The 144,179-nt window shown below is 41.5% G+C and overlaps 1 protein-coding gene across 1 annotated transcript; it reads right to left on the bottom strand.

The window, feature by feature from the left end:
* Nucleotides 1–35,336: 35,336 nt before the first annotated feature.
* LOC124796244 lies at nt 35,337–120,538 on the bottom strand. Its single transcript, XM_047260338.1, has 5 exons — nt 120,417–120,538; nt 80,680–80,806; nt 52,956–53,208; nt 42,069–42,185; nt 35,337–35,590 (listed from the first exon to the last, which is right to left on the bottom strand). The coding sequence occupies exons 1-5, from the start codon at nt 120,508–120,510 to the stop codon at nt 35,480–35,482; spliced, it is 702 nt and encodes a 233-aa protein (XP_047116294.1). The 5' UTR covers nt 120,511–120,538; the 3' UTR covers nt 35,337–35,479.
* Between the last annotated feature and the right edge of the window lie 23,641 nt (nt 120,539–144,179).

Genomic DNA, 144,179 nt, shown 5'->3' with positions numbered 1-144,179 from the left:
AGAAAACGCTGTTTATACCAATGTGTTTGGTCTTATGTTGCTTGGTACTATGGAAATCTTGTCTTTCCTACAGTTCGCTCTATGATACAGGGCCTTACCTCATGAAACAAATACCGGTTTTTGCTTTTTCAATTCGTCATCACATAATAATAAAACGATATTTCACTTGCCACCTTCGTCGTTACAAGAGCTATATCGATATTCTTTTAAACGGATATAATTTTAAAAAATTAAGAAAGAAGACAGATTCGACGGCGACCTTGCTGGCTGCTCGTTTCGGTGAGCTGCCTTTATCCGTTTCTTTTTTTTTTAAAGGTGTGTTACATTTAATAGTACACACAACATTAATAACAAATACTGCAATTACATAACGATTTAAATGGGATGCTAAATTTCGTTTTAGTACATGTAAATAATATTTACGATAATTTTTACCTTTTTTGATTGGTTCATTTCATCCGTTCCTGTTATTGCCCTGATGTTACAGATGTGTTACAGGGTCCTTCTTAATGTTGGTTACTTCGGGTAACAATGGCCATTCATTCTGATTGTTCTTGATTCTCTATTTGGATGTCGTAAAATCATAATGTCATAAATCAGATCCCCTCCTGAGCCGCTAACGGCCAATTTTCTCTAAACTCGAGTAGGACGATTAGTTAGCTATGTAGTATGCTGCTGATATGTACCAACTGCATTTTACTTTAGGGAAATTTCCTTTACGGATTTTTTTCGTGTTATTTTTATGTATCCAACTTTTTTCTACATCCCTTTTTTCGATATTGTGGTAATTACACTTTCTTAGAAAATTCTAACGTTTTGGTGCTGTAACAATTAATTCGGTGTCCCAATCATCGGCCTTTGCACAATCTGCCTCTCCTTCCCTTAGTTTCATATAAGCACCGCACAGATTAATGTAGGAAGTAGTACATCCTTGAAATTAACAATGCTGCTCAATAAGGTGCTTCGAGGAAAATACCTGGTTTGTACCAACCACTCCGTGTGTATCATTGTCATTAAAGGTAAGCCTGTTACCCATTGATACTGGTTAGTATCCCTGGATGTTAGGGAATTGAATGCTAATGTTCCGGTAGGCGAGACGACTGGGCTTACAAAAATCTGTTGAAGCATAAGAAACTTTAGAAGAAGGAGACGACTGAGCCTGTATAGTAGGTCACAGATTTTTAATTATTTCTCCTTTAACAATACATTTTACATTCAGAGCAATGGATTGGCATTGAGATCAAGTACCTCAGCCACAACTGCGGATACTTCTATTCACAATTTAGAAGAGAAGCTTTTTAAGCTACGATTGATTCTTAATTAATACAGTTGTGTGTAATGCAAAACAGTGGGTATTATTGTATGTAGATGAATTTGTAGATGGTACTGATAAACTCAACAGAATATCTGATGTACTTAATGAGAAAACGGACTTCACTGTATAACGCGAAGTCAATATCGGAATTCAAATTTTAGACCAAGATATAATAAGGAACAATAATTTTGAAGCCTTTAAAGTCTTCAGTCTAAAGTCACTACAATGGATGCTATGATTCCAAACATTTCATACCACCAAGGTAACCTAGAAAGAAGCTGCATTCAAGAGGTTTGTGCATAGGGCATTGGATGTGACGATGGGTGTAGCAGACAGATAGCTGTGAATGGCAGTTGTATGATACAAGTGCGGTTTTAGCACAAGGAAAGAAGGCAAGAAAAATCCGACTAGTTAAGGTTAGCAGAAGGAAAGTGGAAATAACTTCAAGAAATTTTTTTCTGGTGTTGATTCACTTTTTAAAAGAGTAAACAGCCATTTGTCTGTGTATTACTATATATATCTTCTGTGATACCTAGATTTAGGTTTTTATGTCATTATCAAGTACAGTGCTAAAAGTTGTTAGGCCGTTATTAAATTATATCGTGTATTCCAAAGCAAGAAAACAAGACTTATACATAACTTTAAAATGTAATGTCAAAGAACTACTTTCTTTGACAGTTACATGTTGAAGTCATGTGTTAGTTTTGTTTACTTGCTTTGGACTGCCTTAACAGATGTGACTTAATAATGGTGTAACAACTTTTAACACTATACTTGATAATGCCACAAAAACCGAAGTTTGGATAGTACTGATATAAATATATTAATACACAGTCAAATGGTGGTTTACTCTTTTAAAAAATATATGTACAACAAGTTAGGAAATGTTCTGGAACCACACATTATGAAGTTAAGATTCCAAGAGAAATAATACTCTGCTTAAAAAAATTCACATACAAATGTCCGGTAAGTGAAATCTGTTTTCGACACACATGGTGCCTGTGGTCTTGTTGCATGACTTCAGAACTTCGCTTTCAAAGTATGCAAACAACAAAAGTCATTCGCCATCTATCGACTGTGTTATCCACTACAGTATCACGTGACCCCTCAAAAATAAGTGAGTGCCAGCGTCCCAGTGTTCTCTGCTGAGGTGCAGAGACGTCAGTTGTCAGTTGCGAACGTTGTATTCAACAAAGCATATGCAGTGTGACATATTAATGCGCTATAAGTTTCAAGAGCTGTCTGTTTGATCCAAGAAGGCTGGACTTCATGTCGCGTTGTTGCAAATGCCAGTGTCTCTCCATCTATCATCCACAGGTGTGGACACGCTACAGGCAGATAGATCAGCACACAAGGCGAGCTGGCAAAGGTCGCTGACACATTGTGACCCCACGACATGACTGATATCTGGCCATCTATGTGATGCGGCGCTGTACGGCTACCGCAAAACGGTCTCGGAAGGATCACTGGAGCCGCTGTGTCCTATCAGACTCTAAGAAGCAGATTACCAGAAAGGACCGTCCCCATGTAGATCGCCTGCTTGGTCACTGGCGATACATGTTATTCACAGACGATTCCTGATTTCCCCTGACGCATTGCGGTGGCCGTATTCCTGTGCGGTGACGCCGCCATGAGTAGTACCTGCCAAATGTTGCCAAGGAAATCGACAGTTTGGCCAATGTTCTGCGATAGTTTGGGGAGGCATGAATGATGACAGCTATACTGATCTTATCGTTGTTCATACACACTAACGTCAAGGCTCCGACAGTTCGTATCACGAGGGATGTCTTTCAACGCCTGGACATTGAAATAATGGAATGGTCAGCGGTGAGTCCCGATCCAAACCCCATCGGGCATCATGTGTGGCATATGGTTAACACATGTTCTTTCTCGTCATGTTTCACTACTGACTCTCCAAAACTCACAGACGCTCTCATTGGGGAACGGGTACTATAGGGCGACCTCTGTAGACTTATACTGAGAGTGTCACCTAAGCGTCAGGCGTTAATAAACACGTGCAGAGGGAATGCACATTGCTGAAGCTCTCTAGGTCCAAAGGAAAGTACTAGGGTGACGGGGTGAATGATGGTTTGCGCTTTGTTATCCCCATCTGTCGGACATTTCGGTTCTTGTTATGTAAATGAAGGAGGATGCGGTTGTGTACTTAATTTGTGAACGATAGAGGTATAGCTTCGTAACATACATAGTTCTCAACTACTGCTCCATGAAGTACGACAGAAGCCAAAAGACATGTTCCCCTAATTCTTTTGGAGAGTGTAGTTTAAAGCATGAGACCGAAAGTACGAGGAGTAAGTTGAACCAAGTGGGAGTTTATAGAAATATCATCTGACGTGAGGTATACCGACAGACAGGGGTAAGACAAGCACCAGAAGCAAAGAACAAAAGCTCCTTGGACGAAATATGAGTGCCTCCCATTTACTAGAGCACGCTGGTCACTTTGCAGCGCAGTAAACAGTGCAGAACTGGTACCAGCGGTCATCTGAGCCTCCACCGCTGGCGCTGAGTGATGACAGTGATTGGTTGTGTATTGCAGTGTGTTGAGTGGAATCAGCGCAGTGATATGGGTCGACGTGTACAGCTGACAGAATGGCAGAAACGAGTTGTTGTGTTTGGTCCTACCCACCACCATATTTGTTTTCCACATCGCAACTTGGGCCGACTTACCGTGACCACGAACCAGAAAGTTTATCTCAAGATTCTTCTACATTATCATGATAACAATACTGTGGTCATTCCTGTCTTCCAAGATCACGCTATCGCCTCTAGATGATCTGATCTTAATTCCATAAATAATGCGGATGAAGCATAGTAATGAACGTATAAGCGATTTGATAGTGTTGTTGGATCTAATCATTATTGAGCTGTTCTGGGAGCATGTGGCATCCTGTGGAATCTTTGAAATCCGTTATTCACCGAACCGAGATCGTTACGATGTCTGGAGGTCGTGTTGTTACAAGAAAAAACGTGACGTCTTTGCAGATGACTATATTTTGGTTCGGGGTGGCCACTTGCGGTACCACGCATCGACGCCACCCCACAGGCGTCGAAAAGTCGGCAATGGAACCGCAAGTTTCCACCAGACACCGATAGAGGGCTCTTAGGATCTGGTAGACCCAGTGCTCCGCGTCCTATCAGCTGCGTCTCCAGTGGCTCCCTATCATGAGCGCCCACGTCCGCACCCATACAGGACGGCCGGCAGCAGCCAGACAGCTCACTCGCACTTGGAGCCCCTTCCCCACATGGCCCTACGATGAAGCCGCCAAGTTGCAGCTCCGACGCCAAATGGTTCAAATGGCTCTGAGCACTATGCGACTCAACTGCTGCGGTCATCAGTCGCCTAGAACTTAGAACTAATTAAACCTAACTAACCTAAGGACAGCACACAACACCCAGCCATCACGAGGCAGAGAAAATCCCTGACCCCGCCGGGAATCGAACCCGGGAACCCGGGCGTGGGAAGCGAGAACGCTACCGCACGACCACGAGATGCGGGCTCTCCGACGCCACCGGTCGTGCTTTAGTACAGAGAGCTCCATCATTGTAGCTGTTGTTTGAGCTGGATTCTGTTTCTTGCTGCATTGTTTGTAATGAGTCTTTGTAGGCTTGGAGAAATACTGTTGTTGTTGTTGTTGTGGTCTTCAGTCCTGAGACTGGTTTGATGCAGCTCTCCATGCTACTCTATCCTGTGCACGCTTCTTCATTTCCCCGTACCTACTGCAACCTACATGCTTCTGAATCTGCTTAGTGTATTCATCTCTTGGTCTCCCTCTACGATTTTTACCCTGCACGCTCCCCTCCAATACTAAATTGGTGATCCTTGATGCCTCACAACATGTCCTACAAATCGGTACCTTCTTCTTGTCAAGTTGTGCCACAAACTCCTCTTCTCCCCAATTCTATTCAATACCTCCTCATTAGTTATCTGATCTACCCATACAATCTTCAGCATTCTTCTGTAGCACCACATTTCAAAAGCTTCTATTCTCTTCTTATCCAAACTATTTATCGTCCATGTTTCACTTCCATACATGGCTAGACTCCACACAAATACTTTCAGAAACGACTTCCTGACACTTAAATCTATACTCGATGTTAACAAATTTGTCTTCTTCAGAAACACTTTCCTAACCATTGCCAGTCTAAATTTTATATCCTGTCTACTTCGACCATCATCAGTTATTTTGCTCCCCAAATAGCAAAACTCCTTTACTACTTTAAGTGTCTCATTTCGTAATCTAATTCCCTCAGCATGACCCGACTTAATTCGACTACATTTCATTATCCTCGTTTTGCTTTTGTTGATGTTCATCTTATATCCTCCTTTCAAGACACTGTCCATTCCGTTCAACTCCTCTTCCCGGTCCTTTGCTGTCTCTGACAGAATTACAATGTCATCGGCGAACCTCAAAGTTTTTATTTCTTCTCCGTGGATTTTAATACCTACTCCGAATTTTTGTTTTGTTTCCTTTACTGCTTGCTCAATATACCGATTGAATAACATCGGGGAGAGGCTACAACCCTGTCTCACTCCCTTCCCATCCACTGCTTCCCTTCCTCATGTCCCTCGACTCTGCCATCTGGTTTGTGTACAAATTGTAAATAGCCTTTCGCTCCCTGTATTTTACCCCTACCACCTTCAAATTTTAAAGAGAGTATTCTAGTCAACATTGTCAAAAGCTTTCTCTAAGTCTACAATTGCTAGAAACGTAGGTATACCTTACACGTTAAGTAAATATTCGGTTTACTGTGTTACCTTTTTCGCTTATCATTTCTGTTCCCGTCGAACTTCCCCACGACAAAATTTGCCATACCTCTATTTACCGTTGTGTACAGAGCCACACACAGCACCGCCCACTAAGAGGAACTGAAATGGATTTACAGACGTCGCACGTAGACAAGAAGGAAGATAAGTATTCGGAACAGCAATTCGCCAGAAGGAGAGGTTTTATAACGTGGCCAACCTTGAAAGAGATGACTTATCAATTCCATAGACCTATTCTGACTCTAGTATGAACATTAATCGCAAAAAAAGACATTCGCAGGTAACTAACGTAAATGTATTCTTCAGCATTAAGACATGTTGTTATCTTTAGAAGAGGAGGGAACCACCGGTACCTCGGTGTGTTCATGCAGTACTTTTAGTGTTCAATGGAACGAGTGACTGTACGAAATTTCTAGTGCTATGTGAATAAGCAGACACAGACGGAGGAACGTCTGAATATGAAGAAGCAGTCTGTTGAGCATGTAGTATTATAATGGGTCGGAAAAGAAGTTCGCCATCAGTCTAGGTTGAAACTGGACAAAGGATTTTTATCTGAGGGACTTTATTTTGTGATTTATAGATTGCACTTGCAAGTACGTGCGATTGGTGATTTAAACGTGTGCGCCCAGATGATGAGAGGTGGAATGTAGAAGTGTGTAGTGTGTCAACGTTCCTCTACCGTGTGTTGCATCACTGAACACATATGATGATTAGGAAATGTTGTCAGTTTTTAGACTACTGGTTTGTCTGGCTGTGAATGTGCAACAAGCGGTTTCACGCAGATAGCTGGTAACTGTGCTCCAAGCAGAGAGGGAACCCCCTTAAGCAAAATACAGCGACTGTATCCCGCCGAAATCTCTGCAGAGGGGTCGGATTATTGATCCGCTTTTGCTACGTTGCACGCTAAGAGAAGGGACGAACTTGGGTCTTAAATACCGCCTTGGCGTTAAGGCTAGCCATTCGGAGTCTGTGGCGTGGAATGGAGCGTCTGTTAATGAGCTTCGCGAGGGGCAAGGGTGGCGGCAGCGGCAGCGGCGGTGGTAAGCTACCGGAAACCCCGTCTCACGTTGCAGCGGGAGTCCGCCCTGCTGGAGGCTGGACGGCGCGTTCCAAGCCCAGTTGCTCAGCACGGTGCGGTACGAGGCCTGCAGCTGCCTGCCCTTTTTATTTTGCTACCACCTTCGGTTAAGTACATCACCGTTAAGCGCAGAATCGACACCGCGGTGTAGAAGACTTTACATTACACTGAAGTGACGAAAGTCATGGTATAGCATTACGCACATATACAAATGGCCATAGTATCGCTAACACAAGATGCACTGTACATTGGCGGAGCTGTCATTTGTGTTCCGGCGAGTCATATGAAAAGACCTTAAACGCCTATTGGTAGTTGGAATTAGACGCACGGGGAATCCATTTCGGAAATCGTTAGGGAATTCACAGTGTCAAGAGTGTGCTGAGAATACCAAATTTCAGGCACTACCTCTCACTACGAGCACCGCAGTGGTCGACGGACTTCACTTAACGACGGAGATCGGCGGCATTTTCGTACGGTTGTCAGTGCTAACAGACAAACAACACACTGTGAAATAACCGCGGACATCAATATAGGATGTACGCCGAACGTATCCGTTTGGAAAATGTGGCGAAATTTGGCGTTAAGGGGCTATGGCAGCAGAAGACCGAAGCGAGTGCCTTTGCTATCAGCATATCAACTGCAGCGTCTCTCCTGGACTCGTGACTGTATCGGTTCGACCCCAGACGACTGGAAAACCGTGGTCTGGTTAGATGATTACCCATTCAATATCCTCACATACTTTCACTATCTCTTCACCTTCTGTTTGCGACGTTGGCGTGTATCCTATAGTGGCACCACTTCGTTTGCTGGCGAATCTAATGAGAACCAGCCTAATACTGAACAGTGTACAGTATCTCACTCTATACACCACTTCCTTATTGATAACGAATTCTCCTCCCGTTATACCATTTTCAACTGAAATTGATATTATCCTTTGTTCATCTGATCAGAAACGCTTATCTCATTTCCATTTCATATCATATCACTGACAGTTAATATATGATCTAGATTGAGCCTTTGCATTGATCTTTTCAAAACTCCTAGGTTTTCTACTATGCCCACATTCCAGACATTCCACGCACCAACTCTTAGAATGTTATTCCATCTACGTTTATACGATTTTTCTTCATGCTCATCTCCCCCATTGTAACCCCACTGGAAGATCCGAATGGTGACCAAACAACATGGTCATCAGTCCCTTTTTCCACAATTAAACAGGTCGCGCAGTAAAATCAATCCCCAAAAAGTCTGGGAAATAAAAAAGCGGGGAAATTAACTGAGCCAGACACAGACAGTGAAAACGAAAGAGGCAAGACAAAAAGAGACGACGTGCACGAAAGGAAAAGCGGTAGAAGGGATTAAAAGAATATAGCGTATTGCTGGGGCTGGCTGAACGTAAGAAGAAAAAACACAATAAAACCTCCAGCCTAAAAGATAAGGCTAGAGGTACACAGACAGGGATAAGACGAGCACCAAGGCAAACAAACAGCAGGGTAAGATTGAGGAAGAGTTAAAATGGGTGGAGAATCGAGTTTTGGGGGCGAAGGCCAGACGCCCACCCCCTTAGATTGTGTGATAAAAGTCTCACTACCCCCCCCCCCCCTCGCCCCTCCGCACATAAAACGTAAGACTATATCAGCTGTTGAGGCATTCTCTCCCAACATCAATGGCAGCGTGGCTGGAACCTTAAAAGTCCGCTGTAGAGCGGCTAAAACTGGGAAATCCAACACGTTGCGGATGAAAGTCATGGAGGAACCACAGCGACACCTAGGATGGTTCTCGCGATGGAAGAGGTGACCATCAGTCAACCAAGTATGCCCAATACGGTATTAAAGAAGGACAACGGAGTCCATATGAGAGGATCTCATAGACGACCACCCCACATTCGTTGTCTCCTGGATAAAACGCAGTTAATTTTTTGTACTAAGGGTACTCTATTCAGTATCCCAGATCCCGAAAACTTGACGGTGTAAGACTGATGAGAGATCAGTCTCCAGTCGTCCAATCTCCAGAGCTGGTTTACTGGTAGCTTATTTGGCCAGCCTGTCAGCAAGTTCATTTCCTGGGATTCTGACATTTTCTGAGGTCAACAATGTATACAGAACGGCTACAGTTTCCAAGGGTATAAAGAGATTCCTGGGTTACTAAAGGATGATGAGGAAAGCACCGATCGAGAGCTACTTAAGGAGTCACTACAGATGACGAAGGACTCATCTGCGCAGGAGCAGATATGCACAAGAGCGCGAGAGATGGCTACAAAATCTACAGTGAAAACACTGCAGCCATCTGCGAAGGAGCGCTGCTCACTACGTCCAAAATAAGCGTAAGCAAAGTGAACATAAGCGAAGTAATTGGTGTAGACTATTTCTGAGCTGTGGAATTCACTGAGAATAGAGAAAAATTGCTGGTGGAAGGTCTCAGGTGGAAATGAGCCTTTTGGGCCTTGTGATAGGTCCATACAAAGCTTTGGCTTAGGTTCGGACCATGGATGTGTACATGAGTGCACCTACAGGAAAGGTGGTAGAGGGAAAGTGTGAAGTGCAATGCGACCGAACACGGACTGCAAATTCGAATCCCCGATCTGGGCTCCATTGTGGAAAATGGATCGCCATGTTAGACAAAAGGAGACGCTAATTGCGATGATGAGTCAAACTATGAAGTGGGCAATATAATGCGCAAGTAGTTTTCGCCTGATCCGCAATGGAGGATGAGCTGTGCTGCGGCTCGCGTTGGTGCCGTGTGTAGATTTCTGCCAGACAGTATCTTCTAGTTGACATGGTTGCGTTGTTTGTTTTCTTCTTGCGCTCACTGGCGCCACTCGGTTTCGTAAGTGTTGTCTGTCCACTAGTGGCAGCAGCGGCACTAATCGATATGTAGTTCTGTTGCTCTACCTTTGGAGCGACCTCGTGCCATTTCTGTGTGGTGTGAGGAGAGAGTTTGGTTGGGGGACGCAGGAGCAGCGAGGTCCGCGCAGAGGGACAACACATTGGGACCGCCGGCGGCGCGTATGGGCTGCTACATCGAAGGGCAGTGGTCATGAGGGTGCACAACCTCGTCTAAACCGGATCCTGCATGTTTAAGTTGAGTTTATTGCAATTTGCGTAGAGAAATCTCCACCATTGTGAAATCTCGCGATTCTCCAGTGACTTGGGATCGTGTTGTTGCTCGTAGTGTCGCCGAGGCGAAAAGCAGCGAATGGAGTACCTGGGGAAGGCTGATCTGATTAGCCTTCTTGAGCTTCTAATTACTGTTTACTATTTTCAGCTTCTTACATTGTTAAGTTCAACCGGCGGTATTTTTCTATCTTGTGCCTGGGGGTTAGTGTATGTAACGGCATTGTACTTTTCCTCGCCTTGCCGCCGCTGTCCGGTGAGGCGTGTAAGTTTCACAGCTTCTTGATTGTACGTTGGGTGGCGTTCTTCTACTTTAGAGGTAGTGATTCCTTCTCGTTCCGGGCGCTCTAAGCACAGTATTCTGCGGGCAGAGCCCAGACCGCCGGTTCCGGCGTTGGTGTAATTTTACATCTTGCATTTGTTTTGTTGGATGTCAGGTAGCCTCACCAAAATTATCATTAGTCGCTCGTTAGACTGTCACTAGTCCGAGTCACCATATTGTGATCTGAATGAAACTCTTGGTTGCCTTTCTTTTTGCTCACACAAGTGTTTTTGGTGTCACCTACTCAGAGGTCGATTCCTGGATCACCGTCTGTCACTGAACCTTGTGTTTTATTTTATTGTTGTATTATTAAGTTACCATAGTTTATCTCACCGGTTTGGTAATCTGTTGTTTGTTTTTTTTAATTAACTTTTGCTATGCCATTCGCCGTTTGACAGTATACTTGTAAAAAATTTTATAATTGGCATTTTGGGCGTTAAAGGCCTTCAGCAGTGATAGTGGTTACTTGGCTTAAAATTCTGATTGTGACGACATTGAATTATTTTCAAAAATTATTTGCTGTCAGTATTTTGTGTATGTTTGCTAATTTTTTTTAATAATTGCCATTTTGGGCGTTAAAGGCCTTCAGCAGTGATTGCGGTTACGTGCCTTAAAAATCTGATTGCGACATCATTGACTTGTTTTCAAAAATTAATTGACTAAAATAAATGAGTGAAATTGCAAAGCAAACCAATAGTAATTGATTTGGGCCCCGCGCAAAATCGTAACCCAATCCTGCCATCCTTAATTCACAGATTTCACTGGTAGCAGAGCGTGGTTACGATTGTAATATCGCCATTTCATTACTATTGGTTTGATTGGTTAAGCCATGTTACTGTTGTACGGTTTCTGTCTTTGTTGTTTGGTTCTTTTTTAGGAGATCAACTCTGCAATATCCGTCAGGCAGTGCCCCAGGATCGGCCTATTGAGGAAGGACCACCTCATATAAGACGCCAGCCTATTGAGGGCAGTGTTCTGGACTTAGCAGCCCACTTGCATGCTACCGCTCTTCAGCCGGTTGACGTCACGCAGCCCTTGAGTTTTTGTTTAAAGCTGTTGGGAGTCTTGTTGACAACATCGGCTTTTTAGAGGGCACTCAACCTAGTGGCAGTCAGTTACACAGGATGTGGGCATATAAGGGCATTAAAGTTAGAGGATCGTGATGAGGAATCAACCGCTGAATTGGTGTCCTTGGTTAATGGACTGCAGTTTGAAGTCACATGTTTAGAACTTGATGGGAAGAAAACCAGGTAGCGGGATTTGTTACCTTCCGGGCGGTGAATAAGCTAGCCCGGGAATAACGCCCTTATAAACTTCAAGGGAAGTAACCCACTTCAGATTTGCATGAGAATTACATAAAATGAGACATAAGTAAAATTCTTATCTTTCATTTTATGTAATTCTCATGAAAATCTGAAGTGGTTTACTTCAGTTCACATAGATGGCGCCATGTAACCAACAGGTGTGTTCTCCATACAGCCCTCCTTCGGCAAACAGTAGTATTCAATGAACTGTGGATGAAGCCCGACCGATAGGCATTACATGCATTGAATAAAAACAATATACAAACCATATGCGTTAAGCCACTAACTGTAACTTTTTATGACATCATCTAACGATGTACTTCTTGTATTCTTAGCACTGAGAATGGCTAGCTTCTAGCTGAAATCTAGATCTGCCAATAAAGATTTAAGAAGGACGACTTATCTCTGAAATCGATAATTTACAAGTCAGTATAAGAGCCGCTGAGTACAACAGCTTTCTGAATGGAGGGTAACCAGATAACTGAAACTGTTGCTATTGAGGGCCTGCCTATTTCCCATTTGGTAATTTTGTTAAAATGAAGCTGTTATTAAAGAATGCCTGCCTGTTTCCTGTTGGCTGTTTTTTACTGGCTGTTATTAAAGAAGGCCTACTTATTTTCTATCTAATTTCACATATCCATCCATCCACATCCATACTCCGCAAACCACCTGACGGTGTGTGGCGGAGGGTACCTTGAGTACCTCTATCGGTTTTCCCTTCTAGGCCAGTGAAACTGTTACTATTGAAGGGCTGCCTGTTTCCTATTTGTTAATTTTGTTTAACTGAAGCTGTTACCTGTTTTTATTGCCCTATTGTTGATATATACCTTCAATCTGTGTTGTAATTAACTGAAATTGTGATTGCCTAAGGCCTGCCTGTTTCACAGGTATTTATGTCAATGAGGAAGTAACAGGAAATGACACATGGTGGTCCATGGTCTCTAATTCTTCGCCTTAAATCCCTTTACTCATAATTGTAGGTTTCACTGTTCATATTTTCGTTTAGCCTCTTGGTAAGTCAATCGGTCCAGGATATTGTACTCCGTAATTTTCCTATCCTTTTGGAGTACTGTGCAGTCCAGAGAGCTAGGGGAGTGGTGCTCTCTACAGAACACATAGTTGGGAGGAGGTGCACATGGAGTATTTGGAAGCAATTGACGTCCGAAAGCTCTGCATGTGGCGCTGGAATTGCAGTGGGAAGATATGTGCCCAAACTTCTAGCATGTGAATCACCACATAGAGACAGGGACGTATGGTTTAACGTCACATCGGTATACCTTTACCACGACCTTTTTAGGTAAAGTTTCGCCTCAGAGGCCAAGATGAAGGCTCCGGTAGCCACCCTATTTTCTTTTGGTCCCCTGTAGACGCGCCGGACGAAGTGAACGCCCCATCGGTCTTAATTGTTCCGTGGCTCATAGTCGGACTGCAACAGGAGGTCGCGATGAAAAATAATTCCCTGGACCCTGTTGACTCTTTTACGGGGAGTGATCGAAACTGGAATATCATTCAGCTTGTCACAGGCGAGTGTCACTCGGAATTGGACTAGAGATTCTGTCTGAAGCAGGATTGATCCACTGTGCATTTCGGACAGCGCTGTCACTTTCCCAAACTTATCCTCCAGGCGTTCACTAAAAATAGAGTCTTTGTACCTAGAACGAAGAACCCATCTGGTCTGCTGCAGAGTAAATATCTGGTGAATAAGGTCTCTCTTTTCCGTAGCCCTACGTTCCTCCCATGGTGTAACTAGGAATGGGAAAGAATTAGGGTCATACTTCTCTGCGTCATAGTATACCTACCCTTCTTAGAGACCGCTGGCGCCATGCGATCACCAGCAAGAGATGATTTGGTTTTCTTCATTGTGGATCATCCGCTCTGATGCCACCCACTCCGATCAGGGGCTCTCCTAATGGGCGCCAGCCAGCCACAGGAAAGCCCACCTGGCGCAATGGGCGTTGCTGGAAGTCATGATGTCCCAAGAATATGGGCATCTGCTCCTTGGTATACGTAGGGATTTTGCAGCTCAGGCATCAGCAGTGCAACCCCTGTGTTGTCATGGGGCTACCACCAGATGGGTACATGACGGTCCCATCACGACAGTCTGGCTACCATGCTGGATATTGTCCGGGATGCGAGAGAACAGTGGGCAACGGCAGAAGGTGACTTATCTTGGAAGCTGTCAACGCTCAAATAGCTAAATTGTCTGTCGTGTTGCATAGCCATGACAATAAGAGGTGCAGAAGATCTAATCGGACAATGGATATCTGGTGCACCACGTAAGGTGTCGTTCCCCAAATGGCCTGCACTTCTGTAGAATTCTAAAATTTTGAATTCAAACCCTAAAAGGGGACCAAAACTCAGTCAACCAAAAGTTTGGATACTCCCTTTAGTGGCCTCTTACGACAGACTGGAATATCTCAGGCCTATTCTAACCCCCCGAATCCGCAGTTGGGTGGAGAATCATCACGACAGTTCTTCGACTACAGTCCACGTGTTCTGTGAAAACACATTAAGTATCTTTAATGCAGTGGTTTCCGTTGCCTTCTGCTTCCTCATTCCGGTAGTCATTGCTGATTCTTCCGCCGTTTTGGAGCAGTTTCGATCCCAAGGGCACGGGAGTGCCCTAAAATTCTGTCCACTTCTCCACCCTCTTGAAGGGGCCGTTAGCAGAGCGAAGGTGACCTCTTATGCCGGAAGTCTTCAGCCCCCATTGCTGATGATTTTTACTCAGAATCTAAACAGTGGTAGTTTCGAATCCAGGACCCAGGATGTTTCGATTACTGGTGAAAGACGATACACCTAGTCGACGGGAATGCTCTAAGCGGGCAAAATACCTGTTCCTAATGGTACAGTGCCATTATCCACTAGAGGCTGGTTGACTGTTGATGTATATGAAATAATGTAAGCGGTTCTTGTATATTATTATTAACTGGGTTATTGTCTTTTCCACTATAGAAATGAATGAATAAATGAATGTTTTTGTGGGAACCGATAATGTGGGGACTGATCTTACGAACGCCTTATATTCGTAGTGGGTAGCCTGTAGCTCTCAGCTTAGCTGTTAGATTAATGTGCAGGGGAAATGTAAACGTTTCAGGCAACAGGGTACCTGTAGACTTCTTCCCATTTCATTAGCTTTGTGAGGCATCTGTCTGTAAAGGAGGTCCAACGGAAAGTGCGGCTGAAGATATTAAAATGACTGCTAACATCTGCTAACTCGACCAAACTATTGCCATTATTATCTGCTCAGAACACTTGCCTTTCTTTAAATTCTCCAAAGTCGATGTAGCTTGACTTTCTTCCCGTTTTCCACTTTCTTCACGACTCTCAAAGTTTTAACATTCTACGAATCATATCGTAAAACATTATTCAAATGCAACTGCCTTCTCGTGATCATTCCTCGAGCATTCGCCCAGAGATACGAATGGCAGAATGATTCACTTCAGTTGCTTTCTACAAAATAAATAGCCATTATGACTATATTTTTGATGCTTTGGAGCGTCGTTAATGTAATTGCTTCCTGTACTCCGAACTACAAAAACAGGATGATTCTTCTAACCTTAGGAATGATACAGTACTCACAATACAAGAGGGGAATCCAAAACTAGTCTGTTTGTGTGATTACGCAGTTGTTGGAAAAGTCAGGAAGTATTGTCTACAAAGTCTCAACACCCATATAACCATGGAAGACTGTCATAAAATATTACAAATTTTCTATCAATACAACATATGATATTCATGGCATCAATGCATTTCACCTTATTGCTTAAATTTGACATAATATACCAACATAAGTGAAAATTTCCCATTATATTAGATGAAAATTTAAAGACCGGTATTACGCAGCTTCTGGTGTTACATTATTGAACGTTCGCTGGCAGCAAGCATAGTTTCGTGACCTTTAGTACGTGACACAGAGTTCCAAGCGCGATGGGACACAGAGAAGATATCATTCTTATGAACAGTGCCCCCAGGGTGACGAAGCCCAACAAGAGCTTTCGAAAAACGTTGTTCTCTTCGTTATTGATAAGAGGACGACTAGAAAGTTTCCTGCCGCTCTACGCCCAAAGTTCAGCCTTTGTTGCTGACTCACGAACTGCCCAGAAGCTGCCAGACGTCGACAAGCCAGGACGACTTCGCAGACTCTTATCTGACCTTGTGCGGCGGTTCTCGGCTGCCTTCATACTCGTATCTGCAGAGCGTCCAGCGGCGTAGCTTATCTTACAGACATTTCGTGATTTCTGCCCTGCTCTTGATGGGCTCGCAAGAAAGTTCTAGTTGGTGAGTCGAGTCGACGTCAAGAGGAGCATCTATAGCTTTTGAGTTAATGTTACCTATACCTATGACTAACGTAAGATCTCCATCAATCAATCCGTTTCAAATCGTTAAAGTTCTCGATTCAAAAGCTAGAAGATCGCAGCTGTGTGTGGAAACGTACACTCTCTCCAAAAATTATGCTGAAAGTTGCATGTTAAATTTCACTTTCATTGTTGCCCACTGTTTTTTTTTTTTCTTTTACTTTGTAAAATCACGAAATAATCTTTTCAGTATTCAGCATTTGATTAGTCGTGTATACTCTTTGAGTTACCTCTTTCTAGTACTGCTGAAGTGCGTTTGCATCTCTGGTACGCAACTCGGTCATTCAGCCGACGAGAAATGATGCCGGTTGTCTGAGCCGCGAGACCGTGTAGATGCAAATGGGTTGGCTCAAATGGCTCTGAGCACTATGGGACTTAACTGCTGAGGTCATCAGTCCCCTGGAACTTAGGACTACTTAAACCTAACTAACCTAAGGACATCACACACATCCATGCCGGAGGCAGGATTCGAACCTGCGACCGTAACGGTCTCGCGGTTCCAGACTGTAGCGCCTAGAACCTCTCGGCCACTCCGGCCGGCGATGCAAATGGGGATTGCATTACTAGGGGTTCTGAAGTTGACGTGAGGTGTTTCAGAGGTCTGCAATGCTGGATGAGATCTTACCTGTTTGACGTGGTAATTACTAGCAACGTAATGTTCATTTCAGTCCTGTCATTCAAATATTCGCACGTTTACTTTATAGTGATTCCACGTGCAGAACTCGGCAGTGAGTTGTAATGTAAGATGGTATTCATGCACGTAGCATCAGAAAGGCTTACTGGTCATTTGTTTTTGTAAGATGGGACCTGATTTACGGGCTCCAGTGACATCTATTCCATACTTTGTGTTATGCATTCAACCTTATCATCCTCTCCTGAACAGTTGATTATATTTCGGAAAGATGTACGTGCAGAATGTATAATTTAATTGCTTTTGCCAGAATTTCTATTCATGTTATATGCACTGAGAAGCCACGTGGTTTTTGTTACCAGTCCGCACAATTTGAGTGAAATATCAGGGCTATACTCAGCATTCCTTTCAATTATTTTGCTCTTCCTGAGACATTCTTTTAGTCTGAAACACAAGGTAGCAACATGGTGGCGCTCCACCATCTAGCCGACGCTTATTAGTAAAATCTTTGTCTCATCAGTGCTAAGTCAGTCTACGAATAATCAAATATTTCAATGGAATACAGCTATTTCGGTTCATTAATAGTGAATATCGCGTTCTGTGTAAGTAATTTACAGGTGCAGAAGGTACGTTTTTTGACGCTATTCCAAAATGGAGACTGCTGTGGGATACTATGCAGTGTGTTTCTTCGCATAATAGCGAAGTAGGTTGTGGAAAAGATGGTACTGAGGCATCTCCCATTTAGGATGTGTAGATTTTGCTTTTGAACTGCGATATGATCCTAAGGGACTGCCGAATGAGTTCAGTGATAAATCTTTAAGGGTTAAAATTCAGTAATTTCTATGTTGAGGAGACCTGTGTCCTAAGGAATGTCGCTGAAAAATAGGCAAAACGTCTCTTAATTAGGTACAAATTTTACGTATTAACTATAGCTCAAAGAAAGAAGTTTCCAAAACGCATAAACTTACAGAGTTTATGAAACAACTGTACAAGCTAAAACTTGAGAAAACTTAGCTGCGCATTCCCGAATTTCGACTTCATTTAATCACAGAAGAATGAACTTGCATTTACCACATAAATTATTAAAACTTGTAGAAAGATTTTGTAGCAAAGTTCAGTGCAGTAAGCAGATTTTAGAAGGAGTAAAAGTAATTACGTAACTTTAGTTAGTGAACCCTTTAAAATTTAAGATTATATACACAAATACTAGAAAAGGTAAATCTTAGTCATACAGCCTTTCCAAACAGCATCTGTCTACGGGAGCTGACACATCTCATTAGAAATAGTGGTAGTTCTAAGAAAAACATTGACTAAGTTACAACACGACAAATTAAAATCCAGATTACTTAAGCGTAGCTCCAAATGATAACACACAGGTACAAGCCCAACTGTGAAATAGCTTCTTCCTCGTGTTTTGACAAAACATCTGTCAAGGTGGCCTTTGAAATGCATTAACAAAGGAGAACATTTGAGCAGAAATACCTGATTTGTTACCACAAGCTACCAACGTAACTAAAACATAAGGGAATTCACTTACAAACTTGTTACGTGCAATAGCTGTTGATTTGGATGTTAACAAACCACGACCAACTTGAGGTCACAGCACTGTTCACATGTTGTCGTGACAATAAACGTAACTCAGCTTTCAGATATAACCAAGATGCGGGAACAGTATAAGCAGTACAAAAAGTATCACCGTGTTCTGGAGGACCCGTCAGAAGAAAACCACCGACATCTTGCTTAGCTCTCTAGACCAGTTAGAGTTAACGCGGTGGCGACAGGATACTAGAATAAGAATACCGGGCATGACTCCCAAAGTAGTCTGCCACAATGTCACCGATTCACTGCAGACTCCACAGGAGCTCGCCCTACAGAAACCTGATCTGCTCTTCAAGATGCTAATAGAGCCCTTTGAGAACACTGTAGCAATGGAAAGCCGGACCACGCTACTATACAAGTAACAGTCCACCTTAGACGCACTACAGTCGACTGCCCCGGCACCTGTCGTCACAGTCCGCGTCACTCACGGACCCTCGCTAAGGGCTACCACACACCCCATGGCGCTACTCCCGAAGCCAGAATTGATGCAACGTGCACGAGCCCAAATAGTCTCCCATTCGCTGCATAAGAAACCCTCTGAGAGAAAAATTTCGAGAGAACAATCGATTTATCCAAGACGTTACATGGCACAGCAATACCATTGCAAAGGAATTTGGGAAAAGCGAGCCGGACGGCTCAGTTTTACAAGATAAGGCATTAATACACCCAGAAGGGTGTTATATAATAACAAACAAACAAACTCTGCGTCAGACCGACTTATTAGCACTTTTCAAAAAGTTAGTATTTTTTGAGGATACTATGACCCAACATTTTTAAACCCATTACCCAACTACAAACATGGCCTTTGTTGTCATTACGAAGTCCATTGATACGCAACATGTTGGGCGAATATAGCTTCTTCTGTGCCATCTGGATACGTTTTGTAAATGATCCATGGAGAAACGTATGAAACTAAAACTAAAGGCCTCCCGAACAGGCCATGAAGGTCCAATGGCACCGACCAGCCGCCGTGTCATCCTTAGCCCACAGTGGACACTGGATGGGGTTATGGAAGGCATGTGGTCAGCACACTGCCCTGCCAGCCGTATGTCAGTTTACAAGACCGGGGCCGCTACTTCTCAGTCAAGTAGCTCCTCAGTTTGGCTCACAAGGGCTGAGTGCACCACGCTTGCCAACAGCGCTCGGCAGACCGGATTGTTACCCTGACAGCACTTAACTTCAGTGATCTGACTGGAACCGGTGTTACCACTGCGGCAAGGCCGTTGGCATAGAGAAATGTATGGATTTTGAAATCAAGAATGACGTAAACCATATGTCCCTCCATTGGTTAATGAAATGTGAGCGTTTGAAAATACTTGCGGGTGCGAGTATATTGCGATTCTTCACTCCTGAAACTCATTTAATGCATCTGCACAGATTTGTTTCATGGCCAGAAAACCGTGTTTTTTAACACGCCAATTGATGCTAAAATACTAGTGCCGTAAAGCATGGCTAGTGTCGTGGACTTGACTCCAGAGCATGTTTTGAAGTTCTGAAAGAGGATATACTTCCAATTAAAAATGCAGTAATAGTGTCATGCAACTAGATGGTCACCACATCTGCGGTGGGGCTGAAATTAAAATGTACCTGCAGGGCACTGCAAGCCATAAGAGTCAGATTGTCAATATTTTATGGTCTTACAAAGGAAAAGAGGTACTGAAAGCGGTAACTATACTGCTTTTTAAGGAATCAAAAAAACTGAGAAAGATAAATCTTTAACGGTAATCAGGAGCAATATTTAGAATTCTGAACTGCCATCTGGGACTGATCATGTTCTTAAAATATTGTGTGTTTCCTAGTACTCCTATAAAATAATCTGATCGGTTTAGCAATACTACTTAGCCATAACTTAAGGGAACATTTCAGACATTGACAAAAGATCTACGAGTCTCGAAGGAGAGTTTCTGGAGATCTCTCGTGGTTGTAGTTTTTAATTACTTTCAACAGTAGCCGCTAAATAGGCCAAACATGCTTCAGATTAAATTATGTAACCATATATTGGACATGTTCGAAAAACTGTCCCCATCTCTTCTTTACTTTTACCTGAAGACAAGTTGATTGCATGAGGAATCTTCTTTTACTAACATACCTTCAATAGTTCGATATCTCTCTTTGTACAAAGAACACTTGTGAAAACGGAAAAAGAAAAGAAAATAGTACGAAAATTACGATCTCACATAGATGAGGTTGCATCCACACATTGTATACTACCATGAAACGGAACTGTGCACCTAAGGACGGACTGTCTTGGACACCAATGTGTATATTTTTATAGCTTATTGTAATAATAATAAAGTCATAGAACTGTTCGTAGGTATGGACTTAGCTGCATCACATACGATTTAGGCATAGTATTTTGACTTACTGTCGCGATCGAACAAGGAACGTTGTCAGTGAAAAAACGGCACTATGCCCGCTCCTTAAGTATGCCACCCATGGCCAATACAGATCCGGCGTAGTGCTTATGCTGCCCAGGGAACTTGACCAATGCCTTGGGGATCACGTTAGATTAGGCATGGGATTCCCAAACTTTCCCTCTGACGAAACGCTTCGAAAATCTTATTACTTTGATACAACACTTTGTTTATTTTAAAGTTTAATGAAATTAATAAAATTATTAAAAATTCGAAAATTTCGTTTTCCGATTACCTCAGCTTTAAATCAAATCTAATAACACACATCATAACAAAATGTTTCAAAAATTAGAATAAATTATTTAATTCAATATTATTTAGTAGTTATTTATTTTTTTCTGTTAATACATAACAGAACAGTGGAATAATGTTGTTGAATGCTTCGCTGATTTTGGGTCCTTAAATCTCAAATCTTGTTTATATAGTACAAAGTTGAATTCTAATTCTGGTGCAGCATCAGGCCTGTACCTGAACGGCGGTTTCGTTGTAGGATAATAATGAAACCCGGCTTCACGTGCATAGGTAGAAGTAAAGCAATCGTTTAGAAAAACAATAATGGCTTGTTCTTCCGAAAAATTCGTTCAGATAGTATATAACGGCTGATCTGTATGGTCTTGTTTTAAATCATAGTCACTTATAACGTCAATTAGTATCTCATAGTCCCTTGCATTTGTCTGCTGGCTCAACTGTTACGGAATATAGGTTTCCAATCCAGGAATTACACGTACTAATCTTATTACTATAAATATTGCAAAAGAGTTCTCTCCAAGTCATGTAAGTGCTCTATAAATAGTTTAGAAACTCCTTCATCTATTTAAAAATTGTTTTCAGTCAAATATTCTTGTAAAGTGGCACTGCAATTAAAACTGTTTACTTGAAATGAAGGAACCCAAAATTTCAATGATCTCTCAGTGATGCAATTTTATGTCTTGAATTAAAAATTGTAACAGTCTTTCCTTGCAATGAAAATTAAATTTATTTGCACTTTGTAAAAATTTGTGCCGGATATGCGAATCTTACCAGCGATAAAGAATTCCTCAAAAATTAAAAAAGTACTGAATTACTTTTCGCGTAAAGAAGACCAATAAACCATTACGAAATTAATAAAGCCTCAATAGCGCCTTGGCTGTGGATAGCTGTATCACATCTGCATGTAGTGGAAGTACTTTAAATAGTTGGATACCAGTGGTCGAGATTTTACGTGATTTCTCAGTCTGACCGCTTCATGCATTAGATATTATTTTAAACCAATAGGCATTTTTTTTGTTTCTAGAGCTTTCCTATGCAAAATACAATGACTGCAGCTGACTCTTGTAGTTACCTGCAACTTATGTGACACAGTTACCTTGGTTTTGGCTATCATGGCTGTAGCACCATTTGTGCAAATGGGCCTATACATGTAATTCTCGCAACGGATCTCATTTTTTATATATATATATATATATATATACAAGGCAATGTCCTGACAGACTGAATCATCTACCAGCCACAACCACAGAGGAAAAAAACTTGGAAAGGGCGTTGATCTAATACCGTAGTCTTCATTTTTCGAAATTCCGTTCCTAAGGGGATGAAATAGGAAACGAAAAGTTATTTTTGAAAATATGTCGCTATAAAGGCAAATTTGAAGCTAGACCTACGGATGTTTGTGTTTGGGTTTTGGTCAGTAATAAAGAAATACATGTTTCAGTTCAAATGGTTCATATGGTTCTGAGATGGGACTTCGCTTCTGAGATCATCAGTCCCCTAGAACTTAGAAATACTTAAACCTTACTAACCTCAGGACATCACACACATCCATGCCCGCCACAGGATTCGAACCTGCGACTGTACCGGTCTCGCGGTTCCAGACTGTAGTGCCTAGAACCGCTCGGCCACTCTGGCCGGCGTGTTTCAGTATTTTTTCAAAATTTAACCCTTATCGGTGAGAAATAGTGGGAGAAAAATTTTTTAAATTTCTTTTTTTAAAATAATTATTAAAGATCTACCAAAGTACTTTTAAAGCCTCATTTATAAAAATTGGTATTTATGTTTTATGAAAATATTTCATTATGAAAGTATCTTTAAACCTAAATCGAAGAAAACATCAAATTCGCTTCTCTACTAAGAATAAAAAATACGTATTTCATTGTTTTTTGAAATTCAGGACCTAAACGGGTCAAATAGAAGGTAAAGCGTTTTATCACAATTTTTCATTGTGAAGGCAAATCTATATCTTTGAAAATCGGTATGGTACTTCTTGGTCAGAAATGAAAAAAAAATTGTTTCACTGTTTGTGGATATTCAACACCTATGGGAGTGAAATAGGACCAGACTGATTCATTGACCCATCACACGTAGTCCAAAGCGCTAAGGATAGAAACTTGAAATTTTCAGATGGAATGGATCTTATACTGTATACATCAATCAAGAAGAGATGATTCTAAATTCCACCTCTAAGGGGCTAAAATATGGCATAAAAGGATTTTTGAAAGAATTTCACTATTAAGGCAAGCTAAAACTACGAAAATTGTATTTGGTTTCTCTATCAGAAATAAATAACACGTGTTCCAGTATTTTCTGAAGTTCAGCAACTAAAGGGGGTAAAAAGTGGGCGAAGGTGTTTTTGAAAGTAGATAATTTTTAAATAACTATAAAGCATTTTTAAAGCTAAGTATACGAAAATTAGTATTTGAATGTTCCGTCAGAAATAAAAAAATACGTGTTTCGCTGTTTTTCGTAGTTGAAATCCTAAGGGACTGAAGTAACGGATGCAAATTTATAAGAAAATGTTTCTTTATATAAGAAAATTTAAAGCTATATCTATGAAAACTGGTATTTCACGTCTCGTTTAGACACAAAGAAATCTGTGCATTACGTTGAAAGTTTCTATGGAAATAGAGCCACAAGGAAGCAAAAAGTATGACTGGCAAAAACATTGGACTCTAGCTACCAAAACCACTTTTTGGTCAGAAGTGCACGCTTCTCTACTCTCAATTAACGTTCAAACTTTGGAAAGTGTTGCAGTTTGAGAACAACATAAAAATTCGATAACAAAACAAGAAAAAGAAATCTGTGCACCCCATACAATCTACGAGAGTGAATCAAGTATATATATAAATTATACGTATGAATTTTGTAAAAAGAAAAGCAATGTTGTTAAGATCCATTCTTTGCTCTTTAAATAATGCATTTCCAAAAGTCTACAGCCAGTACTCAGTTGTAATTCGTTCTCAATGAAGCGCCGGAAGCGTAGGAAGAAAATGACTTTCGCTTCATGTACGGATGTGAGAGGGAAACTTCGATATGTTTTTCCCTGATGAATGCAGGTAACAGGAATACATTACCTGTTAAATACGCCACTCTGTATGTTAACGGTTTCTCATTGTGCACAATGTCAGCCATATTATGTACTTTGAATATGTATTCATATTCTGTAATACAAAACTGGTTTACAGAACCAGATAGATGTTTTTTCGACGATGACATGTCATGACAGGTCAGACATATTTAAACATTTCAACATGCATTGAGAATGGCTACAAAGCCGAAATCATGACTGTGTAAAATAAATGAAGAATTAACAGTCAACTGGCAGAAATTTTTTTCAAGAAATTCTGTATGAATATCTATATGAAAGATCAAAGTGTATATTAGAGGCTGTAGAAGAGATACGTTTTCTACCCTTCTAAAGTATATCACAATTTGTACATTTAATAATAGGTGTTAAATTTATGTAAAAGCGGTAGATGTACCCATTCATGCTTGCTAAAAATAGGTCGTTCATTATATAAGATACAGGCTAAAAAGAACAAACAACCGCGTTTAATTTAAATGAGTGCATGAGTAAGACTAAAAGAAATAATATATTCATTAATATCAAAACTAATGGCGTGTACAAATTGTGTAAGCTGACACCATACAAGACCAGTTCTCAATAGAAGGTTTCCCCTGATGTCCCAAAGTGACATTCTTCTTCTTATATCGTACCGAATTTATGATGTGGATGCTTGCCAGTACCAGTGGCTGCTCATGTTGTGCAGCTGTCCGACTATGACCGCATGCAGCTATCAGTCGACCATAATGTTATTGCAGCTGGGAGACAGGGCGCTTCTGCCGGCTTCTCACGAGTTTTTATCATGATATTTCATGAGTGAAGCTGAATCACTTCACAAATCATTCACAGTGTGATCCGTGTTCCTTACCACCTTACTTGTTTACTGGATCGTCTCTTTGTGTTTCCGCATGGAGGGCCAAGTGCAGTAATATCACGGTCGAGTTGGGCCGCCTGGAAACAGGGCGAAGAGAATGCGCGAATTCCTTGAGCTGCCATCATCTACGAGGATACCTACCTGTCTTCTCATGTCCAGCGTGGTGGACGTTACTTCGAAAGGACCGTATAGTTACCTGCAGACTCAAATGAAGAAAGAAAGGTTGAAAATTTTGTGTTTAACGTTCCGTCTGCGATGGTGTCACGAAAGACAAAACACAAGCTGGGATGGGAAAATAATACTGAACTTATTTGAAAAAAGACAAAAAAATAAAAAATTAAAAATTAATAGGAAAATAAAAATAAATTGAATGTAACTCCATCTTCTGTCTGGAGTATCGGACTACGGCTGGTGAGTATACAATAGAGCAAAACCAATTGCCGTTATTTAGGTTTTATTTTTAGGCCTAAAAACCCAAATAACGGCGATTGGTATCGTTTTATGGGAAAAATAAATAGCGCTCTCATGACCCTAATCAATATCTCCAGCACAAACCTTAAGAAAAATAGCCACAATATGAACTACACTTTTGATCATAAGGTGAATTGAAACAAACGCGAAATTGGTATGATGTGTACTACTAACCTGGAAATGCAAATGATTGACATTTTAAACAGAATCGCACAAAGCGTGTTACTGTGGAATCTGCTACAATCTATATACAGAGTGCAACAGCCATAAGTGCAGAAATTTCCACTGGTGACTGTGTACTGAACAATATTACGTCAGTAGTATGTCATTTTCTGACTAGTAATTATAGCTGTTAAAAGTCGTATGTTTTGGGTTGGGTAACATCTCCAAATTCAAGTGGCAAAAGCAAACCGTTAATGCTTACTTTCCCCTGGACAACAGGTCAGGCGTCGAAGTGTTGACTTGTGGGCGCATAAGGTTCTTCTATATTGACAGGCGTAATCCACTTGGTGGTGCAGTTACAACCATGCTGAAAACATTGGGTGGTAAATTATGTGACGTATTTGCAGAAAGACTGTTCGACACAGAGAAGAACAACCAACACATCGATATATATACAGATTAAGGTACCACATATAAAAATATCTGCACTTATACCCATGACAGCTGTTTAATTAAAGACTAAACAGCAGCCATCTCACTCAGAAATCGTACTTGAATATTTGATTTCTTGTGAGATCATTGTATTATTCGTGTAAGAACGAAAAACATTTATCACCGTGAGACAACATTCGTAGGTGGCTGGATGACGGCATATCGAGACCACAGTTTATTGGTTTGGGTTCCTCGAATGTCGTGCATGTATGGAATCGATGGGTTCAGTAGAATCATACTGGCCTTGTGCGACTAGCGCCCGAGAGGGCCGAGATATTTGTTCGGACATACAATACCTTACGTTCATTTCACATGCCTCGACTCACGAAGTAATTTTGTTTACATATTCACATGATCAGTGCCCACAGTACGGAGCGCTGAGGAGTGTCAGCAAAGCTACTATTGTTGTCGCTTCCATTGACGCAACAATAGGGGTGCGCCAATAGTAGTGCTAATATTGACAGCACTTGAGGGGCGCCTTGTCGCGATTCAGCGCAGGATATCACGGCTTTCCTATGTGTGAAGTCTCAAAGACGAATTTACGTTGCCAGATTGCATTCGGCATCGTCATATGGCAATAGCATCTGGCGTGGTTGTATGGAGTGGCGCTTAGAACAAAACACAGTCAGAGATGTTTCACATAGCTGCAAATTTAGACAGCAGCTACTACATTTCATAGGTGTAAACGTCGGCGCTGTCCCCTACCTTTGACGTCTTCGTTAAGCTAACTTTCAACAAGATAACGCAGGAATGCATAATTCCAATGGTGTCCTGACGTAACTCGATAAGAGTGTCTTAGACTGTTGTCCTGACCAGCACATTCTCCACCGCTTCACCCACTGGAAGCTTCTGGAGACAATTTGCAGGGATACAGGCACGACACCACTCATCAGCTACGACGACTGACGAATTATGGCACAGAGTTAAAACAGTGTGATGTAGCGTATACGCGTCTGCCATCTGAGTACGACTTGATAACCGGCCGTTGTTGTTGCCCATACTGCCCTCACATACCTCGATACAAAAGGTATTTTTGCCTTTTAGCACGGCCGTCACTTTCAGAAGATCTCTCTCCCGTTGAAAACTTGTTGTGGAGAGACTGCTACACCACCACTCCCCAACCGCACTTGAGGAGACATACAAAGACAATCGAAAATAATACAATCGAAAATAATATGTTGCAATACAAACGCCTTCACTTTTGTGCCAAAAGGCGGTTCATTCTGCAAATAAAATCTACAATGAAAATATTTCTTTAAAAAGTACACTTAGATGTGAACATGTGCTAATTTGCACGAACCGCTTGGACATACTCAGTTTTGAATGATTTTCAAAAGCAGATATCTTTTTTTTTCAAAATAACTTACATCTTATTGTATAATGCTCGCAATACTGTATCATATTACATATTTGTAACAACTTAGCATTTGTTATCCTAGAAAAAAGTGTAAATTGGCAGCTGTAAGCCTGTTATTTCTTTTCACCGTTTTACCGAAAGTTCCGATTGTTTTTTATTGCTTCACAATCATTTAAAATATTCAGAATCATGACAGACCACACCGATGTAACAGCGCAGTTACCTACTCCTTGAGGTAACTGTTACACTTGAAGATATAACTAGAATCTTCTTCTAAACAATCACAAGCAATTTACTCTACCCCTGTGTTGAACAATATAGGTACATCGTCAATGATGGATGTATACGATGTCCTCAAGATGTCACCAGTTTTCTCCGAAAATAGTTTACAGTAAACCATCAACATCCTTCTGCTTATCGTCTGAGATTGGTTGCCTGGGAAGTACTTCAGATCATGGTTAAGGAATGAGTTTCTTAATGGTCCATCTGCGTTTTAGAAAAGACTTCTGCTCTTGTATATCTTTCTGGGGCCTGTAGAATAGAGTGTTTCCCATAGTTTCGTAGTTCTATATGAGAATTCCTTTCATTTCACTTACATCAGCTGCGGGGGCACCGTCACTGAATGCCAACTGAAGGGGTTTGAGTTCCATTCCCAGCCGGATCGGAGACTTTGTCTGCTCGGGCACTGGCTGTTATGTTGTCCTTCTCATAATTTCATAATCATCGACGAGTAAGTCGACTAAATAGCGTCCCATAAATTTCTTGCACCTGGTGGCCAGCTGCAACGCGCGCGCGAGAGAGAGAGAGAGAGAGAGAGAGAGAGAGAGAGACTTATGTGGCATTTAAGTAGAGCTTTCACGTCTATTATTCTCCAGTCTTCACCAAGTTTTCTTACTTCATGCACTGACAGGCGTAACTCATGACATTCCTGTTTTGTTACAACAGCTGGCCTGCTTCGTAGAAGTTTATCTACTCTACCCAAAATGTGGTCAGCAGGTTAGTAACTATACCCTCGCAATAATAATTACTAACTTTAGTACTATGCTATAGTATTACGAGCTACCACAGAAGGATCATGAACTACTTTTCGGTTTTTCCGCCCACAGTTGTCAAAGACGAACGACCATCTAGCTCTGAATGTCAGAAAAGCAGGTGACACCCCTGTACCCGGTACTCACTCGTAGACTCCTTGAAAGAAAATATAAAAAGGGAATTTTTCAAAACAAAATCTTACATGATCTAGAGTAATATTACTTTGTCTATAATCTTTACATAAAAGAAAACGCAGAAAAAAGAGAAACTGACTTAATAGTTGCATGATTCGTTGCATTTTATTTTAGTGTCACGGACACTCTCAGTGAACTGTAAACGAGATTCTAAACATAAGTGTTACAGGCATTCTGAAAATCCAGCATTCGAGAAGCGTCAGCCATTACCACGTGCACTGTTTTATGGGATTCAGATTCAAGTGAATCTGGTCATAGTGCATGCTTCAATTATGACGACAGGAATGCACTGTCAATCTTTGTATCAAACAGTTGAATGGTACTGTTTTTCGTTTTTCATGTCGATATATTCTTAAAACCACCAGTCAACATATAGTATTTCGAATTCCTCCTGTTTTTTTCTCGTACGCTTACAGTTTGTTCCCAAAAGTCATGTCAATTGATATGCCGCCACTTCAGTCGCATACGTTCATTAGGCTGCTTATTATAAAGCTAATGCAATATGCGGCTTTAAGTTTTCATCTAATGACCGTTAACGTCTTATAAGCTCTCATAAATTAAGAATTTCTGTGCAACAACGGAGAGTGACAGGTGCTAGAAATGCGAGGACAGACAAGAAACTGTTCTGAGAGCACAAACTCCACCGTGGTCACAATACCCGCCGACTGTTATCATGTAAGCGACATTATTCGTATTTTTTGTTTCGCCGATTTTGAAAGTTCCTCGCATTTCGCTCGGTCAGTTTCTGTAAGTGTGAGGTGATTCTAGATAAATTGTTATAGTTCATGATAGTTTGTGAGATGATTCTAGATAAATTGTTATAGTTCATGATAGTTCTTTTTTTGCACATTATTGTAATTTTGTTCGAATACAGTCCTGGTTTCCGTAGTACTTCGTTATTAACGCTTTTCTGAGCCTATACACACCGTATAAATAAGATAGAAGAAATTTCATTGTTATCGCACTCACGAAACACGTTGATTTGTTCGCATTTTCCCTGTTAACTACACACATATGTAAGTTACCTAGAAATGGGAAAGGCATTCTGCGTCCAAACAATAAGATGAAGAATGAACTTTAAATACAGGCACCCATTGTTTCATATGGAAGTTTATTTTTATTCATGCTTTCTTCAGAGTGCGGCAGGTGCTTCCAATTTTTGGATTGACCTGCCGTCGCCAATGTCACCGAATCAGTCGTATCGGACGATAAGCTATCAGTAATATTTTTTTCATACCGACTGCCCTCTCTCAAAAGCACTCCAGATGGCTGATATCATACGGTGCGATTGCGAATCCCTTTTCCACATTTTCGTGTTTATTTTGAGGTGGTGGACTGCCATAGTCACCCTAGAAATCAGGATTTTCTCTTTTAACCAAACACTTGTTAAGGCTTCATCAACGGCCATAGCTAGGAACTTCTCGACTTGTCTGTTAATGTGTGTAATATTGCAGTGTGGCAAGAGATTAGCGACATAAACTGCCCAAGTGTTTAAAGTGTTCAGCAGCCTTGTCAGAACCAAATTCCGACGATGTTTGCATGAGAACCTCAACCAAGTATTAAAGGTATTCCGACATTCAATGAAACATGAATACAAAGAACGTGCTACACACCATTGACAGTAAGAGGCTCTCAGCAACCTTGCATGATGAATTATCTCATTAGTCCACGTGTTACGGGAAACGGCTGAGAAAACTTTTAAAATATTGCCAGGAATTCTCTGTACCACAGAAGATGCGTTTGTATCCCTGTTCAGCAGTTACTTACTTTGTTGACTTCATCTGAAAAGGGGAAATCGAATTTCAGAGGGGCTAAGTTTGATGAGAGAAAGAGTTGACAGAACTGTTAAATTTGCAGCAAGTAAACAAAGTGTAAAATGATTGTGAAACATGTGGTATTATTTACTCTGATGTTCATAGTTTGTGTTCAGTATAATATACTGATATGATTCCTCGTAATAAGAAAAGACCGAAATGATAGGCTGATGGAAGGTTATAAAGTATACGAGAGAAGCATCAATGCTTGTCGCTGAAGAGTTCAGTGCAAATAAAAGCAGAGAGGACATCTTTACGTGGGAGGTTTAATCCTACAAAAGTTACAGAAGGAATCTTCTAACTGAAAGTGATCATTCGAAATCACTTAAACAATCGCCTTAGTTGTTGAAAACTTTTCATAAAAATTATAACAGAACACATTTCTGTTGCAGTATTCCTTGTCAGTAGAAAACAAAGAAACTTAATTCTGACTTAACACGAATTACTGTTCTCCAGTCAAGTTAACTGTAATCTACACTGAGGCGATGAAACTAATGGTATTGCGATATGCGTATATACAGATTCCAGTAGTACCGCGTCCACAGTGTATAAAAGGGCAATGCATTGGCGGAGCTGTCATTTGTACTGAGGAGATCCCTGTGAAAACATTTCCGAAGTGATTAAGGCCGCACGACGGTACCTTTCGGACTTTGAACGCGGAGTGGTATTTGGAGTTAGACGCATGGGACATCCCATTTTGGAAATCATTAGGTAAATCCACAGTGTCAAGAGCGTGCTGATAACACCAAATTTCAGGCATTACTTCTCACCACGGACAACACAGCGGCCGATGGCCTTCACTTAAAGACCGTGAGAAGAGTTGTTTGAGTAGTAGTCACCGCTAACAGACAACCAAGACTGTGTGGAATAACCGCAGACATCAATGTGGGAATTGCAACGAACTTATCTGCTGTGACAGTGCGGTCAAATTTGTCGTTAATAGGTTACGGCAGAAGATGACCGACGCGAATGTCTTTGCTAACAGCACGACATCGCCTGCAGCACTTCTCCTGGGCTCGTGACCACATCGGTTGGACCCCAGACGACAAGAAAACCTTGGCGTGGTCAGATGAGTCCCGATTTCTGGTGGTAATAATTGATGGCAGGATTCGAATGTGATGCAGACACCACGAAACCATGGACCCAAGTTGCCAACAAGCCATAGTGCAAGCTCGTGGTACCTCCATTTTGGTGAGGGCTGAGTTTACATTTAAAGGACTGAGTCCTCCGGTCCTACTGAACCATTCATTGACTGGAAATGGTTAGGTTCCACTACCAGGAGACCATCTGGAGCATTTGATTGCCTTCATGTTCTCAAACGACGATGGAATTTTTTATGGACGATAATGCGCCATGTCACCGGGCTTCAGTTATTCCTGACTAGTTTGAAAAAAATTCTGGACAGTTCGAGCGAATGATTGGGCTGCACAGATTGCACGACATTAACTCCATCGAATGACACATAATCGAGATGTCACTTCATCCACAGAATTCTGCACCGGCAACAGTTCGCTGTTACGGACCGCTGTATGGGCAGTATGGCTTAATATCTCTGATGGCGACTGGTGACCTCCAACTACTTGTTGAATCCATGTCAAGTCGAGTTTCTGCACTATGCGACACAAAAGGAAGTCCGACACGGCATTTGGGGGTATTCTATGACTTTTGTCACCCCAGTGTGTGCCTAAAGTTAACGTGAGTCTCACTAATAGCCGAGCAGCAAAGCATTCCACAACGCGAGCCAGTCGAATCGAATGCTACTTAAGTGTATTGTGCTCATCAACGGCCGAGCCTGTTTCACTTTAACATTGTTTCCGTCGGAGGAAACTGTTAAATCGTAAGACAAACGCGTGGAACGCTCTGTAATAACGCACATACATGCGAAATAATGAAGGACTGGAGGCACATGCTACAGTAGCGGTAATAGTAGCTATAAATGAATGAACAACATTCTTATTTTTATTAAATAATATACTCTACAGCATCCTACATGCATAGGACGCACATAATATGAGCGCATGCATCACTACTCTGCAATTCACGTGTAACTATAGAACCACTTTCAGGCTAGACTTTTACTTGATCGTCCATTCTTCGAATACCACGTGAGAAAAATCAGCACTAAATACTTACGTGAAATCTCTGATATCCCTTATTTTAACTCCCCCCGTCGGAATTCGAGTCCTCCACCGGACATGTGTGTGTGTGTGTGTGTGTGTGTGTGTGTGTGTGTGTGTGTGTGTGTTGTCCTTAGCTTAAGTTAGTTTAAGATAGATTAAGCAGTGTTTAAGCCTGGGGTTCGGTTTCATAGGAACTTACCACCACTCTTATTTTAACACGAGTGTCATTTATCTCTATGCATATTTGATAGATTTGACTGAACAAAATATTAGAGCATTCGGAGGTGAAAGTTGTTCAATTAAAGTCCGTGAAAAGATCTCGCCAGGATGAAAAATGTTTAATGACTGCTACCCTCAGACACTCTCTCCCCTTTTTTGTTGTTACTACAAAACCAGATGACTTTCTTCGAATTTTTTCGACATGCTCCATCAATATTATTCTGTAAGAATCTCATATTACACAGCAATATTCCAGAAGAGGAAGAACAAGCTTAGTACATGCAGTTTAGTAGAGTTGTTGTACCTTCTAAGTTTTCTGTCCACATGTTGTCAACGTTATATTCGTTACAATACATAATTTTCGCTACGAAGCCTTTACACATTCTCTATTCAATTCCAATCTCTCCCCATGTAATTTCCGTCTTTTTGGAGCCCTGAACAAAGCCGTTCGTAGCCGTCGATTTGCTACGAACGAAGATTAGCGCATCTGGGTACATTCGTGGTTCAGCAGGCAATCGCAAACATTTTTCCATGAAGGCATTGAGCGTCTTGTCTCACAGTGGGGTAAATGTATTAACACTTTTTGCGATTGCTTTTGAAATAATAACCAGTTTACTTATTTTTTACCACGTGTCTCGTTCTCGTTTGACTGCACCTTATAGTTATAACTTTCTTTTACCTCCATACATGTCTGGCACAACGCCTTTTTCTAATCTTGTGCAGTTCATGGTACTCCGCAAGTCAATAGAAAGCTGTGCGTCGTAGAGAGACAGCGTTAAGAATATTAAACGGAATTTCATTGCACAGGTACATGTCGGCTGGGCTCTGATATTCGGCTGGGAATTGACTATCTGTAATTCTATGAACGAAAGAGTTTATGCTCCAAATTTACATCGTAAATGAGAAAAGAGGCGGAGGAATGTAACTACAGTGTAATATGTAATGCCGTGAGACACATTACTAATCGATCCACGATCACTTTTCAGTAAGGGCATGTGTACTGATGACCATCGCACCTTCCGGGACAGTGAGCTATCTGGCTACCGCAGTGACAAGATTAGGGTACACGGCGACAAAAGGTTACAAAATACAGGGTGATTCAAAAAGAATACCACAACTTTAGGAATTTAAAACTCTGCAACGACAAAAGGCAGAGCTAAGCACTATCTGTCGGCGAATTAAGGGAGCTATAAAGTTTCATTTAGTTGTACATTTGTTCGCTTGAGGCGCTGTTAACTAGGCGTCAGCGTCAGTTGATGCTAAGATGGCGACCGCTCAACAGAAAGCTTTTTGTGTTATTGAGTACGGCAGAGGTGAATCGACGACAGTTGTTCAGCGTGCATTTCGAACGAAGTATGGTGTTAAACCTCCTGATAGGTGCTGTATTAAATCTTGGTATAAACAGTTTACAGAGAATGGGTGTTTGTGCAAAGGGAAAAGTTCTGGACGGCTGAGAACGAGTGATGAAAATGTAGCACGCATCCAGCAAGCATTTGTTCGCAGCCCAGGAAAATCGACTCGCAGAGCTAGCAGAGAGCTGCAAATTCACAATTTCAGCAGGATGGAGCGCCACCACATTGGCACTTATCTGTCCGTAACTACCTGAACGTCAACTACCCGCGGCGATGGATCGGCTGCCAGGCAGCCCGTGACAGAGCACTTCATCACTGGCCTCCAAGAAGCCCTGATCTTACCCCCTGCGATTTTTTCTTATGCGGGTATGTTAAGGATATGGTGTTTCGGCCACCTCTCCCAGCCACCATTGATGATTTGAAACGAGAAATAACAGCAGCTATCCAAACTGTTACGCCTGATATGCTACAGAGAGTGTGGAACGAGTTGGAGTATCGGGTTGATATTGCTCGTGTGTCTGGAGGGGGCCATATTGAACGTCTCTGAACTTGTTTTTGAGTGAAAAAGAACCTTTTTAAATACTCTTTGTAATGATATATAACAGAAGGTTATATTATGTTTCTTTCATTAAATACACATTTTTAAAGTTGTGGTATTCTTTTTGAATCACCCTGTATTTCTCGACAGACTGCTGTTATGCCGTACGGAATTCTTTTACTTTTCACAATAAGTAAATTGAAAAGATATGAGAAAAGCAAACGACGAAACACTATGTGACGTAGTTACTTAGCTGTCATCTGTCAGAATGATGGAGTATACAGCCAGGGACGTTTGGGCAGCTAAGACAGACAGAATCATGACGAGTTATCTCATTTCGTATTTTCCAGCACTAAGACTATAGTGGTACGTACCATCGAGTCGGTGCTGTTGCTAATATCTTGAATTATCAGGACAGAAGTGAAAGAAATCCCCTGAAAATGTTTTTGTACAGCTCACATTTATTTAATCATATTAAGAGATAGTTTCTCAGTACTCGAAGTGATCTCGTATATCTATTGTTCAAAGTACTAACACACCTACTGTTAATTTACGTGTATTTGGAAAATAAACTTTTGGAGGTATTTTTATGTGTTTTTATTAACAATTTAAAGTCATGTTCTAGAATGGATATGTTATGTGGTGCAATATTTCTCCCAGGAGGACGTTGAATACACCATCATTCCAGTTTTCAATGTCATTCCACAGGTACGTTGAGCTCGTCAGCCTCGACTGAAACAAATAATAAATAACTATAAAAATAAGAGAAGTATAAATGCGAGAATTTTTAACGAAATATAGCGCCAAATATCCCAAACAAAAGTAAAATAGTGTGAAGAATGTTTGCCTCCTCTGAAGCTAATTGTACAGACCGTAAAAGCGCTTCATTATATGTCTCGGTTAGCCTCAATCATTTCTATTCAGATTTTGGCACTTTGAATCATACACGTACAAAAGAAACTGCCGAAATATTCATAGACGTGGTTGTTATATGAAAGCGTGAACGCGAAAAGAAAGTCTAGATAGCGTTTGATAAGGTTAAGACACAATTCGTGAAGGCTCTTGAAATCTTCGCAGTTGTCTAGATGATTTTTTCCAAACCTCAGATGGTATATCGCCAAACTCATACATCTACACAGCAACGTGATTAGTCATTTCTTTGGTACTTGCCCCAATTATTTTAGAAATTCTGATACAATGTTATCTATCCCTCCTACCTTATTTGATCTTAAGTCTTTCAAAGGTCTTTGTAATCCTGATTCTAATACTAGAACCACTATCTCTTCTACATCGACACCTGTTTCTTCTTCTGTCACATCAAACATGCCTTCCCCATCATAGGAGACTTCAATGTACTCTTTACACCTACCCGCTCTCTCCTTTGCATTTGACAGTGGAATTTCCATTGCACCCCCTGCTTTTAATTTCATTGGAAGTTGTTTTGTCGTTTCTATAGACTCAGTTAGTCCCTCGGACAATCTTTTCTTTTTCGGTTTCTTCACATTCCATACAGCTATTTTGCCATATCTTTCTTGCACTTCCTATTTATTTCATCCCTCAGTGACTTGTATTTCTGTATTCCTGAATTTCTCTTAACGTTTTTCTACTTTCTTCTTTCATCGATCAACTGAAGTATTTCTTCTGTTATACATGGCTTCTTAACAATTACCTTCTTTGTACCTATGTTTTTCTTTCCAAATTCTTTGATTGCCGTATTTAGAGATGTCCATTACTCCTCTACTGAACTGAGTGCTAAGCTATTCATTATTGCAGTATCTATAGCTTCAGAAAACTACAAGCGTATCTCTTCATTCTTTAGTACTTCCTTATCCCACTTCCTTGGGTACTGATTGTTTCCGTCTAGTTTCTTAAATTTCAGCCCCCTCTTTGTCACTACTAAATTGTGTTGTGAGTCTATATCTGCTCCTTGGTACACCTTACAGTCCAGTATCTAATTTCGGAATCTCTGCCTGACCAAGATGTACTCTAACTAAAATCTTCCCTTATCTCCCGGCTTTTTTCATGTATACTTCCTCCTCTTGTGATTCGTGAACAGACCATACGCTATTACTTGCTGAATGTATTAAAGAGCTCAATTAGTCCTTCTCGTCCCTCATTTCTACTGCCCGTTTTTCTCCTCCTTCCCCTACAACCGCATTCCGATCCCCCACGATTATTAGATTTTCATTTCTCTTTATGTAGTCAAGTGCCTATTCAGTATTCTCACATAGGCCTTACTTTCTCTGTCTCTTCATCATCAGCTTGAAACGTCGGCATGTATACCTGAACTATCGTTATCGGTGTTGTTTTGCTGTCGATTCTTATGAGAACAATCGTATCGCTGTACTGTTCACTGTAACTCACTCTCTGCTCTACATCATTATTCGTAACGAATCCTACGTTGTACGATTTTCTGCTGCTGTTGATATTACCCTACACTCGTCTGGCCAGAAATCCTTTTCTTCGTTCCATTGCACCTCAGTGACCATTAGCATTTCCCTTTTCAGATTTTCTAGCATTCTTACCACGTTCAAACTTCTGACATTCCACTCCCGACTGGAGAAAGTTACCCTTTCGTTGGTTATTGGATCTTTTTCTCACGGTCACTCTCTCCTCCCGGAGATCCGAATGGGGGACTATTGCAGAATATATTGCCAATCTCCGGAATATGAGTATGAAGCACTATTTACAAGTTTACTGTAGTATCAACAGTTTATTTTCCCAATTTGTGCAGTGAAGGCAACTTATAGACGCTATTCATAGAGATTACGTTTCAATCACAGGCTTTGCACGTTCTATGCTTCATATTGAATTAACATATACTATTATATAAATCTAATTTTTGTGCAATATCGTGGTCACTTAAACACAAGCAGATAATTGAGTCGGTGGGTTACCCTCAAGACCAGGTCCATCAGACATTGGCGTCTGCAGTCGATTTATATGATCAATGCAGACTACTTGAAACAATTTCATAATGCCTTCTGTGTCAGATTGTGATGCAACTAGTCAGTCGTTGGCGACTGAGATAATGGCGGGAATTTCTGGTGCAGACAGGCCACAGACTTGAACAATTTAATTCTTTTTCTTATAACTTACATTTCCAGCAATTCTCTCATACGTGACCGTTGTGGGTGATCGATGTGAGTAAGGATCTTTCTCCAGAACTAGGTTACCCTCTGATTATCTGTGATTTTTCAGTATCCTGTTTCATCGTGGAGACATTGTGCACAAAAAAGAATGTGCATACTTCATTTATACTTCTCCTTAATATTTCCTTTAGAATATGTTGCTTTTATTGATTAAAGCTTTAACCGTTAAAAACCTGAATTATTTCTGTTGGTGGTGGAGGGGGGGGGGGGGAAGGAAAATGTTTCTTTGTGCTGATTTCAAGTCATCTAAAATGATTTTAGATGCAAGAGTTATACAAAACTGTTTACCAGTTTTCAAAATGTACTGTATGCACTTGGCTTCTTTTATGGACTAAAATAACTAATCTTGAAGTACTGTTGTAATAAATAAACTGATCATTCAATAATTACCAAGCAGTATAACAATAATGATAATGTTTTTTTATTCAGTGGAATACAATAAATCATTTCCGTGTATATTGATCATTTCGACTTGCAGCTCCTTGTCTTTACCGTGTTTGCAGTTAAAATTGTAGGATGTTAGGTCCGCCAGTTATGCAAAACACGGTTTCTTCCAAGTATCCACACATGTTTCAGCACCACTGTGGCATCATCAGTAGGATTCCGTTTTATTTGATCTGTAATGTTAACATTTTTACTAAATGACTACAAAATTACGTGGATATTCAGTTCAAACAATAATTCGTTTCTTTTTTTAATACCTTTTTTGACTGGTTTTAGATGACAAGCTACCTGCAATAAATAATACACAAGTGGTCCTGAAAAGTCATGCGCACCAAGTGTAAAGATATTAACAAGAATAAACGAATTATTGTTTAACTAAATATCCACATAATTTTGTAATCATTTAGTAAAACTGTTCACATTACCGATTAAATAAAACGTAAACCCACTGACGATGGCAAATTGATGCTGAAACATGTTTGGGTGCTTGGAGGAAACGTTGTTTTGCATAACTGGAGGACTTTACATCCTACAAGTTCCGTGTATTCTGCGGTCACAAGCTGCTGTGCACTGCTATGTTGACTTGTCGGTATTTTTGCACTGAACCCAAAAGTTGGGAGAACTTGTACTTTATAAAAAGGTTGAGCATATAAAAATGTGTACATGAAGTTTCCACTGGGGAAAAATATTTCTGTTCCAGCTAAGAGACAGTAAAGTGTAATGTGCATAATTGTAGCCAGTGGATCTGAAAGCATTAGGAACAATGCAGAAATGATAAGTAGACAGACTATGGGCTGAGAGTAAGCTTAAGAGTGATGAATGTAACGAGAAATATGAAAAATAAGTTAAGCTAGACACTAGACCTCAAATTAGTAGTAGACAAAGAATTGGAAATCTGATGCCTTGGAAGCAAAATAATTCATAATGGACGAAGAAAGGAGAATATAAGAATCAGACTAGCACAGACAAATATGGAAATACTTGCTAAAAGAAGTTTACTAATATCATACATGGACCAAAGATTGAGGAAGAAATTTCTGACAATGTACGTCTGGAGCACAGCTTCGTATGAAAGTGAATTGCAGACTGTGGGAAGACCAGAGAAGAAGAGAATCTAAGCTATTGATATATAGTGCTAAGAAGCACGTTAAAAACTAGTTACACTGATAAGACAAGAACTGAAGAGGTTCTCTGCAAAGGAATATTTGGAAACTGCTGATTAGAAGCAGCACAAAAAGAAGGATATTTAGCATCAGGGAACAGCCTCCTTGGAACGAGATGGAGCCTTGGAGGGCATGTAGGGGAAGACAGATATTGGGATATTTCTAACAAATGACCGGGAACGTTGAGTATAAAGGCTGCTCTCATATGGAGAGATTGGTACGGAATAGAAGTTCATAGAAAGAAACATCAAACCGTTGTGATTACAAAAAAATTCAAGCACACAACTCATTCGCTGAGTAACTGAAACTGATTTTAAATGAATATTCTAATACGCAGTTTGATGTAATTTTAGAAGCAGCACAAAAAGAAGGATATTTAGCATCAGGGAACAGCCTCCTTGGAACGAGATGGAGCCTTGGAGGGCATGTAGGGGAAGACAGATATTGGGATATTTCTAACAAATGACCGGGAACGTTGAGTATAAAGGCTGCTCTCATATGGAGAGATTGGTACGGAATAGAAGTTCATAGAAAGAAACATCAAACCGTTGTGATTACAAAAAAATTCAAGCACACAACTCATTCGCTGAGTAACTGAAACTGATTTTAAATGAATATTCTAATACGCAGTTTGATGTAATTTAATACTACGTGACAGACTGAAACAATCCCTGTGTCAAACTTGGTCTCAAACTCGGCAACTTTTTTTTGAGAATAATACTCTACAGTGGCACAAAATTCGAAAACTGGTTAAGAAGGATTCGAAAAATTGAAGCTGCGGAGGCGAGTATTCTCCCTGGAGAGTTCGTAAGGTAAGAGAATTACCTACGGAAGTCAGACATTTGATTCGAATCCCGGTATAGTAAAGAGCTTTAATTTGTCAGTGAGTTTCGAGAGAGATTTAGTAGTCTCATCGGCCACAGTGACAGTGATAACCGATAGAAACTGGAACATTAACATTTTGTGACTGTGTCAATCATAATAGCCTTTTAGGGAAGTTAAGTGTGTATGGAAATAATAGTTCAGCACATCCGTGGTTTCATACTAATTTATAAAACAAAGGGAATCGAGCTACTCTAGGCTTTTCGAGAAATAGAAAGAAGTAAGCAACATCATCTGCACGGGGAGAAACTGCAACTGAAATCCCACAGAGGTGAACATATTCCTACTACTATTATTGCCTTGTGTTGATATACCATTTTATCCTTTGAAGCAAATTTTATGAACATCCATCTAAGTTTTGCTGTAGCAGAAATATTTACAACTAGAACATTAGAAGAAAAAAATGTTATGCATTATGCTTAAACGAATCTGGCCCAGAAATGGGTGAAATATTCACCTCCAAAAATCTTTGGCTGTCAATGGGAATAAAATGTCCTACAGATACTACAAGAGTTTTCAAATGTCCTTTATCATTAAAACCTCCTTCTGTGATGTAGAGGAATTCATGAACACAAATAATTAGAATGATAGAGAAAAGGACGTAAATATACGGCATAGAGCCACCAAATATTTTTCACCCTTTAATAGGTGATCTGTGTTTGTTCAGCTGGCACGTTCCGCATCATAACCTTAATAGTGAATGTGATGTATGGAACACACATCTAACTGAGAATCTTGTGATGTAGTCCCGACACCGCGTAAAAAGGAAGTAAGGCAGGAAATGAGAAACTAGATAGGTGCTTACACAGTTTTACGATCAGTATAATTATGAGGGTTGCCCAGAAAGTAATGCATTGCACATTTTTCTTCAACAATTCTTTATTGATCATGAGAATTACACACTCGAAAGAATGGTGTTTTATGAACACATCCTATTTTTCCACGTAGTCTCCATCCCGTTCTATAGCCTTCCTCCAGCGCGATACAATGGCGTGTATGCCCTGTCGATATCAGTCGTTGTCCTTGTGGCGGAGCAAGTACTTCACTGTGTGAATCACCTCCTCGTCATCCTCAAAATGTCTTCCACGAGTGACATTTTTTAATGGCCAAAACAAGTGGAAGCTCGCTGCAACACGTCAGGTGTGACATCTGTGGACGGTCTCCCTGAGCGCTGCAAATCGTAGACCTCCGCCGAACCGCCTTCTGATGACTTCATCCTCCGTGCCCAGCGACTAGCTGTACTTCTGTCAGCAGCAAATGATCCACAGACTTTGCACAAGTGTTTGTGAGTGTTCTCCTTTGTTCCTTTCCCTGCAGTGAGGAATTCCACGACAGCACGTTGCTTGTAACGTACATCACCTACAGACGCCATTTTGAAACTGTCCTGCAGCTACGCTCTCAGTCGAAAGTGACGGAAACTTGGCGTGCTCAGACAGGAGATTTCAAATAACATAAACGTAATATTTTGCATTCGTAGAATTATTTTCGGCTGAGAAAAAAAAAAAACGGTGCAATACTTTCTGGACAATCCTCGTAGTTTCGGATATTTGATATGAATTCATTACTCACCACTCTGGCCATTGCCCTGGTGACAGGTGTGTCTGGTAAGTACTCCGTGTACCTCGCAGACTGGACATGCTTCACGTTGAGAGCGTAGTGTGGTCGCTCCGACGGTGGTTTCCACACCTGCGACAAGGACACAGTACCAAGACAGGGGGCCAGAACGCTCGACACCGAAGACTGCACATACAAAATGTACACAGGAATGGCAGATATCAGGTAAATACGGATCATGTTCATGACCTGCTGCTAATACATTTAACTATCATCATCAGACTGATTCAGAATTTCCTGTAAGTGGACCTACTGGTTTCTTTTAGTGGGTTGTTGCAGTTTACGTGCAGGAAAAGGCTGTGGATACTAATACTACTGGCATTATATTCTAAACTCCTCCTAGGACAGGTACGGATGAAGTAATGCGTTTGAGATTCCACCGGAGGCATGGCACTTGCAAAGAAACTGTCCAATCTAAAATTTCAAAAAACTGACCTGTAATTTTTTGCGCAGGAATAATACACAGAGAAAAACACAATGTCAAAATTTTAGCTGCTAAGACACAATTCAAGTACTTTAAAAAGACCTTAAAATCTGTCAAATTAGTAGCTCGCCAAATGGCGGCAAAATATACACCCATGCCGTAACTGTTGCAGACAGCGCATTTGCAACGCCTCGGGCACATCTCCTTGGTTCACAGCACATTGATAAACAGATAACATGGCACAGTCCGATAGTAATTTGTAAAGCGAATTTCAGTTTCCAATGACAGTTTCTCTGAGACAGTTGTTTGTAGTTAGTATTTGCTCGAATCTATATGTCATTTAATATTCGTAATAATTAGCAGTTACCTTTGCCGTACCGGTACATGTTAACAATGGAGATAAAACAGAATTAATATCTTGGTATAAGCTTAGTAATAGCATATGTCAGGTTCCAGAGTTAGCCTCTAATTGTAATTCAGTTAATGTTTTCAGATATGCAAAGACGAAATATGAAGAATGTTATATGCACTCTAAATCACTTACGTCTCCTGAAGACCTACATATGTTTTATTTATCAATCAATTTTTTGGACATAAATTCCAATGTTGTCGACATTTCGTCAGAAATTGCATATACATTAGAATAAACAGGAAATAACTCGGATGATTCCGTGAACAGTTGTTCCAAGTGTGATTGGTGTGATAATTAAAGTCCACAACAAAAACAGAGATCCTTCCAAGCCCAAAGTAATCATGTACAGTTGTAGCTTTCAGTGACATAGGAAAGGCTGTAAATTTTTGGCTTAACGAAGGAGAGAGAAAAGGCCTGAACTTGAGCAGTATGCAAGGCCGGTTTTGTTTAGTAAATTTTAAAGAAGAATTGTACACATGGAAGAAAGGTTTTCACGAAGTACGAAATATGCACTAGATGAGACTCGCAAAAATGTGGAAAGAAAACTATTCGAAAGATTGAGAGCTGCTCGCGAGAGTCAGTGCATCATTACCGAGGGAGACCCACAAGACTGGGCGCTGTGAAATAAAAGGGAGATGAATATCATTGATTTCCAGGCTTCTATGCCCTGGTTACACTGATTCTGAAAATTATACGGAAAATGTAGTCGCAAAATTACGAAGTTTACCTCAAGTAAACATGTAGAGAAAATGTGATTATTAGGTAATAATATAGAGAAATTCGCTGCTGACGCGAAGGCAAAGCTATTTGTCATTCCACAAAAAGTGTGTAGAAAACGAATTAGTCAGGTTTCATGCAAACAATACTTTATCATTTCGAGTGAAAAAGAGAGTCGCTTGTGCAGTCAATGAATGCACATTCGTGTACAACAATGCCGGAGATATTTGTCAGCGGATTACTGTTTCCGCAGCTTTACCTCTGCCTTCAGGAACATAAAAGTTAATAGAACTCTCTGCAGGCCAGTCCATTACAGGGACGTGATTGTAGTCTAACCACTCCGCCACAGGCCGTGCAATATGAACAAGTGGTCGATCGTGCTGAAAGATGCAATCGCCATCCCCGAATTGCTCTTCAGCAGTGGGAAGCAAGAAGATTCTTAAAACATCAATGTAGGCCTGTGCTGCGATAGTGAGACGGAAAACAACAACGGGTGCAAGCCCCCTTCATGAAAAACACGACCACACCATAACACCACCGCCTCCGAATTTTACTGTTGGCACTACACATGCTGGCAGATCACGTTCACTGGGAATTCGCCATACCCACACTCTACCGTCGGTTCGCCACATTGTGTACCGTGATTCATCACTTCACAACGTTCTCCGACTGTTCAAGTGTCCAATGTTTACGCTTCTTACGCCAAGCGAGGCGTCGTTTGGCTTTTAACGGCGCGATGTGTGGCATATGAGCAGCCTCTCGATCATGAAATCCTACTTTTCTCACCTCCCACCTAGCTGTCATAGTACTTGCAGTAGATCCTGAGGCAGTTTGGAATTTCTGTGTGATGGTCTGGATAGACGTCTGCATATTACACGTTACGAATCTCTTCAACTGTCGGCGATCTCTGTCAGTCAACAGACGAGGTCGGCCTGTACGTTTTTGTGGTATACGTGTCTCTTCATGTTTCCACTTCACTATCACGTCGGAAACATCGGATCTAGGGATGTTCAGGAGTGTGGAAATCTCGCGTACAGATGTATGACATAAGTGACACCGAAACACATGACCACGTTTGAAGTCGGTGAGTTCCGCGGAGCTCTCCATTCTGCTGCCTCACGATGTCTAATGACTACTGAGGTCGCTGATATGGAGTACGTGGCAATAGGTGGCAGCACACTGCACATAATATTTAAAACGTATGTTTTTGAGGTGTCCGGATACTTTTGATCACATAGTGTATATCTCAGAGATTCTGAGTATAAGCCTCCGAAATTCGGTCACGAAAAAGTATGGTGCTGATTATCTGTGCGACCCTACAAATACAGGCATGTCTCTGCGTCAAACACTGTTCATTTGTAGTACTCCAAACTGAGCAGCAAAATTGGTGGTATTTTGAACTTCGTCGCTGTATTTGGGATAACTATATAATCGTCTTCGATTGCTGTTGTTGATGTGGGTAACGGCTACTATCGTCGTTACAGATCCGTTATTTTACATAATAGGACAAGTACAGTTTTTCCCTTGTTGCCTCGGCAGTGAGGGGTAACATCGAAAGAAATTTATTCAGCACAGTATTTATGCAAATTTCAAGCTCGCAGTTATTTGTTATCCTCATGAGTCCTCATGTAGCATATGTGCAACTCCCAACTTTTACTTTTTTGTAGATCAAGCAAATGACTAAACTTTCTGTGCCTGACTATAGATTGTACTTAAAATCACGTACTTTCTGTGCACCACTTGTTTTCGATCTATAAGCTCCCGGCAGATTTCAGCACTTGTATGATATAAGCTGTTTATCGCAGTGTCAACATGGATTCAAGAAATAAAGGTGTGTTCTCATAGTGTTTTGTAAATTTGAACTAGTTTATGTTTACAGTATGGTCTATACTAATATAGCCTATGCTACCGAATAAGACCTTTACTTCTTCTGAACAGTATGGCGATACATTTTTTCGATGTAGCACTAGATCAGGTTTCGGCAATCAGCTATATTTTCACATCCACAAAAAAGAATGCAAGCGGAAGACGTGAGTGAAGAAATGTGAATATGATGACAGTACCTAGGCATTTCCAATAAGGGAACGCCGCAGAATACACAGCCTGTGCCATCGACAAGTGCAAGGATATTCCAGTGCATGCACATACCTGAGATGACGAAAAAAGCCGAGAAAAGTCATTGCAGATGTGATTTGCGTTGACGTAGGGATCTCACAAAAAGGTACTGTTTTCTGCAAACACAAAAATTGGCAGAATGGACCATACACGTAGGGAATTTAAAAAGGACTATTTACTTGCCATGGTTTTGTAAACGACGTGGCACAGTGTGTAAAAGTGGGTGGGAATAATTTTCAATCTTACATCCTAAACCCTTCTTACCATTCGCAGAAAATAATTCATTGCTTCTGGATCACTCTTGGCCCAGAAATAACGACTGTTAATATAATTCGGAGTGAACCCGAAACTAGTAGTGCGATTCAGCCTCTCTTTAAAAAAATTTCAAAACTGTAAAGCATTTTTCAGAAAATTTTTGGTCAGTAAAATTTCCTACAGCTCTTTGACATTTGAGATTTATCAGCAGGACAATATTGTTAAACTCCAGTCATTTCTGCACTGTCAGTTCGCATGACCACATTTTATGAATTTGACCAAGTATGCTTGGTGTGCAGCACAATATGCAGATCAGTCCCCACGACCGTTTCTTACTCCTTTCCAGTTCTGTATAAATAAAACTAGTAACTTCTGTGAATCACCTGAATGCATTAATTTTTTTTTTAAATCGGCTGTGCCTAGCGTAAGGAGTATGCTTGTTTTCTTCTTCCAATAGACATTTCGCGTTTTCGTGACGAATACAGGGAAAAAGGAACTATTTAACTGTCAGCAAATTATACGTTATTCAGAAATTATCATAAAAATTGTTCTACAGTAAATGTTATAAAATATTTAACGTCAAGAAATTAAAATCCACACTGTTGAAAGTCGTCTTTAATGTAACATTATGCACTGCCTTTATTTTGTTTCCTCTGCTAGTCATTTGCATGAGAATTGCATCTGCAACAGTTTAGCTGTCGATATGGACTGCAAGTTATTCAAAAAAAATAATGATCTGAGATATTTTCGGTATGGTTTAAGTATTTAAAATTCACTCGTATGCACTTTGGACTTGGCGATAATCGGCACTGCCGGTACGACCTCTTGTCTCGGCTGCGTCTTCTTATTCACTGATTCGCGCGCTAGTGCTGTACAAACCGCTGTTATAAGCTGTTCGTTGTGTGGCAAAAGAGAGTAGCTCTAAGATTAAAAGAAAAATACTTACAGTGACCCTTAGCACCTAAAATTTTTACAGTGCATTTCTTTCGGTGTATTCTTCTCGCGTGAAAAACTTCAATTTGAGTTTCGACTTGTTGGACTGGACAATTCCCTTGTCAGTCATACAGTCACGCGACACCTGTTGTCCCAGCAAGCACCTGCCGTTGCCAAACCTTCAAAGCCACCGCTATAATACTACCCTCTTGCGCTGGGGCTCAATTTAACGTAGCTTGGTATTAGTATATTTATTTGAAAGCTGTGATACTGTATGTTTTCGTTCCTTACCTTTGCAGAAGCTATTCTGTTTCTTGTTACTGTTGTTTGTTGTATGTTGTGTGACATTCAATATTGTCACAATTAAATTCGTGAAATGTTGTGAGGGGAAACACCCGACAGCGCTCTCTAGGCTAGGGGATGGCTATCCGAGAGTGGTCGTTAGGAATGGTTTGCACATTACGTGCCTACTTCGAGAAAGTTAAAAACGTGACGGAGGCCTCCTTCTCTTGGCTAGGAAGGTGAGCAAAGGAACAACAGTACCTCTGAGTGTAGACGAAAACCTGTTGTGAACGTTAACAAGGGAATAAGAAGCTGGACTTTCTGGTGGAACGAAGTATGGATAACCGGATTACGAACTCATGTTTATGGCTATTATCATAGAAATAAATACCTTACACTCAGCAAATGAATGCTCACTGTCAAAACAGAGCAGTTCCTTTTTCAGAGCTGTCACACATAGTTGTTTACAATTTTGTACGACCTGAATTACCACTATGGACATTTTTTTGGGCTTGAGAGCAAAAAATGTAGATGTGTTGCTGATCAGAGAATAACAGGTTAATTACAAACATTCCGATCTGTCCTTGTAATCAAAGCAAACGGACAACCGCTTATTTTTTGACAGAAGAGGTGGAAAATTAAGCATCATATTTAACGAAATTGTATCGTCTTGGAAATGACAGAGTCCCTGTGTGATGCAAGTGAAACTATGATTTATGTGTTCACTGATCTTCAATAATAAAATCGTTTCCCGCTTATCAAAAATTCGGTAAAGCTGTCAGGAATTATATTTTCGTAAACATTTCGTATACTGTCTTCATAATTTGTTGACGCAAATAATACTTAAATCATGAAGCAGAGCAGCTCTTCGAGGACACAGATTTGTGAACACTGCCTTTGTGCAATGAATAGTTGGCGAGTTTGAGCGAGCTGAATGAAACGTATGATTACGAGTGCGTTCCGCGCTTCCATGTGTTCCTGCCGAGGTGTCAGTCCTAAAGTAATTATGAAGAGAGTAGAGAACTGTTTTATTCCAATTACAAATTTATTTCCGTTTAATATTTCAAATGTTTTAATTACTACCAGCTATTAAAAAAGAAAAGGGTCTCTACGTGACAATTTTCATTTTCGTGAGATTTTATTCAAAGTAACCTCATCAATTTACAATGAAGTTAGTAAATTTCTTCCGGTATAAAAAGAATGAGCAGCTGAATGCGTTCATATCAGCCACAGTTTGCATATTCTTCATGTGTTATACTAAACTTGTCAGGTCTAATTCAGATGCACTTCTGCATAGTCTATTAAGTTCTACAACTTCGAGTTCCGCACTAATGTTTACAATGCCTCAGTCACATATTCCACTGCATCCATCCTTTCTTCTTACTCCTGGAACTATAAACGAAAGGATGTGTGTGTGTGCAGCTACAAGCTATGTGTGCATAACTGAGAGAGTTTTTTTTGGCCGACTTTAATAGATAGTTGGTGAGTAAATAAGACTTTCTGTTTCCCTTGGTCGGACCATTTGTGTGGTCACTTCCGTTGTAGGGATAAACCCCGGTATCTTTAGGGCTACTCTTCACAGTTTGCTGGGAGTTTGGTAAGTTTAGTTGTTTGTAAGAGCTGATCCTCTATAGGTTAGTAAATATTTGAATTTGTGTAAGTTTCAAGTGTAGCTGAAACCGTAACTCTTTCCTCTTACAGCTTTATAGTCTATTCGTTTATGACGAGTTTTATTTTTACATCGCGAGTGACGAATACTTAAAAGTTGAAGTGATTTCATAATCTGTTCTTTGATTCATCTAATGGAAGTGTGATGAATGGGTAACGACTGTGTTTAGTCAATTTCTAATTTTGTTAACTGCCGAGTGCTTGTGCATTATACGATACCGCTGTGATTTTTCCACTGATTTTTCAATCCGTTTTATTACATTCTTTTTATTTTTCGGCACTTGTTAGTTCAATACCACTATGTTAGCGCCCATGCTTAGGAGCCTTCAGCTTTCACATCTTGTTGACCTTTTTCGATAAATTCAATGCAGATTTAATCCGTTCGTCCTGAAATTCCTATCTGTTAGGTACTTACTTTCGTTTCGTTACCACCACGTGCTTGTGCTCTTGATTAAGAGCCTTTTATCCTGCAGCTTCCATAATCTACTTCTTACAGTGTTCATTTAAATTAAATGTGATTAGTAGCTCATGGTTTGATCTTCGTTCGTGTATTTCAACGGTAAATTTACATATTCATTCCGTGTGTTAAAATCGATGGACTGGCGTCTCTTTACTATCCACGTTTGGCCATAGTTGAAGGCCTTTGTGCAAACCTCATCAACTGCATGTGGGTATTTTGTGCCTGTATGGTTAGCCATGATTTGATGTTTCAGCTCCATAAACTACGAATTTAGTAGCGGAGTGAGATACGTCCACATCTGACGCAGGGCGCAACTTACAGCACTTCCATGCACAATAATTGAATACAGGTCATTGTTTCTCATGAATTCTGAAATATTTACATTAGCTCAAGACTCGACAGGTTGGATCTTACGCTATTAAAGGCGTGGCATTAACTCCCAAACCAGCACCAAGACTACTCAAGCTGCTGCCACAGCCTTATTTAATACTGCAACTTTTTACACATATCATAGCGAATTTTTTATATGGTGACCCTGCAGGATTATGCTCTTCCCAGAGAATTTTCTGAAAAGGAGTTAGGTTTTCATAGGCTGCATGAGTGTATTAATTACTTAATATTTGTCCTCAGTACTTGGATAACTTCTACGTGGCTTTAAGCAATGACCGGTGTGGAAACACGGTTGTTGTGGTTTCTGCATTGTTTCTCTCGTTTTTTATTTTGTATGTGAGTGTATTTTTGTGTTATTTAGGATCCAGTAGTACAATCTTATGACTTTGTGGCAATTTGCATGTAGATAATTTCATGTATGTGTATCATAATTAATTTTCATTACAATTTGTGTGTTGAGAAATTAATGTATACGTGCTTGATCGCTTAAGTTTGTTGTAATCTGTGTGTAAGGTACTGCAATATTTGTGTTAGTTTGATGTCGGACCTTGCTTATGTCAAGCAGTGTTCTTGTGGTGCATGCAAAATTATTCCTTTGTAGACAAATTCTTTAGTAAAAAATGGATACGCACAGCCTTTACAAAGGTAATTATAGATGCAACAAAACCGAGAATAGTGCGCCATCAGAGAAAGTTGTGAATAGAGAATCGGAAAATATGTGGATTGTAAGATGTTTCTGTTTCTTAGACAGATATCGAATCGAACGAATTGTTCAATGTTCTGGATTTTTAGTGGTGCTACGTTTGGACGTTTCCACTGCTATGTTTTGAGGAACGAGGATACGCAGAGTGGCTGCAAAATTCTTGCAGAAACTGATAACAGCATTGTAACGAACCAGGAACAGTGTTTACCGGATCGGGCACAGTTTATGTTAAGATTTGAGGAACTAATGGTTAAGAACAAATCACGAGTTGAGAGTTTAGCGGCACAGATGAATGAGAACAACGAGCATTTGGGGGCGCAGATGAGGGCACCTAACGAGCACATGTCCGTGGCCAACGCATGGATTATTGAGGTACAGGGCGAGTTGCGAAATCTGTCAGTAAGCCTTATCGTCGCTGAACTTGGGCCAAGGTTTGAGCGTATAGAGCAGCGGCTTTACATAACAGAGGCCACTCAGGTACACGTGAACAAGGAGCGACCATCTTGAACAGGATTTCCAGCCACTTAGATACACGTGTGAGCATGTGCCCAAGGGGATGTTAACCTTGGTGGAGAGCTCGAGGGCAGATGGCAATACGTTCGCGAGTGCAAAGATCAGAGGCAATAGTGCGGCAATTCACTCACTTGAAGAGCGTCTTTAACAGCCAAAACTAGATTGTGAGGAGGAAAATTTGAAAGTTAAGCTGGATGTCGCTAAGCTTGCGGAGAACGTGAATAATCTTAATGCATGTGCGAGTAGTGAACGAACCTCGCCGGCAGCAGAAAGTGAAAGGAAGTGCGGTCCTTTTTGAAATCTCAACAAGGGCAGTATGAGATTAATAATCAGCAAAAGAGATTACGGTAGATTTACAAGAGCTCTTGTATCAGTTTGAGCATCGGTTCAGTAGTAATGAAGCAATGATTATTTATTATAAAAATACTAAGCGAAGTAATGATGACAGTGACTCGGGGCTTGAGGACGAATTTGACTTTAGGCGCGAGATTGGTAATGCGTGCGAGTGAGGAAAATGTGGGAATTCTTGTGGGCGTTCTCCGAGAGGGTAGGCGCGCAACTTTATAAGCATTTCCTCTCAGTGAGACGATTCAGAGCTAATATGTACGGGATTCAACCCCGGTCGTTGGTGGTCTAATTTCACTTTTCTTTGCCTCCCATATGGACCATTTCACAAAAAATTGAATTTGTCTCTGGATATCTAAAGGGACAACTTCTGCTACAAATGGAATCAATTGCTCGCTTATTGGTGTGAATACCGGGCATTGCAATGTTGTCAAACCAAAATCAGTCCAGTTTTTGGAGTCCAGCGTGCGTGTTTGAACGCATGGTTCTGTGCAATCAGTGTACACCAGCATAATTTATCCGCATATGTATTGCGAAGCTGCAGCTGCAAATTCGGCACTTACTTCTAGCCAGTAGGTGCAAGAACGACGTACAAACATTTGTAACCCTACTGCATGCTCTGGAGTATATCGCAGATGAATGCACATCGAACGGTGGGCAGGTCACACAAACTCATTACAGCGCACATCCGCGTGCTAACAGTCGCGGACGGTGGACAAATAGAATGAAAGACTGCTATAATCAGCATAGACGATCGACGTCAGCCGTACCGAAACAACTGGCGCCATCATGGTGGCGATGATCGGAATAGGAAAGCAGGAAAGTACAGGCGTGATGACGGGAATGCACCGAATGAAGCTCGGAATACTTACGGCAATGATGACCGTTTCCATAATGAGAGTGGTGACAATCATAACAAGAATATTATTCCGGGACCTGCCATTGAGATTCGATCAGTTAACTCTGCCATAATTAGCCAAACGCCAGATTGCGTACACCACAACGATGGCTTTCTGATTCGTAGGGCTTTGTGGCAAAACGAGATATGATAAGAATCTGCAATTTACTGTTTCTTGCAAGGTTAAATTGAAAAACGACTTTCCTAAAATCCATTTCCTAATACAACGCATTTTTCAGTCGTGTTGAGAACGCTACATCAGCTGTGTAGTGTTTGCCTTTTCTTAGTAGATTTTGTCTTTCAGCACTTCCCACAGGTAGAAGTAAGCAATAAAAATTGCACGCATATAATAAGGAATGTTCTATTCGAATTAGTCTATAATATAAACTCCTAAAATATTTGATAGTCTTTCTGAAACACACTGTATAGAGAAAATTAAGAACGTTGATGTAAATAGATCATATAATTACTTTCAGTACTCACTTCACGCTAACTCTGGCCAAATAAGCTTTAAACCCTCTTTTCTGGAGAAATAACAATTTTTGCCGCTAATAATAGTATAATACAAAGCGTGAGTACACACAGCTACCATCTTCCATCTCACATTTATATTAGCGCCTGAAAACCATAAGACAGTCAGTGTTGTTTCTTGGCACGCGAATGAAATGTGTGTGTTTTAATAATGCCATCAGAAAGAAGCGTAATCACTATGTCTTTACTGACTTACCCTGACCTCGATGCCACAAGTTTCGAATACGTGTTTGGCTGTACCGATGATGGGTCCTTGGTCTTTCATGCGAGCCGACAGATCGTAGAAGATGGTTAAATTTTGGAGCTTGAATGACCCCCTGATGTAGGTGATGCCATGCATTTCGTTGAGTTGATATTCTCTTGGCTCAAATGCAATCCTATCAAGACTCATTATGAAGCCATAGCGGAACATCATTTTGCCTTCGAGCTTAATACCGTAGACAGTTCGACTGAAAAGATAAAATATGAGTCAGGAAATATCGAAATGTTTTTCGAAACCTTAGAGTTTAGCAAAAACTATGTGCAAACGAAATATTTACTACTCTTAAAATACAACGTAGCCAAATAAAATGTATTTCCTGTAGATTAAAGGCTTCATTACAGCTTACACTGCTCTTTTTGTGAACATCAAAATTCTATTCTAACGGTATGGGTTGTTAGTCGATCGTATAATATCTAAGTACCTGCCTTAAAATTTTTTTGTATTACGCTTCTTCTTACTGTTCTGCTGCAAATTTTTCCCTTAAGATCAAGGATGTTGCACGTTTATTTCGCGTGTGGATACTCTGGTAAATTGATCAATATAAAGTACATGACATTGGTTGTGACTTTAGAAAAAATAAACTAAAAAGTTAGAGCTCATAGACTGCCGTTCTTTCAGCGTAAGACTCATGAATTTGTGGTGGCGAGCTGAAAAGTGATGTCTCAGAATTTTCTATACGTTGCTCAAAATTGATGAGAGGGATTACATGTCACGCATACTTCTGCTATATAAATGTAAGATGGTGCGCTTATTTCTACATCTGAAGGAGAATGTCTATGCAAATTTCGCGCCAGTCGCATTAGAGTGTTGCTAACAGCTTCACTGTGCTTAATATTCGTTGTAATGGTCGTGAACGTTAATTAGCTTTATCGAACATGGTGAGCTGATGTCAGTCAAGAATGCCTAGAATGCCTTTAAGGCGATAGGGATGTCACTATTAACACTTCATTGAGTTTGGACAAGGTCGTGCAACTGAGCTACGAGAAGCTGAATGATGCAACTGCCATATTGCAAAAAAAGCTTGGCAGGAACATAGCCATCGTACATTACTGCATGCAGTGGTTGTCACGAGAATGTTCGGTCGGAAGAAGACAGGGCTCCGGCACTACCGAGAGAGAAGACCATCGTGTTTGGCATATGTCTCTGGTACGTCGTACTGCACCTGCAGCAGCGATTGGAGCGGCAGGCGGCAGCAGCAGTCAGCACCACAGTGACACAACGAACAGTTACAAATCGGTTACTTCAAGGGCAGCTCCGAGCCAGTAGCCCCGTAGCGTGCAGTCCACTGACCCAAAACCACCGACGTTTGGGACTTCTTCAGTGCTGTCATCGGAGGACAGGGTGGAGGTCTCTTGTGTATTGTGATCAAACCTGGTTCTGTCTGGGTGCCAGTGATGGCCATGTGTTGGTTAGAAGGAGGTCATTTGAAAGCCTGCAGTCACCCTGTCTGCGTGCCGGACATGCTAGCCCTTTATCAGCTGCGGGCCGGGGTGGCCGAGCGGTTCTAGGCGCTACAGTCTGGAACCGTGCGGCCGCTACGGTCGCAGGATCCAATCCTGACTCGGGCATGGATGTGTGTGATGTCCTTAGGTTAGTTACGTTTAAGTAGTTCTAAGTTCTATCGGACTGATGACCTCAGAAGTTAAGTCCCATAGTGCTCAGAACCATTTGAACCTTTACCAGCTGTTACGGTCTGGGGTGCGATTTGGTATGACAGCAGGAGCACAAGAATGGCTATCCCCTACAGCCTGACTGTAAATCTGTACATGTCTTGTGATTCTATCTCTTGACCTGCTATTTATGAAGAGCATTCCAGGGGGTGTTTTCCAACAGAATAACGCTCGTCGACATACCACTGTTGTAACCCGACATGCCCTGCAGAGTGTCGACATGTTGGCTTGACCTGCTCGATCACCAGTTCTGTCAACAATCGAGAACATATTTGCATATCAGGCGACAACTCCAACATCGCCCACTAACTGCATTAACTGTCCCTACATTGGTCGACCATGTTCAGTAACCATGGAACTCCAATCCAAAAACTGACATCCGGCACCTGTACAACACGAAGCATGAAAGTTTTTGCATGCTTGCATTCGACATTTTGGTGATTACACTAGCTATTAATGTACCAGCATTTCACATTTGCAATAGCTTATCTCGCGCTTACATTAACCTATGGTCTTGCAATGTTTATCAATTTTCAACGTGTATTCCGGAAATCTTATTACTCGACATTAATTATTTTTTGTTGCTGCGATTTTATTTCCGTCATTGTATGTCAGTGCGTTAGAAACAGCGTGCTATAATCTACTTTCTATCCGCATGAAACCTGTCTTAAACTGAAATCGATAGAAGAATGAAAGTTTTGTACAGTCAGCGCTCCGCTGCACTGAGACATGTGTAACAATACGACACTGTCATCGATCAGCCTCCATACAGTCCCGATTTGGTCCCACCCAAATCTTAAAGAACACCTTCGAGGACTTCACTTTGATAATGATGAAGTGGCGCAAGCAGAGATCGGGATATGAATCCATCCACAAAGTCATTCCACTGTGTCCATATCAGCGAACCGGTTTCTCGATGGAAAGAAATGTGTTCGTCCGCAGGGTAAATAGTTCAAATGGCTCTAAGCACTATGGAACTTAACACCTGAGGCCATCAGTCCCCTAGACTTAGAACTACTTAAACCTAACTAACCTAAGGACATCACACACATCCATGCCCGAGGCAGGATTCGAACCTGCGACTGTAGCAGCAGCGCGGTTCCGGACAGAAGCGCCTAGAACCGCGCGGCCACAACGGCCGGCTTCCACAGGGTGACTATCTTCGGAAATATACAGGTAGACACAAAGAATAAAGTTAATGTAGTTGGTTTGGTTTAAAAAGCTTTAAGGTTTTCCAGATAAGTAATTCGAAGGCATTACTTTTCAGCAGATGAGAAAAGGTTACTATGTTAATGGCTCATGAAAAACGCTCCACCGTTACATGGATTTTGGAGGAAGAATGCTTACATAGATAATATTATTGTGCTTTTGTTATAGAGACTGGAATTGTTATCTTGTAACTCTGAGAAAGACTTCTCTTTACGGATGTAAAGATTAAAGTACTATTCCCCTAATCAAAGCATAAGTCTTCGCGTATTATAATCCTACATTATTGGTACAATATCTTAACTCTTTCTTTAAATTTCTGTCCCGTTTAAACAACGACGTTATCCTCAGCGCCTCGCATTGAAAAGCATCAAATTTAGAAAAAAATAATGATCTTACACACAGAAGTGACAAGAGTTAGGGAATACCTCCTGATATCGTGTAGAAAGTTCTTTTGCGGCGGCGTAATACAGCACACGACGTGGCATGGTCTCAAAATGTCGTTGGAAGTCCACTGCAGAAATATTGAGCCATTCTGCTACACAACCGTCTATAATTGCGAAAGCGTTGGCGCAGTAGTATTTTGTGCACCAGATGACTTCTCGATTGCGTCGCATAAATCTTCGATGAGATCCGTGTCGGGCGGTCTGGGTGGCCTAATCATTTACTCTAACTGTCAACATGTTTTTCAAACCAGTCGTGAACAACTGTGACACGGTGGCATGTAAAACTCCATGGTTATTTCGGAACATGAAGTCAATGAATGACTGAAAATAATCTCCAAGTAGCCGAATAGAACAATTTCCAGTCAACGAACGGTTCAGATGGATCAAAGCACCCGGTGCATTTCACGTACACACTTAGCTCACACCGTTATGAAGCCACAACCAACTTACACAATGATCTGTTGACGACGTCGGCACATGGCTTCATGGGATCTACCAACACTCATGCACTATGATCAGTTCTTACCAACTGAAATCGAGCTTCATCTGACAAGGCCACGATTTTCTAGTCGTCTAGGGTCCAAACGATGTGGTTACGAGCTGAGGAAAGGTTTTTCAGGTGAGTCATGCTATTAGCAATGGTACTCGTGTCCTTCTGCTGTCACAATCCATTAACGCCATATTTCTGGGCGGTGTCCTAATGAATACGTTCGTCGTACGTCCCACATTGATTTCTGCGGTTATGTCACGCGGTCTTATGTCTGTTAGCACTGACAGCTCTATGCATACGTCACTGCTCCAGGTCGTTAATAGAAGGTCGTCGGCCATTGCATTGGCTGTGGTGAGAGGTAATGCCTGAAATTAGATATTCTCGTCACATTCTTGACACTGTGGTTCTCGGAATACTGATGAGCCGTAGTGTGAAGCAGTCATCCTCCGTTTCTGGCGGTGGCGCCGCTGTGGCAATCGCAGCTTTGGTGTCTCCGTCTGGTGGAAAAGGGAAAAGGTAGCCTGCTCACGTGCAATTAAGGGGCCCTATGAGCTCGCTAGGCGGTGAGTCTGGTGAATTGGTGAGCCGGGTCAGTGTGGGCCAATCAGTTTCTGTTTGTCGTCTGGAGTGCTAGTATGTGTTAGGCCGCCAGTCTGCTCGAGTTTGTTCAGGCAATGGTCATTGGCGGTTAGATCGATCGTTTGGTCGGTCGCGCACTAAGACACAAGATGACTTGTCCGTCTTGAGCGTCGGCGCATTTGAGGTCGCCACGTGAGTCCAGTGGGCCGCGCCGTATAGCGAGGGGTAGTGGTTTCGCGGCGCCGTGAGACGGGAGATGGGCGCGCCTTCCTGCGTCCGTTGAAGGGCTGGCAGCGGACGGTTCGGGAGAGCGTTTTGGGGGTGCTGCGCCAGGTCTTCGCCAGACATCACAGTTTATTAGAAGTTAAGTGATTCATGATGTTGTTTCATTTACCTGTTAATTTCTACTTCTTTTCTTGGTCAGTCTCTCGTCCCCAGCTTGTTCGTCTGTCTCTCGTTCGCATTTGTTAGGCAGTGAGTGTCTGTGTGTCTGTCTGTCGGTGTGCCATTCGTTAATAGCTGCCTCTGTCATGTTTGTCGGATTCGGTGTTAAAGAATTTATTGCTTGAAGTGTAACGGCCGAATTCCTGAAATATGTTTTTATCTTGCCTATCATATTGAGAGGGCGGTATATGTGCAATGTTGAACATGTTTGTATATTTTATGTAAGACTGCATTTGATGGGTTGTTATTTAAATCGTCATTTTAGTATATAAAGTTGCCACCCTTCCACCGTAACAGTTTTTTTTAATTCAAATTGCATCTTCAGTGGCAAGTTAATTTTTTAATGTTAGTGTTTTGTACCATTTCCATCCCTCCTACGGGGTGCACAGTTTATGTGCTTGTATGAGTTATTAAAATTTTTAGTTTAAAGTAATCTGGTTTGTTGCAGAGTAGTCTTTTAGAGGTTGTGAGCGGTCGCGACTACGGCCGTGTCAAAAGGGAGCGGCAAGGTTCTCAACCCTAAAGCTCATAGTGTCAAAATTTGTTCTTTCTGCCTCTGAATAAATTGTAACTTGATGTTTAGAGGGTGTTTTCTGATCATAATTTTAAATCTGTTTAAAAAATAAGGGCTTTTAGGAATAAAATTTCCATTTTTTTAAATAAATTTAATTTGTTTTCATCAGTTACCCACTGTCAGCTACTTCCACGCTCACATAGTGTGATTAAATGTGTTAATGTTCTTGATGAATCGCTAGTAAATAGAGTACATTTTTATGAAAAGGTTTTGAAAGTAAATTCACGGTTCAACTGAATTCCCTTATGGTTTCCAAAGTGCAACATCCCATGCATCTAGGTCCAACTACCATTTCGCGTTCAAAGCTTTTTAACTTCCGTCGTGCTTATATAATTGCGTTGGAAAATTTTTCGCATAAATCACCTGAGTCCAAATGATTGCTCCACCAATTTTCTGCCCTTTCCAACTTGTGTATGTGATACTACTACCATCTGTACACGGGCATATCGCTATCCCATGACTTTTGTCGCCTCAGCTTACCTGAACTCATATTTAAAAATATTTATGAAGGTGCGAAAATACCGTATACATTATGTACACATGAAGTAAGTTTACAACTTAACAAGTGCAGTCATCGCCAGCAGTCTAGTTAATACATACACTATGTGGTCAAAAGTATCCGGACGCCTGGCTGAAAATGACTTACAAGTTCGTGGCGCCCTCCGTCAGTAATGCTGGAATTCAATATGGTGTTGGCCCAACCTTAGCCTTGATAACAGCTTCCACTCTCGCAGGCACACGTTCAATCAGGTGTTGGAAGGTTTCTTGGCAAATGGCAGCCCATTGTTTACTTAGTGCTGCACTGTGGAAAGGTATCGATGTTGGTCGGTGAGGCCTGTCACGAAATCGGCGTTCCAAAACATTCCAAAGGTGTTCTTTAGGATTCAGGTCAGACTCTGTGCAGACTAGTACATTACAGTTACTGTCGTGTAACTACTCCGCCACAGGCCGTGCCACGCAAAACAACAAGGGGCGCAAGCCCCCTCTGTGAAAAACACAGCCACACCGTAACACCACCGACCAAGTTTTCTGTTGCCACTACACTCGCTGGCAGAGGACGTTCACCGGGTATTCGCGATACTCACACCTTTCCTTTGTATCGCCACATAGCGTACCGTGATTCATCACTCCACACAACGTTTTTCCACTGCTCAATCGTCCGATGTTTACGCTCATTTCACTAAGCGAGGCGTCGTTTGGCATTTACCGGTGTGATGTGTGGCATATGAGCAGGCGCTCGGCCATGAAATCCAAGTTTTCTCACCTCCAGCCTAACTGTCATAGTACTTGAAGTGGATCCTAATGCATTTTGGAATTCCTGTGCCATGGTCTGGATAGACGTCTGCCCTATTACACATCACGACCCTCTTCAAATGTCGGCGGTCTCTGTCAGTCAACAGACGAGGTCGGCCTGTACGCTTTTCTGCTGAACGTGTCGCTTCACGTTTCTACTTCAATATCACATCGGAAACAGCGTACATAGGGATTTTTAGGAGTGTGGAAATGTCGCGTACGGTCGTATGACACAAGTGACTCCCAATCACCTGACCAGGCTTAAAGTCCGTGAGTTCCGCAGAGCGCTCCCATTCTGCTTTCTCACGATGTCTGAGTATTGAGGTCGCTTATATGGTGCACCTGTCAGTAGGTGGCAGTACAATGCACGTAATATGGAAAACTTACGTTTTTGCGGGCGTCCGGGTACTTTTGATCACATAGTGTACATAGAGCCGTGTTGTAGGTAACGTCCTCGACCAGTAATGCCTATGCCGAAGGTTCCGCGTCCCATCCCAGTACTTGCTTTAGTTTTGAATAAATTTCATCAACTTGGTTGTCGAATGCTGCCGATAGAAGAAGCCACTTACAATCTACGAAAATCCATTTTTTAAATGGTAGAAGAGCCTACAATAGAGGGCACCATTTTTCCCTTGATGTGAGAAACGGCCCAAAAAGGCGGATGAACCAGCGATGATAGTAGTCAGGAGGAATCAGAAGACAGTGGAAACCCATAGATTAGCAACAAACAATGAGAATCCACAGGGCATGTTGTCTGTAATTGAGAATGAGTCATGATGATCTTCCACAGGCAAGAGATTCCATATTAGTCTTCCATTCCGTCTCCAAGAGGAAACTGCCAAAGTGGAGATAATTGCAAGAAAAATATTAAATAACAACGAAGTAATTAACATTCAATGAGTCTCAACGTGGAAAATCAGAAGTCTGAATGTGGTAGTGAAGTTAGAAAATCTGAATCGGTCTAGATATAGCGCGTATCAGTTAATTTAAACGAAAAGAAAACAAAATTCTCTGGTTGGACTAATAAAGGGTAATATCAACAATAGGAAATAGTGTTGTACTAGTATTGAAACAGGAAATCAGCGCAGAAGGCGAGTTACTGTGAGCATAACAGCGATAGTAATACTCTATTCAGAATTATCAGCTATAGAGGCCGATGTCACAAGAGGAGAAAATGATAGAGGAACTACATTAGCATAACGAATGTGTTTGCAGCAGGATGGAAGACCTAAACCAGAGGCTCATAACGATTCTGCGACTGTATCGCATGCAGATTTCTCGACCTCCACTTTTGGATACAGGAGTGTAGAGCTCTCCTTAATAGGTCAGGTGTGCACTACACGCAGGAAGTGACTACTAGGGTAGCGGAGTACGTGTGGCGTGGACATGGTGCTTTTTTAGGTTGCAGAAACCCTCCCAATTAAAGACGACTTGCCTTATAAATTAGCCACAACGTCCTCAGAGAACACTTGTCGTTGCAGATCAGAGATAGAAAGGGTTAACTGTTTTTAGGAAAGTGGAGGAGCATTAGTATCGCTTACTGAAGGTTCTAACGGAAGGATAGTATTAGGAACAGAAGTTGGTTGAAACTAGACGTTAATGACAACGAAATTCTAAGTTCAGATTGGAATATTTATCGTAAGGATAGATTACTCGGCAATAGTAGCGGCGTGTTTACTGCAGTAAAGAACGCGATAAAATCTTGCTAGTTTATTACGAATTTCGAGTGTGAATTGGTGTGGATGAAGTTAAGTATCAAATATCAGTCAAAAACGATAATCGGATGCTTTTATAGACCGCCTGGTAAGAAGCTCTAATGGTAGAGTGCTTCAGACATAACTTGCAGAATATCGTTAGTAATATTCCTCATGATCTACGTCTACATCTACATTTATACTCCGCAAGCCACCCAACGGTGTGTGACGGAGGACACTTTACGTGCCACTGTCATTACCTCCCTTTCCTGTTCCAGTCGCGTATGGTTCGCGGGAAGAGCGACTGTCTGAAAGCCTTCGTGCGCGCTCTAATCTCTCTAATTTTACATTCGTGATCTCCTCGGGAGGTATAAGTAGGGGGAAGCAATATATTCGATACCTCATCCAGAAACGCACCCTCTCGAAACCTGGCGAGCAAGCTACACCGCGATTCAGAGCGCTTCTCTTGCAGAGTCTGCCACTTGAGTTTGTTAAACATCTCCGTAACGCTATCACGGTTACCAAATAACCCTGTGACGAAACGCGCCGCTCTTCTTTGGATCTTCTCTATCTCCTCCGTGAACCCGATATAGTACGAATCCCACACTGATGAGCAATATTCAGGTATAGGTCGAACGAGTGTTTTGTAAGCCACCTCCTTTGTTGATGGACTACATTTTCTAAGGACTCTCCCAATGAATCTCAACCTGGTACCCGCCTTACCAACAATTAATTTTATATGATCATTCCACTTCAAATCGTTCCGCATGCATACTCCCAGATATTTTACAGAAGTAACTGCTACCAGTGTTTGTTCCGCTATCATATAATCATACAATAAAGAATCCTTCCTTCTATGTATTCGCAATACATTACATTTGTCTATGTTAAGGGTCAGTTGCCACTCCCTGCACCAAGTGCCTATCCTCTGCAGATCTTCCTGCATTTCGCTACAATTTTCTAATGCTGCAACTTCTCTGTATACTACAGCATCATCCGCGAAAAGCCGCATGGAACTACCGACACTATCTACTAGGTCATTTATATATATTGTGAAAAGCAACGGTCCCGTAACACTCCCCTGTGGCACGCCAGAGGTTACTTTAACGTCTGTAGACGTCTCTCCATTGATAACAACATACTGTGTTCTGTTTGCTAAAACTCTTCAATCCAGCCACACAGCTGGTCTGATATTCCGTAGGCTCGCTCTTTGTTTATCAGGCGACAGTGCGGAACTGTATCGAACGCCTTCCGGAAGTCAAGAAAAATAGCATCTACCTGGGAGCCTGTATCTAAAATTTTCTGGGTCTCATGAACAAATAAAGCGAGCTGGGTCTCACACGATCGCTGTTTCCGGAATCCATGTTGATTCCTACATAGTAGATTCTGGGTTTCCAAAAACGTCATGATACTCGAGCAAAAAACATGGTCTAAAATTCTACAACAGATCGACGTCAGAGATATAGGTCTATAGTTTTGCGCATCTGCTCGACGATCCTTCTTGAAGACTGGGACTACCTGTGCTCTTTTCCAATCATTTGGAACCTTCCGTTCCTCTAGAGACTTGCGGTACACGGCTGTTAGAAGGGGGGGCAAGTTCTTTCGCGTACTCTGTGTAGAATCGAATTGGTATCCCGTCAGGTCCAGTGGACTTTCCTCTGTTGAGTGATTCCAGTTGCTTTTCTATTCCTTGGACACTTATTTCGATGTCAGCCATTTTTTCGTTTTTGCGAGGATTTAGAGAAGGAACTGCAGTGCGGTCTTCCTCTGTGAAACAGCTTTGGAAAAAGATGTTTAGTATTTCAGCTTTAAGCGTGTCTGTTTCAATGCCATCATCATCCCGGAGTGTCTGGATATGCTGTTTCGAGCCACTTACTGATTTAACGTAAGACCAGAACTTCCTAGGATTTTCTGTCAAGTCGGTACATAGAATTTTACTTTCGAATTCACTGAACGCTTCACGCATAGCTTTCACATCGTTTAGCTTCTGTTTGTCTGAGAGGTTTTGGCTGCGTTTAAACTTGGAGTAAAGCTGTCTTTGCTTTCGCAGTAGTTTCCTAACTTTGTTGTTGTACCACGGTGGGTTTTTCCCGTCCCTCACAGTTTTACTCGGCACGTACCTGTCTAAAACGCATTTTACGATTGCCTTGAACTTTTTCCATAAACACTCAACATTGTCAGTGTCGGAACAGAAATTTTCGTTTTGAGCTGTTAGGTAGTCTGAAATCTGCCTTCTATTACTCTTGCTAAACAGATAAACCTTCCTCCCTTTTTTTATATTCCTATTAACTTCCATATTCGGGGATGCTGCAACGGCCTTATGATCACTGATTCCCTGTTCTGCACATACAGAGTCGAAAAGTTCGGGTCTGTTTGTTATCAGTAGGTCCAAGATGTTATCTCCACGAGTCGGTTCTCTGTTTAATTGCTCGAGGTAATTTTCGGATAGTGCACTCAGTATAATGTCACTCGATGCTCTGTCCTTACCACCCGTTCTAAACATCTGAGTGTCCCAGTCTATATCTGGTAAATTGAAATCTCCACCTAAGACTATAACATGCTGAGAAAATTTATGTGAAATGTATTCCAAATTTTCTCTCAGTTGTTCTGCCACTAATGCTGCTGAGTCCGGAGGTCGGTAAAAGGAGCCAATTATTAACCTACCTCGGTTGTTGAGTGTAACTTCCACCCATAATAATTCACAGGAACTATCCACTTCTACTTCACTACAGGATAAACTACCACTAACAGCGACGAACACTCCACCACCGGTTGCATGCAATCTATCCTTCCTAAACACCGTCTGTACCTTTGTAAAAATTTCGGCAGAATTTATCTCTGGCTTCAGCCAGCTTTCTGTACCTATAACGATTTCAGCTTCGGTGCTTTCTATCAGCGCTTGAAGTTCCGGTACTTTACCAACGCAGCTTCGACAGTTTACAATTACAATACCGATTGCTGCTTGGTCCCCGCATGTGCTGACTTTGCCCCGCACCAGTTGAGGCTGTTGCCCTTTCTGTACTTGCCCAAGGCCATCTAACCTAAAAAAACCGCCCAGCCCACGCCACACAACCCCTGCTACCCGTGTAGCCGCTTGTTGCGTGTAGTGGACTCCTGACCTATCCAGCGGAACCCGAAACCCCACCACCCTATGGCGTTGTAATAGTGAGTGACTTCAACTTGCCAGGTATAGATTTGGAGTGTCACGCTATCAATACTGGTGCCAGCGACAAGAATTCGTGTGACATGGTTCTGGATGTCTTGTCCGGAAATTGAGCAGATAGTTAGAGAACCAACTCTTTTAACGTTCACAACATCTGGTGACACTGTATCCTTCTTTCTACCGCGTAGGCGCATATGATGATAAGGCTTGAAGCCACGAAACTGGTCGTGTTTTAGCTCACAAAAATTTTACCAGCTGCAGGCGGAGTTCTTTCTAACATCACAACTCGTGAGGGTGACGTCTTACACCTCCTGGCAATAAACAGATCAGAACTTATTGAATCAGTTAATGTAGAGGAACGTATAAGTGATCATCAGGCAGTGATAGCTTGTATGACAACGGGTCTGACAAAGGATGTTTAGAAAAGTAGGAAGATATTTTTCCCTAGCAGTAGTGACAGCACACAAATTTCAGAGTATCTGAGCAGTCACTATCAAATGTTCGGTGATGACGAAGATGTTGAAAACAAATGGAAAAAATTTAAAGGAGACATCAGTACGACCCAGACAAATAAGTTCGGAGTAACATGTTAAGGGATGGAAAAGACCCACCATGGTTTAATAAGACTACTTCGTAAACAAAGAGAACTCAATCTCAGATTCAAGAGAAGTAAAAACGTAGCTGACAAACAAAATCTGAACGAAAAGAAATTGGGCATAAGGAGAGCAATGAGAGAAGCGTTCAATGACTTTGGCCGATCTGAGTAAAAAACCTAAGAAGTTTTGATCGTATGTAAAATCAGTAAATCAGTAAGTGGGTCAAAATCATCTCTTCATTCACTCAGTGACCATACTGACACCGAAACGGAAGATGAGAGGGAGAAGGCCAAAACTTAAATTCGGTCTTCCGAAATTGTTTCACCACCGATGATTGTAACACTGTCCCTTCTTTCAGTAGTCGTACGAACGTCGGAATGGCAGATATTGAGATAAGCGATCGCGAAATAGAAAAAAGAAATTGCACTTCCTTAGTAGTGGAAAGGCGTCAGGAGCAGATGATATACCTATAAGATTCTACAAAGATTATCAGAAAGATCTTTCCCACTTTCTAGCAGTAATTTATCGTAGATCGCTTGAGCAACGAAGAGTACCTAGCGACTGGAAGAAAGCGTAGGTCATTCCCGTTTTTAAGGATGGCTGTAGGACAGATGCACACGATCATAGACGTACATCATTGACGTCAATCTGTTGTAGAATTGTGTAACATGTTTTATGCTCAGGAATTGTGACGTTCTTGGAGAAGGAAAATCTCATCTATAAAAATCAACATGCATTCCGCAAACAGATTCCTGCGAAACTCAGTTCGCTCTCTTCCCCCATCAGATACACAGCGCCGTAGACAATGGCGCTCAGGTTGATGCCCTGTCTATTGACCTCAGAAAGGCATTTGATACCGTCCGGCACAGTCGTTTAGTGAAAGAAATTCGAGCTTAAAGTATCGGAGCAGCTTTGTGACTGTATTCAAGACTTCTCTGCAGACAGAACTCAACACGTCGCTCTTAACGAAACAAAATCGGCAGGTAATTTCCGGTGCACCCTAAGGAAGTGTGATAGGACAGTTACTGTTTAAAATATATATAAATGATGTAGCAGAAAGCGTTGGGTGCTCTCTAAGGCAATTCGCAGATGATGCGGTTGTTTATAACAAAGTAACAACGCCAAGCGATAGTAAATTTGCAGAATGACGTTCAGAGGATTGTTGAATGATGCGGGCTCTGGCAGTATAAATGCAACATATTGCGCATACATAGGTAAAGAAATCCAGTGCTCTATAGCTACACTGTTGATGACAAACCCCTGGAAACAGTATCTGCAGTAAAATATCTAAGAGTAACTATCCACAGCGACCTTAAGTGGAATGACCACATAAAACCAAGATTGGGCAAAGCAGATGCCAGACTCAATTCATAGGAAAAATCCTAAGGAAATGTGTCTCATCCACGAAGAAAAAGACTTTTGAGGCCCTTGTTTGACCAATTCTTGAGTATTGTTCATTTATCTGGGATTGCGACCAGACAGGACCGATAGAAGAGATACAGAAGATCCAACGAAGAGGGAGGAGGAGGAGGATGTTAGTGTTTAACGTCCCGTCGACAACGAGGTCATTAGAGACGGAGCGCAAGCTCGGATGAGGGAGGGATGGGGAAGGAAATCGGCCGTGCCTTTCGAAGGAACCATCCCGGCATTTGCGTGAAGCGATTTAGGGAAATCACGGAAAACCTAAATCAGGATGGCCGGAGACGGGATTGAACCGTCGTCCTCCCGAATGCGAGTCCAGTGTGCTAACCAACGAAGAGGGGGCCGCTGGATCGTTTAGCTGGGATGAGAGCATTGCGGAGATGCTCAACAAGCTTCATTGGCTGACGTCACAAGACAGGCTTTGTGCATCACAGAGGTTTTCTATTGAAGTTTTGAGAGAGTTCAAATGGCTCTGAGGACTATGGGACTTAACTTCTGAGGTCATCAGTCTCCTAGAACTTAGAACAACTTAAACCTAACCAACCTAAGGACAACACACACATCCATGCCCGAGGCTGGATTCGAACCTGCGACCGTAGCGGTCGCGCGGCTCCAGACTGTAGTGCCTAGAGCCGCTCGGCCACTACGGCTGGCTTTTGAAAGAATACTTTCCGGAAAAGGGTCGATCAACATATTGTTTCCCCCCACATAAGTCTCGCTTAAAGACCATAAGGAGAAAATTCGAGAGATGAGAGCCAACACAGAGGCTTGCCGACAATCATTCTTCCCACGCGCTATTCGTCGGTGGAACAGGATTGGAGAGCTAAGTTAGTGGTACAAAAAGTACCCTCCACCACACACCATTAGTTGGCTTGCGCAGTATGATGTGGATGTAGATGTAGATTCAGCGCGCAAAGGGATCTGGAAATCTAATTATGGAAGTTTGGAATTTGTCGTAGAAGGTGTATAAAACAGAGTTACGAGAGAATACGGTCTCGTTACTAGGAATGAGAGACGAGAAAGACTAGTATAGCTCTGCAACAAATTTCAGCTGGTGATAGCGAACACAGTAATAAAAAATCTCAAGAAAATTGTGGAGACTAGAGACCATCCCAACTACATTATGTCATCGTCAGACAGAGATCTCGAAACCAGGGACTGGATTGTAAAACTTACCTAGCAGCAAATATTGACTCAGATCACTGTTTATTAATAATAATTACGCTAAAGTTTAAGAGAATGATCCGGCACAGTTAATGTGGAAAGAAGTAGGACACTGAAGTACTGAGAATGATGATGAACGTTTGAATTTCTCTAAGGTTGTAGATATATAACAATATGAAAATCAGTGGTTCAATTGAAAAGGAATGGACATCTCTAAAAAGGGAAATCACTGAGCTTTCGATGCAAGGAAGTAACTGGTACAAGGAGCTAACTGGCAAGAATGCATGGGTTCCAGAAGAATTCAATTTATCGATAAAACATTTTGAGGGAAAGACAGAAATTCAGCAATATAATGGATTGGTGAATAAGTTCGTAGCATTTATCCACAAGTTCACAAAAAACAGCGAACACATAACAGAGAATTTGGCCATTAATAACATGTCTGCCAACTTTGTGGTAAATTTTCGATACCGCGACTGTAGGAGCTACGTGCTGTTCAGGTGAAGAACTCGTCTATCTTTGTTCGCAGGGCATTTTCATCCGAAATCCCCTTGAAGGCTGTTCGATAGAGAGTGGAAAAGGTGAAAATCTGAGTGCGCTAGATCAGATGAATAAGATGTGAGCGAAATGATCTCCCAACTCCTGTAGTGGTTTTTATCAGTCTAGCAGAGTGCGGGCGGGCGTTATCAGGGAGTAGCATCACTTTACGTACTCTTCCTGGTCGTTTTTCTTGAACTGCGTCTGCAGGACGACTCAGTTGTTGACAGTAAATGTCAGCATTGATGGTTACCTCTCAGGGAAGCAGTTTGTAGTACACCCCACCGTCGCAGTTCCATCAGATGCGTAACATTATATTTTTGAGATGCGCGCAAGTCTATGTACCGGGAATTGCTGCTTTGTTTGGTCCCAAACATTACTTTCACTCCTTATGTTAGCATAATGACACCATTTCTCGTAATCACTAATGAGAAACGTTAAGAATGGTCGGTGTTGTACATGAACCAACTAAAGGTAAGCAAGCAGAGGTCTACATCTGTCCACTCGCTGGTTTTTTGATTTTGGATTATAACATGCGGTATCAATAAACGTGATTTTTTGACACTCCCCGTTGCATGCAAATGTCGCACGATGGTGTAATGATCACAGTTCATCACATGTGCCAGTTCTCGAACACAGTGACGTCGATCATTGTGGTTTAATGCGTTTAAACGATCTTCATGAAACTCCCAAGGTCTTCCTGAACGTGGAGATTCACTATTGTCAAAACCATCTTCCTTAAAAGGAGAAAACCATTTCTTGCGGTGCTCTGCCCAGTAGCATTATCCCCATACACGATGAAAATGTTTCTGGCTACCTTTGCTGCTTTCACGCCTCTATAAAACTCATACAGAAGAATATGTCGCCGGCCGAGCGGTTCTAGGCGCTTCCGTCCGGAGCCGAGCGACTGCTGCGGCCACAGGTTCTAAACCTGCCTTGGGCATGGATGTGAGTGATGTCCTTAAGTTAGTTAAGTTTAAGTAGTTCTAAGTTCTAGGGGACTGATGACCTCTGATGTTAAGTTCCATAAAGTCATTTGAAACATTTTTTGGAGAATATGTCGGAAATGTTTCGATTTCTGCACTTGGCACTCCGTTTCCTAGCCCCCCTCCACTATCCCCAAATGAAAAAAAGACAATATATTAACTCAAGTAGTAACAGTGAACTACAAATAAAAATCGAAGAAAAACCAAACTAAACTATATACCAACATGCAAAATGAAAACGCCACGAACCTATGCACGAATACAGTACACTGAAAAGCCAAAACATCACGCCCACCTGCTTACGGTGCTGAAAATCGGAACGGAGTTTAATGGCGACTCTATGTGGCATGGGCAAAACATCTGTCCATTATAGGATAGGTTGTAAGAATGGCTCAGAGTACAGTAAATCGATCAACCATGTGAGTTTAGATTCGTGCAGGGACGCCAAACGACGTTGGTCACAGTTTCAAAACTTTACTGGTGCTGTGGATATAGGAAAAAGCGTCTGTAATCGTGCGCCTGGCGGACATGAAACTCGAGTCAGTGAAAAAGACGTTAAAAAGACCAAGAATGTCCAAGCAATATTGTCATGCAATCTCAGATTTTTAGCTGTGGAGATAAAGTATGAAATGTCGGGTGAGGAGGGAAGTAGATCCAAATGACACGGACAGCTTTCTAGAGCAGAAGAAATATTGGTTGAGTTGGAGGATTAGGACTCAACCTCCCGTAGATGACGGGCCACTGGGCAGGTGACCCGAGCTCTGTCTGAAAAGAACTGGGCACGGAACATGGGTCGCACTTGGGGAAAAAAAAAATTACAAAAACAAAGAAAATCACTGCAATATTTGCTTCACACGATTTGGGGAAACTCTGGAAAACTTAAATTTTGATAACCAATTAATGATTCAAATTAGGCCCCTCCTGAATGAGAGTCGGAAAATTTTTGGATTTCTTCATACTATAGAGCGTTTCAAAACTTTGTCTGGTGCATATACTTAATTTTGTGAGGCAATATGAAAATATGGACGTATGGATATGAACATTGATGAGCAACAAGAACGTGTTTCCACATACCACTGAACTCGATGTTCATGACGAAAAGAAAACGTAACACAAAAATTGTGACATACCAATACAACAAATGAATTGCAGAATTTTTGTGGGGTGTATTGATATGCAGTACTTTAGATACAGCATTTATAAAACCTCAGTGACTGATAACCAGAAACATAACTTTAAACAGAAAGTTGCTATTTTGTTTATTACACTTGACTGGTTTCGGTTAAATTACGTAAGACATTGCATGTCGATGATGAGGTGGTAGCATCAGCAATATTCATGAAATATCACATTATATTCAACAAATCAGGTGTGAAAATGTAAACAATTACACTACCAGAAAAATAATTAGTACACCTGGAAAGGGACGTCGTTTTTGATCCGATGGCGGCATGTGCTATCTGGGGGATAGTACATGAACTGATAATGTTTTCAAGGTCGCCCGCCACTAGAGACGTAGTGGCATAGCTACCACAGAGTCAGTTGCGCCTACCCTTTAATAAGGAATGATCACATCTAGCAGACTCATTGTTGTGCAAACGTGTGAAGCAAGCAGGCAATAATGCCACGGAGACGCAATCGTGCTTTCTACAGGCAACTGAGAGAATTTGAAAGGGGTCACTTGTGGCCTTGGTTGGTTGGTTGGTTGGTTGTTTTGGGGAAGGAGACCAGACAGCGAGGTCATCGGTCTCATAGGATTGGGGAAGGACGGGGAGGGAAGTCGGCCGTGCCCTTTGAAAGGAAACATCCCGTCGTTTACCTGGAGCGATTTAGGGAAATCAGGAAAACCTAAATGAGGATGGCCGGACGCGGGATTGAACAGTCGTCCTCCAGAATGCGAGTCCAGTGTCTAAGCACTGCTCCACCTCGTTCGGTCACTTGTGGCCTTCCGAGTGGCAGAATGGTTTTTTCGGAGAAGTTCCACATAAGTCGGCCATCGCGCGTCAGCTGCGCAGCGATGCTGGTATCAGTGGTCACGTGAACATTCTCACACCCGTAGACGAGATTCAGTATATTCAGGCAACACTTCCGCCAGGATCGTTGTTTTCTAAAGGCAGCAATGGCAGATCGTACAGCTACCACAGTACAGATAAGACATGTCAACAAAGCAATTGTCAACCGGGTATCAGCAGTGGGACTATGGATACGAACACCTCTAGCTCGTCTTACACTCACGGCAGGGCATCAAAGTGCACATCTCGACTGGTGCCGCCAGAGGATCACTATGAATGTGAAATGTAGCACCGTGGTCTTTAGCGATAAAGTAGATTATGCCTGCATGCAGGTGATGATCGTTTGCGCGTACGACGTAGATATGATGAGTCCTGTCGTTAGAGTGAATTCGTCCAAGACACACAGGCCCCATATCAGGCAATATGCTCTGGGGTGCAATAAGATATAAATCTCGCTTTCTTATTTCTGGAGGGGACGCTAACCAGAGCTCCGTGCGTGCGGAATGTTGATAGACTGGTTCTTTTGCCGTTCTTGCCTCGGTAAGTTCCTATGGGACCAAACTGCTGAGGTCATCGGTCCCTAGGCTTACACACTATTGAATCTAAATAACATACGCTGAGGACAACAAGCACACTCCTATGCACGAGGGAGGACTCTAACCTCAGACGGCGTGAGCCGCGCGACCTTTGGCATGGCGTCTCAGACCGTGTGGCTACCGCGTGTGGCTTTGCAACAGGAAGGTGATGTTTGTTCCATGAGGATAATGCACGCCCACACACTGCCCGTGAAACTCAATGTGGTCTGCAAGACGTGCAGCAACTTTCCTGGCCAGTGCCATCTCTGGACATATCTCCGATGATTTGACGGACCGAGAAGTGACTTGTGCGACTCATCAACCAACAATTCCTAACAGAACTACGTGAACAGGTCGAGCAGGCGTGGCGTAGTGTGTCATAGTTCAGCATTCGCCATCTATATGAATGACTGGGTATTAGGGTTAGCAGCTGCATTGCAGCCCGTGGATGTTACAACACATCCTAATACAGGAAAATCGGTATGGATCAATCCCTGTTACCCCAGAACAGCATGTGTTGTTAATCTGTAAATGTAATCATTTTATGTACTCTATACGCACGGTTGCAGCAATAAACCTTGAGTGAACTGGGAACTTGTGAAAGGGCGTAACGATTCTTTCGTTCAAATGGCTCTGAGCACTATGGGACTTCTGAGGTCATCAGTCCCCTAGAACTTAGAACTACTTAAACCTAACTAACCTAAGGACATCGCACACATCCATGCCCGAGTCAGGATTCGAACCTGCTACCGTGGTGGTTCCAGACTGTAGCGCCTAGAACCGATCGGCCACTCCGGCCGGCGTACCGATTCTTTTTGCGGTAGTGTATGTCGTTGACTAATAATGGAAAGGGTGATCGGCATTGTTCTGTTCGCAAGGAGTGGCGAAGAGCACGAGTAGTATATCCGTAAATTATGTCCGTCATTTTAGATTTTGGAACTATATCATATATTTACAACACGTGAAAAGGTAACACACACTTTCTGTTCCTTTCTCCCACGTTATGCAGATTCGACGAAAAATAGGCACGACGTATAAGAAATCTTAGTTTGTAACCTGTTAGTAGAGCCAAAGCTCGATATCCTACTACAATGATACTTTTTTGACAGTGTGGAAGGGCACCACCCTCCAGAGCAAGTATTCGGGTTTAGAATACGTTATTTATAGAAACAGGCAGTCTTCTCCATAAACAGACATCGGTTTCAGACGCAGGAACAACGAACGACGGACTCTGCAAGGAGTGTCACAAAATATTAGTGTGTACAGCGGCCAGAGATCAACAGTGCACAAAATCTTGCATAAGAGGTTACGTCTTTATGTCTACAAGGTGCAACTGCTTCAGGTACTTAAATCGAACGGCAAAAGTCAGCGCGAACAGTATGCAGTGCTAACCATGGTTTACGCTAACAATTACCTCTCGGAAAATATTTCTTTCGCTGATGAGTCAATTTTTCAAGTACCCCGGAAACTCTGCTGTAATAATGTTCCTATATGGCTATTACACTGCGAAATGTAAAGACGGCATCTTAAGGTCAACGTGTGATCAGAGTTACGTCAGAAATTGCATCGTTGGTCCACTCTTTTCCAGCGATCCAACCGTCAACAGTGATATTTACCTGGACAAGATATGAGAGTTGGAACACTTGCGACTTGACTTCAAGTTTCCAGATAGGTGGACTGGACGAGAAGGACGGACTCCGTAGCCACCACGGGTCATCTGACTACTTACTACGGGCTTTTTTCACAGGTATGTCGAGCTAAAGTAAAGGACTGAAACACAAGACGCGCATTTTCAATCCATTTGAGCATGTCGCCCTCATCACACCTTTTATGATGATAGTTTGGCCTGCGCAGAGACATTCAAGAGAATCTTACACTTAAATTATCAACAGATCTTGAGTATCCTAACGATCGCTTGTTAATAGGTCAGGAAATGATAGGTGAATAGTTGTACGATCAATAGATCGCGCCATGTTTTCTAGTAGAACATCACATCTTTGACTTAGGAAAGCGTGGTTAGCGCGAATATCAGAGGTGAAGGCAGTGACTGTAAGACCGGGAAGCTGAAATGTTTCACCCGAGGCGAGGTGGCCAAGTTCGAGCCTGGCGGCGGGCCGAGTAGTGTGCCGGCAGTTGGTGGCTGGTGAAAGTTCGGCAGTTAACAGTCAAAGGCTCTGATTGTAACAGCGATACATGGAAGACAAACTCAGGTGGTTTCTGGGTTGCGAACCAGTATTACCTCGGTTACGGTCGGCTGCAAACCTATGGACGTGTGGAGCGCGTGCCATGGGAAGGAGCGTGTTATGTGCTTCAGCGACCGATCGGTCCTAGAGATGGACCGCCGCTGTGTTGGCTCCTCGTTTTTCTTCCTGGATTGTAGTACGGATGTGTCTGGTGAGCTTCCGATTTGGTTTGTCGGATGCGGGTGAGCAGAGCATCGGTAGTAACCATAGTATAATTGCCATTTCCTATAACAACCGTTGATTGTTTAGTTCGGTAGTTTTCCGATTGTTTGTTTATTTAATGCTTCAGTCTGTTATTTGCTGTAAGGCATCGCATTTATGTTTTAAGTGGATTCATTTGAAGAACGACCTCCTGCAGGTACTATTACTGGAGCGCCATTTTCATTTTCCTCTTTGTGGATGTTTTTACTACCAAGTTTGTGTCTTTTTTAATTGTTTGCAAGGGGGGCGTTCTCTTAATCTTAATTATTAGGCCCTCTAAGCCTCTATCAACGAGGAATTTCCTCTTTGTTTGTTACTAGTTTTTTGTAGTGCCTATAATGTTGCTCGGAAAGTTACGTTCAATCTGTTGTTAGTCAGGGTTGGTTAGCCAACCGAACGCGTTTAGTGCTCCGCTCCAAGTGGCGGTTACCTGTTTAGTCCCTCGCCCACGTGGCGTGAGTTTTCTACAATTTGTGGTTGGCAATCGAACTTCGTGCTCTGTAACTGTAATTAGTTTTTGACCGCTTTACAAGTTTCGTTGATTTGGCTCTGTTAACTCATTGAAAAATTATTTTCTTGGTTTTCTTGTTGCTGTAATTTTGACTGTCTTGTGGCAGCGCTCGGTCTATAGTAGACGCCTGGCCCAATTCCTGTACTAAATTCTGTATTTTTCTGTCAATTAAGCTACCATTTCTGTTTCTTTTGGAGGGACTTGGTTGAAAGGTTAGGTGCAGCGTCCCAAAGAGGAGCCAAGTCCCCGCTCGACAAAACGGCCAGCCGGGTGCAGGTGGTCCGAACCCACAACGCCTTGCCAAGACCGGACTGGAGAGCACGTCGATGTATTTATTTGTGTCTTAATCATTGCGCGCTTCCTGCATCTGTACTTTTAATTTTTTTCTAGCTCTTTTAAATTGTTGAAGTATGAATCGGTTAATTTTCCGATTGAGTAAATACTAGATTTGTTCAATTAAATGTGTTTATACAAGTGTGGCTCGGCCAACTGAATTAATCATACTCCTTGTATGCACTGATGGTATTTGAAAAGCCAAATTCTAAGAGATTTATGATCTGCTAAATTCATGAAGGTTCTCACTAGTTGTTCAGAACGGAATATTTACCATAAATTTTCTCTGGTTATTTCTCTTGCTTGTCTTGCGCTCCTTTGCTATCTGTATGGTAATTTTCTTTTATGGTGTTTATTTTCAGAGTCTATTTCTATTTTGGATTGTGTATGTTATACTTCCTCCGACAAAGAATGTTTAGCTCTTTTCTTGTACTGCTACAGGCGTTATTATTGTATTTAATTTGTCTGCTATTAATGAATCTGGTACAGATTTTTGATTGTGAATTATTCTGTTTCCCAAGAGTCAATACCATTGGAAGTGTTATTCCAATAAATAAATAACTCGAACTTAGTTTGTTCTGTTAAAATAAAGAGAAAGTTCACAATACGAAAGATGTTGAATCTCGCTATGGCTCTGTCCTTCCTACCGCAGACACTCTGACGCGGGTATTGCGTACCAACAGGTAACTCATAAACCCATATTTCACGCTTGCAAAGGAATCATGGTGTGGCAGATAATAGATGTCGTGTGAATGATTGACCATTACGAAATTAGACGAATGATTGAAATGCTCTGAAATAAGAATGGATCGATGATTATTCGTCAATCGAAGATGCGATGACATGAAACGATATCAGCGCATGCCACTCAGAGATGTTGAATTGTAGCTCGCACCTTTGCACTGTGTAACGTAACTATGTCGGTGCGTCAGAAACAATGTGCCTTAATCGAGTTTCGAATGCGTAGTGTTCTTCAACACATGGGGCACCGTCTCCTTCAGTAAGACAGTGCCAGATCACACACGAGCGCTGCGACATTTCAATAATCCGATGTATTGGGTTCACTGTCATCGACCACCCTCCATACAGTCCCGACTTGACCTGTTTGCAAAACTTGAAAGAACACCATCGAAGACTCCACTTTGATAATGATGAACCGTGCAAGCGGAGGTGAGGTTGTGGTTTCGTCAGCAGCGTCAAACATTCTACAATGGCGGTATCAACAAAATTGGTCTGTCGCTAGGAGAAATGTGTTGGTCTCCAGAACGACTATATTGAGAAATAAATATGTAGAGATGAAAAATAAAGACGTAGATTGACAATAATGTTTGTTTTCTTTAAAAAGCTTGAAGATTTTTCACATGAAAAGGCTTTAATTTTCAGCAGGACCTCGTAATTTATGGACACCCTTTGTTGCCGGCCAGTGTGGCCGAGCGGTTCTAGGCACTTTAGTCTGGAACCGCGTGGCCGCTATGGTCGCAGGTTCGATTCCTGCCTCAGGCATGGATGTGTGTGATGTCCCTAGGTTAGTTAGGTTTAAGTAGTTCTAAGTTCTAGGGGACTGATGGCCTCAGATGTTAAGTCCCATAGTGATCAGAGCCACACCCTTTTTTAAGCGATTATTTAAATCGATATTTAGAAGTTCATGACAACCTTACAAGGAATATTCATAAGCACTGACGCTGGTAAAGATAAAGTTAAAGGAACTATAAACTGACAACGCCTAGATTGTCAAAAGGGCTTGTTTATATCGTAATCATAACAGTTCTCATTGTGTTAGTAATGTGGCGACTGAAGACTGCACGGACTCGGAGCAAGAAACGATAATTTGTTTATGGATATAATTCTGACCAAAGAGCAATTTACGTTCGTGGTGAAACGAGTATAGCTCGAGACTGTTTCTACGTATTGTGTTTATCTGTCGCACGTCAAGTACAGGTAAATATATTTTAATTTAACTTAACTCTAGCACCACTAAGGGTGCGGGGGGGGGGGGGGGGGGCTAAAATTGCCGGCAGTATTTGTTTTGTTTGTGTAATATATCCATTGATTGAGTGAAGAAGCAAGAACTTAGGTAGTTGTAGAGAAATATCTAGAGTATGTGCTCTCATGGTTTTATGATTTTTGTCAGTTATTATCATATTTAATTTAAGTGTGGTCAGTTTTTGCCCCCCCCCCCCCCCCCCCCCCCCTTTAGACATCGGTGAGACCACTTTTCTCGTTAAAATATTTCTCAATATGGCAGAAAGAAATGCAATTTATGACTGTTGGTACCGCTGTATTGTGTTGCCACTGTTGTTTTGAAATAAATCTCCTTTGTTGTTCGATCAGTTGTACATTACTCGCAGTTCTAATAAAAAGTTTCTCACAGATGAAGAGGTGTCAGCTACAATATGTGAAGCAAGTGAAGGTGATGAAAGTGATCCACAAGAAGATGATATAGTTGTGACATACGTTAGTGACAGAGCAATTGAAAATGATTAAAATTCATGGAGTTCATCCCCTGATGAGCAGCATGCAGCCGCTTCCTTCATCACTGTTTCGGAAAAAAGCGGTAGTGAATGTATTACTGCGCCTCCAAGGCAAATACGCAGGTCGGTACAAAATATAGTGAATTTTCGTGAAGGTTTGACTCATGAAGGCCTGTCCTCTAGTATGTCAGCACCTTTCAAAAATTTTATGACTCCTGAAATAATGAAGATTATCGTGGACTATACAAACCCAGAAGCTCGTAATAGGAACTTGAAACTTACAACCATAGAAGAACTGTACGCCTTCATTGGTATTTTGATACTCATGGGCACAAATAATGACACCAGACTGCCTCTTTAGGACTTATGGGGGAAAGTACTGGGAAAGAATATCTACAGAGCTACAATGAGTCGTATTCGATGTGGAGAATTTCTGTCCCTGATTAGATCTGATGATAAAGAAACAAGAACCGAAAGACGTAAACAGGATAAGTTTTGCCCCCTTCGTGAAGTTTTCGACAAAATTGACGAAATGTTTGTGAAATACTACATACCAAGTGCATATCTAACAATCGATGAAATGCTCACCCTATTTCGAAGATAACGTCCCTTTAAGGTCTTTACGAAAGACAAGACTGGGACGTATGGCATATTGATTAGGATGTTATCAGATGCACACACCCGTTATGCCCGCATCTCGTGGTCGTGCGGTAGCGTTCTCGCTTCCCACGCCCGGGTTCCCGGGTTCGATTCCCGGCGGGGTCAGGGATTTTCTCTACCTCGTGATGGCTGGGTGTTGTGTGCTGTCCTTAGGTTAGTTAGGTTTAAGTAGTTCTAAGTTCTAGGGGACTTATGACCACAGCAGTTGAGTCCCATAGTGCTCAGAGCCAGCCACACCCGTTATGTTCTAAAAATGGAGGTCTATGCAGGGATGGATGAACGACCTGCCGAGGAACGGAGTGCAAAGGCAGCTGTTAGACGCCTAGTGAATCCGCTGGCAGGAAGTCTAAGAAATATAACAACAGAGCGTTTTATACATCCGTAGACCTAGCCGAGGAGCTTCACAATGATACGTTAACTTTGGTTGAAACATTAAAGAGTAACAGAAAACACGTACCAGAACAGCTAAAGAAGCCGCATGATCGAGAGCTATATTCCTCTAAGGTCTTATTCACAGATCCGAAAACAAGGAACGCACCAGTTACCTTGGTTTCATACATCTACATACTGAAGCCTACTAACATTCTCCTACTTCTTTCCATACAACACAATGATAACAAGGTGGATGAATCGACAAAGAATAAAAGGACAAACACCAGTCTCTAATACAGTGAAACCAAAGGGGGCAAAGACAGCATTGATCAAATGACGCGACATCATTCAGTAAAACGAGGGACCAGATGGTGGACATTATCTTTCTTTTTCACCTTGTTAGATACTGCCTATCTCAATGCTGGAACAATTGTCAAGAAAAACATCCCAAACTGGAATAAGAAGAAGCATAATGTAAGAAGGCTGCCGCTGCTAGAGTTAGGTCAACAGCTCGTTAGGCCAGCTGTGGAAGAGAGAGCATAGAAAATTATGGGTTTACAAAAGCCTATCATCTCTGCAATGGAAAGTGTTCTAGGAAAACGCATCCTAGCATTACTGCAAGTCTTCAGTCTGTTGAATTTTAATCAAGAAGAAGATGTCACATCTGTTTGAAGAGTAAAAACTCTACAAAGGAAAAAGACAAGATGACGAAAGTGTCTAAAGTTTGTTGCAGGTGTTCCAAGTGTGTGTGTTTCACTCATTCTGCAAAAACAATCATATGCAAAGGATGTGAAATTGGAAGTGAAAATGAGTAGGAAGGAAAAACTCAATTGTAATTTATGACTTTTATCTTCTCTTATTTGTGGTTTGCTATTGTACGTTCTTTCATGATTTCTTAATATAAGTGTAATGTATATTAAAGAGTTTCCTGATAAAAATGTAATAATACTTCTCATATTCATTACTTTATTTATTGTGTTGGTATTTGTTATCATGTTCCTGATAACTATGGAAAGTGTGTTGCAACTTAGTAAAGAAATTCCTAGTTCATTTAATAATAATAAAAAAAACTTAAAAAAGGGAAAGAATGTGAGGGCAATTTTTGATCGCCCTCCCCCCCCCCCCCCCCTAGACATCCTTGTGACAGAGACTAGTGGTGCTAGGGTTAACAATGTAATACGTTCCTACATTCAATGCTATGAAGAATATACACAATTTTCCATGTAGTAACGATAAACTCTTGCTTCACATAAACAGATATAATTATTTTAATTATTTATTATTTTAATTAATTTTAAATAATTTTAATTGTAATTAATTTTAATTATTATATAATTATTTTAATTTCAATCTGATGACATGCACTACAGATCTTTGAACAGAGATCTCTTCCTTAAGCAGTGGGCATCGAGTATTTTGTTGGCTGACGTTGTGAAACTGTGTGCTATCTGGAAAACGTTCATTTACAGTGAGGGACCTTTGACTTACTTGTTGCGTATTAAGACTGCCGCGGATTTGTGCAGCTGCAATGACAGTTTGTGATGCATGGGGAAGCACACATTACCTTTCCATCATTTGGCGCACATGTAGACCTTTGTTCATATCGGCTAACGAGTGATAATATTTTAAACAGCGCCTGAAAATTTCCGCCACGCTCTCTGATTCCATTTGTCCTTCTTTTCTTACGTGGCAGTGTTAACATAAAGCCCAGTATCGTATTTGTAAAATAACTGCTTGGATAACTTCTTGCAATAAACAGAACTTGCGTCTGATATATTGAAACCACTAAGGTGTGCTGTACAGTCAGCAGACACAGGCCCTTTTGATGAGTTATTATAAAGAGCACACATTTTTGTCGCTTTGGTATTTTTATGCCTACTAGATGACAATATTTTCGTTCAATACCTGATTACCAGATTACAAAATAAGTTCATGACAATATCACAATTAACTTATACCTACACGAAAATGACAATGACTTGTAGAATATAGCAAAGCTGATAAATGAGGTCTCACTTCAGCTCTTGGGTGTAGTCGTGAAGAGGCATCCGGAAGATTCCATAGTCTTTCACTCTGGCGTCTAGCAGCTGTGCTAGCTGATTCATGAATGTCTTTCCTCTGTTCCATGGCCGCTCCGTAGTTCCTGAAACAAAAAAGGCGAGTAATGATTTACGTACATTCACATCTCTGATTTTCTAGTCGTGGTGTTATTGCGAAACATAAATAGGATGCAGTAATTTGCTGCCCAACTATTCTTCAATTGCACGCTCTCGGAATTTCAACCGTCGCACTCTACGTGAAACGCAGCGGCACTGATGTAACGACTACCATTGAAGTTTGTTGAGCTTCTCCACAAAGCTCTCGCACTGACTAAACGAGAAGTAGCGGCTCCGATCTCGAAAACTGACATATGACCGGGAGAGTAGTGTGCTGACCATATGCCCCTCCATATCCGCATCCAATGACGCCTGTGGGCTGAGGATAACATTGGTGGTCTGTCGGTATCGTTGAGCCTTCAGGACTGTTCGGGAGGAGTTTAGTTTTATGAATTGTGTTTCCTTCAGATTCAGCCAGCCAATATCAGCCTGGCGTCTGCTTTTCCTACAATTAATTGTGGCTCCCTCCATACAGTTGCTCCTAGGTGTTTTACGTTTGTTACTGTCTTCAGTGAGTTTTCACTAGTAGCGTAATTTCTTAGTCTATTAACTCGCAGTATGTTAAATTTACTTATGTTGAAGGTTCCTGCGCTAATCACCGATTCTGCACAGATCTATCTCCATTTCGCTGCTGTCTTCGCGTGTTAGACATAAGCATCGTCTGCAAAACAGCCTCATCGAGCTTCCGACCTTGTCTGCTAGATCATTCATATATACTGTAAACGGATAACGACTAAGCTGGCAGTTTTATCGCAACCAGAGAATAGCATACACCTAGTGTTTTGTTATTTAGAAGTTCTCTCAGATTGACTATGACAATGATAGACCTCTCTTAATTATGTGTGAAGTAATGTGACGCGAAAACTATTTCTTCCACTTGTCCAAAGTACTAGCTCATCGCATTATGAGGTAGCACATGGTCTCTTTCATGAGCTTTACCTCGAAGAAAACGAATTATTGACAAACAGTCAACACGGATCCGAAAATTTCATTCTTGTAAAACACAACTAGCACTTTATTCTCGCAAAGCAATGAGTTGTATTGACAGCGGATATCTAACTGATTTCTTATAATTTCCAGAAGGAGGCAGTCTGAACAACTCTTTTAAAAAGTTTGTTGATGATGCTCTTTTAAAGTCATGAAATGTTCGAAACCAATTGCAAAATCATTTGTACAAGATATCTGTATGATGCGAAAAGTGGCAACTGACTCTAAATAGTGAAAAGTGTAAAGTCATCCACATGAGTATTAAAGTTCGCTAAATTTCAGTTACACTAGGAACCACACAGATCTAAAAGGCTGTAAATTTTACAAACTTACGGATTACAATATCGAACAACTTCAGTTGGAATGATCACACAGATAATAGTGTAGGGAAAGCAAACAAACAATTGCGATTTAATGACAGAACACGCAGAAAATGCAATAGGTCTGTGCAATACACTGCTTACACCACTCTTGTCCACCCTCTTCTGGAATATTGCTGTGCGGTGTGGGATCCTCATCAGATGGGTCCACGGAGAACATCGAAAAAGTTCAAAGAGGGCAGCTCGTCTTTTATTATCACGAAACAGGGAAGAGAGTGCTATGGACACGATGTGTGAATTGGACTGGCAGTTATAAATCAAAAGAGTTTTTTGTTGGGGCAGGATCGTTCAGTGAAATTTCAATCACCAACTTCCTGCTCCGATTGCGAAAACATTCTGTTGGCGTTGGCGCTTACCTATGTGGGGAGAAATGATCATCACGAAAAAATAATAAAAATCGGAGGTCCCGCCGAAAAATCTTTGAGAGTGGAAGAGAAGGGAAATAACTTAGAGGTAGTTCGACAGACCCTCTGCCAGGCACTTAATTGTGAATTTCAGAGTAATTATGTAGATGTAGATGAACTCATCTCACCTTCTACCTTAGTCTGACATGTGTAGAGACATTCAAGAGACTCTTACATGTAAACTATCGATAAATACAAAGCGTAACGATCGCCTGTCGATAGGTCAGAAAATGATAGGGATATCTTCAGTTTGTTTTATCTTTGCCAAGGGGTTATGGTGCAACAGACTGTAGATGTGCTACGTGTTCATGCTCACCAATTGCAGTAATAGATGAATGGTTAAAATGCACTGCAATGAAATGAATATATCGATGAGTAAGAGGCAAATGCACTGAACACTTGGAGAGAAGTAAGTATTTGTGGCAGAACTGAACTCTAAGATTTTCCGCTTATAGCGAGCAGTGTCTTAACAATTAAATACCTAGCAACAACTCTAGAAATCATTTCTACCAGAGGTTCACCCATAGTATATCCGGGAATACTGTCAAGAGGGAGACACTACTAGAAGATTTTTCAAAGTGTTCTGCAAATTTTACCAAATTTTAATTAACAATTTACCCTCAAAATAACAAATACCTCGGGCATGGGTATGTGTGTTGTTCTTAGCATAAGTTAGTTTAAGAAGTGGGTAAGTGTGGGGACCGATGACCTCAGTGGTTTGGTCCCTTAGGAATTCACACGCATTTGAACATTTGAAAATTAAAATTGTACACAAGCAATTACACAGGTATTAATTGGCCACCATGGTTACAAAAACATATGGTCAAATTGTAAATGTGCAAGCGTGACATCTAAGGTAAGCATTCACTTATAGAGAAACTTGTAATAAAAGTGTAATGCAGATGAAACTATGCTTTTAGCTAGCCAAGGCTAGTTCTTGACAAAATGTATATTTATACTACAGTTAATACAACCCAAAATACGGTGTAATATAGCAGCACGCAGAAAAAAGAAGACTACCTTCTTACAGTATGTTTTAGAAAGCATAAACAGTGCCGCCTGCATTCATCATAATATTCGCAGTTATATAACGACACCGAAGATGGAACAACGAGCGGACGATTATGAAGCATAATACAATATCAGGGCTTCTGTATCAATGGATCAAGATCTCCAACGCACCATTAGAGAAGTTGGGAAGGAAAATGTAGGCACAGAGAACTGCGAAGAAACCTTGGGTAACAGAAGAAAATATTTCAATTGATCGATGAAAGGAGGAAGTACTAAAATGTTCCGGGAGACTCAGGCATACAGAAATACAAGTCGCTGAGGAATGAAATAAATAGGAAGTGCAGGGAAGTCACGACGAAATGGCTGCAGGAGAAATATGAAGACATCGAAAAAGAAATGATTGTCGGAAGGACACTCAGCACGCAGGAAAGTCAAAACAACCTTCAGTGACATCAAAAGTAAAGGTTATAACATTAAGAGTGGAACTGGAATTCCACTGTTAAATGCGGGGGAGAGAGCGGATAGGCGGAAAGAATACATTGAAAGCCTCTATGAGGGGGGAGATTTGTCTGATGTGATAGAAGAAGAAACAGGAGTCGATTTAGAAGAGATAGGGGATCCAGTATTAGAATCCGAATTTAAAAGAGCTTTGGAGGACATCAAAAAAAGGAGAAGGGATAGATAACATTCCATGAGCATTTCTAAAATCGTTGGGGGAAGTGGCACAAAACGACCATTCACGTTAGTGTGTAGAATGTATGAGTCTGGCGACATAACATCTGACTTTCGGAAAAGCGTCATCCACGTAATTCCGAAGACGGCAAGAGCTGAAAAGTGCGAGAATTATCGCACCATCAACTTAACATCTCAAGCATTCAAGTTGCTTACAACAATAATACACATTTGAATGGAAAAGAAAATTGAGGATGCGCTAGATGACGATCAGGGCTTTAGGAAAGGTAAAGGCACGAGAGTGGCAATTATGAAGTTGTGGTTAAACCAAGACACGTTCATAGGATTTGTCGACCTGGAAAAAGCGTTCGACAATGTAAAATGGTGCAAGATGTTCGAAATCTGAAGAAAGTAGGGGTAAGTTAGAGGGAGAGACAGGTCACATACAATATGTGCAAGAGCTAAGAGGGAATAATAAGAGTGGACGACCAAAAACGAAGTGCTCGGATTAAAAAGGATGTGAGACAGGGATGTAGCCTTTCTCCCATACTGTTCAACCTGGGCATCGAAGAAGCTATGATGGAAATAAAGGAAAGGTTCAGGAGTGGAAGTAAAATTCAAGATGAAAGGATAAGAATGATACGATTCGCTGCTGACATTGCTATCCTGAGTGAAAGTGAAGAAGAATTACATTATCTACTGAACGGAATGACCAGTCTAATGATTACAGAGTACGAGCTGAGAGTAAATCGAAGAAACACGAAGGTAATGAGAAGTAGTAGAAATGATAACAGGGAGAAACTTAACGTCTGGATTGATGATCACGAAGTATGTTAAGGGATTCTGCTACCAAGGCTGTAAAACAACCAATGACGGACGGAGCAAGGAGGACATCAAAAGTAGACTAGCAATGGCAAAAAGGGCATTCCTGGCGAAGAGAAGTCTACTAATATCAATTATCGGTCTCAATGTGAGGAAGAAATTTATGAGAATGTACGTCTGGAGTACAGCATTGTATGGTTGTGAAACATGGGCTATGGGAAAACCGGAAGAGAAGGCAATCGAAGCATTTGAGATGTGGCGCTACAAACTAATGTTGAAAATTAGGTGGACTGATAAAGTAAGGAATGAGGAGGTTCTGCGCAGAATCGGAGAGGAAAGGAATATGTGGAAAACTGATAAAAGAAGGGATAGGATGATAGGACATCTATTAAGACATCAGGGAATGACTTCCATGGTATTAGAGGGAGCTGTAGAGGGCAGAAACTGTAGAGGAAGACGGAGATTGGAATACGTCCAGCAAATAATTGAGGACATAGGTTGTAAGTGCTACTGTGAGGTGAAGAGGTTAGCACAGGAGATGAATTCGTGGCGGGCCGCATCAAACCAGTCAGATGACTGATGACAAAAAGAACTTCTATACCTAGAAAGCTTAAAAAAATATAATATTGCCAGAAAGAGTAAAATAACGTGTAACTTGTTTTGGTTATTGTGAAAAGTAGTCACAAAAATCAAAGTCGATGTCAGACAATAACAATAATGATATCTGCGATGTCAGGTACACTATATGACAAAAACTGAATGTGTTGGAGTTCCTGTAATTTTTGACGTACATGAGAGTGTTAACTGTAATGTCCAGACGAAACTATAATCGTCCAGTCATAACTATGGATTCTCTTATTGCTCTGAGAGATATTTTAGTGGAACTACAACATATATAATACTACCTAGGCTACCCAGCTTAGCTCAGGGAGTTGGTAGAAGACCGCGTGATAGCTGAAACGAAAGGATAAACTTTAAATTATAAGATGTAAAAAAATTCATTCAAAGCATATTCTAACTACTTACGATACTTGTTAAAGTTTAAGAAGTAAAATCAAATTATTGGAAATGTATTATAACTATTAACAGTACTTGTTTATAAATAACATTTTTCATTTTGTTATCTGGAGTATACAGGTTCAAATTTTTCGAATTTCCTACTCGAGAGCAAACCACATATAGTTACCGTGAGAGAAGCAGGAGTCTCTGAGGTCGATGCCGCAATATTTTAAAGTTTATCCTTGCCCTTCGTTAATTGAAAAACTGTAGGTAAATTTGATTATAAATTGCAGTCTTTGAAACTGGAATGGCAGTTCGGTAGTGATCAGTGGTATTCTGGGAATATATAGTGTGTGTCCTTTGTGCTTTCCAGTCATAAGTTAAGCTTTGATTATGTTATTTGACAGCTATTTGATGATCATCCTTGTGCATTAAATAGTTTAGATGAGTTGAGTTTTCTTATACGATCAGATATCCAGTTTTACAGTTTTATGTTGAAAGCAGTGTAATGGCATTCCTGGTACTTTCAGAGTGCTTAGAAATTCTATAGAGGTGTTCACACTTTCTCCAACGGTTACCAACGTGTTGATCGATTTGAATATTCTCTCTTTGCCGGGAAATTTTCTTTTGAATACTAAGTTGATATTTTCGACAATATTATTTTTAGTGGCCAAAATTGCCATTTCAAGTGGCCATTCCGGATCGGTATGGTTGTAAACAATGTTTGGTTGAATTTACGTTATCAGCAGTGGCTGTGTTGCAGAAAACCTTGTTGTGTTTAATGAGGCCAATCACCTGGTCAGTAAGATATGCTCAAATCAAATGGCTCTGAGCACTTAGAACTACTTAAAACTAACTAACCTAAGGACATCACACACATCCATGCCCGAGACAGGATTCGAACTTGCGACCGTAGCGGTCGCACGGATCCAGACTGTAGCGCCTAGAACCGCTCGGCCACCAAGGCCGGCAGTAAGATATGTGTCTTCACCTATTTGCAGAAGTTGTTGAGCAAAATGTTTCTTCGTCTTTCGACAGTTCAGCTCTCTTATGTTTTGGTACATCTTCATCTACATCTTTACTCCGCAAGCCACCTGACGGTGTGTGGCGGAGGGTACCTTGAGTACCTCTATCGGTTTTCCCTTCTATTCCAGTCTCGTATCGTGGAAAGAAAGATTGTCGGTATGCCTTCGAGTGGGCTCTAATCTCTCTGATTTTATCCTCATGGTCTCTTCGCGAGACATACGTAGGAGGGAGCAATATACTGCTTGACTCCTCGGTGAAGGTATGTTCTCGAAACTTCAACAAAAGCCCCACCGAGCTACTGAGCGTCTCTCCTGCCGAGTCTTCCACTGGAGTTTATCCATTATCTCCGTAACGCTTTCGCGATTACTATATGATCCTGTAACGAGGCGTGTTGCTCTCCGTTGGATCTTCCCTATCTCTTCTATCAACGCTATCTAGTACGCATCCCACACCAATGACCCGTATCCAAGCAGTGGTTCAACAAGTGTACCGTAACCTACTTCCTTTGTTATCGGACTGCATTTCCTTAGGATTCTTCCAATGAATCTCAGTCTAGCATCTGCTTTACCGACCATTAATTTTATATGGTTGTAACCTCCCCACAGTAAAAATAATATAAATAATATTCACATTTAGTGTAACCTCCCCACAGTATAAGTTCCGTAACCTCCCAACAGTAAAAGCAATATAATTATTTATTTATTTCAGTGTAACCTCGCAAACAGAAAACTTCCGTAACCTACCATAATACAACGTGACTAACTTCTCAATTAAATTGCGATTCACTTATAACCTTTCAATAATTAACTGTGAATTTAAACTGGTAAATTTTGGACTTCAGCAGTGCTGCGTCATGGCCCTGAAAATTCATTATGAATAAATTGAAAAATATTACCTCAATTAGGTCGCCAGATAACGCGTATATATCTGTTCCTATAAGAAATTTTTCTGGCGCAGCTCAGTGCAATGCTGGCCGATAGATTTGTCATGTATAAAAAGAAACAACTGATTTTTCTTTTCAAAAATCGGGATGACAAAGGATTGGAGAAATTAGTAAATTCTTTAAATTGAAATGAATGATTGTCAAAAGTTATTTTCTTATGAGAAAGATTATTATTAAGAGATTTTTTTTAAACGTTTACATGGGACTTGATATAACAATACTACATATGCGCGATGCTGCTTTTACCTTATACTACAACGCTCTGGCTCCGCCACCGCTCCACCATGACCGGCCCAGCCAACACGATACACCAGACTGCTAGCTACTGCTTACTCCTACTGGTACACAGTTCCTACTGCATACAACACTGCTCTTTGGTCTCAGATTCTCTTATAGCTTACATATCGCAGGCAGGGCGTGAGGAATCCACCGAAATTACATCTGCTCGAGTGTGCTAGCAACAAATTCTTTAATCATGGACCTCTTACATAACCCTCCACTGGGGGGGGGGGGGGCAAAAATTTGGCAGCGATGGTGCGTCAATTGGACTTGCCATGAGCAACAAATTTTTCTATAATCTATTTAGTTACTACGTCTACAGTCACAGAGTATATACGTCATTGATAAGTGCAGAACATATTAAGAAATTAAATAGAGTGCACATACGAGTACAGAACATATTAAGAAATGACAAAATGTATACGCAAAAAGTACAGAACATATTAAGAAATGAAATAGTGTATACGCAATGAGTACCAAATATATTAACAAATGACATAAAGTGCACACGCACTGTAGAGGTCTTTAGCATGTTTACAAGATCTGAATACATTAACAAATGAAATAAAGTGACCACACACTGTGTAAGTCTTTAGCATATTTAGGACAACTGATCATATTAACAAGTGAAATGAAGTGCACACGCAATGTATTAGTCTTTAGCATTTTTTTACAAGAATTTAAACATATTGAGAAATGAAGTAAAGTCCACACACACTGTATAAGTCTTTACCATTTTACAAGAATTTAAACATATTGAGAAACGAAATAAAGTGCACTCACACTGCATGAGTCTTTAGCATATTTAGGAGAACTAATCATATTAACAAATGAAATGAAGTGCACACGCACTGTATAAGTCTTCAGCATTTTTTTACAAGAACTGAATACTTTAAGAAATGAAATAAAATGTACACGCACTGTAAAAGTCTTTAGCATATTTGGGAGAACTGATCATATTGAAACTTCCACTTTGAACTATTTATACACGAGACTTCCCCTTAGAACAATTATACACGACTGTGCTTAAACTGACACACAATATTTTGTTAGCGCAACGCAATCTGACTTTTAAAATTCCCTACTAAAGAATGGCCCTGACAAACATTAAACTATACCTTTCACAAATCACTTACCTCACAAAAATCTTCGCTGCTCAAGCTACTGCAATACAGCGAGCGCCACTACTGCCAGCTAAATAAAAGATTCAAACTACTGAAGGCACTAACTACTGATAGGGGTAGTTAGCAAATGAAAGATATTAATAGAGAGCAAACAATGTATTTACCTTAATATCATCACAAGTCTTAATATATATATCAGTTCATGACAAATTACAAATCTCCGCCATCTCTCTCCCCACATTCACCACTGCTGGCGGCTCACCTCCAACTGCGCAACGCTACGCGCTGTTCACAGCCAGCTGCCGCTGCCCAACACTACAATGGCAGACAACAATGCAAACTAGCCACAGACTGCACACAGCACAGCCAGTGATTTTCATATTGAGCGCTACGTAACATTGCCAATAAGAAAACATAAACAGCCTACTTACATAGAGAAAACATAAACAGCCTACTTACATAGAGAAAACATAAACAGCCTACTTACATAGAGAAAACATAAACAGCCTACTTACATAGCCCCCATGCTCCCCACAAAAATTTTTACAAATGGTGTTGGGCACTGGCCAATACAGATTTGACAAAAATTTTTCACAATTACAGTAACAAAGATATAAAATGCACACACTTATTAATATTATGTTGGTCAAAAGATCAAAATTTCTCACAGTCCATAAAGACAGTCCACATTGTTCATCACAGTAAAAATGCAGAGTTTTTCTCAAAGTCCAAGCAGTAAAAGAAAATGCACATAGAAGTAGTGGATTTCCATGCAGTCTTGAAGAAGTAGTGTTGACCTTCCAACGGAAAGACAGTGCTGACTCTCGACATGTAGACAGGTAATGGGCCACAACAGAGCAAACCCACAGCAGAGTCATTCGAAGTTTGGAAGAATATTGGTAGGTAGGTCATCACAGAGCAGACCCACTGGAGTCCTGGTAGAGATTGTGGTATTGGTGGGCCACCAGAGGTGCAGACCCACTGCAGTCCTTGTAGAAATAATGGCGTTGGTAGGTCATCATAGATGCAGACCCACTGTAGTCCTTGTAGAGATAATGGTATTGGTGGGCCACCAGAGGTGCAGACCCACTGTAGTCCTGGTAGAGACGGCCAGCAGCCGTCCGTTGCGACTGTGCAGGTGCACAATCACCATCGAAGATTCTTGCAGAGAATATAGCAAGTCCATAAACCACCGCTTGTGCACTCAGAAAGTTTTTCTTTTAATTGTCCTTAGAACCAGCAATGCTGTTATCCAGTCCCTTGCTGAATTACCAACACACGTGCAAACACTATCAGTCCCTACTTCTCACATATTGTCCATATACTATGACTAACAGAAACGTGTGCAGTGAAATGTAACTTACAAGTTAATAATAAGATGAACTGGTGTCAATTACAATTTTATAACATGAGAATACAATTACAAAGGTACAAAATACATCATTAAAGAACATAACAATACAGATAACATTTGTAGTAAAACAGGCGTTACAAAAGAATAGAAATAGACATATACATCAGTGTTACAGGAATTATGACATGAGTACATACATAAAAGATCAGAATAACTTTCGAAACATCAACTTCACACATGAGCATTAACACAAAACAGAATAAATAATGTCTAAACATCTTTACAAAGTAAATAACACATTATTAATGCCAATTGTATTTGAGGATAACAGTATTCCTCATCATAGTGAACGTAACTTAGTATTAGAAGAGAAAAAATGTTCTATGAAACAGTACACAGAGACAGGAAGAAAACAAATACACATGGATACACAAACATATAGTGGGATAACACAAAAGGGAAAGGACAGGGTTTGTTTTACTGCAGTATTTTGCATTTGCATGGAGATCTCCCTTTGTTCATCATTATTCCCAAAAAGTCCTATCTAAGCCTGCTTTCTGTATTCTGTTCATATTTCTTTCAAAATAATTATTTCTGATTGTACAATACTCATTTGGGCCAAATCGTTTTCATATAACTTCGCAATGCATTCTTTACCTATTCTCCATAGTCAGTTTCTTATGCAGTCCACCCCCTCTTAAGCTAACTTAAATCTACTGAGCTCAGATGCTAAACTAAGGAACGAGGCAGTGCAGCAGCACAAAATAAGTAACACAAACAACAATGGCCAAAAAAATGGAAAATTGCAAAGCAAGCTACAGTAAATCTAAATTACCAAGCAATGCAACATTCCAACTAATATGAGCCAATGTGCAGCAACAATAAAAATAAATGAGTAGTAAAATTGGCTTAGCAGAGTAACACAAAGTCAAATTCAGTAACACTACGCCTGGCAAACAGCAGTAACTTATACCTAAACATGACATAGCTCAAGCAGAAAAAATATTACAGTAAAAACAACAACGCAGATAAGGGAAATGTATATTCACATCTTAATATCTATGTAATTAAAGTGGTGCACCGCAACAACTGATTGTAAAAAGAAATATTACCATGTACTTGAAAAGAAAATTATGTGTTACTGTTACTAGTTCCTTCTTATTGTTCTTTCCTTTCCAAGTGCTCCTTTTTTAAAGAATGTGGATCATAAAATAATTATTTAATAGATCTGTTGACAGAAAGTGTTCACATTAGCAAATGCATTTCATTTTATAAAAGCAATGCTGCAACACAGCTGGAAACCAGATATCAAATGAAATAAGCAACTATGAAAAGCAAAGCATAAAAATATCATTCAATAGTCATGTGACATTTCATAAGTTAGTAGAAACTCTCTCAACTCTCGTAGAAAGAAGCTTGTCATAATCAGGTGTGCAGATGTAAAAATATTTCTCGTCATTTCATTAGGCATTTCAGTAAATATCGTAAATTAAGAGCTAGTGTAATCATATGTTTTCAAGTTCGACCGTGTCGTTTTTGCGATGCTTTCTACAAAGGAATGTCAGAAGCTAGGTTAATGGCGTCCCCTTTTTTTTTTTTTTTACCTGTGCCACTGAAAGGCTAATGGCTTTTTTTTCGGGCGGCTGTCGCCCAGGTGGGTGCCCGCGACGCATTACGTGCAGGTGGTCACTTAACTTTCTTACGGAAATATTTACGACAGCAGTTTCCGCTACAGTGACAGTCTCACATAAAAATATTTCACAGGTCAAGAATTAGCGTTGCAAATCTGTAGAAAGAAAATCCTATAAATATAAGTGTCCAAAAAAATTTTCGCCGGCATTGTGATACAGTCACGCATTTACACACACATTTCATAACTCTTAAAGTACGATTCTCGGTTTCCAACATCCTTTTTCACAAGTCAGCGTCCCTAACCACTATTCATTACTCCTTACCTTATTCGTCGACACTTCTTCGATATTGCATCATAACAGATATCATAATCAAATAACTCATATAGCATCAGCCTATTAATCATAAACATACCTCAGCAGCATAATACACATCGTCGTCGTAAAAATAACATCATAACACCTCAGTCAAATCTCAAAAACGTCGTAGCTTTCTGCAATAATTTCAAAACCTAAAAAAATTCTCTGCTCATGTCAAAAGTGTCATCTGCCTCAAACGTACTTTAAAAATCATGATCTCATACCAAATATATCATTCAAAGCTCTCATAGTATCACAATGGTTCCAAAAAAAAAAAAAAAAAATGAACAGTTTACAAAGTACAGACAAAATACAATTTCATAAGTGTGAAGTTATCCAACTCTGTAATTGCGTAAACATCTGTCACTGATGTAGTAAAAAAAAAATGTTTGTTTATCTGTTAAATAATCAGATAGCTGTTAATTGTGTGTTAGAGAAATATGGTACCGAAGTGTAAAGTTGTATAAGCAAATACCATATTAGCTAGGGTTCCTTGTGGTTGCCACACACATGGTACACAAAGTAAGCGTGTACCCCCCTGAGGATTTATGTAATTATACCCTCAGGTGTTACAGATTACAGCAATGAAATGAAATATATCACGGAAAACTTTCTTTGTAATTCAAAAATCTTTAAAATTAAATGTTTTAAGTATAAAATTGATCACTGAAATGCGTGTCCTGTAGCGCTAAATGTGCATCTTGTTGTAAGATAATCTCTGTGGAAGTGTCGTAGTTATTTTCCTCCGAAAGCTAAGTTCTGCAGAAGCCAATGTACTTACCTCATGATAAAAAAAAGTGAAATGCTTTGCGTATAGATATCGTAGTTATTATGCTTATTGGCGTGATGAAGAAAGTACTGTACAGTGACATATTGTTGTGCTACAGAAAACCCTGTCTCATTGTAGCTATACTACAAAAGTTACTACTAAAACCTGTTTTACTTTCCAGAAGAATTCAGAAAAACTGTGCAAATATAAAACAGATACACCGCAAAAGCAACATTGTAAATTGTCACTCATTAGTAGCGTCGTGATAAAATCGTGTAGCTGTCACATAAACTAACCTCTGTGTCATCTGGTATCTCTCAGAAAGTAATTTAAATCCGGAATGTATTTTCAAGTAAACCAAAATGTTGCATTAAAATCTCATTAGCAGTACTGGTAAATGTTCTAAGTATGTGAGCCTTATAGTCGTTACGTAATCGTGCAACAAACAAGCAAGAATGCACACACACAATAACACTGTGTCGTCTGTCCACAATAACAATGCATTCGTAATTTCTGTTTAAATAATTTCTCTTGGTTCTTGGCTGGATATTGAACTTCAAACATTGTTGCATGGTAACAGTTTCTAAAGCATACTAGTAACGTGAAGTGAAACGTTTTATGGCAAAGACAAAGTTAAAAAGCAGATTATCTTTCAATAAACGGTTTTACATGTGAAATATGGTGTAAACCTTTACTCTTCCTAGTACGCAAAGCTCGAGCTTCAACGGAATTATCATGTCGTATACGTCGGTAAAGAATACTGGAATTTTGCTCAAGGTTAGCGTCAATGTTATTTTTCTCTGAGCCACCTGGCGCACGCGGCTGCCTGCTGTGCGAGTCATTGTCTGTCTCTTTGTTGGCGCGCGTCGTTATTGGGATTAGGAGACCTAACTTCTACAAATTCGCCTTGCCGAGAGGGCCCTGCTCTGTTTGAATCCCGCCAGTTCTGATGCAATTGACGTCTGTCGTTATGATCATATCGTCTGTCGTCATTTCGGTAGAATCCGTAGTTTCTTCCTTGTCGGTCACGTGGTGGAGAATTTCTCCCTGAATCGTAACTCCGCGCTGAACTGTTGCGTCTGAAGTTATTCTGTCTCCCCTGGTAATAATTGTTTTGGTTCCCATATTGTCTGTTTCTGTGGTTATCTCTGTCATATTCATTACTATGGAAATGCGATCTTTCTCTGTAACTATTATTACTCTGCCAGTGGTTGTCATATGGGTGGTGTCTGTTTTGGTCACGATTTGCGTTGTAAGAATAGCCTTGTCGTGTAAAGTTATTACTTCTTTCATCGCGGAATTGCGACGGATGTGACCTGTAATTGCTGTGTTCCTGGTTTCGCGTTCCGCGATTGTCAGTGTCAATTTCTAATTCTTGTAACAGACCCTGAAATGCTTCAATGTCATCTTTGCAACGTCCTGCTAAAATAATATGTCGTAAATGTTCAGGCAATTTGAGTAAGCAAATGCGGATGAGTTCTGCGGGGCTGTATGGGTTTGAAAGATATTGATTCTTATGCAACATGTCTTCAAAATATTTGACAAGACTGGAAAATTCAGATTGTTCAAAGTGTTTCATCATCATGATGCTATGTTTTACACGGTCTTGTGTAGCTTGAGACCAATATGCTGAGAGGAAGGCATGGTAAAACTCTCCTTCACTGTGGCAATCGTGAATTACCGATCGCATTCTTACAGCTGGTTCATTCTCTAAGTAGCCACACATAAATTCTAATCTGTGTTCCAACGACCAGTTGGGAGGAAAACAATGCAAGAATTGATGGAGCCATGCTTGCGGATGAATGTCGTTGCCAGAATTCTTAAATGTTTTGAATTTACGTGTAGTAATGAACAGCTTATAGTCAAAATCATCATGTCGGCGAGTCGCATATCGGTCATTGTTAGGTCGTGTCGGCCGTTCCATCTCAAAATTCGGTGCACATTCCCAATTTCTTTCATTACTTCCGAAATGCCCTGTGTTATTATTTTGCAGCTTTTCCGTGTTTCTAAGTCCCTCTTCCCGTGTTGGAGCGCGAGTGTTCTCTGAAATACGTAATTCTTGTATTACCTGTGTCAGCTGATCTTGTACTTCCCGGATTTCTCTTTGGTGTTGTGTATTAATTCGATTCTGATTTTGTTTGAATTTCCTAATTTGTTCATACTCTTCTGTGTCAGTGAAGGCTACAGGTGTTGTGTCATTCAGATCATCATCTACCTTTGTAGATAAGTTAGTGAACTGATCTGAAAGTTCGGCTACTTTATCCGATAGTGTACTTATTTCCTCAGTGTGTTTTTCTGAACCAAGTTTCAGAGTGTCCATTTGTGTTGAAATCGTATCTACTGTGTCTTTTAAGTTTTCTTGACTTTTTGCAAGTTGCGTAACCGAATCGGTAGATGCAACTGCGTCAATTTTAGCTTGCAAGGTGTTGTGATTTTCATGAACAATAGTTTGCAGTTCTTTTATGGCTGCTTCGTGATTCTGTAATGCATTTTCATGACGCGAAAAAATAGGTTGAAAATGCTCACAAATTTGAGTTTTTACGTCATTACAGACTTTTTGACATTTCGATTCAATGTTATGTAACTCAGCAGTTAAATCCTCACGTGTTTGTTCGAGAGTTTGTTCCAATGAGTCTAACTTTTTGAGATTTTGTTCCACTGTGTCTAACTTTTGAAGCTTTTGCTGTGTCTGTCCCATTTGTTGTATTAATTGTAATAACAATGCATTAGTGTCTGGAATCTGTTCCTCTACTCTTTTCGGCAGTGCATTTGCACCGGCAACATTCACATTTTGACAAGCTGAAAATGTGTCTTGACTTATTTGAGAAAACGGTGAGGATCCAAAACCTGAATCTACAGTATTTGCGAGATCGTGTCGTGTCATTTCGGCTTCCTGAGGCGAGCTATTGCCGACCGGTCGATCGATAATGCTTCCCTCTTCACTAATTGTTTCACTGTCCACGCCATTGTTTGACGCCCGCTCCATTTCCCTGTGCACAGTTACCAAATTACTACTTTGAACATTAGTAAATTCATTACTCGGCGGCGCTGATAAGCTACGCTCGTCATCACTATTATTTCTCAGTTTAGTTTGGAGCCTAGTGTTACGTTTTTCACACGCCATTATTGTCACAGTATTTCACACGACAACACAGAAAAACACAATTTGAAGATCAAAAATAAGAGAACACATTAACATACCACTGAAAATAATATCTAGTTAATTGCAAGCGCAGCTGCGAAATACTTGGTGCAAATCTACATGCATGCCACAACTGTTTTACTATACAACAATGAAAGACTGCAACTACAAAGGAAATTCTCTCTACAATTACGCGCTAGCAATAAACAAAAGCTACACTAAATACACAAACTACAAGAAAAAATCAGAAGATTCCAGTGAGGTATCCTAGGCTAAGGGTCGACATATGAAACTTCCACTTTGAACTATTTATACACGAGACTTCCCCTTAGAACAATTATACACGACTGTGCTTAAACTGACACACAATATTTTGTTAGCGCAACGCAATCTGACTTTTAAAATTCCCTACTAAAGAATGGCCCTGACAAACATTAAACTATACCTTTCACAAATCACTTACCTCACAAAAATCTTCGCTGCTCAAGCTACTGCAATACAGCGAGCGCCACTACTGCCAGCTAAATAAAAGATTCAAACTACTGAAGGCACTAACTACTGATAGGGGTAGTTAGCAAATGAAAGATATTAATAGAGAGCAAACAATGTATTTACCTTAATATCATCACAAGTCTTAATATATATATCAGTTCATGACAAATTACAAATCTCCGCCATCTCTCTCCCCACATTCACCACTGCTGGCGGCTCACCTCCAACTGCGCAACGCTACGCGCTGTTCACAGCCAGCTGCCGCTGCCCAACACTACAATGGCAGACAACAATGCAAACTAGCCACAGACTGCACACAGCACAGCCAGTGATTTTCATATTGAGCGCTACGTAACGTTGCCAATAAGAAAACATAAACAGCCTACTTACATAGAGAAAACATAAACAGCCTACTTACATAGAGAAAACATAAACAGCCTACTTACATAGAGAAAACATAAACAGCCTACTTACAATATTACAAATGAAATAAAGTGCACAAGCACTGTAAAAGTCCTTAGCATATTACAAGAACTGAATACGATAAGAAATGAAATAAAGTGCACACGCACGGTAAAAGTCTTTAGCATATTTAGGTGAACTGGTCATATTAACAAATGAAATGAAGTGCACACGCACTGTATAAGTCTTTAGCATTTTTTTACAAGAACTAGGAAAGGAATGGGAAGGATAGCATCATGTTTGTAGCACAGTAGGTTGCACGTAGCTGCACTGAAAGTCCATATCTTTCTACAGAAGCACAACACCAAGTGAGACAATCTGAAGTTCTCTTCCCTGAAGTATTTATCAGTGTAGCCAGGACACTGAAATGTTGTATTAATATTGTATGCTATCATTTTGGTAGTACATTAGGTACACCAAACAGTAGGACCGTAATAACATCTTCATCGTTCAAGGTGGTGGACAGCTTGGTATGCCAACACCACATTCTTGTAGAATCCATACTCTTACATCAACATAGAATTAGTGCAAAAACCAAATATAGTGCTCCATGAACATGAGGATGGACAGGACATACGGATATTGCAGTAATTGCTGGTAATCAGGTCAGAAGGTGAAGGATACATTAAGTCTTATGCTAGTCATCATTCAGAATTACACTAGTGTATCATCCAGTCTGAATAATTATTGGCATTCATTGGATATTTACACAGCATTTAAGTAGTATATATATATGGAGTACTACAGAACATTATTCATAAGTCATCTCATTACAGTAATCATTGGCATTCATTGGCTAGTTAGTACTTGTAGTAAGTATTGAGTATTGCTAAACACTATACATAACTCATCTCATTGCAGTTATTATTGGCATTCAATTATGGAGTATAACAAAAATTATTAAGAAGCCATGTTCATTGCAGTAATTATTGGCATAGAATTTATGAATAACTCATCTCATTAGAGTAATCAGTGGCATTCATTGTCCACTTACAAAGCATTTTATGCATTATTCAGAAGTCATCATTCAAAACAAGAGTTAATTATTGGCATAGCATTTATGCACAAGTCATCATATTACAGTAATCATTGGCATCATAAGTCATCTCGTTACAGTAATTATTCGCATCATGTCATCTCATTACAGTAATCATTCACATTGCATTTATGCATAAGTCATCTTATAACAGTAATAATTGGTATAGCATTTATGCAGCGTTACAAAACATCATTCATAATACATCTCATTGCAGTAATCATTGGCATACCATTTATGCATTATTACAAAACATCATTCAGTATTACTCAGAACTCATCATTCAAGTGACATAGGACATATTTAAAATGTAACACACTGTAACTACTACTCAAGGTTTGTAGTCCAATAATACATAGGTATAATGGATTCAATACATCAGAGAAATTTGCTTTATATTTAGGACTAGAAATATATCTTAAACCGGTAGCATTATTTAGTTGTATACCGGTAATAGTTGGAACTGGTAATAAATTTTTTTTGCTAGCAATGCATTGCATTGGGATCGATAATTAGTTGCTGGGGCATAAAAGTATTTGCTTTTGACTTATTGCTGGAAATAAGGACTAATAACGTCATAAGTCATGAGTCAGCTGTAGCAAGGTTATAAAACAAAGACAGTATATGTGATCATATTCATAAATAATAGACACAATTGGGTAAAAAAATGCAAGTACTAGAACAGATTTAAAGTTAAGTGCTTACAGATTATTAGTATCATGAAAAGCTTCTTCTGGAAAAAATACAAAGTGGATTATTGAGCTGTAAGAAAAAATGTATATTATGTTGAAAAGTAGTAAGCCTCGAATTAACAGGTAATGAAACGTATACTTCATATGTATGTACTCTAGCTGTCTTTCCCAAAATATTCAGTCATTGTACTATGCGACATAAGACATACTATCAAAAAGAACTGCAACAAATACTTAAATAACTACATAAATTTTGCAAATCAGGTGTGTTAAACTGGGCAGCGTTCATTGTAACGGAAAGTGCCACGTTATCAATTGTCGTTAAATTTACAGAGGACACAAGTGAATTTGTTTGCTCATCATTTAGATTAGAATCATTACTGTTGGTCGGTACGCACTGATTGTCTGTAACTGTAGGATTATCATTAAGACACTGAGTGTCGCTAGCATAATCAGTCAGATTATTCAAGTCTGCTTTTTCACTCATTACGGATCGCGATGTACTGTTAGCAGCTTTTCGCGGCATTTTCGCAAGTCAACGATAAGCACAAAATCAAACTAAGACAAAACAAAAATGGACTAAATACAGTGACAACAAAGAGCAATAAATTGCCGATGATCTGTGAAAGAAAGGGTGACAAATCAGTAAATGCGTTGCGCCAGATGCAAACTACATTTAGCATTAGGTAAATAAGAGCAGATATATGACTACTTCTCAGAAATTCACAAAAATACGATCCTGGCCAGTTGTCGACAAGTGTAACCTCCCCACAGTAAAAATAATATAAATAATATTCACATTTAGTGTAACCTCCCCACAGTATAAATTCCGTAACCTCCCAACAGTAAAAACAATTTAATTATTTATTTATTTCAGTGTAACCTCCCAATAGAAAACTTCCTTAACCTACCAATAATACAATGTGACTAACCTCTCAATTAAATTGCGATTCACGTATAACCTTTCAATAATTGACTGTGAATTTAAACTGGTAAATTTTGGACGTCAGCAGTGCTGCGTCATGGCCCTGAAAATTCATTATGAATAAATTGAAAAATCTTACCTCAATTAGGTCGCCGGATAACGCGTACATATCTGCTCCTATAAGAAATTTTTCTGGCGCAGCTCAGTGCAATGCTGGCCGATAGATTTGTCATGTATAAAAAGAAACAACTGATTTTTCTATTCAAAAATCGGGATGACCAAGGATTGGAGAAATTAGTAAATTCTTTAAATTGAAATGAATGACCGGCCCAGCCAACACGATACACCAGACTGCTAGCTACTGCTTACTCCTACTGGTACACAGTTCCTACTGCATACAACACTGCTCTTTGGTCTCAGATTCTCTTATAGCTTACATATCGCAGGCAGGGCGTGAGGAATCCATCGAAATTACATCTGCTCGAGTGCGCTACATGGTCATTCCATTTTAAATCACTCCTAATGCCTACTTCCAGATAAGTTATGAAATTAACTGCTTCCAGTTGCTGACCTGCTATATTGTAGCTAGATGGTAAACGATCTTCCTTTCTATGTATTCGCAGAACATTACACTTGTCTACATTTAGATTCAATTGCCATTCCCTGCACCATGAGCAGAATTTGTATGTATGGCTAGAGATGTGATTTTTCTAAGTTGGTCTTGATGTCATCTGCTGGTGTTGACTTGGGGATAAATGGAAGTGTTTGCCGAAAACCTACTGAGAAAGTGTGTAGAGCTCCTCCCATTATTTCAGAGCTTCCTCGAAAGTCTTGTAATGTTCTGTCCATGGCTTCGAATGGTTTTTTATGTGCCATTGTGCATTCGTCCGAGGAGATAATTTTAGTTTGCTTTAGAAGTTCACTACGTCCAGATGCTCTTAAGATTATGCCGTGAACTTTTCTCCGGCTATATTCAGCGGCCGTTCTAGGGCACAATGGACAGTTCGTCTTCCTTCCATAAATGTGTCTGCAATTACGGATGATATCAATGCAAGTACGGTGTGTTGTGTAGCACGTATATCCGCCAGCAACAGATTTTGTTAGAAACGTTTTACCGGTGTCACCTAGAGAGTCCAAGTAAACAATTCCATCAGTGTTGTTATCGACAAGGTCCATGTAAATTTCCTTTTGATTATAATTGAGGAGTGGTTTGTTGTGAGTAATGGATTGAAGTAGTTCATTGATGTTATACCTCTTTTTCTCCGTAATTTCGAAGTTTAGCACAGTGGTGCTTATGTCCCAAGTTGCACTAAGGTCTGAGTGTTTATTGCTAAACATTTATCTTCTAGGCGAAAGAGTGTTTCATTGAAGATGTCGTCGTTGAATTCGATGGTCAGTTCAGGATAAGCTTGTCCGAATTTGTGCAGTATTTCATAATCCATACTCTCTCTGAAGGAGTCCCATAGCTGTTTTGGATTCGATGATTTACATGTTGTTGGAATTATGGCGAATAAACCATTTGTTCAGTTGACGCTGTAATGAGGCTTCGTGTAGTGATAATTACCAATGGTTGATGTTTTCCATCATTCCTAAGCTTTGGCCTGCTTCTCCGTACGTCTAGCATAGGTAACCGTCAACAGTTTTGACATCTGTGATACTTGTTGGCAATTTCCCCTACCCCACTAACCCACCCCAGCTTGGAAAAAGACTCAGACTGTAATATGTTACTGGAGGTGAAGGTACTGACTTGGGAATTGTGTTCATTTATTTATATGTGTATTATCCTGCTACAAGAATTTCCTAAATTTTGACATGGAAACCGAACTGACAGTTACCCTTCAGCACAGCTGCTTAAAATTCAAATCAACACAACTACTTAAAATTGGTGGGACAACAGCAAAACGCTCTCTTGAAGAAACAGTTTTCATGACATGAAATGGACGTAAATTTGAGCAATGTATTGCTTATTTATTTATGCATTAATTTAATTAACTGAATTGCTGGGAAATGTGTTCATTTGACAAGGTGTGGGTGTTGGATAAAGAGGGGTTTAAAAAGTGTATTACCTTTAAGCATATAGCTGAGGACTTGTCCATAACTTCAAACATGATGGTTGGAAAGATGAGATAATTGATTAGCACAGGGAGAATTAAGCAAATAACGGTGATGCAGTAGGATGGACTAAGGGTGCATTTCCCAACTCATAGAGCTGTTTCTTTATTTTGAAATAGCCGGCCCGTCCACAGTGTAGGAGCTTTGATGAGTCTAACAAAGTAGCTTAAGCAATATAACACGGTTCAGAGAAATTGTTCTGGAAAGTCTTAACATGACATAACAGCCGTTTAACGCGTAATACTAAACTGGATGAACGAGAATACGCACAGGAGACCATATTCCAGTGCTTAAAAGTTCCCGGAGGCTACAGGTATAAGGGTCGAATATAGGCATCAGCAGTGAGAGGCATCAAAGAGTAACTTTGACCAGTCTAATGTTTTTCCTCTTCCACTACCCCACACTTCATGAACCAGGGGTGTAGCCAAGGTGTGTGGGGCTCGACTGAGGACGCTTGGAACGAGTTTTGTTCCCCTTTCCGATCGTGTGTGTGTATGTTTTTACATTGGTATGTGCCCTAGTCCACAATACCACTCGAAACTGGTAGGGAACAGTCCTGCAGTCGCTGTTGAAAGCAATACCTCCTACCGATCTACACGTGTATACCTGCTGAGTAACTTGTGGACAGTTACATGGTAACAAGGGATATGACAGCAAACTATTATTGAAGTGTGATAAGAGTTGCCTCCTACCGACCTACAAGTAAAACAGCTGCTAAGCAACCTGTACACAGATACATGGTAAGAAGGGATTGGAGAGTAAACTATCACTGAATGTAGGAAGAGATGTCTCCTACCGATTCACAAGTGTATAGCTGCTGAGAAACTTACGTACACATGCACATACATACATGGTAAGAAAGGATAGGGCAGAAAACTATCATTGAAGTGTAGGAAGGCCAATACATGCTACCACGACTGATGGAAAATGCTTCACTGCTCTAATTACACATCTTCTCATAAAAAAATCACTCGTACTCAACCGATAATAATGCAGTACACTCACTAGAAATTGAGAAAATTCATTGTAATAACACATCCACCACAAAAGCCGATCCCAAAACATCTAGACAGGAGAGAGTGGCGGTAATTGTATATGTGTTCAACTGATACAGACTAAGCATCTTAGAACCATTATAACCTCTCTTTATACCTCTCCTCCTCTCTTGCTGTCCATCATATTCCTCCAACATATTTCCCAGAAAGATTGGCGCTCTGGACAATAGCGAAATAACTAACTACTCGTCATGAATGAAGAACTGAATGGTCAAGAGTGGTGTCCTTTCAAACGTTCTTGATGTGTCAGCACTGTCCGAAAGTGGTTCTTGGCTAAGTAAAATCACTCTCATGTAGTAAAAACATTAGACTGGCCAAAGCTAACTTTGATGCTCCTCACTGCTGATGCCTATATACGTCCCTAATACCTGCAGCCTCCAGAAACTTTTAAGCGCTGAAATATGGCCTTCTTTGCGTATTCTCGTTCGTCCGATTTAGTATTACGAGTTAAAGGACTGTTATTTCATGTTCTTTCCAGAACAATTTCTCTGAACCGTGTTATATCGCTTAAGCTATTTTGTTAGACCAGTCAGAGCTACTGTTTGGTTCCTCTCACCGATGATACCATCATGTCTACATCTGCCTGAAACTTTTATGGCCTCCCGTTCATTGGTCTCAGTATAATATGAAGATGTCCACAACCCCGCTATCGAAATATTGACGGGAAAGCTGAGTTGCTGTATTCCCTAGTCCACATTAATTTGACAACGGAGTTCACTCAAATATTCTCCCTAATTGCGCTTGCAGACCGTGCGCAAAAATACAGCAAACGCTAGTGAAGCGTCAGACCCGAGTCCGCGGCGACGGCTGGTGAGCGAGGGCCCAACTGCTAGGTGAGTGACGCCTGCAGCTGCCTATCCATACAGGCACTTATGGTGCGCGAGTTCGGCGTTAGGCCTTCCCCAATACCTGCTATCAAAAACCTCGTCCTCTTACCGCAAATCTCGTGATAGAAAACTTCGCAAACACTGCCCAACTATTCCACCAGGCACGTACAGCCCTCGTTCTCTGGACAATCCTTTGAGGTGACATAGTCGTATTCCACTGTCCCAGGGGACTCGTGAAGAAGTAACTCACGATACAGTCTCATCCACTAGGAAAAGCTCTAAAATTACAGATCTTATAACCGAACTGGCAAGCAACTGGCAGAAAACGGATCAAGAAGATCTCCTAAAACACCTACTACTCTAACTAATTTCGAGAAACCATCACCAGTCCTCCTCATTATCATGAAACACCAGCCCCCCCCCACCCCCCGCGACTTTCAGATCATTACACTCAGTGCTAATACCTGAAATCTAAAATTCGCTCTGATAAAAATCTTCAGCGGGAACAGTGGAGGCAGCTGCAAGTGTTCACCTGTGTGTCAGAGGAACACCCAAGTAAATTCACAATTCGACAGGTAGAGGATGTTGGAGGCAGCTGCAAGTGTTCACCTAGGTGTCAGAAGACCAACCAAGTAAGTTCACAATTCCACCGGTAGAGGGCGTTGTGAGAAGCAACCTCCCATCCTCCTCCCTTTCTCCCTAACCTTCGCGTTGCTTTCTTCAGTCTGCTTGCTTTCTCCAGTCTGCCTGCCTGTTGTAACTTGTTGCTGGCGGTAACTAAGAGGTGGTAGTTTTGCTTTGATGTAGAGGGTTGTCTGAAGTGGTATATTATTTTCCGGTCCACAGAAACCGCTCATGAAAGCAGCAAAGATACCAGCAGGATTCGGCACGCGCAGACTAGTCAGAACAAGATTTCTCTAGAGCTGGTGACAACAGCTTTGTTCCAGGGCATCCGGTTTGTGGAACTCCAGCACGTCCATGGATGGTCGAAAGAATACTCCAGAGTTTCTCAAACACTGTAATTTCGAGAAACAATAACATACTTGAAGATTCTATACTGATTTCAGAATACTCCCCTCTCCTCATATTTAATTAATATGATTCGCACAAAAAGATGAGGAGACATGGCTGTGCTGGGTGGACAAGTGGCTCCTCTCTGGGGTTGTCCTCTCTCACACGGACATCGGTGGGCGATAACCCTTGCGCTGGGGTGACTGCTAGAATACAATGAGCGCCAGGCTGCTGCGACCACCACCAATGTCCCAAGAGGAGTGCACGGTGACGTCACAACCATGTGTACATGGCGCCAAACTTTTAGTGTTAGGCTGCCACGGTCGCAGGCTCGAATCCTGCCTCGGGCATGGATGTGTGTGATGCCCTTAGGTTAGTTAGGCTTAAGTAGTTCTAAGTTTAGAGGACTGAGCCGGCCGCGGTGGTCTAGCGGTTCTAGGCGCTCAGTCCGCAACCGCGCGACTGTTACGGTCGCAGGTTCGAATCCTGCCTCGGGCATGGATGTATGTGATGTCCTTAGGTTAGTTAGGTTTAAGTAGTTCTAAGTTCTAGGGGACTGATGACCTTAGCAGTTACGTCCCATAGTGCTCAGAGCCATTTGAACCATTTTTTTTTTAGGGGTCTGATGACTTTATCTGTTAAGTCCCATAGTGCTTAGAGCCAATTGAACATTTTTTTAACGTTACTGGAACACCCCTCATCAATTCTTACATCCCTCCAAGCACCCTGAAACATACATCAGTAGTTAGAACAAATATCAACACATTGCCAAAATACAGTCTTTTGCCAATCTTACGCCGCGTACCTCAAACGCTTATGACAGAGAACTATAGTAAACGAAAAGGTGATAGGAAAACATGTATTGTTTCGTAATAAGGTTGGAAGTGCCGACAAAACTTTATAATTCTCGGTAGAAACAGGGATTTAATTACGAACCCGCGTCAAGCAGCTTAATATTCAGGTATATGACATTTATGTCGGTATGTAGCGTAAATATAGGCAAATACACACACAATAAAATGCGATCTTTTCCGGAAATTACAGCCTGTATAAAGGCGCACTATAGTAAACGAAATCGTGTGTGTGGAAACGTTGCGCCACTCTGTCCCTTTTATTTCATAACATCCGACTATGTGAAAGGTCGGATTGCCATAAGACTTTACGCCCGATAACTATTGTGTTTACTAACAATCGCATAGGCCTCCAAGTGCATTGTAAGGTGGTGGTTTGAATATGCCGTTAAAATAAGAAGGGGAATAGTGCTGTGCTCCGTGATGCGAAACGCTTCACACTGCTGGAAACTAATCAGGGTTCTGCTTTTTTTGTTATTAGCGAATTGTGTCTTTTCCACGACCCCTCATTGTTGATCTGATACACCATGCGACATCGAGCGTTCTGCGCACAACTTCGGGAAGGGTGTCCTGTTGTCAGAGACACTTCCTTCCGGCATCCTATGAACATGCAGACCGTTCCTTACGCTAAAAAATTATTTACCAGAGTGTGAGCAACACCTCAGAAAACAGAAATCCATCTCCTAAACGCATAACATAATCCAGAATATCTTGATGCAATAATTTATCAGCAGCCGTATGTATTGTAGAAATTTATTTTATTTTATGAACCTCTATGTGCTACCAGTTTCGGCATCACACTGATGCCATCTTCAGGCCCCTGTACAATGAGGTGAAGAAATGTACTATTATAAAAAATTATAAAAAAATATAGAACATACGTTAACAATTGACAGGTATCACGTAAACTATGTAAGTGTCTCAAAGAGATATATTTTATATCATTAAAACTATATGTAACATTAGGGCACATATGCTTCTGCCTATGTCATGCTGTTGTTAATAGTTTTTCCTGTTTCACTCAAATAACGTATGATATATGAACATATGTGTACGCTATTATTCACAAAACCGTAACACATAGTTCTAATAGGCCATGCAACACATCAGATGTACTGCAAACATTCGTATGTCCAGTGGAACAGTGGAAGAATTTTTTTAATAAAAATTAACTAATATAAATGATTTAAAATACATCAAAACGTGACAACCATATCAGAATACATACTTACGTATTTGTGGTCTATGTCGTATTATGTGTGGTACGACAAACAGCTGCAGCAATATTAACGATAAAAAGCATAAAAGAGTTCGTCTTAAAACCCAATTGCATTACTGAAGTAAACCAATGTAATCGTACTATAAAATCATCAAACACCTGGTCATCGTAGACACTTCATTAGGCCCCATATGTAGGACAACCGCACGTTGTGCTGAGTGGATTAATGCAACGCCAGTAGCTGCCTCACGTAGTCATAGTTACAAAGAAGTTTCTCAATCTCTATGTGTCAAGAAATGTCTACCTCCCTACATATAAGTCCTATACAATTATGCAGGATTATACCAAGTGGAATCGATTGAATAAAAAGGAAAGAAAGAAAAAGAGAAATATAGGAGGCCGCCTGTATGTATGAGGATAAATCTCAAAATGAAATGTATACAATCCCTAAGACTAAGGGTATGACGTATAACCATGTCAAATCATTCTGAGGTTGCATTAAGGGCAGGTGTACTAGCGTATGAGATGACTATCCGGATCTTAAGTACATCATTCAGTGTCATCATATTCTGTCTAATGACCTTAATGAGTCAGAAATTACCTGAATGGGTCAAAATGTCAAGGTACCTAAAAACTGGTCAAAATATTTGACTAGTTAAAGTCAGACAATAACGGACTTATACCCATCCAGAATAATCTCACCGCGCAAAGATATGTAGCTGTAACTGTGCATAACACCGTGGACTTCCTGCGGTGTGTTCCCTTCTTTCCCGGGGCTAACTGATGCTGGTCCTAACTCACTCACCACAGCGAAGCGGAGAACGTCGCTTTCCTCGTCACAGCGAACCGATTCTGGTGGGAAACTAGCGATCAGTCTGTTCCAGGATCCTCTTGTGTGGGCAGCATTAGTGTTTCTGGAGACATCTGAACTATGACGTCGGAGGCTGCATCTAGTCACCAAACTATTATAAGCAGGCCAATGACGTATTCTCCAAACCGGAAAGTGTTATTAAATACGAAGCTCATTTCCTTCTGGAACGATCCAAACTCATCGAGTTTCCATCTTCCACATCTTGTCAGTGAGAAAAATCGCATCTGTTTCGTGATGTGAGAGCAGTTGATCTTGTGACTTGTAGCTATCGTTAATGTCGGTTTATACATTAACACGTAAATAGTGAATGCACAGTGGTCTAAAGCAGTGCATCTAAACGCTTATAGAACCACAACACACAAGAATCCTCTATTGGTCTTCTTCTACTACAGTTATATGGAAACGACTTGCTCCCGTGTACCAATACGTGCATATTTAGTGGAAGCTAGCTGTCGAATGAAAAACACACAGTGCTTTCTTGCTTATATAGCTACATGCACCAGAATTTATTTAGACACTAACTCTGAACGTTCTCAAACTGAAAATCCGTTGGAACCATTACTGCTTTTTTAGTATCGTCGTGGTTGTGTGTTTCTAACAGTTGTAACTTTATAGAATGATAAATAAACACACACACACACACACACACAATTGGTTGTTGAAAGTGACTAGACTTGTAGATGATGCTTGTATGTGTGTGTGTGTGAGAGAGAGAGAGAGAGAGTGACACGAAAACAACTTTTTTCTATAAATGAATGAAAACATATTTATTCGACTGTTTTCGTTATTTCACATATAAATTCAACATCGTCAACAAACGGGAGAATTTGCTTTGAATGTGAATTTGGAGCACGGCATTGTTGTTGTTGTTGTTGTTGTTGTTGTGGTCTTCAGTCCTGAGACTGGTTTGATGCAGCTCTCCATGCTACTCTATCCTGTGCAAGCTTTTTCATCTCCCAGTACCTACTGCAACCTACATCCTTCTGAATCTGCTTAGTGTATTCAGCTCTTGGTCTCCCTCTACGATTTTTACCCTCCACGCTGCCCTCCAATACTAAATTGGTGATCCCTTGATGCCTCAGAACATGTCCTACCAACCGATCGCTTCTTCTGGTCAAGTTGTGCCACAAGCTCCTCTTCTCCCCAATCCTATTCAATACTTCCTCATTAGTCATGTGATCTACCCATCTAATCTTCAGCATTCTTCTGTAGCACCACATTTCGAAAGCGTCTATTCTCTTCTTGTCATTACTATTTATCGTCCATGTTTCACTTCCATACATGGCTACACTTCATACGAATACTTTCAGAAATGACTTCCTGACACTTAAATCAATACTGGATGTTAACAAATTTCTCTTCTTCAGAAACGCTTTCCTTGCCATTGCCAACCTACATTTTATATCCTCTCTACTTCGACCATCATCAGTTATTTTGCTCCCCAAATAGCAAAACTCCTTTACTACTTTAAGTGCTTCATTTCCTAATCTAATTCCCTCAGCATCACCCGACTTAATTAGACTACATTCCATTATCCTTGTTTTGCTTTTGTTGATGTTCATCTTATATCCTCCTTTCAAGACACTGTCCATTCCATTCAACTGCTCTCCCAAGTCCTTTGCTGTCTCTGACAGAATTACAACTGTCCATTCCATTCAACTGCTCTTCCAAGTCCTTTGCTGTCTCTGACAGAATTACAATGTCATCGGCGAACCTCAAAGTTTTTATTTCTTCCCCATGAATTTTAATACCTACTCCGAATTTTTCTTTTGTTTCCTTTACTGCTTGCTCAATATACAGATTGAACAACATCGGGGAGAGGCTACAACCCTGTCTTACTCCCTTCCCAACCACTGCTTCCCTTTCATGTCCCTCGACTCTTATAACTGCCATCTGGTTTCTGTACAAATTGTAAATAGCCTTTCGCTCCCTGTATTTTGCCCCTGGCACCTTTAGAATTTGAAAGAGAGTATTCCAGTCAACATTGTCAAAAGCTTTCTCTAAGTCTACAAATGCTATAAACGTAGGTTTGCCTTTCCTTAATCTTTCTTCTAAGATAAGTCGTAAGGTCAGTATTGCCTCACGTGTTCCAGTGACTAGACTTGTACGGTAGAGAAACATGCACTATGGGAAAACCAGAACAGAAGAGAATCGAAGCCTTTGAGACGTGGCGTCTCAGCAGAACGGTGAAAACTAGATGGGCTGATCAGGTAAGAAGTGAGGACTTGTTAGCAGAATGGGCTGTGTAAGCAACACATGAAAAACACTGGCAAGAAGAAGAAAAAGAATGACAGTTAAAGCATCAGGAGATAACTTCCTTGGTACTAGAGAGAGCTGTAGAGGGTGAAAACTGTAAAGGAAGACAAGTATTGGAATAAAATAACAAATTAAAAACGATTTCAGAAGCGAGATACTTTGACCACCTGCTTCGATAGAACTACATCAGTTGCTGCAAACGGCTTTTCTACGGATATCTCAAAATTAAAGTCAGCACTCTTCTCGTATCACGCTTTACAGGGTCAGTTATTGGAAGCCATACACCAGAAAACCTATTATGTCCCTGTGAATAAGAAGTGGTTTTGATTACCAGTAAACGTTAGCAAAGCTGGAAATAATTTTCAAAATGATAATAAAAAACGAAGTAGATATAAAGTAGATATAAGTAAATGATCAATATGAATAGTTTTGTGTAGTTTAAGAAAGTATCTGTAATACCACATCAGAACCAATATTCGTTGTTATGTACAGCTTAGATTTTCACGAACAATGTAATTTCCTTCTAAGGCAATCGATTTGAAATAACTCGATGGATTGATCTCGATTTCGGAATTATGAACAGTGAGGAGAAGTGTACATCGATATCGCAATGAAACTGTAAATTTGAGTGAACTACAAACAAACAAACGAATACTCTTCTTTATACACGAGTATGTAGACAGAAGTGGCAGTCCCCATATTTGATACCTTTCGTACACAAATGTCATAGTTTCTCGCGATTTTCTCAGGAACCGTCGACGAACAAATGTTACCTTTATAAATTGCCTGAGGTGCACTGTAGACCACAACTAATACAAAAAAGGCTGACTTGTTCTGATCTATAAGAAATGTGTAATGTTTAAATTTTTACTGGAGGGTCGCTTCAGTATGACCGTTCCTCCAATAAGTGCACATATTGCTGCTAGGCCAAGGGCTATCCCAGACCCTTGATCAGTAGGAGCCGAGATATGACGCTCTTAAAAGTCCCATCTTCGCTCGCGAATTTCTGGAACATTTTCTTTTCTTGAGTCATCATTCTACTGACTGGTTTGATGCTCCCCTCGACTAATTCCTCTCCAGTTCCAACCTCTTCATGTCATAGTAGCACTTGCAACCTGTGTCCACAACTATTTGCTGGATGTATTCCGATCTCTGCCTTCCTCTACAGTTTTTACCCTCTAGAGTCAATCCCTGATGCCTTAACAGGTCCTATCACCCTGACACTTCTTTTCAGTTTTTTCCACATGTTCGTTTCCTCTCCGTTTCTGCGCAGAACATCCTCATTCCTTATCAGTCCACCTAATTTTCAACATTCGTCTGTAGCACCACATCTCAATTGCTTCCCCAATTAACACCTATGTTTGGTAGTAGTAGAATTCCCTTGGCCAGGAATGTCCTTTTTGCCAGTGCTATTCTGCTTTAAATGTCCTCCTTCCTCCGTCCGCCATTTGTTACTTTGCTGCCTAGATAGCAGCATTCCATAATTTCACCTACTTCTTGACCATTAATCCTGTTGTTAACTTTCTCAATGTTCTCATTTCTGCTTTCTCAATACTTTCGTATTTCTTGGATTTACTCTCAATCCATATTCTGTACTCATTAGACTGTTCCTTCCATTCAGCAGATCATGTAAGTCTACTTCACTTGCACTGAGGATAGCAATGTCTTCAGCGAATCGTGTCATTGATTATCCTTGAAATTTAATCCCATTCCTGAATCTTCCTTTTATTTCCATCATTGCTTCCTCGTTGTACAGATTGAACAGTAGGGGTGAAAGACCTCATCGCTGTCTTATACCTTTTTTAATCCGAGAGCTTCGTTCTTGGTCGTCCTCTCCTATTACTCCCTCTGGGCTCTTGTAGTAGCTTACCCCTGTTTTTCGAGGATTTCGAATATCTTGCACTATTTTACATTGTCAAACGCTCTTTCCGGGTCAACGAATCCTATGACAGTGTCTCGATTTATCTTTTGTCTTGCTTCCATTATCAACCCCAACGTCAGAACTGCCACTCTGGTGCCTTCACCTTTCGTAAAACCAAATTGATCGCCATGTAACATACCCTTAGTTTTCTTTTCCATTCTTCTGTATATTATTCTTGTCAGAAACATGCATGCATGAGTTGTTAAGCTGATTGTGCGATGATTCTCACACTTGTCAGCTCTCGCGGTTTTCGGAATTGTGTAGATGATATTTTTCCGAAAGTCAGATTGTATGTCGCCGTAGTCTTACGTTCTATACAGCAACATGAACGGCTGTTTTGTTGTCGCTTCACCCTATCATTTTAGAACAGACAAATCTTCCGCCTAATAGAGGCAATCAATGTACTCTTTTCACCTACCAACTCTCTCCTCTGCATTTAGCAGTGGAATTCTCGTTGCAATCTTAATGCTACCACCTTTAATGTTAATTTTACCGAAGGTTGTTTTGACTTTCCTACAAGCTGAGTCAGTCCTTTCGACAATCATTTATTTTTCGATTTCTTTACATTTTTTATACATCCATTTCGTATCAGCTTCCCTGAACTTACTATTTATTTCATTCCACAGTGACGTGTATTACCGTATTCCTGAATTTCCCTGAACATTATTGTACTTCCTTCTTTCATCGATCAACTGAAGTATTTTTTCTGTTGCCAACGATTTATTCGCAGTTACCTTCTGTATAACTACGTTTTTCTTTCTCTCTTCTGCGATTACCCTTTTTAGAGATGCCTATTCCTCATCAACTGTACTGCCTGCTGATCTATTCCTTATTGCTTTATCTCTAGCTTTAGAGAACTTCAAACATATATCGTGATTATTTATTGCTTCTGTGTCCCACTTCTCTGCATACTGATCCTTCTTGACTAATCTCATGAACTTCAGCCTACTCTTCATTACTACTACATTATGATCCCAGTCTATATCTGCTCCTGGGTACGCCTTATAATCAAATACCTGATTTCGAAATCTCTGTCGGACCATGATGTAATCTAACTGAAATCTTCCCGTATCACCCAGCATTTCCAAGTATACTTAATCCTCTTGTAATTCTTGAACAGCCGGCCGGGGTGGCCGAGCGGTTCTAGGCGCTACAGTCTGGAACCGCGCTACCGCTACTGTCGCTGGTTCGAATCCTGCCTCGGACATGGATGTGTGTGATTTCCTTAGGTTAGTTAGGTTTAAGTAGTTCTAAGTTGTAGGGGACTGATGACCTTAGAAGTTAAGTCCCCTAGTGCTCAGAGTCATTTGAACCAATTCTTGAACAGAGGAGAAATTAGTCTTTCTCCTCTCTCGTTCCTTGTCCCAGGCCCATTTTCTCCTGTAACCATTTCTTCTACTCCTTCCCCTAGTCTCCCATGACTAATAGATTTACATCTCCCTTTACGTACTATATTACCCTTTCAATATCCTCACATACTTTCTCTGTCTCTGTCTCTTCATCTTCAGCTTCCGACGTCGGCATGTATTCCCGAACTGTCACTGTCGATATTGGTTTGCCGTCGATTGTGTTGAGAACAACCCTATCAAAGAACTGTTCACAGTAAAACGCTCTCTATTCGTATAGAATCCACTCCCGTTACACCATTTTCTGTTGCTGCAGATGTTACCCCATACTTATGTAACCAGATCCTTGTCTTCTTTGCAATTTATTTCACTAACCCCTACTATATCTAGATTAAGCCTCTACATTTCCCTTTTCAGTTTGTCTAGCTTCCGTATCGCGTTTAAGCTTCTGACATTCCATGTTCCGAATCGTACAACGTTGTTCTTTCGTTGGTTATTCAGTTATTAGATGAACTAGCACCATACCTTCTCTGGTGCCGATAACGATGCTTCACATCTCACCGCCACTTGCTCCTACACTTTTATTTCGTGATATACATTTACGTACATACGGATATCTCAACTACCAGAACGGCTCCGGCACGCGATATACACTCCTGGAAATGGAAAAAAGAAGACATTGACACCGGTGTGTCAGACCCACCATACTTGCTCCGGACACTGCGAGAGGGCTGTACAAGCAATGATCACACGCACGGCACAGCGGACACACCAGGAACCGCGGTGTTGGCCGTCGAATGGCGCTAGCTGCGCAGCATTTGTGCACCGCCGCCGTCAGTGTCAGCCAGTTTGCCGTGGCATACGGAGCTCCATCGCAGTCTTTAACACTGGTAGCATGCCGCGACAGCGTGGACGTGAACCGTATGTGCAGTTGACGGACTTTGAGCGAGGGCGTATAGTGGGCATGCGGGAGGCCGGGTGGACGTACCGCCGAATTGCTCAACACGTGGGGCGTGAGGTCTCCACAGTACATCGATGTTGTCGCCAGTGGTCGGCGGAAGGTGCACGTGCCCGTCGACCTGGGACCGGACCGCAGCGACCTACGGATGCACGCCAAGACCGTAGGATCCTACGCAGTGCCGTAGGGGACCGCACCGCCACTTCCCAGCAAATTAGGGACACTGTTGTTCCTGGGGTATTGGCGAGGACCATTCGCAACCGTCTCCATGAAGCTGGGCTACGGTCCCGCACACCGTTAGGCCGTCTTCCGCTCACGCCCCAACATCGTGCAGCCCGCCTCCAGTGGTGTCGCGACAGGCGTGAATGGAGGGACGAATGGAGGCGTGTCGTCTTCAGCGATGAGAGTCGCTTCTGCCTTGGTGCCAATGATGGTCGTATGCGTGTTTGGCGCCGTGCAGGTGAGCGCCACAATCAGGACTGCATACGACCGAGGCACACAGGGCCAACACCCGGCATCATGGTGTGGGGAGCGATCTCCTACACTGGCCGTACACCACTGGTGATCGTCGAGGGGACACTGAATAGTGCACGGTACATCCAAACCGTCATCGAACCCATCGTTCTACCATTCCTAGACCGGCAAGGGAACTTGCTGTTCCAACAGGACAATGCACGTCCGCATGTATCCCGTGCCACCCAACGTGCTCTAGAAGGTGTAAGTCAACTACCCTGGCCAGCAAGATCTCCGGATCTGTCCCCCATTTAGCATGTTTGGGACTGGATGAAGCGTCGTCTCACGCGGTCTGCACGTCCAGCACGAACGCTGGTCCAGCTGAGGCGCCAGGTGGAAATGGCATGGCAAGCCGTTCCACAGGACTACATCCAGCATCTCTACGATCGTCTCCATGGGAGAATAGCAGCCTGCATTGCTGCGAAAGGTGGATATATACTGTACTAGTGCCGACATTGTGCATGCTCTGTTGCCTGTGCCTATGTGCCTGTGGTTCTGTCAGTGTGATCATGTGATGTATCTGACCCCAGGAATGTGTCAATAAAGTTTCCCCTTCCTGGGACAATGAATTCACGGTGTTCTTATTTCAATTTCCAGGAGTGTATATCGCGTATCGTCTCGATGATGGCCGAGTAATGCTGTACAGCGGCGGCAGACACCACGTACACCTTGATACTGAGACGCAAGCAATGTGATATAAGGTCGTAAATTGGACTCGTTCCAGGTTACTAAGAATTCACATGATGGATACGCCACTGTGCCGCTAGTGCAATGTTATGGCCGCAGATGAACATCGTCTTCCATGCGGGCATTATGCGGCAGTGTGGTGTCTGATCGGAAAAAGAGTCGCCTTCCTCTTTCGAGTAGGGACGCAAGCAACTAACCCACGGATACTGCTTGTGTCGGATACGACATATTTTCCCCGAAGGAAGACCAGCGCACTGACTTGGATTCGGGGTTTGACTCTACTTTACCTTTTCTTGGGGGCGGGGGGGGGGGGGGGGGGGGGGCGGTAACAATACGCTGACTTTCGATTATTAATACAAGAACGTCGCTGACTGGTTTTGCAAAGTCCGAGATATCTAACATATTGTGCAAATTTTTAGTCAGTGCATTGCTTGATCCTTTTTACGGTAGGCGTGCACCTGGTGAGAAAATGTACTGTATTTGTTTCATACGACGCTTCCGAACAGCCGGCCTCTGTGGCCGAGCGGTTCTAGGCGCTTCAGTCCGGAATCGCGCTGCTGCTACGGCCGCACGTTCGAATCCTGGATGTTTGTGATGTTCTTAGGTTGGTTAGGTTTAAGTAGTTCTAAGTCTAGGGGACTGATGACTCAGATGTTAAGTCCCATAGTGCTTAAGGCCATTGGAAGCTTCCGAACAAGGAAGTAGCAGGACAGTATAGAGGATCCGCCATCACACGCAAAGACGTGCCCGGCTCCAACACAAGGTACAAGGCGGTCGGCGAGGAATGTGCCCACGGAGAGCGATGCAGTCCGTTCTTGTTTGTAGAAATTGTTTATGTCCATTGTTTGATACACCATTTATAGAGTGGGTTGGTGCATGAGTTCGTAGCGTTTTTCTACAAGTTTAATACACACAACAGATACATGTAACAGTCTTTAGTTATCAATAATATATTCTGCTTCTTACAAATCTGCCAACGCTGGGATAATTTTTCGGTTCCACGACTACAAAAATCACATGGTTTTGAGGCGAAGAACTCGTCTGGCTATGTTTGGAGCGCGTTTTCATCCGGAAAGGAAGTTCCTTTTACGTTCGGCGATAGAGAGCGGAAAAGGTGAAAATCCAAGAGCAGAGGATCATATGAATAGGGAGGGTGCAGAATGACTTCCCAACCCTACTCGTGCATAGCGTTGTATATACATTTTTTTTTCAGTCTAGCAGAATGTGAGCAGGCGTTATCGTGGATTACCATCACTTCACGCAATCTTCCTGGTCGTTGTTCTTGGACTGCGTCTAAAAGACGTCTCAGTTGCTGACAATAAATGTCAGCAGTGAGGATTACACCTCGGGGTGCATTTAATGGTACATCAATGCTCCACCAGACGCATAAGATAATCTTTTGTGGATGTGCGCAGGTTTTTAATCGGGGAGTTGTCGCATTGTTCCCTTATGTCAGCATAAAGGACACCATTTGTCGTCACCAGCTACGATACGGGAAAGGAATAATCGGTGTTGTTCACAAGCCAACTGATTACATGTAAATAGGAACGCACATGTGGACACCCACAGATCTTTGTGATCTTGGATCAAAGAATGCGTTTCCCATTCACCAGATTTTTGAACCTTCCCCATTGCATTCACACGTCGCACAATGATGGCACGATTACAGTTCATTACATTTGCCACTCGTCGAGTGTACTGGCGTGGATCACTGTGGATTAATGCGTTGAAACGATCTTCATCAAACGCTGAAGGTCTTCCTGAACGGGGAGAGTCACCCTCCTTAAAACTACAAAATACTATTTTTACAGTGCTCTGTCCAGTAGCGATGTCCGAATACAGGGCGCAAATGTTTCTGCCTGCCTCTGCTGCTGTCACCTTTCCACTGAACACAAACAGAAGAATTTGTTGGAAAAGTTCCAGTTTCTCCGTACTCCATTTTCTAGCGTCACTCTGCTATCCAAAATGTCGTAAAGACAATATGTAAACTTAAATAGCAATAGTGATCTACAAATAAGTCGATAAATAAATCCATAGGCAAAGGAATAAAAAAAATGCTGGGAACTTACACGCCAGCGTAATAATACCACTTGTTATGACCTCCAATTCCTTAATGAAACAAACTAAATAAATATAAATGAAAAAGTGCCCTACAAAAGAGTGTAAGAGTGCAGTTGTAATTTGCATGTAATTTTTGTCGTGTCAGATTGGTCATGACATTTATCCCGCTAAAAAAAAAAAAAATAAGCCGATAAGCTTTCGATTGTCATACCACTATTGGGTAGTAAATCTGTACCTTATATGGCTTCAGGGAGAGCATAAGGGAACAATTGACAGGAATACAGTAGAAGAAGAATGGGTAGCTTTCAGGGATGAAATAGTGAAGGCAGCAGAGGATCAAGTAGGTAAAAAATCGAGGGCTAGTAGAAATCCTTGGGTAACAGTAGAAATACTGAATTTAATTGATGAAAGGAGAAAATATAAAAACGCAGTAAATGAAGCAGGCCAAAAGGAATACAAACGTCTCAAAAATCAGAGCGACAGGAAGTGCAAAATGGCTAAGCAGGGATGGCTAGAGGACAAATGTTAGGATGTAGAGGCTTATCACACCAGGGATAAGATAGATACTGCCTACAGGAAAATTAAAGAGACCTTTGGAGATAAGAGAACCACTTGCATGAATATCAAGAGCTCAGATGGAAACCCAGTTCTAAGCAAAGAAGGGAAAGCAGAAAGGTGGAAGGAGTATATAGAGGGTCTATACAAGGGCGATGTACTTGAGGACAATATTATGGAAATGGAAGAGGATGTAGATGAAGGTGAAATGGGAGATACGTTACTGCCTGAAGAGTTTGACATAGCACTGAAAGATCGGAGTCGAAACAAGGCTCCGGGAGTAGACAACATTCCATTAGAACAACTGACAGCCCTGGGATAGCCAGTCCTGACAAAACTCTACCACCTGGTGAGCAAGATGTATGAGACAGGCGAAATCCCCTCATACTTCAAGAAGAATATAATAATTCCAATCCCAAAGAAAACAGGTGTTGACAGATGTGAAAATTACCAAACTAAAAGTTTAATAAGCCACGGCTGCAAAATACTAACAATTCTTTACAAACGAATGGAAAAACTGGTAGAAGCCGACCTCGGGGAAGATCAGTTTGGATTGCGTAGAAATATTGGAAGACCTGAGGCAATGCTGACCTTACGACTTATCTTAGGATTAAGGAAAGGCAAACCCACGTTCCTAGAATTTGTAGACTTAGAGAAAGCATTTGACAATGCTGACTGGAATACTCCCTTTCAAGATCTGAAGATGGCAGGCGTAAAATACAGGGAACGAAAGGCTATATACAATTTGTACAGAAACCGGATGGCAGTTATAAGAGTCGAAGGACATGAAAGGGAAGCAGTGGGTGGGAAGGGAGTGAGACAGGGTTTTATCCTCTCCCCGATGTTATTCAATCTGTATATTGAGCAAGCAGTAAAGGAAACAAAAGAAAAATTCAGAGTAGGTATTAAAATCCATGGAGAAGAAATAAAAACATTGAGGTTCGCCGATAACATTGTAATTATGTCAGAGACGGGAAAGGACTTGGAAGAGCAGTTGAACGGAATGGACAGTGTCTTGAAAGGAGGATAGAAGATTAACATCAACAATCGCAAAACGAGGATAATGGAGTGTGGTCAACTAGGCTGATGCTGAAGGAAATAGATTAGGAAATGAGACACTTAAAGCAGTAAAGGTGTTTTGCTATTTGGGGAGCAAAATAACTGATGATGGTCGAAGCAGAGAGGATATAAAATGTAGACTGGCAATGACAATGAAAGCGTTTCTGAAGAACAGAAATTTGTTAACATCGAGTATAGATTTAAGTGTCAGGAAGTCGTTTCTGAAAGTATTTGTATGGAGTGTAGCCATGTATGGAAGTGAAACATGGACGATAAATAGATTGGACAAGAAGAGAATAGAAGCTTTCGAAATGTGATGCTACAGAAGAATGCTGAAGACTAGATGGGTAAATCACATAAATAATGAGGAGGTATTGAATAGAATTGCGGAAAGGGGGAGTTTGTGGCACAACTTGAGAAGAAGAAGGGCCGGTTGGTAGGACATGTTCTGAGGCATCAAGGGATCATCAATTTAGTATTGGAGGGCAGCGTGGAGGGTAAAAATCGTAGAGGAAGACCAAGAGATGTATACACTAAGCAGATTCAGAAGGATGTAGGGTGCAGAGGTTACTTAGAGATGAAGAAGCTTGCACAGGATAGAGTAGCATGGAGAGCTGCATCAAACCAGTCTCAGGACTGAAGACCGCAACAAACAAACAACATATAGCTGCTGTGAACGAATTTGCAATTAGCGATTCAGTTTCGGAAACTATTTCGGATTGCATTGTAGGCGTTTGATCTGGGATACTCTATACACAATTAATGAGCTGTCTTGGTGATCTCACCTGCAGTGGTGCGAGGTGTAGAAGACGGTGGTGCAGCCAATGCGAGTACCAGAGTGACCAGAGCGGCGAACACGGGCGCCGTGGACGGGCCCATGTCTGCCTGCCGCGAAACTGGCCGGCGGATGCGGTCCGGCGGGCGTCGCGCCTCCAGATAGCGGCGACGCCCATCCAGCGCATCCCTCGCTATCGCCGCAGCTGGCCTGTGGCCTCTTCTCTCCAGCCTCTGCTGAGGGGCACAGCTGACGCAGGAAAAAGTAATGTGTCCACTCCATAAAGCGACTATCTGACGTCGATCTCTTCGTCTTTTCTGTGACTTACAAAGCGAAGCCTATAAAACCAAAACTGCTCATTACTTTTTCACACATTCTTCCTCGTGTCCATGAAGCTGAGTTTGCTGAATATCGACGTTAATCGACGTTAATCAGAGTCACGTTTTTTGTTTTATATCAGACGTCCAGTACCGGACATACGAGATAAAAGCCACCTGCTTCTCCTTCACTTCAGTTAGTTACAAATACAGGGTCTTTTACAATGATTTCAAACTTGAATAACACAGAAATTAATCGCGAAACAAAGTTGAACATTTTACACAGGGTACAACATTTATTACGTATGTGTCTATGTCTGTGTCTATGTCGATGTCCCTAAGTGCAGTGGTGAGCTGAGTTTCGCAGTTCTGAAATACGCCACCATCTGATTGTCTGTATTCCAATGATTTGGGGACGATTTCGGTTGTGGATATTCAACTTGATCTGCATGACAGGAGTCCTACACTGGGAGCAATTGATTCTGAGGGGATGACTTGTACCTCAACTAACAGATACAGGTTGCGTCTTCTTGTAAGCAGATAGTCAATTTGTGCCCACCACTTGTAATTATTATCAGATGTGTATGCCTCTTCTTGAATGTCTGTCACCACAAGCTCATGTGATTGGACAAAATCCAAAATCCGTATGCCATTCTCACTCGAAGTGCCATATCCATTTGTACCAGGTAATTGGTCATACCCATTTCTCTCCGATCCTAAAAAATGTTTCAAATGGCTCTAAGCACTATGGGACTTAACATCTGAGGTCATCAGTCCCTTAGACTTAGAACTACTTAAACCTAACAAACCTAAGGACACCACGCACATCCATACCCGAGGCAGGATTCGAATCTGCGACCGTAGCAGGAGCGTGGTTCCAGACAGAAGCACCTAGAACCGCTCGGCCACAGCTTCCGGCCGCCTGTCCTACATGACCATTTAGGTCGCCTTCTATTGTCAGATATTCCTCGGGGTCAGTAGTGCGTAGATGCGCATCTAATTCTGTCCAAATTCATCCTTCTGTTCATCAGTGCATACGACTCGGGGCGCATGGCAGGACAAAATTCGAGGTGTAGATGTGCCAATCTCGATTTTTACACTCATGAGTCGATCAGAATTCTTATACATTTGTGACACTGTCGGGATACTTATCGCGAGTCACATAGTTTACTCCGTTATGATTGCTGTTTGTGCCGGTATAGCATAGTTTGTATCCATCGCCGATCTCCCCGACCTTCGCACCTTTGCATTTCGTTTCTTGGACTCATGCAATGTCTATGTGTTGGTTTTTCAAGATTTCATCTAATTCCCGGATTCTTCCAAACTTGATCCTCATGTTGACATTAGCCATTCGAAGGTGGACCGTTAGCCACCTCGTGCAGTGACGGGTAGCCCTTGTCCATTTCTCACGTTTCCCGGGCAATGGGAAAGCGCGCCGCTTGTGGGGTTCGCCCTAGTATTCGTACCCCATTTTCGAACAGACATATTTATACAATATACTGGGTTATATCATTTAAGAAGTCTTTGAGCCACTCTCATATCTGTGAACATACTCCATATGCTCACACCTTCCTGAACAGCCTGCGATGGGGTACCTTGACAAATGCTTTCCGGAAGCCATATGAATATGCCTGTTACCCTCCATACTTAGTTCGCAGTACGAATATCTCAAGTGAGAAAAGGCAAGATGAGTTTTGCACCAGCGCTGCTGTCTAAAACCAAGCTGACACGTGGACATACACTTCTAGGTCTCAAGAAAATTTGTTACATTCGAACTGAAAATATATTAAAGGATTATGCAGCGAAGTTAGGGATATTCGTCTGTAATTATGTGGGTCCGTTATTTTACCTTTCTTATGTACAGGATTCACCCACGTTCTTTTGCAGTCGCTTGGAATTTTGTGCTGGACGAGAAATTCACGATAAATGAAAGCTAGGTAAAGACCAATGCCGTAGATTGCTCTTTGTAAAACCGAATTGTGGTTCCATTCGCTCCTGATGAATTATTTAGTTACAAATCTTTCAGCTGTTTCACTACGCCAGGGATGCTTACTACACTCATGCTCATAAATTAAGGATAATGCAGATATATGGTGAAACAACGCTCTGGTGGGCGGTTGCGGGTTTAAATGACCTCGGTTTCTGACCATGCGGTGCATTTGACCTGCAGTCGCCGCATGGCGGCGCTGGAAGCAGTCCACATACAAAGAGGTGTGTTGGTGCATGTCAGAGTACAGCGCAGCGAGTTAAGTGTGCACACGTTTTCAGATGTGTGTTGAAAATGTCTGAAAGAACAGATACTGATGACGTTATGAGTGGTAGAATACTAGGGTGACCGGAGGCTGGCCAAACATAGCAGGTCGTAGCATGGGCCCTCCGTGTGCCACAATGTGTGATCTCAAGATTATGGTAACGATTCCAACAGACAGGAAACGCGTCCATTCACTACAGTACGGGACGTCCACAGTGTTCAACACCACAAGAAGAGCGATATCTACCATCAGTGTCCGCAGACGACCGTGGAGTACTGCAGGTAGCCTTGCTCGGGATCTTACCGCAGCCACTGGAACAGTTGTCTCCAGACACACAGTCTGCAGACAACTGAACACCTGAGACCTGCAAGGTGCATTCCACTGACCCCTGGTCACAGGAGAGCCCGTAAAGCCTGGTGTCAAGAAGACAGTACATGGTCATTGAAACAGTGGTCCCAGGTTATGTTCACGGACGAGTCCAGGTATAGTCTGAACAGTGATTCTCGCCGGGTTTTCATCTGGCCTGAACCAGGAAGCAGATGCCAAACCCTTAATGTCCTTGAAAGGGACCTGTATGGAGGTCGTGGTTTGATGGTGTGGTGTGGGATTATGATTGGTGCAGAATACCCCGGCATGTCTTTAACAGAGGAACTGTAAGAGGCCAGGTGTATCAGGATGTCATTTTGCACCAGTATGTCCGCCTTTTCAGGAGTACAGTGGGTCGCACCTTCCTTCTGATGGATGATAACGCACGGCCCCACCGAGCTGCCATCGTGGAGGAGTACCTTGAAACAGAAGGTATCAGGCGAATTGAGTGGCCTGCCTGTTCTCCAGACCTAAACCCCGTCGAGTACGTCTGGGATGCTCTCGGTCGATGTATCGCTGAACGTCTTCAAACCCATAGGACACCAGGAACTCCGACAGGTACTGGTGCAAGAATCGGAGGCTATACCCCAGCAGTCCACATCGCGGTGAACGTACATTGGAATCGTGTATTCGTCATCGCCATACAGGCGTATCACCCGGCGTGACGCGACCATCATGATGCTGTAAACATAACCTGGATTCTTCCGAAAAAATGACGTTTTGCCATTCTTGCACCCAGGTTCGTCGTTGAGTACACCATCGCAGGCACTCCTGTCTGTGATGCAGGAAACCGCAGCCATGGTCTCCGAGCTGATAGTCTCTGCTGCTGCAAACGTCGTCGAACTGTTCGTGCAGATGGTTGTTGTCTTGCAAACGTCTGCATCTGTTGACTCAGGGATCGAGACGTGGCTGCACGATCCGTTACAGCCATGCGGATAAAATCCTTGTCATCTCGACTGCTAGTGATGCGAGGCCGTTGGGATCCAGCACGGCGTTCCGTATTACCCTCCTGAACCCACCGATTCCATATTCTGCTAATAGTCATTGGATCTCGACCAACGCGAGCAGCAATGTCGCGATACGATAAACCGCAATCGCAATAGGCTACAATACGACCTTTATCGAAGTCGGAAACGTGATGGTACGCATTTCTCCTCCTTTCCTCCTTACACGAGGCATCACAACAATGTTTCACCAGGAAACGCAGGTCAACTGCTGTTTGTGTATGAGAAATCGGTTGGAAACTTTCCTCATGTCAGCACGTTGTAGGTGTCGCCACGGGCGCCAACCTTGTGCGAATGCTCTGAAAAGCTAATCATTTGCATAACACAGCATCTTCTTCCTGTCGGTTAAATTTCGCGTCTGCAGCACGTCATCTTCGTTGTGAAGCAATTTTAATGGGCAGTAGTGTAGTTTCCGGCTGGGCTGGGTGCGGTCGTTTGGCGTGGAGCAGTGAGGAAATCTCCGAGACGCTGGTGGCCTCTATGCGGTGTCGGAGTGTGTGGCTCTGTTCCCATTGCTACGAGGTTCGTGGCTCACCGATTCTGGACATGAAAGTTGAGTTTTGACTTAATCTACCAGCAAGTCACGACTGTTCACATCGTGTCGTTTGGAGTTCGTTGTCGGCTGTTGGGATATTCGTGCGAGCAACAACATGTGTTTTCAAGTTGGGAAATTGTAGCCACCCTCCGGTGGAGTTTAACTGTACTTGATTATTTGAACTGAAGTGCACCAGCGGAATCTTCTGTATTGTGGCCGTTAACGTTGAGGTTACCTGTCCTGGCCGTTGACATAAATTCAGGCAGTGTATTTCCCTCATTGTGTTGTCGCTGTCCAGCACGGTGTGTAGTTGGACAGCTCAATGTATAATTGGTTGTGGACGCCAGTACCTTCTACGTTGTTCCATTGAACTTCCTGTTGTATGCTGGTATGGTGAAGGAGAGTTTATCTTTTTGGTGGGTCCGTTGACTGTCTGCCAGTTGGGTTGTCGTCAGATCGACAATGGTTGGGCCGACTGCCTGTCTTACCTAAACGAGCGTTAGTGTTCGAATTCCAGGCCGACCCTCGGCACTTCTGAGCGTCCTTGAGTGTACTGCCTTTCCTTGTTTGCTCTTGTTGTTTGCACTAGCCGATTTTTAGATTAAGGTTGTTTTTCCCTTATGGCGCCAGATGGTTTGGGCCTTCAGCTTAATTTAAGAACTGTTTTACGTAAAGCCTTTGGCATTTTTAAAATTAATGTTATTGAGTCTGACGTGTTGGGCCTTCAGCCGATTTTGAATTTTAGTTTTTTTGCTCTTAGAGCGTCAGATTTTGAATTAAAGTTTTTCTGCTCTTAAGGTGGTAGATGGTTTGGGCCTTGAGCCATAATTAAGAACTGTTTTACGTAAAGCCTTTGGCATTTTTAAAATTAATGTTATTGAGTCTTAAGTGTTGGGTCTTCAGCCGATTTTGAATTTAAATTGTTTTGATCTTAAAGTGTCAGATTCTTTGGGCCTTCAGCTATAAGATAAAGCTTTGCCTTTTAAATTTCTGATTTTGCTTTAGCTTTAAGTTACTGGCTTTCGGCCGTTTTAAAATTAAGGCATGTAATTGTACGGTGCATTCAGCCGCTAATTAAGTTCCAAAACTAAAATTGTGCTTAAAAAAAAACAAATTCTTGCCCCTAGTAATGTTTGATCAAATAAAAGGTTGTATGTTCGAGTGTACCTGACAGCCGCTTATTTTGGTCCCTTTCCACAACTTAAACCACGTGTCCTGTCCTGCGGGTGTAGCAGGGCGTCCCACTTGTGTCGGTCGTGGATGTTTGCGATGTCCTTAGGTTACTTAGGTTTAAGTAGTTCTAAATCTAGGAGACTGATGACCTCAGATGTTAATTCCCATAGTGCTTAGAGCCATTTGAACCATCAGCGTCCATTGTTGTCACATCAGGAGGGCAGCAAGTTGCATATCTAGGATTCTGTCTGCTTTTATAGTTTACTTCTTCAGTTTTACTAGGATGCTTAGCATGTGTGCATGCTGTGTGCAGACGCAGGAGGAGGTGGCCGCAGTTCGCGAATAGCTGAATGTGATTTTGGCTATGGTCAATCACCTTCAGGGTGCTGCCTCGGGGTCTGGCAGTTGCGGAGAATCTGGCACGTCGCTTGGGACACGTCAGATGTCGCTTGTTTTGCCCACTGGCACTACTTCCCAGTGTATGCGACCCGGTGGATCGGACTTCACAGCAAGCCGAGTGGCAGGAAGTAACGCGTTCGCGTCGCTCGAGGCGAAGGGCCAGTGTGGAGACTGGCCACCTGGCCTCGCCTATGCACCCTTCTGTTTCGGTGTAAAGCATATGAGAGGTTCGGACAACAAAGTGGCTGATGCCCTCAGTGCGACTGGGAAGTAGTTGAGACCACACAAGTTAACCAGGAGTTCATACGTGTTTCTGCTCTTCTTGCAGAGATTCCAGTGCTGCTAGATAATACGACGATGATTTTAGATTAAAGGACCTCAAAGGGCACCTTAGAGATGCATATCCAGGCGCAGATATTGGATCAGATCACAATCCTGTTACTGGTACCATAATGAATAAATTTCAACGTTCAAAGCCGAAAAACAGCATACTTTGATACTGAAAAACTGAAGAACCTAAAATTGAGAGTGGAGGTTGGGAAAGAATTGGAAAACAACATGCCACCCATAGACGAGATCAAAGAAAGAAGTACTAATGAATCCTGTGGAAAGGTACGCAATGCAGCCATTAAAGTTGCTACAGCCAAACTTGGTACATATAAAAAACATAATTCTAAGTCCTGCATGACGGGAGATAATCTACTGAAAATGGAAGAACGTAGAATACAGAAGGTGCGTCATAAAAATGTGGAATACCAAGAGACACATAAAGAAATGAAGAAGATGGTTCAAGAAGCAAAAGCGAAGAGGATTGAGGAACAATGCACCGAAGAAATGCTGAAGTTACATGACTAGTATAGTTTCCATAAGAAGATCAAAGCTGTAACTGTAACCTTTAAGAAGCATAATCAAACTCCTTTAAGAGATGGGGATTATCGTATTATTCTCGTATCGGAAAAAATGGGAAAACACCAGGAGAATTGCATATCACCTCTGTTTCCGACAAAAGAGACACGACAGTAAATCAAAATGAAGAAGAATCTGGTCCACGTATCTTACAATCAGAGGTAGAATAAGCGCTGAAAATAACAAAGAACAGAAATGCGCCTGGAGAAAACAACTTATCCACTGAAATTTTTAAATGCATGAACCCAAAAACGTTGACAGCTCAGGCCAGAGCCCGGATGAATGGCTGAAGTCAACCTTTCTCCCATTATCGAAGAAAGCAAATGCAAAAACGTGCCCAGAATTTCGATTGATCTCGTTGATGAGTCATGCTCTGAAAGCTTTTCTAAGAATTATACATAACCGAATTTATCATAAATGTGAGGAGCATTGTACAGAAACCCAATTTGGATTTATGAAGTGAATGGGAACTCGAGAAGCGTTATTTGGTATGAAGATACTTATGCAAAGATGCTATGACCATCAGCAGGTTATCCATATATGCATTATCGTCTATGAGAAAGCATTTGCCACCGTTAACCATGCCCCGCTTATCACAATCTTACGAGAAATAGGATTGGATGGTAAGGACGTAAGAATCATTCAGAAATTATACTGCAATCAGAGAGCAGAGGTCAAAATTAAGAAAAAATTAAATACAGAATCTGCGCAAAAACAAAGGAGTCCGCCAGGGCTGTATACTATCCCCATTACCGTTCATTTTGTATCTGGACAAGATTTTTCGACCCAGTCATGACTCAGAATTATTTGGTATAAAAGTAAATGGAGTGAAGATCTGGATGTTACGGTATGCCGATGACACAGCTTTGTTTGCGCCATCCGCAGCCGAACGTCAGAAAACACTTATAGAAATAGATAAAGCTGGTCAGCATTTTGTGTCAGAATAAATGCCAAGAAAACTAAATGGATGTAAATTGAAAGAACCCCTGGTCAAAACGAGTCCCTAGTCATTAATTGTAGTAAAATAGAGAAAGTAACCAAATTTAAATATCTAGGATCTGTGATAAACTCTAAACTTGATTGTGATGAGGAAATTAAGATTCCCTGTGTGACTGCCAAAGAAACGTTCCGAAAACTACGAAATGTACTGATATACACAGACATGCCGCTTCATCTGAGAATAAGGTTGGTACAATGCTATGTTGTCCCCGTCCTACTCTATTGAGCGGAAATTTGGTCAATTAAAGCAGGTCCTGTAAAGAGATTAGAAGCAACAGAAAAAATGTGGTTCTTGCGCCGATTACTAAAAATACCATGGATTGAGAAAGTGAGCAATGCTGAAGTGCTGCGTACAGCCGGGGTGGATAGAAAACTAATGGGGACAATTAAAAGAAGAAAGACATCGTAACTGAGGCACATTATGAGAGGAAAGGAATATGAACTTTTGCAATTAATTCTTGAGGGCAGAATAGAAGGAAAGCGCCCACCAGGCAGAAGGAAACAATCGTCAGAGAATATCAAGACATTGACTGGCGTCAACAAACTGGTTCAACAAGCAAGGGAACGCCACCATTGAGCAGCCGAAGCACTAGAAGTGTATGGCACCAAGAAGAAGAAGAGAGACAGAAATAAGTTTCGTGGTATTCAATCAATTCCGCTAAGACGGTAAAACTAAGATTTATCTTCCGAAGAAATTGATGCCACCTTTTTTAAATGCTGTGTTCAGTGTCAATGCGGGGGCCATCTCAGCGTTACAAAGACGTTGTGCGTAGTAGAGAACATTTAACTTGACCAACTTTGAATGGTGACGTAAGGAAACTGGTGAACCGATGCTAAGAATGAAAAATGGTTAAACCTAATTCTAACAAACGCAGGACAGTCTGCATTCCAGTCTAGCAGAGAATCGTATGGATAATGTTTTTATTGGTTATCCGGAATCCCTACCACTTCAAAAAGTGGTAACCGGTACATACTAGTAGTGGCTGACGCATATAGGTGGTTTGTTTGGTAACTACCTAGAAAGTCCATGACAACAGGGGTTACCATTCAGCACTTGCCCAAAATATTTTCGGTGTTTGGGACACCTACGGTTTAGGAACGGGGAAATACGCGTGACGTTCTTCAAGGCTATAGATACTGTAATAATTAATAACTGAGTAAGCAATTCAGTTGAAGAAGAATGGACCTTTATGAAAAAGACAATCATAGAAGCTGGAAAGAAAAACATAGGTACAAGAAAGGAAGCTCCCAAGAAATGATGGGTAACAGAAAGAAGGAAGCCAAAAGATGTTCTGAGAGAGTCAGGAATAAAGAAATACAAGTCATTTAGGAAATAAATAAATAGGGAAAGCAGGAAAATGTCCAGAAATCTGAAAGGAAATGATTGTCGGAAGGAGTGACTCAGCAAAGTCAAAACAACCTTTTCTGAAATTAAAAGCTAGGGGTAGAATCATGAAGAGCGCAATGGGAATTCCACTGATAAATCCAGAGGAATGAACGGGTAAACAAACAGTAAATTGAAGGCCTCTATGATGGCGAGGATTTATCTGATGACGTACGAAGAAGCAGGAGGCGACAGCGAAGAGAGAGGGGATCCAGCATTAGAATCAGAATTTAAAAGAGATTCGGAAGATTCAAATACAAAGGACGCAGAAAGGATAGGTAACGTAACATTGCATTCTCTAAAACATTCGGGAAGTTTCTACAAAACGACTATTCACGTTGGTGTTTGTAGAACGAATGAAACTGGCAATATGCCATCATATTTTCGGAAAAACATCTTCCACACAATTCCGAGGACAGCAAGAGTCGCCAAGAGTGAGCATTATCACACAATTAGCTTAGCAGCCCAAGCATACAGTTTGCTTACAAGGGTAATATGCAGAAGAACTGGGAAGAAAACTGTTAGATGACGACCAGTTCGACGACCAGAGAGGCGGTTATGATATTGCGGTTGATACCGGAAGGAAGGCTGAAGAAAAACCAAGAGACGTTGATAGGATTTGACAACCTGAGAAAAGCATTCGACAATGTGAACTGGAGCAAGATGTTCGAAATGCTGAGAAAAATAGGGGAAAGCTGTGGGAAAAGCGGGTATTACACAACATGAATAAGAACCAACGGGGAACTATAAGTTTGGAATACCGAAATCGAGGTGCTCGGATTAATCCACACATCGGCGAAGAAATGACGTAAATAAAATAAACATACAAGAGTGGTATTACAATTCAAGGTGATCGGATTGCGGTACTGGTTAGATGCTCTCTTACTCTGCACAGGCCACTGTGGCCGAGCGGTTCTAGGCGCTTCAGTCCGGAACCGCGCTGCTGCTACGGTCGCAGGTTCGAATCCTGCCTCGGGCATGGATGTGTGTGATGTCCTTAGGTTAGTTAGGCTTACGTAGTTCTAAGTCTGTGGGACTTATGACCTCAGATGTTAAGTCCCATAGTGCCCAGAGCCATTTGAACCATTTTCTTACTCTGCAGGGCCGTACGACATCGCCAGAGAGTTCTCCACAGTCAGTGTCCTCGATCACGACAAGCCACTGAAAGACAGTCAGCTCAAAATTAGCTCTAACAACCAGGACGTAGAATGAAAGATATTCTCTTGAATCCCGCCTGCCCATCTCATCCATCCAGGTGTTTTGCTTTAAGGCTGGCAGAACTGAGCCATACACTTGGAGAGACTCTTCGCCTAGCTCTGCTTAGCTACCGTTTCCGCGATGTATCGAATGACGATGCCTTGGCGGCTTTGCAAGGCATTTAAGCATGTGTGCAGCTGACACGCGATCTGCTGGGATTTGGCTGTTTCCGTGGAGCCACAAATGGTATTGCAGCTTGTACTTGACAGCCACGGAGGCAGCTCATCATAGGTTGATGTTTACATCATGGGCTGCGCGTCCGTCTATCGGGGAGTTGGAACTTCGTTCCGTGTGTGTGTGTTGATGAGCCATGTTCAAGAGTTAGGTCGTGTTCCTGTCGCCTTGGCTGGTAGATACAGGGTGTTTCAAAAATGACCGGTATATTTGAAACGGCAATAAAAACTAAACGAGCAGCAATAGAAATACACCGTTTGTTGCAATATGCTTGGGACAACAGTACATTTTCAGGCAGACAAACTTTCGAAATTACAGTAGTTACAATTTTCAACAACAGATGGCGCTGCGGTCTGGGAAACTCTGTAGTACGATATTTTCCACATATCCACCATGCGTAGCAATAATATGGCGTAGTCTCTTAATGAAATTACCCGAAACCTTTGACAACGTGTCTGGCGGAATGGCTTCACATGTAGATGAGATATACTGCTTCAGCTGTTCAATTGTTTCTGGATTCTGACGGTACACCTGGTCTTTCAAGTGTCCCCACAGAAAGAAGTCACAGGGGTTCATGTCTGGCGAATAGGGAGGCCAATCCACGCCGCCTCCTGTATGTTTCGGATAGCCCAAAGCAATCACACGATCATCGAAATATTCATTCAGGAAATTAAAGATGTCGGCCGTGCGATGTGGCCGGGCACCATCTTGCATAAACCACGAGGTGTTCGCAGTGTCGTCTAAGGCAGTTTGTACCGCCACAAATTCACGAAGAATGTCCAGATAGCATGATGCAGTAATCGTTTCGGATCTGAAAAATGGGCCAATGATTCCTTTGGAAGAAATGGCGGCCCAGACCAGTACTTTTTGAGGATGCAGGGACGATGGGACTGCAACATGGGGCTTTTAGTTTCCCCATATGCGCCAGTTCTGTTTATTGACGAAGCCGTCCAGGTAAAAATAAGCTTCGTCAGTAAACCAAATGCTGCCCACATGCATATCGCCGTCATCAATCCTGTGCACTATATCGTTAGCGAATGTCTCTCGTGCAGCAATGGTAGCGGCGCTGAGGGGTTGCCGCGTTTGAATTTTGTATCGATAGAGGTGTAAACTCTGGCGCATGAGACGATACGTGGACGTTGGCGTCGTTTGGACCGCAGCTGCAACACGGCGAACGGAAACCCGAGGCCGCTGTTGGATCACCTGCTGCACTAGCTGCGCATTGCCCTCTGTGGTTGCCGTACGCGGTCGCCCTACCTTTCCAGCACGTTCATCCGTCACGTTCCCAGTCCGTTGAAATTTTTCAAACAGATCCTTTATTGTATCGCTTTTCGGTCCTTTGGTTACATTAAACCTCCGTTGAAAACTTCGTCTTGTTGCAACAACACTGTGTTCTAGGCGGTGGAATTCCAACACCAGAAAAATCCTCTGTTCTAAGGAATAAACCATGTTGTCTACAGCACACTTGGACGTTGTGAACAGCACACGCTTACAGCAGAAAGACGACGTACAGAATGGCGCACCCACAGACTGCGTTGTCTTCTATATCTTTCACATCACTTGCAGCACCATCTGTTGTTGAAAATTGTAACTACTGTAATTTCGAAAGTTTGTCCGCCTGAAAATGTACTGTTGTCCCAAGCATATTGCAACAAACGGTGTATTTCTATCGCTGCTCGTTTAGTTTTTATTGCCGTTTCAAATATACCGGTCATTTTTGAAACACCCTGTATGACCACACAGCCCGTGATTCGCTTTGACTTGATACAGGAGCGACAGTGAGCACCATTTGTTTTGGTCTTAAAAGTGTTGGCCATGAACTGCAATGCAACAAACCCCTTGTGCAGTCATTTCTGAGTGTCGTGTTATTTGACATTAAATTGATTCAGGATGTTCTACTATCTATGTTTCGCCGGGGCCTTTATGTGGATCAGCGTCCTGGCGATAAGAAACTATCTAAATAAATAAAAAATTTAGTTCTGTGAGGGCATCGGTTTTAGAAGGCGTATGCCTTTTTTAAATTGAAGTATCGGTATCTGCCGTATTCTTTAATCAAATGGCTTGTATATATATTCTCTTATGTTCGGTATTACAGGGCCATATGGACTTTATCATTGAAATTTGCCGCTGTGTTGTCGTGGTTGCTGAGAGACGTTAAGTCGAAGTCCTGCTGGGGCTCTGCCTACAACACGTACGACTTCCACATCAAAATACTATATGAGCTAGTGCTGTGCTATACTTCTTAATTAAGGATCGCCTAGTCAGGATGATTTGTAGGACAACCGGAGCTATAATTGCAAAGCAAATGTGCGCTGGACATTATCGATTTAATTTGATCACCATTCTTCATGGATCAATGAAAGTGTCTGTTAGGCAGTTACTACCGTGTGAACATCACCTCTCTGAATATTAACAGCAAACAGTGTCTCACTAGTATCTTAATTGCATCAGAATGTACCGCTTACACATTGGAGGCGCATCTCAAATCTAATTGGAAGGCTACTTGGAAAACGCTACAAGCTTTCGTAAGCTGCGCTGCTCGAAAATGCAAAGAAATCGAGAGCACGAATCACGAGATTACACAATTAACCAAGTAACCCGAGTTGCACAGTAAATTCTGCAACTTCTGAGCTGCTTAGTTAACGAATAGCGCTGATTGCAGAGTGGGGAGTACACTTATTACTCAGCGAACATGCACCGTAATGCACAAGTCTGCATATAGGCTACATCAAATGACGGAGATTGTGGCAGAGAAACAACGCCGCCGACGTCAAGAGAAGCTCAGGCGACTTTCCCATACCAAGTCCCGAAGTAGAATCTGTTATCTGCCTAATTCTGTTCTTCAAACGGGAGTGGAGAAACTCCAGCACTGCAGTGTGATAATGGTATTGTACAGGCACCTTATACACTCCGCTAAGATAGTAGTGACTCAAAGCTGTATCAAGGTGTATGGAATGGGAGAATATAGTTCTCCCGCCTATACCTAGAGAAAAGTGTTATACAGTGGAAGTAATCAGATTTTGCTGCATAAGCCGCAGTACTTTGATGAAGCCACGAGATGCACGCGAAAATTGACACCCGATATGAGCACTTTAATGAAGGAAACATTATAGAGGCATGGTGTCATGAGGCTATTGTTTCTCCTGTACAGGAGAAATATTGTGAGAGCAAGAAGCATTTGTGAGAAACCTAACAAGGGAACATTGGAGAAGATTTCAGAGACATATACTTTTATGCTAAGATTTATAACTATGCAGTGGATTGTTTGTATATGTATTGCACGATCCAGCCAAATTAATGTGAGCATCTGTCAGAAGCCTGAATAAGTGCTTTTTTTCAGCGCCTACTCTAGGAAGAGAGTCATTGAGATTTCGGAAGGTGGAGCAATGTAAATTCCAGGGCCGTGGATAGCTGCACCAGGTTTCTCGGCTGAGTTATTGTGCGAACAGACCGATCGAGGCTGTCCCACACATTCACGATAATGTAGAAAAGGGGGTTTGGTGGCCGAGGGAGTACAGTAAACTCATCGAGAATCTCTTCGAACGCGTGTGTACACTGCTACCGCTGTGACACGTTGCACTATCCTGCTGGTCGATGCCATTGTGCCAAGGAAAGAACAAACTGCATGCAGGCGTGGATATGGTCTTCAGGGATAGCCACATGCTCGTGCTGATCTGTAGTGTCTACCAGAATAATGACACATCCCAGGAATGCCACGAAAAAGGTTTTCAGACCATAACACTCCCTCCTCCGGATATGGTCTCCAGGGATAGCTACATGCTCGTGTTGATCTGTAATTGAAAAAGTATCAACTGTCTTGTACACTGGCAATCTGCTCCTCCTCCGGCCGGGCGCATTCCATTGCAGAGCCGTGCACGCCAATGACCATGTGCCCCATAGAGATAAAACCTGTTTCGTCTGAAAAGGTCACATGTAGCCACTCAGTGGACATACAGTTGCAGTACGGACGTGCTGATTCCAGCCTTTGTCGCCAGTGAACAGCAGTCAGCATGGGTGCATGAGCCAGGAGCCTGCTACAGGATCGCGCACACAGCAATGTTCGCTAAATGTTCGTTGATAAATCACTCTTTGTAGCCCCTTGGTTCATCTCGGTGACCAGGTGCTCGACAGTTGAATATGTAATCCCTGGTACGCATCTCCGCACTTCATACCTGTCACCCATGGTCCGTGGTGCACCATAGCTGCCTTCGCATCTGTTTTGGATAACTGTATCTTTAACCATGATGGCATGCGAACTGTTTACAAATATAGCCTTTTCGGAAATGCTTCCACCCTTGTCCTGAAAGTCAATGATCGTGCCCTTTCGGCCGTCAGATAAATAGCTCCGTTCCCATATTACTAAAATAATTGCTGTGCTTTCCGGGTCCCCCCCCCTCCCCCCGACACGCTTTATATATTCTCTACTGCTACTGTTTCCACTAACCGTTTGTGAGTGGCTACTGCACGCTGACGTCGAGCATAAACGGTCCTCACATTAATGTGATGGGATTGTATAAATGTTAGAGATAAGAACTGTTGTATTGAAGCAAAAGATTCAAATTTTTGCCAGTCCTGAACATTGCCCACTACAACACCGTCTGATGTGGATATATTACCGAGTTAGAAATAATGTTATTCCATAGGTCTTAATGAACCAATTTGTCGAACTGACTTAAACCAATCACTATTAAAGATTTCAAAATAAAACGTCTATTTAGCACTGCTGTTGTAACTTATTTGTTAGACAGCAGTAGAGAAACACACATGGTTCGCTTATTGCCACAGTTGTGATAATGGGTGTCAGTATGGATGAAGTGGTAAGCATAGCGAATAAAACCTCTTTAGACGCAGTCACATGCGTAAGGGTTCAGGTAGTAAATTAGCACTACACACTAGTTTACATTATACTTCAAAGAAGGGTTATGAAAAGGGAGACGTGGAGGATAACAAGATTTTTTTTGAGATATTCTGCATGATTTGCATTGCATCAGAGATCCACAGTCACATATCTTATGCTAAAGTCAGCAGATTATACTCTATAATTTTATATTGTAATAGATGTAGCTGCTTTTTCTTGTTAAAGTGAGACACCTATTTTCTCTATTGAGATATGTACTAGGAGGTTAGGTCAATATTTGTTATGATAACAATGATCTTATCAATTCCTACGAAAAACCTGGCCTATGCTATACAGTTTGTTATCATCCGTTAACATCTGTGCTTCACAGATAGCGTAGCAGCAGCGACTTGTACACTCTGCTAAGTTAGTTATGACATAATGCTGTATCACAATGTATTGGATGGAAAAATATTCGATTCTGTTTCCAGCCATAACATAGCAACTATAATCCGCCTCCTAGTCAAATATATCATACTACCTTTACAAAGAATATATGCAGAAAGTTCTTCATTTATTGAGCGAGAGACAAGCATCGCATTACACCAGAAAACATTACACACACACACACACACACACACACACACACACACACACATATATATATATATATATATCCTTTTTCCTCTACAACATTTAAAAAATGATTACTGAAAATATTTTTTACCTTTGACTTTTTGTAACTAAAGTTTTCATTGAGTTCGATGGTAATATAATCTCTTTATGGTCTTGGCTGACCTGTTTTAATTTTATTGACAGAGTTGCTAATCTCAGACATAATACACATACTTCTGAATTTTTTAAGAAGTTTCTTTGATATAGTACTGTAGTTTTCATAATATTTAATAGTTTGTGGGTCATTACTCTTTCTTGCTATTATGTACTTTTCACTTCTCCAGTTACAAGATATTTTTATTCCTTTATTCAGCTGTGGTTTTATTCATGGTTTCTTATAATTATGTTTCGCTGTTTTCTTAGGAAAACTATTTTCAAAAATACTCATAAACATATCGTGAAATAAGTTATATTTAAAATTAGCATCATGTTCCTGATGCATTCATCCCAGTCTAAATGCTGCAAGCTATAATAACACGTAGAACACATCACAATTACAAGTTAATTTGCAGTGTTTTCAAAGTTCAGAAGGTCAGAGACATATCGTACAGCTGATTACTTTCTTGCCACCAGGAACTGCTCTGGATCGCCAGGAAAGGATCGATTTAGGCATATAGTATGATATGCTGAACAGTTTGTCGTTCTGCCCCACAATCAGAGCTGAACGATGTTAATCCCCATTCATACATTGAGTCAGAACGTCTTCCATTATGCCTTTATTGTGTTGAGCGCAGACCAGACATTGTCACGTTCCTCAAAACCTGGTGGCGTGGTTGAGATGAATGGCATCTTCAGCTACTCTGGGGTAACGTTGTTATGCCACATTTGTGTCTGTCGGTCTGTTGTATTGCTCTGTTCTTCAGAAAAATTAGAACCTTGTGGAGGTGCATGACCGGAGTGCTGTCTGCTTTTACTGAGTGCAGGAACATTCTCATATACAGGAAGGTAAGAATCACCAGCTATATTTGTAAACTGCTGCTTGAGGGGTAATGAGAATTTGCCACAAAATCTGGGGAGTTTTATCGTAAGTACTAATCATAAGAGAGGGAAATGATGTAACATATGCATACATTAATGGAGGGAAGATGGTGGATCATTCTACGTTGTATGTAAAATTACATAGTGTATGGGCCTAAAAAATCATTCAAGCACATGCTGTCAAACAATACAGGAGGGAGATGGCATCACATTGAGGGGTGCAAGTGTGGGTTAGGTGGGAGTATGGATCTCTAAGGAGCCAATGCAAACTGAGTCTACGATTACTGTGTGGGGCCATAATCATCGAAAACGTTGTACCACATATCACTGTGCAAGGTCATAGATGATGTGGTTTTCTACAAGAAAATATCGAGTTTCAGAGGATAGATGATTGCTGCAGGGACCTGGAGGCAGGTAAATGTAACTACTGCACATAAATAGGTGAAAAGATCCATTATTGTTCTACTACACAACTGGAAGTGGAAAAATACCCAGAAGTAAAAGTCTGGACTGTGGTGGAGTGTAATGACTACATAAGATCATCATCATCATTTCTGTGGGCCTTTGTCCGACTTCAATGTGGGGTCGGCTCTGTTGTTATGGATATGGAAATGTTAGTTTCAGAGGGTGGCCAGATGCCCTTCCTGTTGCGACCCCTTACCCCCTGGGATGGAAGTAGTGTACCTCAACTGTATGCATCTAGTGTAATCCATGAAATAGTGTGAAAGGTGTCAAATGTCTGCGATTAGTGTAACCAAGTAGGAACATGGGAGCCAGCCCTGTATTCAACTAGTGGGATGTGAAAAACCGCCTAAAAACCACATTCTCGTCGTTAATCCACTGGGCGGATTCGATCCGGGGCCAGCGCCCCTACCTGAGTCCAGGAAGCAGCGCATTAGCACTCTCTGCTAACCTGGCACGTGATAACTAAGTAAGATCAATAGGAGAAAATTGTGCGCCACGCTGGTGGGAATCTTATCTACAAAAGAAACGGTTTACAGACCACTTATTCGGCCGATTTTTGAGTAGTGATTGTCAAACTGGAAGCCTCAATTGATTTTATTAATAGGAAATCCAACGAATAGCAGCATGCAAACAGTCGTACAGTTGCAGTGATATGCTAAACAGACCCCAGTGGCGGTCGCTACAGGAGAGGCATCACGGAGAGGATTACTGTTGGAAATCTAAGGAGTATGTTCATTACTTCCTTCCATACACATCTCGCAAAAAGACCAAAACGAGGAATTAGAGCTAATACAGGGATTTTAACGAAAATCATTGCTTGAAAGTGAACTGAGAATGTACTTGGGTTGAATGCGCCACACACTGAAGGTCGTGTTTGGGTGTTATGCATCTGGTTTTCGATGTAGACACTAGCATTGTATCGGAGGTATCTGTGGATATACAAAGAACTTCCATGTTTATCTGTGTGCTGCAGGCTGCGGCCACATGTAACCTAAAGGCTCTAGACTACAGCTCGATTCTGTCTTCATAAAGAAAAGTATTTGCATGGACTGTGTACTACCACCTCGCTTAGGATACTTTTATATGAAGTAATGTCGGTCTGTGGATTCTATTATAAGCAGTGTATAATTAGTGGAGTAGCAATAAGGCCCATTTGATCATAGCGCTGGAGAGTTATTAATCAAATGGTTCAAATGGCTCTAAGCACTATGGGACTTAGCATCTTAGGTCATCAGTCGCCTAGACTTAGAACTACTTAAACCTAACCAACCTAAGTACATCACACACATCCATGCCCGAGGCAGAATTCGAACCTGTGACCGTAGCAGCAGCACGGTTCCCGACTGAAGCGCCTAAAACCGCTCGGCCACAGCGGCCGTTAGCTCTTAATCCATATTTATCTAGACTCTCACGTTAACAAATGTTCCATTAAACCTACAGTTTTCGTTAGTTTAGTTTATCACTCCAGTTATTTCAATAACAGAAAAGGGAATTTCCTTCCATTTACGCTGGAGAATATGTGGTAGAGGTGTACGTCATGTTATTCTATTAGACTTAAGGGAGAAGTCTAGACAAGTATGAGTGTGACCCGCTCTCTGAGGGTACGATAAGAACTTAACTATGTACATTGACAGTTGATCTATACGTTCTCGTGAATTTAGACGTATCAAAATATGTTACATACATGGTCGTATCTTTTGATTGCATTGCCTTAGAAGCTTACACACTGTCAAACACACATAGACCTTAGAACATGCCACAAATTTCTGTACCTGTTCCCGTGTCTTAATAGACAGGCAGACGGGCAAAAAACAGTAAAAATATTTTTTGTGAGGTAATTACAATTTTCGAATTTTTTTCCTTTGCTTGAAGTGTGGAGCCTTGCTGGTTGCCAAATTCCATGATTGTAGATCAATGGAAAGTACTCTATAGAGTTTGTGAGTGAGTTTGTGAGTCTCATGATATGTGATACTGATTGCTTTGGCCTAGAAGCTTACATTTCTTACAAGAGCAAGGAACCGTTGACCTTGGTATTTAACATAACTTTCAACTTGGTACCTCTAACCGTTTCTGAGAAAAAGGGATATTAACAGACGGACAGACAAACGAAAAGCAAAGTGATTCCATGAGGTCGCGCTGAAAAATAATGCCTCCGAATAGTTTGTTCTGTTATCAATACCGGTTAAGGTATTACATGCATGCATAATACTCGGCTGACTCTCCCACTTTGCTGACGCAAGTTGCAACCCTCTGCCGTCAGAGGGCTCCGAATTGTAGGGTGTAACTGATGGCAAAGGTGCTTCAGAAACAGCGTGCTGTAATCGAGTTTCTAACCGCAGAGGAGTTCGTCCACATATGGAACACTCTCTCCTCTAGCCTGACAATGCCAGACCACACACGCTCGTCGTGACATGTGCATCAGTCTGACACATTGGGTTCACTGTCACTTATCATCCTCCATAACGTCACGACTTTGCACCACAAAATATGTATCTGTTTCCAAAATATAAGAAGACCTTCGAGAACTTCACTCTGACAGCGATGAACCGGCTCCAGTGGATGTGAGGTTGTGGCTCCGTCGGCAATCAAACATTGTACAGTGACGCTATTAACAAACTCGTCTCTCATTGAGAGAAATGTGTTTGTTGACAGCGTGACTATACTGAGAAACAAATCTGTGGACGTAAAGAACAGATGTTTAAAATATTAATAAAGTTTCTTTACCTTTAAAGTTTTAAAGAGTTTCTACATAAAAAATGGGGGTATTACTTTTCGCAAGCGAATATATATGGGTTCCGTGATTACAGACTGACGTTAAAGTGTACTATAAACTGTTACTACGTCCACAAATGCCGTTATTCTGCAGGGATTAAGGAAATGAGGCTGTGTATCAATTGCGCTTAAGCAGACTGCGTATTAAATAAATTACTTCTAGGTTCCCCCTAGAGGGCGATGATATGGTACCGTACGCTACTGTAAATCCGATATTGAAGTCATTCCACTCTCGCATTACAAGTGGAAAATGAGTAATGTTAGAATTAAAACCAAAGTTTTTAATATCTCGTTACTCTGTGTGTGATATAGTTAAGCGATGAAGATCTCGAAGTGTTAAAGCCACTTGTCGTCCCACATCTACCACGGATCACTGGCTGATGGTTAGTAAACATATTAGAGGCTTTCTGCCTTACGTTCACCTTTAGTAGCTCTCTAATCTGTTTTATCTCATTCATATGGCCATTATGTAACATATACAATGGGAGAGGGGGTAAAATTATCGCGCAGTCTACATGAACGCATATTCTCCGTAATTATCCAGCAGATTTTAGCGAGAACTACGTTGTCGTTATACCTGGGAAGCCATTAACTGAGGAAAAGTGAAAGTAATGCAGGTATTACATACGCGTATGTCTAACCGGTTTTCAGTCTGAACTGTGAAACAGACAAACGGGTCGGCCGCTGTGGCCGAGCGGCTCTAGGCGCCTCAGTCCGGAACCGCGCGACCGCTACAGTCGCAGGTTCGAATCCTGCCTCGGGCATGGATGTGTGTGATGGCCTTAGGTTAGTTAGGTTTAAGTAGTTCAAAGTCTAGGGGACTCATGACCTCAGATGTTAAGTTCCATAGCGCATAGAGCCATTTGAACAACAGACAAACGGCCAAATAACCTGCATACATTTCCAAGCCTTGTCTGTCGTGATTTTCTTGTTTAAATACTATCCGCAGTTCAACTGAAAGCTTCCCACAATTTTAATGTTCGCTAGTAGGTGTCTAGATGCTTTAGATAAAATGGCATACACGTAATGTGGTCGCACAGTGCACTATCTGGCAACTGAAGGGGGACGAGTTCGTGACACATAGTGTCTTGTGGGTGTGAGATATATTCTACTTTAGTAGAAATCCAATTTCTTGAGAATACCCGATTGAACACAATATAATTAAAGACACCGCAGCAAGGCGTATTTGATCATTGCTCTGGAGAACTGTTAATGTGGCTTCTCCTACAGCCTCACCATTACAATACTATACCCGGCTTAGTAATCCTAGTAACACGAACGAATTGGGGTACGAACGGAAGCACATACGCCTAGATAGTCACTGACTATTTTATATTCCAGGTAACTGCAGCTGTTGAAAGGTATGATATTTGGAAGAAGTCCGCTTACAGCTGGTGAAATTGTTGTTTATCAAAACGTAACCGGTTTCGCGGCTAAAAGCCGCATCATCAAATGTAACAGCGTCAAATATCATAAGAATGATACGTGTGCGTATGATCTTTTAACGTTATCTTTTGTTGCATCTGATGATGCAGCTTTAAGCCGCGAAACCGGTTGTGTTTTAATAACCAACATTTTCACCAACTGTAAACGGAGTTCTTCCTAACGTCATGTCATAGATAATCATTTTTTTCTCGATCAGTACGTGTACGGCATAAGAACAAAATTGGGTAATACTGTTGCTCTATACAGTGGCTTTCGATATTTGTGTTTAGATGTAAGCTGTTCACAGACAATCCTGTTATCTGTAGGAAGCATGCAACATAGGTATGCTGTAGCGATTTACAAAAAGACCTGAAGAGGACAGGCGTTTGGTGCAGGGAATGAGATTGGGAGCTGAACCGAAATAAATGTAGCGTACTGCATAGAAATAGTTTGAGAGATCCTCTACTGTTCTATTACACTAATAACAACAAATCACCAGAAACAGATGCAATCGCAAAATTTCGTGTGGAACTATCGTAAGTGGAATGGGTACGTAAATCGAACGAAGAGCGAAGCGTTTTGTCAGGGGTTTGTTTAGTCATGGCGTGGTGTTGAACGAACCTCAGTTGTGCACTAAAAGAGACGCATTATGCATCGAGGAGTGGTTTGCTGTTGCAAAAAAGAGAGAGAGTGTGTTGTGTTCCTGTACCGTCCCCCATCCGCCTCGCAAAAAGACTGCCACGAGAAATTGGAACTAATACAAAAATTCTGAAAGTGTATGGAGGGGAAAGGAAAGGAAAGAAATGGGAAGGAATTAATGTTATCAACTGCATCGCGGCTTTATGCGGAATCAGCGGCGACAAGTGAAAATGTGATCTGGAACAGTGCTCGAAACTAATATTTTCCTGCTTATTAGAAAGCTGCCTTAGTCACTGCGCCTCCCGTACATTGTGTTCATCGCAAGTGTGTGGGCTACCTGGGCACGATCCCCGGTTGACCCAGACTCCTTCCTAGCGCAGTCCGTCTCCATGTCCTCCATGCCCAATAATTTTAGATTACGGCTGGAGGTCGAAGGTAAATGTTCACCTTTACTGAAGGTTGTAGATTCCGTGTCCATCAAGGCGTATCAATTATATGAGTACGTGGTGTCTGTTCTCTCGCACATGAATCTTGGACGGATGATAAATGATGGTGGAAGCAGAAGTTCCAACTTCGGAACAAAATACAAGAAGTGGACTTGTTTATGAAATAACCTCTTCCCGACATTTGGGAGTTATAAAAAATATGTTTCACCAGCGAGAGAAAGCCCAGAGAGCATGTCTGTAGAATACCAATGACCTCGTAAGTTGTAGCAGTCCCTATATCGTTACTGCACAAGAGTTTCATCATTTCCTTAAACTCTATATTCATATTTCCTGTGTGGAACTCTGTACAGGGGAACCTTGTTCAATTTGAATTGCACTTTAGAAGAGACGAGAAAGGAGAATTGCACTTGGGAGCCTTCGAAGCCAGAACATCCCTGGCTGCGTGCAATGTGCTGCCCAGTGACATTGGAACAGTCGTCCTTACTCGTTTAAATACAGTACGGACGATGTAAGAAATGGCTACTGTAAAGATCTTACTACGGTTAAAATAAGTCAGGTTGACGAAATGCTAAAATACCCCATTTCTGGAAGTACAGGGTGATTGTGATTTGAGTTACAAAGTAAGCCAAATTTGAACGGAATGTTATGGAAGAAGGGGAAACATTATGGAAACAAAAGAATGCACCGGAACGTTTACCTCCAGATGGCTCTGCAAGTGACGCGGAGTGCTAGGCCGTTCCTAAGTTTGCGTCTGAGATGCTCAGCATGAC

Source organism: Schistocerca piceifrons, chromosome 4 (assembly GCF_021461385.2).
Source record: "Schistocerca piceifrons isolate TAMUIC-IGC-003096 chromosome 4, iqSchPice1.1, whole genome shotgun sequence".
NCBI lineage: Eukaryota > Metazoa > Arthropoda > Insecta > Orthoptera > Acrididae > Schistocerca > Schistocerca piceifrons.
This window is presented reverse-complemented; position numbering and strand designations above follow the sequence as displayed.

What these genes read in the sequence shown, in the direction of transcription:
- LOC124796244 (XM_047260338.1), bottom strand. Translation starts at nt 120,510, where the DNA reads ATGGGCCCGTCCACGGCGCCCGTGTTCGCCGCTCTGGTCACTCTGGTA. An exon ending in CTTGTGGCATCGAGGTCAGG is followed by an intron (nt 42,186 to 52,955) that starts GTAAGTCAGTAA and finishes TCCTTGTCGCAG; the next exon opens with GTGTGGAAACCACCGTCGGA. An exon ending in CCAGGGCAATGGCCAGAGTG is followed by an intron (nt 35,591 to 42,068) that starts GTGAGTAATGAA and finishes TATTTGTTTCAG; the next exon opens with TCGAGGCTGACGAGCTCAAC.